Source organism: Cryptomeria japonica, chromosome 5 (genome assembly GCF_030272615.1).
Source record: "Cryptomeria japonica chromosome 5, Sugi_1.0, whole genome shotgun sequence".
Classification (NCBI taxonomy): Eukaryota; Viridiplantae; Streptophyta; class Pinopsida; order Cupressales; family Cupressaceae; genus Cryptomeria; species Cryptomeria japonica.
This window is the reverse complement of record NC_081409.1, coordinates 199688112-199832290: the sequence shown is the minus strand read 5'-3', so window position 1 is coordinate 199832290 and position 144179 is coordinate 199688112. Positions and strand designations below refer to the sequence as shown.

The window sequence follows — 144179 nt, the reverse complement described above, 5'->3', positions numbered from 1 at the left end:
GGACATTTCAGATCCTACAATAAATCTTTCATTTAGAAGACCCCCCCATAGATATAGCCACTGTTTTAGCCACATAATATCTTTGAATCGCTAAAAATAGGCTCAAAATAGTGTCTCTTCTTTGCAATAAAATAAACTCTTGAGATTCAGATATTTATTATGCATCCTATCAATGGACATGGAAAGGAGGACTACAAAATTATGTTGCACTCTAATAGTTGTTTTTCCTATATCCACAAGACAAGTGTAGTTTAGTGAATTATACTTTCCTTTAATAATGCTAACTTTAGAAACCATGTTCTAGTTTCAGTTGATAATAAATTAAATCTAAACTTGATTTTCTTCTAGGATTCATATCAAATAGTTGCTAATGTATAATTCACACAATAATGAAGCCCTAATTTACTAAGATGGTCAAAGCTTTATTGATTCATATAGGGTATGGATACACATAAATACAAATCAGGACAACCTTGAATAAAAATATGGGAAGATGTTCTACGAAAATTGCTATGATCTTGAACAATATCTCTTTGCTCACAAAACATGTTTTTCAAAGTTTATTAGCTTTGAAATATCACCTTCACATTATTTTAAAACTTGTAAGGGGTTAAAGTTGTACTATTTTCTTGTTGCTAGAAACATTGGATGGAATGATGTACATTGAATCTCAATGGAAAATGCACTCTAAGCCATTTGAATTGAATCTATGCCTTGCATGTTTGGAAATATGGGCAACTTTAAGTAATCCTCTTTAAACAACCTATTTCTACAATAATTCCAAAGGGGTAGACAACATGCAAATCATCTACAACACAAAATATCCATTATTTTATGTTGACATGATTTTATCATGCATTGTTCACACCATTGTGATTCATTTGTATATGTACAACACTAATTATATAAAAGCTAAAATTGAAACAAACATTGACATAATTGCGTATAATAATGTAAACAATACACTATCATCAAATGATTCCAATGCCATTTTCTCCAACCAAAGTTTAGATAGAGCTTATGGTCTAATCTAGTTTTAGGGAGACAAAACCATGAGGAATGCTTTGTGTTGTAATTATAATATCATATATTCCTAAGTATGTATATTATATATTCATAAGTTGAATTTAAGTTAAGCATTTGTGGCATGCTTTACCTTAACATTAATTATAGTTATTACACTAATCAATCTTAATCAAGATGAGGGGGTGTGTACCTACATAGTTAAGCTTATAAAAAAGGAGCCTTAATGTTTCTACTAAACCATCATATCTTTAAATATCAAATTCAAACATTATTATTTGATTATTGGAGGTCACATCCTTGAAGTGGTCTATTGCTTTACATATTTTTTACATTTATTTACAAGAAATATCATAGCAATTGCTATCAGAGCTATGATTTGGGCCAATGCTTTTGTTTCCGCAATTACTTCCAAACTAATGCAAATTTGTATTTGAGTTTTTGGGTGTTGAGGTACACATTAGATAAACTAAAAAAAAAAAGACTTTTTATTGTATTATTTTTGTAATTTATATAGATTTTATGTTTTTCATTAATTTTCTCTATAGGCCACAATTTTCAATTTTTTATTTTAAATTTATATTTTTTGAAACTTATAAAAAAGTAGGTAGGATTACTTATTTGTAATTTTTTTTTTTGGTTGGTAATAATTTCTTTTTATTAATATATTATAGAAAATCTTGCATACATTGATTACAGATATAAACCATTAGAAAATTGTCATTGTAGCAAAAGACCATTGCCAAAACCCTATCAACCAGAGCCCACAAAAAACCATACTACCCCCAACCACCATACATAGACCATGAACACCAATACAGAGAAAGAAGGAAACCCAACAGCTCAAATAACCCTTTCCTAATCCCTAATATATCCAACATATACAACAAGGAGCATTAAAAAATAAGACTCCCCTATTCTAGAAGGACAAAAAACTAAAGCCACCTAAAAACATAGACACAAATTAGAGTGTAGAAACAATAGGAAATTACACTACATTCGGGGTTCCCATGTCAATCGCCAACCACTTCCCTTTCACCACCCTACCACGCCTTCGTCCACGCTTGCCTTTACCTCGAGAATTACCACCTGTGGCCACCAATGCACCACCCTCCATGGATTCCCATTGCTTGAGGTAGGATTTCGAAGAGCCCCACCCAATGAAGGCTTCCACCCATCACTCATCATGGTTGCACCCTGTTGGTCATCAAATAAACGAGACCAGTTCATGAAGCTCCGCAACCATGGGGTCCTCTATCCCTTCACTAACATCAAAGTCGGCCCTAGGAATTGCCCATTCCAAAATAGAATTCAGCCCCACCAACCACTGATCATCCACAATTGAGCGCACCACTAATCATCCACAATTGAGCGCACCACTGATCATCCACAATTGAGCGCACCACCCATTCAACATTTTCTATTATGTTGCCTAACTCCAAGCCCCATGCCACCACCATCGTGACAATGTCCATATTGGACAGATAGGGATGTTTCACCTATAGAAAAACCTCCCCCAACAACATTTCCTTCAGGTGAACAAATTCCTCATCACCAAATTTGAATAGTCCTTTCAATCTCTTCGCCGACACCAAACCCAAAAATGTTGCTTGAGGATGAGAAGTAATCAAAGTCAAATTCCCCTCCATAATCTCTATCACCAAAAAGAAACAAAAGCAGAAAAAAAAAAATTTGGTGAGGAAGGACACTACTCATCATAATTTATCGCCACCTTGGCTCCTTTCGTACATTTATACATTACTCCTATCCTCTAATAAATTCTACCATCATATTCTCTCAAGCCGAGAATGTCAGTCATTGAGAGTATGGGTATAAAAATCCTCAACTCTCATCTCCCCTACATCATGAAACCTTGATGCCCATTTTGATAGGGAATTGGCCTCCTAATTTCCTGTACATCTAATATGAATAATTTGGAAATATCATACATTTGGAAATTCATTCTAGATGGCAACAAGGTACTTCTTCAAATGTCATGCTTGTATCTCCCAAGATATGATTGCATTAATAATAATTAACATATCACCCTCCAAGTGTAGATTTGAAAGACCTAGTTTTTACCCAAATTTAATCGCATGAAGAGTTGCCAAGGATTTAGCCATATTTTTTGTTCCATTATCAATCCTTTGTGCCCCAATAACAAGACTATTCCCTATCCAATATCGCACCACAAATCCAATTCTTGATGGCCTTGGATTACCATTTGATGCCCCGCCAAAATAAATTTTAAACCATCCATCCTCTAGCTTCTTCCAAATTTCCTCGGAGGGCCTACTCAAGTCCAGATTATCCTAGTTAAGCCCATGCATGAACCTGATTTTAATACTAGACAACTTCTTCTAGGTCAATTTATCTTCAGAACAAAATATAACATTAGGCTTTAACCATTGAGATGCAACTGCCCCCACTGTTTCTTAAATCATATGATTGATAAAAAACAATTTAACTTCTCCACTAACTCTTTTTTGTCCTAAATAAATCATTTGTTCCTCTCCTTCCAAATTTCCCAAATAACTACCAAAGGGGAAATATCCCAAATGCAAGAAAGAACTAATTTTTTCCTACCCCTCGACCATCCAATGAACAATTTCTTAAGAGTTTTAGAAAGGGGACCTTGCCACTCCAAATTTTGCATAATCATTTCCCAACATTTAGAAGCCACCTCATAGTGAGGCGAAATACGGTCCATATTTTATTCATAGTTTCCACACATCACACACATAGAAGGTCTCCACAAACCTAATCTTTTTCTCCTTTCACTTGTTAAAATTCTCCCTCTAATAGCTAGCTAAGCAAAATCCCTAGCCTTCGGGAGGTAGTCCTTCCCTTGACATAGCCAAGATGGCCAAGACTCTTCTTCATCCATTCTTTCCAGAAGTTGGTACCCATTTTTCATTGAATAAACTTGATTGGAAGCCCCCCACCATACTACCCTATCCTCCCAGTCATTCAAGAGAATATTCCTATTGCAGAACACATTTGTCATTCTATTGTGTTTTTGAGGTAAGATCCTCATTCTCTAAAGATCTCCAACCCCATTCTTCCCCAAATTTACCCCGTCTCACTTCCATAGAGTCTCTAACCCTACTTCCCCATATTTGACAAAATAAAAGTTTCAAATCAAGCAAGTCTCTATTATCACCCAAAGAAAGACATCCTTCCATGACTCATCCCAAAACTTCATTGTGCTCTCATTTCCAATTTTCCATGTAATATGATCAACTATAACTTGTCTATAGGATAAGATGAAGTTCCAAACAAATGGCCCCTTCATAGGGTTGTGAATTGTGAAGATTATATGATCAACCCTCAAGTCCAAATACTTTTCTTTCAAAAAATTTACCCAAAGTTGATCCAGATTAGAATGAATGCTCTAGACCAACTTCGCACTCATGGCTTCATTCGTTAATTGCCAATCCCTTAACCTTGCACCTCCATCTTGCTTAGTTCTGCAGGTTTTCTCCGATGCCAGAAGCAATTTTATATCCTGCTCTTGAGCACCATTCCAAAAAAAAATCCTCATCTTCTACCCAATGATCTTCACAACCTTCTGAGGGATTTTTAAACACATCATTGAAAAGATTGGAATTGCTGAAATGACTGACTTCAACATTAAAATTCTACCTATAGAGGAAAGTCATCTACTTTTCCAACCATCCATCCTGCATAACAATTGTCAACTAAGCCTTTCCACAAAGTAGATCGAAAAGCTCCCTCGAACAATGGAGTCCTCGAGTATTTACTTGGTAATTTACTAGGCTTCATGTCTAAATCCTACAAATCTCTAGTTGCTTTTGAGGTGGCATGTTGAAGAAGAAAATTCCAGGTTTCCTCCATTTTATGTATTGACCAGAAGCCCTACTAAATTGGTCAATTGTATCTTTCATCACTCAAGCCTCCCGAAAAGTTGACTCCCCCATGAAGAGAGTATCATCAACAAATTATAAGTGTGAAATTGAATTCAAACCTTGCGTCACTTTTATCCCCTTATAGACGCCATCCATCCTTTTCTAGTTATCAACTGCCCTAAAGCCTCAGGCATAATAATGAAAAGAAAGGGGGAAAGAGAATATCCTTATCGAATGCCCTTGTGAGATTCAAAGAAGCCTTGAGGACATCCATTCACCAAGATCAAGAATCTCGATGAGTTAATACAACTACCAACCCATTCCATCCATTTATTGCTGAACCCAAACTTAATCAAATTTTAGAAGATATTCCCTATTAATTTCATCATACACCTTCTTTATATCTAGTTTAACCAACATGTGGTCAGTTTTAGCAATTCTAATTGAATGAATAGTTTCATGAACAATAATAATTCCTTCAACTATCAATCTCTAGGGGGGGAAATGTTGGATATTGTTGGTCATTGTTGCTGCTAGGATATGTTGTTGTCATTGATGTCAACATATTCTTGTGTATTGCTTTGATGACTGCAGATTGCGAAGATCTTATGATCTGGTTTGTATTGTTGTTTTGCTAATCATTGTTTTGCAGAGTTTGGTATATCGTCTGGTATATTCTGGTGTGATAAGATCTTGTGTTGAGTTTTTGGGATATTTCCTAGGATGGTCTTGTGTATCTTCATTTCAAATGGATCATGATTGGTGCTCCGCAAGTTATCTTTCTTCATGATAGTTGTTGACTGGTTGTATTCCCGAGTTTAAGATGTTGATCGATGAATATTTGATAAGAGGTGTTGGTGTAGCTGTTCTTGATGATTCTAACATGCTTGTTGGTGTTTCTTAGTCATGTCCTATTTGTTTTAGTGATCCACATTGATCGTTGTGCGAGTTTTTGATGGTTTCTATCAACCGATGATGATTTTCGTGTTATGCAGTTTTCCTGGTGGTGTAGCATGTTGCAGTTGATCTTGGTATGATTTACGGTGGAGTTGTGCATTTGAGAATTTAATTTAGGTCCATGCTATGCTATGTAAATTATTATATTGGTTCGGTGGTTGATCCTTGTATCGTGTGATACAATTTTTTAATTGAGGGTTGAGGATTTAGCCGACCTTGTTATCAAGGTGATGAATTGTATATATAGGTGATATATTCATGTAATTTAGGTGTCGATGATGTGTCCATATTATCAGAGAGTGGTATATGTGTGAATAAGTGATTTATCCTTCAGTATTGCGATTGTGAAGAGATTTGGTATTGCAGAGTAGACAATTGTGCTTAACTAGAATTGTGATCATTTAGAGATGCTATTCTTTCTAATTGGAGTCTGAATCTTATTGTAATTCAGTGAGACTTCCCTAAGGGTTGTAGCCTTTTGAGCCATTATATTTGAGCAGTGAGCTCTAGGCAGTGTGCATGAATACATCTGCATTCCCCATTGTAATATTTTCACATACTACATCAGAGTATCATCTTACTGTGGGTAGGTTCCCACTGTGGTTTTTCCCTTAACTGGGTTTTCCATGTCAAAATCTCGGTGTTGTGTGTTGTTCCATCAATTTGCTTATCTATCTTATTACTGCAGTTTATCAAATCCTTTTTGAAGTTAAATTTGCTAATCGGGTGAAGAGTGATTCACCCCCCTCCCCTCTCAGTCTTCCTTCTTGGTTGTTGCTAACAATTGGTATCAAAGCCAAATCCTCTGGTAGAAGCTTAACTGCTTGAGGAGATCTAGGACGGTAGCTCAAGGTGTTATCTTTAAGAAGGATAGTCTAAGGTTTGATGGAAGTAATTATTCTATATGGAAGAACCGGATGGAAGTGCACTTGAAATGTCTTAGAGAAGATTACAAGAAAATTACAAAGAGTGTCTATTATGTTCCTCCAAATGGACCTTCTACTCCGGATGAATTCAAGGAAGCTGAACATAATATTAGAGTGAAGGAAGCATTTCTTAGTGCCCTTATTGATTCTAAGATGACAAATGTAATGGGACTTCAAACCGCACATGAGATCTAGGAGAAGCTTGAGATCCTGTATGAAGGTGATAAACAAGTGAAATTTGCTAAGTTGCAAAGCTTAAAAGGAAAATACGAGACATTGAAGATGGGAGATGATGAGAACATACACTCTTTCATCGCTAAGATGAATGACCTTATCCTAGGTATCAAATGTGCCGGTAGAACCATTGAGGAAGATGAAATTGTTGCTAAGGTGTTGTGATCTTTGCATCATGCTTATAAACATAACGTTGCTTCTATTGATGAGATCTAAAGTGTGACTAGAGTGACAAGAGATATGCTGGTTGGAAAGATTGTTGCATTTGAGTTGAGTGAGTTTGGAGAATCACATGGAAAGTCTGAGACTACATTTAGAGAATCAACATTTGTATCTGGTAAATAGAAGTATGATCTTGATGAGTGCAAAATATCTAGATATGAGAGAGAGAGAAGAGAGATGGAAGAGCAAGAAAGAGAGCTAGATGAGCTTGAAGCACTGATTGCCCAGAGATTGCCTAAAGGAGTTGGTAAGTATGATGGAAAGTTGCCTTTAAAATGTTTCTCTTGCAATAAGATAGGACATTTTGTTTCTAGATGCTTAGAGAGAATGGCTAAGTATGTCAGGCATGATACATTTGATAAGCATGATAGGAATGATAGATATGAAAAGAATGAGATGCATGATAAGCCCTACAAGCCTAATCAAAAATTTAGGAATCAGAAGAACTGTAATTATGCTGTTGATGAAGGTGTTACAGATGAATAATCAAAAGGAGATGAAGTTGTGTTTATTGCCATTAAGGAAGATAAACTTATACCTCTTGATTCCACTAGTTGTGTTATTGAGGAGAAAGATTTAGCTGCTAAGGTTGAAGAGAAAGATGAATGGGTAATTGACAATGGTTGTTCACATCATATGACCGGTGATAAGAGAAAATTTGTGAGTATGGAAAGGTATGATGGTAGAATAGTAAGATTTGGAGATGACAAAGCCTGTGTAATCCATGGGAGAAGTTATATTTCTTTTGATGGTAAGCATAACACTGATGATGTCTTGTATGTTGAAGGTTTGAAGCATAATCTTTTGAGTGTTGGAAAAATTGTTGATAAAGGTTATGATCTACAATTCAAGGATGGAAAATGCAAGATCCTAAATGCCTCTAGAATAGAGATTGCATCTAGAACTAAGACTAAAGGTAACATTTTTCATTTGAATTATCATGAGAAAATTTGTTTGATTGCTTAGATTGATGAGAGTTGGTTGTGGCATAGGAGAATGTGTCATGTAATTTTTGATTCAATGATTAGAATCATTTCGACACATGTTGCTAGATATTTGCCTAAGATTGTTAAGCCTGATAATCTGGTATGTAAGGAATGTCAGTTGGGTAAGCAAACAAGGATTTTGTTCAAGAGTAAACAGTATACATCAGATGGACTGCTAGATCTTGTGCATACTGACTTATGTAGACCTACAAATGTTAGAAGTTTGCAGGGTGACATATATTTTATGCTTCTAATTGATGATTATTCCAGGATGATGTGGGTTGTCTTTTTGAAGGAGAAATCAGAAGCATTGGACAAATTCAAGATATTCAAAGCAAAGGTTGAGACTGAGTCCAGCTTGAAGGTGAAGTGTCAAAAATTCAATAGAGGTGGAGAATTTTGTTTCAATGAGTTCAATTCATTATGTGAGAAGCATGGGATTAGAAGACAATTGTCTGCTCCTAGAACCCCTCAACAGAATGGAGTTGTTGAAAGGAAGAACATAACTATTTTGAATGTTGCAAGGACTATGTTGATTGAAGGAAACATTCCAAAAATATACTGGAGAGAAGCTATTAGCACTGTTGTTTACACATTCAATAGAGTTCATATCAAAGATGATACTGGTAAGACTCCTTATGAGCTATGGTTTGGTCATGTTCCTACTTTGAGATATTTCTGAATATTTGGTAGTAAATGTTATATCAAGAGAGATGAGGATATATGAAAGTTTAATACTAGAAGTGATGAAGGAATTTTCTTGGGATATTCTACAAAGAGAAAATCCTATTGATGCTACAATAAGAGATTGAGAAAGATTGTGGAAAGTGAAAATGTGAATGTGGATGAGAACCATGGGAAAGAGATCAGAGCATGTGGTTATGATGATGGTCAGCATGTTATTTTAGCTCTTGTTCAAATTGAAGAGCCTAAGCAGAATGATCTGGTAGAGACATTTAACCTGGATGTTGTTGTTGCCACTGAAGAGGTGCAGGAATATGATAATCAGAACAATAAGAAGACTCTGAGGTATGTAAGATTGAATCATTCTGAAAAATCAAATTTTTGGCGATAAGAATAAAGGTGTGATGATTAGAAGAAGGTTAGTTGCTGAAGAAGTATGTTTGATTTCTAAAGTTGAACCTAAAGATATTGTTGAAGCTTGTAAAGATGAAAATTGGATGTGAGCTATGGAAGAAGAATTAGACTAGATTGAGAAGAACAATACATGGGAACTTGTGCCTAGACCTAAGGATAAGAATGTTATTGGTACTAAATGGGTGTTCAGAAACAAATTAAATGAAGCTCGTGAAGTTGTTAGAAATAAAGATAGACTGGTCTGCAAAGGATACTCTCATAAAGAAGGAATTGATTATGAGGGGACTTTTGCTCTAGTGTCCAGATTGGAAGTTGTTAGTATTGGAATCATTGTTACCATTACACCAAAAGCTCAAGTTGTCAGTGAACGGGAGAGCAACCAGAGTTAAGGATCCACAGGAGGTAGGAGAAAGCCATGTCACAAATCCACAGAAGGTGTTGACCGCAACCAACAACCCCCCCCCTCAGCACCTACTGAGGATTCCAAAGGCACCCCACCTCCACACCAATGGAGGATTCCAGGGGAAACTCTATGGATTCGAACCTGTGACCTAGCACTCTGATACCATTTCTTGGAATCGATGCTACCGTTACACCAAAAGCTCGAGTTGTCAGTGAACAGGAGAGCAACCAAAGTTAAGGATCCACGAGAGGCAGGAGAAATCCATATCATGAATCCATAGGACGTGCTGACTGCGGCCAACAGTTAGGTTGTTGCTTGCATATATTGCTTATAAAGATTTCCAAGTATATCAGATGGATGTCAAATCTGCCTTTTTAAATGGTGAGCTAGAGGAACAAGTCTAAATTGAGCAACCTGATAGATTTTCATTGTCAGATGATGGAGACATGGTATGTAAGTTGAAGAAATTTCTTTATGGATTGAAGCAAGCCCCTAGAGCCTGGTATGCTAGACTAGATAAACATTTGTTGAAATTGGGATTTACTAAAGGTGTTGCCGACATTATTCTCTATTTTAAGATAAAGAATGATAACATCATGATTGTTGAAGTCTTTGTTTATGATATTATATTTGAAGGTGATGAGGACTTGAGCATGAAGTTTGTTGGTGATATGCAGAAAGAATTTGAGATGTCTATGATTGGTGAGATGAAATTTTTCTTAAGTTTGCATATTTCACAGACTGGAAAAGGTATATTCATATCTTAAACTAAGTATGTGAAAAAATTGCTAAAGAAGTTTGGGTTAGATGACTCCAAACCGGTTGGAACTCGTATGGTGACTGGTTGTAAATTGTCTAAGAATGATGAATCTCCTAAAGCTAATCAAAGCTTGTACATATCTATGGTTGGTGGATTGTTATATCTTACTCAGAATAGACTGGACATTATGCATGTTGTGTGCATGACTGCCAGATATCAAGTTGATCCAAAAGAGAGTCATGTCATTATTGTTAAGAGGATATTTAGATACTTGAAAGGAACTGTGGATTATGGTCTGTGGTATCTGAGGAATGATGATTTCATGTTGTGTGCCTACACTAATGCAGATTGGGCTAAGTGATGTTGATGACTGGAAGAGCACTACCGGTGGACCATTCTTTTTGGGTAAGAAATTGATTTCATGGGCTAGTAAGAAACAAGATTCAATGTCCTTGTCTATTGTTGAAGCTCAATACATTGTTGTTGCTAGCAATTGCAATCATGTAGTTTGGATGAAGCAAATGTTGAAAGATATCAGAGTTATTTATGACGAGCCTATTGTTATATACTATGATAATTCCTGTGCTATTAACATGTCAAATAATCCAGTGCAACATTCAAAAACTAAGCATGTGTCAATCAAATATCATTACTTGAGAGAGCAATTTAGTGAAGAAAAGGTGAAGTTGGAATATGTATCTACAAAAGAACAAATAGCTGATATTTTCACTAAACCCTTGTCTACAGATACATTTGTCTATTTGAGAGAAAAGTTAGGGGTATCCACCCCTCCTGTTGAGAACTAAATTCATTTAGTTGCATCAATCCTGGTGGACTTCACAATCTTATCCATTTATTTGAATTGATGAGTTGGTGTTGCTCCTTTGGTGGAGTATTATGTGTTTAAGGGAGAGATTAATGTAATTCATGTTCTTGTTTTCAAGACAGATCATGTGAAAAACAACATTATATGTCCTGATCTTAGGGGGAGTTTGTTGGTAATATATTCTTGCTTTGCATGGACTGTTTTTCACATTCATATATTGCCATCAATGCCAAAGGGGGAGATTGTTGGATATTGTTGGTCATTGTTGCTGCTTGGATATGTTGTTGTCATTGATGTAAACATATTCATGTGTATTTCACTAGTGATTGTAGATTGGGAAGATCTTATGATCCGGTTGGCAGTGTTGTTTTGTAGATCACTGTTTTGCAGAGTTTGGTATATCCTCTTGTATATTTCGGTGTGATCAGATCTTGTGTTGAGTTTTAGGATATTGCTTGGGATGGTCTTGTGTATCTTTATTTCAAATGGACCATGATTTGGTGCTTTGCAAGTTATCTTTCTCCATGATAGTTGCTAACTGGTTGTATTCCTGAGTTTCAGATGTTGATCAATGAAGATTTGATAAGTGGTGTTGGTGCAACTGTTCCCGATAATTCTAACATGCTTGTTGGTGTTTCCTAGTCATGTCCTATTTTTTGGGGTGATCTACATTGATTTTTTTGTGATTTTTTGATGGTTTATATCAACCGGTGATGATTTTCATGTTATGCAGTTTTCCTGGTGGTGTAGTGTGTTACGGCTGATCTTGGCACGATTTCAGGTGGTTTTGTGCATTTGGGAATTTAATTTAGGTTCATTCTATTCTATATAAATCATTATATTGGTCTAGTGCTCGATCTTTGTATCATGTGATGTAATTTTGTAATTGAGGGTTTAGCCGACCTTGTTATCAAGGTTGATGAATTGTATATATAGGTGATATATTCACGTAATTTAGGTGTTGATGTTGTGTTTGCATTATCAAAGAGTGATATATGTGTGAATAAGTGATTTATCCTTCAGTATGCAATTGTAAGGAGATTTCATGTTGCAGAGAAAAAAATCATGCTTAACCGGAACTATGATCAAGCATTTGGAGATGCCATTCTTTCAATTCATTTCTTCCGAATTGTAGTTAGAATCTTATTGTAAGTCAATGACACTTCCTTAAGGGTTGTAGCCTTCTGGGCCATTATGTTTGAGTAGTGAGCTCTAGGCAGTGTGCCTAAATGCATGTGCATTCCCCATTGTAATCTTTTCACATACGACGTCATAGTATCACTGTGGGTAGGTTCCCACCGTGGTTTTTCCCTTAACCAGGTTTTCCACAGCAAAATCTTGGTGTTGTGTGTTGTGCCATCAATTTGCTTATCTGTCTTATTACTGCAGTTTATCACATCCTTTTTGAAGTTAAATTTGCTAATCCGGTGAAGACTGATTCACCCCCCCTCTCAGTCTTCCTTCTTGGTTTTTGCTAACAAAAAACCACTTTGTTCTTTTGAAATAATAGTTTTCAGAACCTTTTTCAATTTGTTTGCAATGAACTTAGAAATAACTTTGTAGATCGTGTTGCACAAAGAGGTTGGTTTAAAATCCTTAAAAGATATCACTTCATCCCTTTTAGGAATAAGAGCGATAAAATTATAAATTTGAGATATTTCAAAATAAATCCAAAGTTCCTAGACTCCTCCACCACCTCCGACAATTCACCAATGAAGACCTCCCACAACTTCTGAAAAAAGAGAGTCAAGAAGTCGTCTGGTCTCGGGGCTTTCTCCCCCCCCCCCCCAATAAAAAAAGTGTCACCTTAACATCATCCATTGCAACAAGCTCTAAAAGCATTTGATTCTAATCATCTTTATATACAATTAGAAATGACATCCTGAATTTCATTCTCCAGAGCAAAACTAGGATTACTCCAAGTGAGAATATAAGAGAAATACTCTACGACTTCATTATTTATCTCTGAGGGCTTAGTCAGTCTAATACCTTCAGCATTGTTTATAGAGAATATTATATTACAAGATCTCCTATATTTAACATAGTTGTGAAATAATTAAGTATTTTTTTTATCACACTCCTTCAACAATGTTTCACACGATTTCTGCTTCCAATAAGTTTCCTCTCTAGCAAGAATTTATGAGTACTGCTCATTTAAAACTCTTTCTCTATTGAAGTCACTCTCCATCATCCCTTCAACAATAATTTTTTGATGCAACTCCCCCAACTCCTTTTCCAAACGAAGCTTCTCAGAAAAAATATTGTAAAAAGATTCTCTATTCTATTGCTTGAGGCATTCCTTAAGAAACTAAAGTTTTTTGAAGAAAATAAAGACTATATTACATGATCTATAAGGGGCCACCCTACACCAAATGGCGACCAAGTCTTTGAAACCATCATCTCATAGCCAAATTCTTTCAAATTTAAAAGGGCATCACACTGGGGTTGCATCTTCCTGGATTAACAAGCAAATCATATAATGATCCGATCCAGAAAAGGGGAGAATCTCAGCCTCAAACACCCAATTGTTAACTACCCAATCTCTAACTAGGAAAAACCCATCCAACTTTTCAACAATGTTCAAGAAGCCACTACATCTATTTGTCCAAGTAAAATCACATTTTTTGAATCCTGCCTCCATCAAACCATTTTCCAAAACAAAGTCATTAAAATCACGTTGGGGCAGTTCAACTATGGCATTGTTTGTTATGAAGTTGAAATTTTTGTTCCATGAGACTTATCCATGTAATTACATTACTGTAGACACCTAACATTAATAATTAATTAATTCAAGCCTATCAACATAATTAATTAATTTAATTATGTTATCCTTATTCCTCTCAGAATCAATTAAATCTAATTTAATTAATCCTGTCACTATTGTCCAATAATTAATTTACCAAATAAATTAATTATTCCCCTATTCTTCTAAAGTCCCCTCCAATAATCACTTCCTCTAAACCCACTCAGTTAATTAATTTTAATTAATTTTAATTAATTAACCTAGTCATGTGATTCCTACAAATCGTTTTTCCTAATCCCACTTAGCCTAATTAATAATTCTAGAATCTCTCATAATCATGTTTATCATTATCCATCAATTTTTAATTCCCACTCATGTCATATCAACATTGAGTCTCTCAAAGAAATTCAAATTTCTTTGAATCCCTCAATGCATCCTTATTTTGGAATTTTTAATTCCTCAAGTTTGACATTCAAATTTCTACCCTATTTTTCCGAAAGAATTTTATATTCCTGTTTATTTTCCCAAGGCACCCTTGATCCATGCCTTCTATCTAAAATCAATGTCAACCCTTCATAATCAAATCAATCTTGGCCCTCCATTGGCCTTCTCCAATCCATAAATTGGAGCCTATTCTCCTCACAAATAATCCACTTCTCATGCATTGTCATGTTGTCTATTTCTTCTCTCATCCTCTTCTAATCCTCTCTCAAATCTATCAAATTCATAATCCATCACTCAAATCCAATCCTATCAAATCCATCAATCTATCTTGTTGAGCACAAAGGAGATCAATCCACATCCAAATCAATCAAAGGAGCACATCAAGTGGAGCATCATCAAAGGATCAAGCTCAATCTGAAGGAGAAGGTAAAATGATCTCTTGATGTTTTACCATTTTCATGTTTATTTCATTGTGATTTTGATCATTTGACCTTCTAATCCATTTTTCCCTCTTCATTTTGGCACGCCCAGTGGGACCCACGTCCTGAATTTAACAAAAAAATGAGTTTTGTGTGAAGGTTTCTCATAGGTTCACGCGCATCATTGCGACCATTTCTAGATCAGCGTGACCGCCTGCTAATCAACGCGACCGTCTCGGCTTCGGTGCGACCGCAGAAAAATTTCAAATTTTTTTTTGGCGCCTCACTATGCTTCAGCGCGATCACCTCAGCTTCAGCTCGACCGCCGCGAAAATTCTTCTATCTCCTCCTCATTCTTCCTCTTCTTCATTCTTCTATCTTCTCATTTATATTTCTTTTCTGTTGTCGCTCCAGCACGACCGCTCTGCGATTAGCGTGAGCGTTTTTGTGAAAAAAATTAAATTTGAATTTTTGGGCGCTAACTGTTGTTGTTTTGATGCGAGCACCTACGTATTAGCGCAAGTGCCCCGCGCATCAATGCGAACACCTGATAATCAACGCGACTATAATTTTTCTTTTTCTGTTATCTGTCTGTTTAAATATTAATAATCTGTCTATTAGTGCGACCACTCACGTATTAGCGCGACTGTCTACTAGTCTTCTTTTTTCGCCATATCTTCTTCATCTTCACTCTGTTTTCCTCCAAACTTCACTAGATCCCCTGCAATTTCATTTTGCACATTTCCTTCCTTGAGGACCTTATCCCAAATTCCACTTTTTGAAGCCCAAAATCCCACATTTCTCTATTTTTAGGGTTTGTCATAACTTCTTCTAGTTTTATCCAATCACCTTCAATTTTTGCTTCTTTGTCCCTCTTGGACAAATTTTTCCATTCCTTCACCTCTCCAAAATCCCCATTTTATGCTTGCCTATCCCTTGGAAAGTGGCATAAACCTAGTCAAACCCCATTTACCCATCAAAGTTTCCTCCAAATCCACATTTGTCATTAGTAGAAAAGTCTTTACTCTTGTTTCTTTACTCATTCCCAAAAAAAAATTTAAAAAAATAAAATTTGTCATTCTTTTGTCTTTTGCAGGATGCTTGTTGAAGACTTCATTTTCAAACTACTAATCCACTTTTTTGCAGGTTGCCTAAGGAAATCTGACCAAACATTGTGTTTTTCTTAATCTTTTTATTCTAGGCACCTAGATTTTAATTAGGGGGAAAAAACTCTTGCTTCTTGTGTTTGAGGAAAGTGTAGAGGTAGGAGAGTATGCTCTTGTCTGCATAGACAATCAGAAATCCCGACCCTCAAACCTTTTCTTGTTTGTTGCATTCTTACCCTTAGCGAGCCTGCCCTCCCAACTTGCTCTTTGAGAAGGTAAGAGGGGAACGGCCCAAGTGAGTACACCCGAACCTGGGGTTCCCAACTCATTATAATAAATAGGCCATTGACTATGAAAGAGCCTATGGTTGGGGCTATATGAGAGTTCACTCTCACATTGGGTGCTTAGTAGGATCCTAGAGATCTCAATCACGCTTGCGTGACTACTAAGTTCTTGGTGCTTCATTGGGCTATAGGCCTCAATTGCGCTTGCGTGACTGCGAAGGGTAGCTCCTAATGGGAAGCCATACTAAACACCTTGTGCTTAATGGCCAAAAAACCTTCTAGTCATTAGTGCAGGAGGTTGGACCTCTAAAGCCGCCCATATTTTTACGGCCCTTAGTAGAGACACAAAGTTTGCCATGAGGAGTTTTCATGGGAATTGATGCTTGGCTGCCTCGAAGAAGTGAGTGTCATGGAGGGGAGCCAGTGGGGTCAAGCATCTAAGTGTTCGCTCTGGGTAAGCATAGCTAGGAAACCAATTGGGATCTATTCACTATTGTCTTTTCTTGCCATAGGATATGTTGTGAAGGAGCATGAGTGTCTTTTGAGTCTAACTTCTTTTGACCATTGTGTTTTCTTTACTTGACATCTCTTGCCAAGTCCATCCCCCACATCCAATCAATCATCCCTCTTTCCAAATTCCGTCTCGCCATCATCAAATGTTTAATCCATTTCTATCTATCCAAGAAATTCTCTAATCCCCAATCCACTTTCATCCATTCAAGCAATCATCCTTCCTCAACTAATATTCATTCTTCCTCTAGTCCAATCAAATCTCCAAAATTCCAACCAATCAAATTCATCCATCTTCCTAATCCGGTTACCCAATCCAATTCAATCCAATCCAATCCAATCCAATCCAACCCAACCCAATCCAATTCAATCCAATCCAATCCAATTCAATCCAATCTAATCCAATCCAATCAAACCCAATCCAATTCAATCTAATCCAATCCAAACCAATTCAATCCAATCCAGTTCAATTAAATCCAATCCAATTAAATCAAATCAAATCAAATCAAATCCAATTCAATCCAATCCAATTCAATTCAATCAATCAACCAATCCTATCAATCCAAGTCCCAATCCAAGGACCAATCCAATCAAGTCCTAAACCAAAAATCAATCCAATCAAATCAATTCCAATTCAAATCAAAATCCAATCAAAATCTAATCAAATCTAATCCATCATCATTCCAAGCCAAGTCCTAATCCTCATCTTCATTTAACATCATCTTCTTATCCTTCACTCTCAACATGACTACCCATAATTTCAAAGCTTGGTATGAGAAGATGCTCACGGAAATTCATGAAACTGCCTACCAATTTAATCCCATAATCTCCCATTTGCCTATCATACCTTCGTCCATCCCATCTCAACACATTACACCCAATCCCAATCTATACCATATCTCCTATCCTTTCTCTACCTTCGACAAGGGAAATCCATCTTATTCCCCATCCATATCTCCATATTATCCCTCATCCACATACTCCTCTAACCCAATATGTATACCTCCATCTCCCCCCCCCCATCTAAATCCCAATCCCCATACTTCTACAATGCATTCATTACCTCTACTCCCCATCCAAATCCTTTACTCCATAGTCCTCCAATCATTAATCCTAATTCCCCAATCCATTATCCTAATCCTCCATCCAATCCTAATCCTCCATCCTATCCTAATTCTCCATCTAATCCCAATTCTCCATCTAATTCCAATCCTCCAAAATCCATATTGTCCATGTCCTCCAAATCCATCATCCATAATCTTATCCAATACATGGTAGCAAAGGAGACAAAAGCCTCACCTCAAAGAAAAGTGGCCAAGTCTCCTCAAGTCCTCCATCCACCCCAAACAACTCCACCTCAAAACAAATCCCAATCCCCCACACTTCATGACACCCCCATTTCCCCATCTACTCACATCAAAGCTTCCATACCTTCCTCCATCACACAATCCCCACAACTCCAAACATGCCAAACGCTTGTTCCGAAGCATGCTAGCATAGAATCCTCTCCATTTCATGATGCATCTCCCTCTACTCCATCTAATGATTCCTTCCCCTCCACTTCATCTCATGATCATATGATTCCTCTATCCAACTCTCTCCCTCCATCCCATGATCCAATCACCCCTCCCACTCCATCTCATGATACCCTCCCTATCAAGATCCAAGTATCCCTTCATCTCCATGTCATGATCCCAGTCCATCTAAAGATCCTAATCCTCCTTCCACATCTCATCCCCCTCAAAATGGACTCGCATCTTGTTCCCAAAATAACAAGAGTCCTCAAGATAATTCTCAAGATGTTGGTACATCCTCTATTCCTCCTAAATCTAAATTTACCTCATACAAATCAAAATCTCGTTATCCCTCATCTTCCGCATCCATTTTGGGACCCTATGTTCCAAAGTTAAACCCTTCATTCCTTCCATCCATTTTGGGCCCCTATGTTCCGATGCTCAATCTTCCATCCCTTCCATCCATATTGGGTCCTTACATCCCTCCATCCACCACTCCATCACCTCAAATAATCCCTAAGCAAGATCAACAAAGGCACACATCCTTGTATGCCTCCCAACACTCTCTTTCCACCATCCCATCCATAAAATCCATCAATCCTTCATCCTCATGCACCCATCCCATTGCTATTGGAAGCAATTTGGATGCCCAATCTAAAAAGTATAAAGCTCAAAATCCACAAAAATCAAAGGATCAACATGTCCCCTCAAAACGACATGCTCAAAACAAAAATATGATCCGAAAGAAGGAAAAAACAAAAAGTCCACAAAGGCCCCAAAAGAAAAAATCAAAACCTATGTGGATTCCCAAAGAGGCAATGCATCTCAAAGCAAAATCAAAATTGGCATCCAAACTTGCTAATCCAAAAGCTCCATCCATTCATAAGTCCTCCAATCCTTCATCTAATACTCCTCCATCTTCAAAATCCATTTTGGGTCCTTATGTCCCAAAATCCACCATCCCAACTCCTTCTTCTATTTTGGGTCCTCATTTCCTAAAATCCACACTTTATCCCCTATCCAATTCAAAGCACTCTCCTCGACTACTCCAACACCCTTCAAGGTGTGTGCCAATGTTGATCTTCCACAAAATTTTCAAAACCCCTTCCATTATCCACCATCCATTTTTCACAATCCCATTCCATTAGTCCAATCCTTTCCAAATCCTTATCTTCCATCCCCTATCCATTTCATCTCCCCAATTATTGTTACCAACATCTATAAGCATACCTCTAGTTCAAAGCAATACTAAGGGATACCATCTATGGAACTAGATGCTTGAGTCCTCCCTTCCTCTTTGACGCATCCACTATCTTCCATATCCACTCATCCTCATCCTTATCCATCCAAACTATTCCAAAAATTCAAAAAATCAAGAAAAATTCAAAAAAAAAAAAAATCAGAAAAAAGTAAAGAAAAATCATTTCATTCAATGGTGAAAACCACTTCTTGTAGCACCTTGGGCAAGTACCATGATGAAAACTTGGCAAACAAGCGTCATGTGCAATCCCCTCATCCCCTTGCACTCTACACTTGGGGGCAAGCTTCATTCACACAATCCTCCCATCCATCTACATCATATCTAAGTCCATTCTCCTTTCCTATCTTTGATCTTGACTATCCTATCCATATCCTCCATCTCATATCCCTCATCCTATCAAAATAAATCATCCATTCCTATCTTTCATCTTGATCATATAAGAGGCAAAATAATGTATATGCATGCATGCTTTGGAGCATTCAAGCCTTGAATTCACTACCATCCATATCCATTACACATTATCCTTCAAACTCATACATTTTTATCCACTATCCTTGCATCCTTAATTCCACTATCCTCTAGCATGGGGCATTGCACTCCTTTGTAGCATAGTCTTTGGGTCTCCATCACCATACCCTCCATCCTTTATTCCTCCATTTCTTATCCATATCCATCCACATATTCCCTCCATATCCTATCCAAACAAATCCCTCATCCATCTATCCTCTTACCAATCCTTGGTTCTCCCTTGTCATTGGTTTCATTTAATCAAATCCTATCCACCAATCCACCCCATCCAATCCTATCTTATCCAGTCATATTCTCCATCTCTTCAAATTCAATCATTAATCCCATCCCCAATCCAATCCTATTTAATCATCCATCCCCCTTTTTCATCATATCTAATCATTTATCCTGCTTCCAATCCTATCCAATCCATCAAACCGAGCTTTCCCCATCTACCCGAGCTCGCACTGACTTGTGCCTAATCCAAGCACCCATCCATACTTGGCTAATCAAATCCAAGCAACAATCCTCTCCTCTGCAGATCTTGCACATCCAACTTGTATTTTGTCATCCATCAATCAATCCATCACCTACCCATCGGGATGCCTCCTTCCCTAGTCCGACAACTTATCCAAATCCATACCCTACTCTTGGCAAGAGATATCAGTTGATCATGTGCATATTATTTGCATGCTTGAGCTTTTCGTTTTGTTTTCATCGTGTCCCAGGACTATACTTGTTCAAGACTGCCTTGATCATCCTATATCTTGGTATGTCTTGGTTGGTGTGTAATGGGGCATAGTTTTCATGGCATGGTGTGTTTGAAGGTCTTCTTTCTATGAATCAGCAACCTTGCATTAGTGTTTATCAACACTTGCATGCTTGTGTGCAAGGCATTCCTATTTGACTGAGCATCAGTCCATGCCTCAGATATTCATATCATCCTGGTTCTTATAGTCAGTGGTGTGGACTATCCATGGCAATATCAAATCTAGATTTTCTCTCTATACTTTCTCAACAATAAATCCAATCCATTTATCATTTCTTTGTCTCATTTCATTCACAACACTCCAACACATCCTAGTTCTCTCTTTCATTATCTTCATGCTTTCATCACTTATTCTTCTAATTCCTTTTCAAGAGAACACCTGTGTTCTTTGAACCCACATGTCCTCTCGAGGGGGCATACCACTGCTTCCTCATCATCCTTACTCCTCATCATTCTTCCTCATCCCATGACTGAGGCATCATGATACTAGTCCTTATCCTTTTTCTCCATCTCATGATTGGGGCATCATGCTACTAGTCCTTATCCTTTTCCTCCACTATTTTTTATTCTTCTTTGATATAACATCATTTCATGATGCTATATCAAAGAGGGGCAAAATGTAGACACCTAAAATTAATATTTAATTAATTTAAGCCTATCAACATAATTAATTAATTTAATTGTGTTATCCTTATTCCTCTTAGAATCAATTAAATCTAATTTAATTAATCCTGTCACCATTGTCCAATAATTAATTTACCAAATAAATTAATTATTCCCCTCTTCTTCTAAAGTCCCCTCCAATAATCACTTCCTCTAAACCCACTCAGTTAATTAATTTTAATTAATTAACCTAGTCATGTGATTCCTACAAATCACTTTTCCTAATCCCTCTTAGCCTAATTAATCCTTCTAGAATCTCTCATAATCATGCTTATCATTATCCATCAATTTTTAATTCCCACTCATGTCACATCAACATTGAGTCTCTCAAAGAAATTCAAATTTCTTTGAATCCCTCGATGCATCCTTATTTTGGAATTTTTAATTCCTCAAGTTTGAAATTCAAATTTCTCCCCCATTTTTCCCAAGGAATTTTATATTCTTGTTTATTTTCCAAAGGCACCCTTGATCCATGCCTTCTATCTAAAATAGATCTCAACCCTTCATAATCAAATCAATCTTGGCCATCCATTGGCCTTCTCCAATCTATAAATTGGAGCCTATTCTCCTCACAAATAATCCACTTCTCATGCATTGTCATGCTATCTATTTCTTCTCTCATCCTCTTCTAATCCTCTCTCAAATCTATCAAATTCATAATCCATCACTCAAATCTGATCCTATAAAATCCATCAATCTATCTTGTTGAGCACAAAGGAGATCAATCCACATCCAAATCAATCAAAGGAGCACATCAAGTGGAGCATCATCAAAGTGTGCCTTCACTTCATCAAGCTCAATCTGAAGAAGGTAAAATGATCTCTTGATGTTTTAGAATTTTCATGTTTATTTCATTGTGTTTTTTATCATTTGACCTTCTAATCCATTTTCCCCTCTTCAATTACTACCATAAAATACATGGATATTTATTCTTGGTAGATATAATTGTTGACCTCCAAAAGATACTCATATCCCTTGATTTGGTTTATTGGGGTTGTATTCACTTTGGTGGTTTTGTTGGGGCTTTAATTTTGGTAACATTAACAAGGTCCTAATTTGGTTATTATATTTAAAATTAGGACCTTAATAATTTTACCAATAGAAGACAAGTGATAGGCAAGGGAAAATATTCAATTGGCAAGAATTTAGCAACCATTTATTGACCTTCTATGAACAAACATGTATTGGAAGCTATTTTACCTAATTAATGTATGTTGCATAATATAATATTGAGCATTTGAGATTAGCACTTCAACTCTTGATACTACACCATACCAAAGGCTACAATTGTACATCAATAGACTTAAGGATAAAATTCAACATGATGTTTATTTGTGGGAACCCTGTATAGTTAGGATAGTTATGCAACAGATATAACACATTGAGAAAGAAAACACCACCAAAATTTTTATATAGGGTAAAACCATAAGAGTAAATGACAAAAGTATGACTAATCCTACTAATAAAGACTTAGACAAATTCTTTAACCAAAGAGAAATTAGTAGCCTCTCTCCTAAAAAATAGACAAAACTAGGTTGTAGATCAACCTAAGATATAATTGAACCCCAAACACATCTCGACAATTCCTTCAAAGCCAATAAGATAGGTCAGAATCAACCACAAATGAAGGAACTCAAATTATCAGACCAAACATCATCATCACTGTCAAAACTGCTAAATGTTTACCTTTACACCACCAAGGAGAAACCAAAATCATCATAGAGACCAAGATGAAATAAATGAAAACCATTTTCAACATTCCTACAACCTTATCCTAAAGTATTTAATCATTAAGTGCTAGTGGAAAAGAAGAAACCCATTAATTTGATAGAAACAAAGCATTTCGGAGAAACTATGACACATCAACATATTAGATATTGCACTGTTATACAAAAAAATAGTTGCAACTCATATCAATGAACCCTTATACCTTCTTGAACCTATTTCCAAGTCTGTACAATAAAAACTACCCATCTAGAGGAATGCAAAGCATTCTGGTAAATCTTTGAGACACATAACTCCAATCTATTATAATATGAAGAACTTACACTTATAACTCTGACAACAAAAATGTGTATGACCTGATATCCAAGAAGTAGATTCCTTGCATACTACTAAACTTAATGCCAAAACCACATAACCAGATCATGCAATGTGGACCAAAAAACCAATTCAAAAACTTAGGAAAAACACCTTGTTTATCCCTTAAACAATTTTCCATAGCCATGCAAGTAAGACCAGAGGCATAATTGACCTTCATCTAACTTCTTAAAACATAGAGAAACCAATCAAAGTGATTTCATTTCTCTACCAAAGTATGAAGCATGTACAACAAAATAAACCAAATACATACCAATCATCTGGACTGTCATACTACCATGGATGAATCTAATGATCTTCCAAACTATCTTCAATCATGTTGATCATGTATCAAACCATCTCTCTCAAATATCTATATAAAACATGCTAATCCGATACATTTCTTATCCTCTTCAATAGTAAGAATATTTTTGTATACAATTATACTAGATTGACATCAATGACAACACATTTTGCCAACAATGTCCTCCTTTGTCATTGATGGAAACAACATACATTTATCTACACATATCCACCCCCCCCCCCCTCCCTCCTTAATTTGTACTTACTCCTCCTTTGACATCACAAACAAAGGGCATAAAATATATTTCTAATGGCAACCAAAAATATGCATGAACTCTCCCTAACACTATGATCTCTACCAAAAACTCTCCCCCTTACATGGAGATCCCCAAAAAACTAATACTTTATACAAAATATCTTCAACAATAGCCAAAAAATAGTACTACGGTCCTTTGAAAAACTATACACGAACAAAAAATTTTCATCTATGAAATCGCAACTCTCTTAGAGTGTAAAATACCTTTATAGATTACCTTGAGATGTGCTAGAGTTGCATCCCAATTTACCTTATCTAAGGTAAGGATGTTATTTTGATACTCGGACTATATGAACATATTCTCAACCTCATCTATACTCCCACGAGCCTTCATCCTTTATTCCACTTTTTTTGCTTCACCAAGTAGCCTAGATAGATAAGCCAGCCTCAAATTCATTACTTCTCTCAATTAACTGCATTGTTTCTTTATCTACTCCCTTTGGTCCTGAAGCAAAGACAACTGTACATGTAGATTTTCTTATTTTTCCCTAGTTGTTTCATCCTTGTACTTTGACAATTCATATGTCTTGACCATCTAACTTCATCTACGTGCAATCTTTAAACTCCTTAATATTTTTTATTAATTTATTGCATGCATTGGCACACTTGTGTAATTCCTCGACCATTCTCTTATCTTTTAACTTCCTTAAGGCCTCTTGTTCTACCTTTTTCTCAACGTGGGAGGAATGGTCCTTGAATGAATCCATCAACAACTTCAATTTTTGTTTTGGAGGAAAAGAAGGATCAATGTTTACCTATGGTAAACCCTCCTGAATAGTTTTCATTGCATCATCAATTAAATTAGTCTTTTTCAAATGTTCCTACAAAATTTCTTTCCTTCGTAGAAGCATGCAAGATGTCACCAAGATGAAACTTATGAAGAGGAGAGATGTTTGACAAACCAACTTCTCCCTCATGAATTTGGTTTTGAAGTAATTGTGGTATCACCACAAGTTCAAGCTATATATGCAGTCCTAGTAGGTCCTTAAATGAATCAAAGGGAGAAGAGAATCCCTCACAAACTTCTTGTCTCCTAGTAGAAGCATCTTGCTTCTTATTTGTCTTATCAATTGTATCCTGAACCTTCTTAGGATTGCCTTCCTTATTTTTCTCATCTCCATAAACCATTGTGTTCTCATTTGTTGCATCATTTTTAGTATTTTCTAGAATCTTTTTCTCTTCATTCTGACTTGTATTCTTGGAGGAGGGACACCAACTTCACCTTGTTCACCTATATTAGACTTCTTTGGAGGAGTAGTATCCTTATTCTTCTCAGTTTCATCATTATTTTTATCGTCGCCTCCTATCACATGAACCTCAAAGGCTAACACATCTATAGTGGATACATCAAGTATCTCTTATAAATCAAAATCATCTAGAGGGGTTTGTTCTTCAATCATTACTTCAACCACCTTCATTTATTTTAAGATTTTTGCAATGATTTCCTTTGTTTCTTTCAACAATTCATCATTTTCATCCTCCCTCATGCTCACAAGGGTGTTTACCATTTACTTTGTTTTGAAGTATTGAGCTTGCTTTAAATCATCTTGTTTCTCTTTTCTTTGAATAATGTGGAGCTGACCAGTCTAAGATATTTCTCTCTTAGTTCTACTTCCATCCTGATAGCTTCATCTCTCTTCTCCATCAATGTAATAGTAGGGATTTTCGGAAGTTGTTCCAAAATATCACTCAAGGTAAAATTACATTTCATTATGTACATTATTATTGCCTACTCAATGGCTTAATTATATAGAGACACCTTTGGATAGAGCTTAGCAATTTCTTCCAAGGCCCCACGACACTCAATTGCATAGAGAATTGTATCTAAATTTAAGGGATCCTATGAGGGTGAATTAGGATGAGTTTTCTATGTTTTCTTCTCTTTCCACATTCCTTTTCTTTTGGAACTTATTTCCCCTTCTTATCGTATTATTTTGTCTCTTCTCTTTAATATAAATGCTTCCTCTTCTTATTCTTCTTAATCATCATGATTATCAATACCATTTACCACATTGATCTTTTCTCTTTTGGCTTGTTGCTTTATTCTTCTATGCTAGAATATTTGTTTGTACTAGTACCTCAGTAGCAACCCTTCTTCTACTAAGAGGAGTTTGGGCAGGTCTAAAAAGGCTTAGGTGGTGCAATAGTGGAAGACCTACTTACTCTTCTAGGTCCAAGTGGTGATTGTGGGTTATTGACAAGAGCTTGAGATGCCTCAAAATAATTTTAAATTAGACACCCAACTTTTTCTCCAAATCCGCCTTTGTTTTCTCAAATTTTTCATCCAAATTCTTCTTAGTCAACTTACTTGTAATCTCTTCATATGCCCCAAATTTCTCAGCATTAGGATCTTTTGGTTTGATAATCAAAATATTAGTAGAAGCAATCTATTCAAGTTTGGAGACCTCATATGGTAATTTGGGAATCCATGCAATCCTAAGCTCAACTACCTCTATGTAATAATTATCTTTATCTACCATAAAGGTAATAACTTACTTATATCTCTCCACAACTTGATCAAGAATCCTATACCTATTTTGCATTTCTCTCTAGAATACCTTGAAGAAGTCGTAAAATATCGCATCGCATGTTTTTCTATTTGAAAAGCTATGCATTTGTTCTCTAATTTCAAATGTTATCCTTTATTTAGACTACATTCTTTACTCAAGGCGAATTTTTCATAAAATAAAACATCAAATATATAGTAAGAGAGCCATAATGGAAGTTGTATCTAGTCTCTTTGGTCTTGTGCATGTTATCCATCAATTACTATTGTTAGAGCTCACAAACATCAAAATCATTTCCTTCTTTTACTATTTGATAAGCAATATGAATTATTGTGGTGATAGTAGAGCCTTCTCTATTAGTGAAATATATCTTGTAGTCAATGCCCATTGTTGCATACCTGACCCCTAGGTCAGTGATATCATCCACTCTAAGTTCCCTCTTATTAAACTTAGCTCTGATAAACCTTGCTACTTCATCATTCTTTATAGCCTTTACTGTTGGCACTACTCCGATGGAGCACAACCTAGAAACATCTCTTATAGCTTCTTTTGTGATCTAGTAGGGTTGATCAAGGTAAATGAATTCCTCGTGAATGTGGTTCAACATGATTTTAATCCATTCTTCATCATAGAACATCAAATAAACCCTTCTAGATGTCTAATTTATTCTCCTCCACATTGGCATATGCTAGTTTCAACATGAAGTTATCATCTAGCATCTCATTGTTCTTGAAATATTCCATTTGCAATTGATTGTATTCATTCAGGGGTGAATGAATGTAAATACATACATCCTCAATGTGGATCACATTAATGGGAACATAAGAAAACACTCCAGCCTTGTCAATCTTAGTAGATTTGTAAGGACACTTCTTGAATACTGGCCTAGAATTCTCGACGACATTGGTTACCCTAAGTGTAACCATTATTGACCTTCTAAAACTTAGAGTTTCAATAAAAACTAAAAAAATACTTGGAAATATGGCATTAGGGTTTGCATGCAAATGCACTTTAAAAACCTTCGTCGCTCCTGATCTCTTTGTCACTCTTCAATTCATAGAATGAGATAAAAAATTGATTGTCATTTAAGTACCCTTCTCATATTTCCTAACAGATCTGTATTGAATGCATTTAGGTTTTGGTAGTTTTTAACTGTTTCGTTATATTAAGGCTCTATAAAATATTCAACAAACCTTTGCAAAGAGATAATATACTCCAAAATTTGATCAAACATCATAATACCACTAGTAAATCATTTCCATGTCACCATCAACCAATATGGTGAAGATTTCAACATTTTATGCTTCTCAGGAGTCAAAAAATTCTGCAACTATAACTCCCCCTAAACCAATACCTTTTATTTTTAGTTTCTGAAGGATCCATCTACAAAATCCCAAGGTACAAATCCTTCCTTCACGTCAATTTATTCCTTCTTCTTCCAAATTTTGTCCATCTCCTTCTTCATTTGAAATAGATCAAACTTCTTTTTATTGAGCAAAAGGTCTTAATTCTTCCCCTTGTAGAACCTTTGCAATGTTATAGTTTATTTCAATTAAATCATGTGATACATTCTACAAACCATTTGCACCTCTTCTCATATTATATCTACAATCAGTAGCCTTATAACCAAATTTATTGCATTTGTAATAGTAACCATAGAAGGATTGAGCAGTCATAACATTATTTTTTCATGAAATTTTTCCTCATTGTTTTACTTTTGCATTTATTAGACTTGTGACCAAATTTATTGCAAGCATAGCATTTACCATTAAATAGCATAGCATTGACCATTAAATGGTTGAGAGTTCATAGCATTATACATTAAAGGGCTTAATGAATTCATGCTCAGTCTACTCATACAATTATTAGCCTTATGTCCAAACTTGTTACAAGAATAGCAATTACCATTGATAGACTAAGAGTGCCTAGGTTGAGTAGTTTGATTAGAAGTTGGCTTTTTGAAATTCCTCTTCTTGGTTCAGACTTGTGTGAAATTGTTCTTATTTGCTTTTGTATTCTTAGATTCGTATTGTGATTTTTCTTTTCCCTTTTCATTCTTTCCTTTAGATTTAGAACTTTCTCCCTTCTCAAAACCAAGACCACCCTTGTCTTTTTGTACTTTTTGATAACTAAGTACGTCCTCGAGGTGGTCACTTCCACCTTTGAGTTTCAAACCCTTCTCCATATATTCCTTTGAATATTCCAACTCTTTTTCTTAGAGTGGCAATATCTTCCTCTAGCTTGGTGCATTCAACAGATTTGTCATGAAGCTTGGTCTATAAACAACCAACAATATTCTTGTCTTCTTCAACTTGAATCTTTAGGTTAATTATGTCATCCTTTGCCTTATTGAGTTTATCTTCACATAATTTGTGTCAATCATTCTTAGTTCTCATCTTGACAATTATTGTTTCTACCTTATTGAATTTGTCACATTCATCCCTTCCAATATCCAAGTCATCAAAGCAAGTCCCAATGTTCTCCTTCAAGATCCACTTCACAATCATTAGGATCAATATCCCAATCTTCAGGTTCCATTTCCTCTAGATCAAATTAATGATAGATTATGTTTTTAGCCGTTGCTCCATATTCCTTTTTTTCAAATGCAGGATCTGTTATAGTTGTTAGAATATTATCTTAGGAACCTTGCTCTGATACCAATTGTTGAACACACCCGGATGCTAACCATATCAATAGTCATTGATGTTCATTCATCATTCTTGCATTTTGTCATTAGAGGTGAAATATAGACCACATGCAAATATATTGGCATTAATAATTCATGTATGATTGGTTTCTCCCATCTCTCCATCTTGTTCACTCTTTTCATGGTTTTTCATTTCAGTCTATTCATTTTCATAGAGAAAAGAAATCAGAGGTGTTGCAAAAAAATGTAAGAGGTTAAGACAATTGAGAATGATTTTTTATGTTTTAGTTATGAGAGTATATTTTTTTAATATTGGCACAAATTAATTATGCTTCTTTTTTATAGACATTCATGTTGTGCAAATGAGGAATTGTGTTTTCATTATGCACCACTATGTTGTTGGCACATTGCTTCAATTTAAGATGGTAGTTTGATATAGTCTCACTAAAATTGTGATATCTTTCTCATTTCAAAATTTAGAAATTCAAACTATTCTAGAAAGTTGTTTCATAAGAGCACGAAACCCAAAAAAAATTAAATTTATTATTCGTATTTAATTTGTAGTTTGATGCAAAAGACAAAGGTATTTCAAAGGTTATTTATCAATTTAATCCATATTTTTCATTTTGTATAAGGATTTTGGAGCCTATAAGGGTGTAATAGATTTTTTAGTTACATATTATAATTAGATTCATTGCGAGCAGAAATTGACACCCAAAGAAACTTTTTCATTGAAGGAGGGAAAATATGTGACATATCAATTGTTGATATTGCAACATCGAGATAAAATTTCTACATTAACACTAAAGGGTAGTGCTAGAAATTAGTTCTTCACATAGATTATTAAATGATGATTGATATTGTAATTGATCATATAATAATAAATTTAGTTATTAAAGATTAGTTATTAGTTAGTTTTTGGGTAGTTGTAGGTTGTATGACTATATAAAGCCATTGAATGTAATAATGAAAAGGTTGAAGGTGAATGACTAATTTGTGTATTGGAGCCTTTGACTCTCTTTTTTTCTCATTTTCAATAATATTAAATGACTTTATTATGGGGTTGCCAAAGCCAAATAATCTTGACGTAATTTAAGTTTTTTTATTTTTTTGGATAAACTCATTAATAATGCACATTTTAATGGATCATCTCATCTATTTCCTACTTATACTATGTAAGAAGAATTCATGCAAAATATACAAAACTTCATGGAAATTCCAAAATTAGATTGAAAAACAGAGCAAGCTGAAAATTCCTAATCAATTAGAAGAATTTTCAAATTAAATATGCATCATGAAATGATGAGCAATTCATACAAAAGAGTTTAGAGTTGTGTACTATTAAGGGTAATGCATTCTTAAGAGAAATGGAATGTTGTGATTTTAAAATCATATATTATTAAGTATATATTATATACCTAAGTATAATAGGCACTTGTGGCATGCTTGAACTTAACATTAATTATAGTTAATACACTAATCCCTCTCAATTAAGATGCGGGGATGTGTCCCTACTGTTGGCAACAACAATGAGGGAAAACTGAGAGGGGGGGTGAATCAGTTTTCATTGGATCTACAAACTTTATCACAAAATAGATCTGATAAACTGCAACAATAACAAAGATAAGAAAATTGATAACACAACACACAACACCAAAATTTTGACGTGGAAAACCTGGTTAAGGGAAAAACCACGGTGTGAACCTACCCACGATAAGATGATACTCTGCAATAGTATGTGAAAATATTATAATGGGGGGGATGCACATGCATTCAGGTACACAACCTAGAGATCACTACTCAAAAGATAATGACCCGGAAGGCTACAACCCTTAGGGAAGTATCACTAACTTACAACAAGACCCAGACTACAATCCAGAAGAAATGAACTAAAAGAATAACATCTCCAAATGTCTGATCCCAGTTTTGGTTAAGCACAATTGTTTGCTCTATAACACCAATCTTTGCTCAATCACAATGCCAAAGGATGAATCACTTGATCACACATACACCACTCTCTGATAATGTAGACACGACCTTGAGACCTAATTTACAAGACTATATCACATATTTATACAATTCATCAACCTTGACAACAAGGTCGGCTAAACCCTCAACTCACAATTATAAAATTATATCACACAATACAAAGATCAACCACCGAAGCAACATAATGATATACATGATATAACATGGACCTAATTCAAATCTCCAAACATGCAACACCACCGAAAATCATGCCAAGATCAACTGAAACACACTACACCTCCAGGAAAACCACATAACATGAAGAACATCACCGTTTCAACAAAATCACCAAGAATTTGCACAACGATTAATGCAAAGCATTGGGACAAATAGAACACAATTAGGAAACACCAGCAAGAATGTTAGAATCATCAACAATAGTTGCGCCAACACCACTTATCAAATCTTCATCGATCAACATCAAAAACTCAAGAACACTCAAACAACAACAACTGTCACGAAGAAAGATAACTTGTTGAGCACCAAGTCACGAACCACCTAAAATCAAAATACACAAGACCATCCCAAATAGTATCCCAAAATGTCAGCACAAGATCTAATCACACCAGAATATACCAAAGGAAAAGATGAACTCTGCAAAGCACTTATCAGATAAACAAACAATTAAGCTTCCCGAATCACCAAAACCAATACAAAAGAATTTAGTGATACAAAAAATACTCCATACACCAAACCAAGATCACAATGAACCAATCTGCAATCACCGAAGCAAGAATATGTTGACATCAATGAGAACAACATATCTTAGCAGCAACAATATCCAAAAATGTCCCCCTTTGGCATTGATAGCAACATATGAATGTGAAAAACAATCAATGCAAATAAAGAAACAAACTCCCCCTAAGATCAAGCAAATAAAACAATTTTTCACATGCTTCTCTCCCCCTTTGACAACAATGCCAAAGATCTCAAAACAAACAGATAAACTCTCCCTTGGATAAATAAATCATGATTCTATCCCCCCTTAAACACATAACCAAACTACTCCACCAAAGGAGTAACATCAACTCATCAATCCAGATAAAGAGATAAGACTATGAAGTCCACCAAATTGATGCAACTCAATGCATCTAGTTCTCATCAAGAGAGGTGGATACCCCTAACTTGTATCTCAAATAGACAAATGTATCTTTAGGCAAAGGTTTAGTGAAAATTGTAGACACCTAAAATTGTCCAGTCTAATTAAATAAATATCTTTATTTGTTTAATTACTTAAGCCTAATTCTTCTATTAATTAAATAAACCATTATATTTATTTAATTAATTCATTTATCCTCTTCTAGCCTTATTTCTCATTTAAATAAATACTTTTATTTATTTAATTGTTCCCATTTCCTCTATTAATTAAACGAATTTTTATTTATTTAATTAATTCATTAACCTTTTCTACCTATGGCACATGTCATTCATCTCTTAATTCCTACACTACCTACCCTCTCATTATTTTCTTATTTTCTCTACCTACCCTCTAATCATAGCCGACCATTTATCTTTTACACCTCTCAATCTTATCCCTCCATTTCTTATAGTGTCTTCTATATAAGGAGATGCTTCCTTCATTATCAACCCTAATCAACTAATCATTCTAATCAGCTATTCAACCCCAACTACACTTTCAAATTTTCACATGCGATCAAACCTACTTGCAACCACATTTTCGTTCTTTGTTGAGCTGTTGTGCAGACATAAAATATAAGAGTAAATATATCAAGCAAGATCAACGAAGATAGGAAGAATGGAGATCCAAACCCTATTGGACATGTGATGGTAAAATCTTTGTGATTTTATTTGATTTGCATTGTCTTAGGTAATCTTCATATGTTATGGTGGATCTTTGTTGTTGTTAGGCTAGGGTTTTGTGGTAGAATCTATTTAGTCTTTCAATATTGTTGTTTCCATTTTCACCATAAACATTTTGGCACTCCCTGTGGGACATGGATTTTTGTTAGATCTATGCTTTTTGTAGATTTTTCTAGCTCTATATTGTTGTTTTGTAAAACAATTTGGAGAACAACCTTGTGCAGCTAGGGTTTTGGACACAAAATCAAGATCTTGGAGAGATTTGATCCGATCTCACAAACAACTACGAATTTTTGCATCAAATTTTGTTTGCATGTTGAAGACAATATCAAGAGCTTTGAAACCCAAATTCGGATCTATTGGAGCATATTTTAATTTTCTATGATTTTTTAATGAATTTTCATAAAAAAATAATTTTGAAAGCAAATGAGAGAATTTTTTGGATTTTCTTATATTTTTGGAAAGCTCTCTGATTTATACACATGATCTATTCTTTGTTATTTTCATTTGGATGAAAAACATTTCCTTAAAAATTGTATTTTTAAAAATTAGGGTTTTTCATTATTTTGATCAAATTTCACAAACGGCTTTGAATTTTAATCCAATTTTTTTTGCAGGTCAATAACAATATCGAAAATTCTCAATAAAAAATCAGATTTTTTGGAGCACATTTGAATTTTCTATGAATTTGTTATGATTTTTCATAAAAAATTAATTTTGAGAGCAAATGAGCGAATTTTTTGAATTTTCTTACATTTTTGGAAATATCTTAGAATTATACACAGTATCTGTTCTTTGTAATTTTAATTTTGATGCAAAATCATTCCTAAAAAATTAGATCTTTGAAAATTAGGGTTTTGCATTATTTTGCTCATATCTCACAAACTGCTTGGAAAGTTTGCAGGAATGTTTTTATGCAGGTTTGGAAGGCTATGAGGAGTGTCCAGTAAAAATTTCAAATTTGTTGGATCAATTTTGCATTTTCTATGAATTTTTTATGATTTTTCATAAAAAATTAATTTTTAGAGCAAATTAGCAAATGTTTTGGAGTTTCTTACATTTCTAGAAATGTCTTGAAATTTTATAGGTGGTATATTTTTTATGATGCAAAATAACGCATGGGAAATCAGATCTTTGAATCTATAAAAAAAAAACGTCTTGTCGAAGGCCCCTATTTCACAAAGTCTTTTGGATCTAAAATTTACCTAAATTGTGTGCTTGCAGGAAGGGGTAATCATTCGAAACAACCCAAACTACTAACAAATCTTTGTTGCAGGACCTTGGCAAGGGTTTTTTGATCTTCATTTTTGTGCCTTGTTTTCATAGACTAGCAAACACTTCAATTGGTGCACTGAAATTGAACCAGTGGCTTTTGTGTCTTGGGCAATAGGTTCTTTTTGTTTAATCTTTAGAGGGTCTGTCTCCCCGTGTGGTCATTAGGACAACTAGTGAGGAGAGAACGACCCAAGTGGTAGCGAGGAAAACCCACCTCTTCTGAACCACTATAAATAATTGTATCCATGGTGAAAGCCATGGGTAACGTGTGTTGATTAGTTCATACCGACACTATGTCTCCCTATAAACCCGTTTGATCAAATTTATTTGTTCAGTTGTAGGGAATAACCCCTACCGGCTGGGAGCCTTCTATACTTAAAGAGCTCAAAGTGTCCCATGTATGGCCACATGAGCGGATGCCCTTACTAGCACCTTTTTGTTTTAGAAAGCCAAAATCCTTCTAGTTGTTCAGGCAGGAGGTTGGACCTTTGGAGCGGCCCACACACATACGGTTCTTAGTAGAGATACAAAGTTTGACACATGGAGTTTTCATGGGGGTTGATGCTTGGCTGCCCTAGAGAAGTGAGTGCCGAGGGTGGAGCCAGTGGGGTCAAGCATCTAAGTATCTACTCTGAATAGCGTAGCCTCAGGGGAAACCCCATGTGGGATCAACAACTATTGTCCTGGCCAACCATAAGAGTTGTTCTTGTCTTCTTTTAAACATTCAATATCAAACATACAAAAATTGTGTCTTCAAGTGTATGCAAAACATTTTTACATCAAACAACACACTTTTTTTTGAGTCATTTTGAGTCTAAACACTTGCAAACATTGAGTCCTCATCAACACTGTGTCATCTTGTCATGAAAAACAGTCAATTTTTTTTGATTTGGTCACAACAAAGAACTTCACAAATTGGAAAATTTACAGTCCAACAAACAAGAGCAATCAGTTTTAGAATTCTTGAGCTTCCTAAGTTATTTCTCTAGATTTTTATCTAGCATTCAACCTACCTTTGGGTCTCACAAAGTTCATCATTGCTTTACACCATGCATTGCATTCACATTTGTCTAAACTTGAGTCAAAAGGTCACTTGCTTGTCCTCATCTTTCTTTGTCAACACACTACATACAACAACATTTTGCTAAGTGGTCCCTCATTAAGGTCTATCACCTTTGGGTCTCATTTGGTCTTACTTAGATTCAAGGTCAACTTACCTCATCAAGAGAAACTATCATCTCTTTGGAAGCCACACCTACTCTACTACATACATACTTGGTCTTACACTTTGGACATTGCAAGTACACCTTAGATTCATTTACATTCCATCCAACTCTTGGTCTTCCATACTTTTCCATTTTCATCTAGTCTCCCGCATCTTGGTCAAGACCTAGTTCATGGTTTAAACCTGTTCCCAAAAATATAGGAGAGAAACTAAAGAGGCTCAAGAGTCTGCAAACACGAGTGCCTATGAGTATGACAATGAAGTCTTTTTCAATTCTGATCATACCACATTACCTGACATGGATGCCTATAGAAACATTCCAAATGTTGAGAGCATGGACACTACAAACAACAATGATACACGCAATGACAATATGAATAATTTTTTCGTACATTTAGCAGAAGTGGAAGAATCCATTATGGATCCCCGTTTCAATCGATTGGTTAAGGAAATGATGAGGAGGGATAGACAATATTTCTTACAAGTGATGGCACAAAGTGGAGCTAAAATTCCTCATGATTTTGACATGTCTCAAATAATGGAAAATTGATCTTTGCAAGAGCCTCAACTCAACATGGATCAAAGGATGCCTAATAGTAGAGGCAATAGAGGACCACATTTTGTGCCTGAATCACCATCATCTTTGTTTCAAAAACTTGAGGTCCTACATACACATGGTCAAGCATATGATACTCACCTTCACAGACCATTATGGAAGTCTTATGCAAAAAATATACTCAATCACATGCCAATGTTAAGGACCAACCACCAAAGCAATTGGATATCCAAAGGCATGTTCAAAATTTGGACACAAGGAAACCCCACATCAAATTTGGGGGCAACACACTAGAGCAAACACATGACATGCCTGTAGAGTATGGTATACATGGATAAAACAAATATTCCATTCCTCATCATGACTCTATACCAAGTGGTCCATATACGCAACATGATTATAGACCTCCTCCATATGAACATATGTATGATCAATACCATCCATATATGCAACATGCTCCTCCTCCACCCAGTGCTTCAGGCTTGGGGTATGGTCCAAGAAGTCGATCTCCACCTAAGAACAATTTGGAGCAGAAAATTAAGGACTTACAAAAGAAAATGGAGGACATAAATACACCAAAACCAACTTACACAGTGAGAGACATATGTCCCTATCCATTTGACAAAAGCATTTCAATGCGTCCATTTCCTACACACTTTGTGACACCTAAGTTTGATAAGTAAAGAGGAAAAGGGGATCCTAAGGCACATATAAGATAGTTTTTCACAGCTTGCATTGAGGTAGGAACAGAATAGACATATTTGATGAGATTATTCCCACAGAGCTTAGGTGATCAAGCTATGGAATGGTTCTCCCAACTCCCACCTGGAATTAAGTCATGGGGTGACTTAGCAGAGGCATTTATCCAACATTTCTCATACAACATAGAGACAGACATATTAGTCACTACTTTGTGCAACACCAAACAAAAGGATGGAGAATCTTTTTCATCATTTTTACAAAGATGGAGGAATCTAGCTAGCAAATGCTCTTGTGAAATTCCACAAAAACAAATGGTAGAGATGTTCACCCAAAATGTTAACAAAGACATTGGTTACGACTTAAGAAAAGCTTGTTTGTCCACCTTCAAGGACGTCATTGAAAAAGGCTTAGTGACAGAAAAGGTCATAATTGTGCAAGGCATCGTCAAAATATTCAAAGAAAACAAAGAGGACTTTAAAGGAAAAGACAAGCCAAGATTTTGGAATAAAAACAAGAACACAGTCAATGATGGTGCTGTTGATACCAATACAGTATGACCCAAAATTGTTTTTTCAGGATCAAGCTCTACAAACAATCAAGTGAATACTCAAACAACTTCCAAATCACGAAGGAAGTACACCCCATTGGGAGAACCACTTGAGTCAACTTTCAAGAAGCTAGTGGCAAACAAAATAATAACAATTCCAAATATGCCTTCATATGAGCCAAAGGTAAAACCAAATACATCATACAAGATCTTATTGATAGAGGAGACATCGAGATCGAAAGACACTCATCTAACCAAGAACATGAAATCTTTAAAGAACCATTCCAAAAACAAGACAAGGGAAAAGCCAAAGCCATAGATGAGTAGATTAACTATACCAGAGCATCTTATAACTATGATTAAACTATCAATAATATTTCGATGGATAATTATGTCTCTACCATTATCATCAAGGACAAAACGCCTGAAAATTCTACCCAAAGACCTAAAGTTGTCCTAAAAGGCATTGGATCTTCTTCTGAACCTACCTCTGAATGTAATGTTATAACTCGTCGAGGAAAGGTCACTTTGAAAGGTGCTCCAGCTAAAAACATTGCTTCCTCAGCAACCAAACCTGAGTACGACCTAATAGAACAATTAGGGAAGACACCCACGTTTATCTCCATCCTAGAGATTTTATGCATATCCCCCGCACATAAAGCCATTCTTGACAAAACTTTGAGAGACACTATTATCCCCACTGATCTGAACGTGGACCAGTTTCAAGCCATGGTGGGATACCTTTCTGTTCCACATTCTCTTACATTCACTGAAGCTGATGATGCCTCCATGAGCCAACCACATAATGCGCCTTTACACATTGAAGCCTTCCTACACAAACATCGAATAAAACAAGTCCTAATAGATGGAGGAGGAGGTCTGAACATTTGTACATTGAACACTCTTAAGAAATTGAGATATTCTGAAAAAGTTGTGAATGCTACAAACAAAATTACCATCAAGGCATATGATGACGAAGAGCGCTCATCCAAAGGCACAGTCACCTTACCTCTTAGAGTTGGGCCAATTACAAAGGATGTGATTTGTCAAGTCCTAGACCTTGATCTCACATACAACATATTTCTAGGACGCCCATGGATTCATGAAATGAGAGTTGTTCCATCAACATATCATCGATGTATCAAGTTTCCACACAATGGAGTTGAAGTGACCCTTAAAGGTGATCCAAATCCATTCATATACTACAATAAATTGAAACCTATATCATAAATAACAATCCCAGTCAATCGAGAAGTTGTTCCATCCTCAGCATATGTTGATCCAGAATCCTTGAAAGCTTCTACATCAAAACAAGCAGAGATCAAAGAAAAGTTCAAGATTAAAGACATGGGATGTGGTGAGTATATATTTCATGTTGATCAACTCCCACTATCTCCTAAGGTATTCAGTCAACAAGAACAATATATAAACAATTTGCAATATCAAGGAATTGGGTATGAACCACCTAGTGTTGTGGCTACTAAGTTTGAATGCAAATCTCCTCTAGTGGTGCAAGCAACTCTTGATATCAATAGTCCTAAGAGTGGTTCCAGTGAAGAATCTATTGAGCATATCACCAACCCTCTTGAGAACTCACATTGCTTTGCCATTTCATCTGCTCATTCTATTTGCACTCCACTTCCAGACTTGGATCAACAAGAATTACAAAAGCCCTTACTAATTGGGGATCAAAAATCAAGCTTTGAAAAGAAAAATCTAAAAGTCAAAAATAAAGAAAAGGCCTTTAGTCCAAATCAAAAGCTATTGGACTCTGCAAAAATCAAAGTCAAGGATAAAACTCCTATGAAAGAAAAAGAGAAAGATTTGATCTCCCCTAATATCAAAATAACTGGGGGCAAAAGTTCTAAAATTTCAAGTCAAAAAGCATACTTGTTTATCGAAAGTCTCCATCATGCTATCCTACTTTCACTTCTTTTCACAATCATAAGCCTTCATTCCTCATCCACTTGGTCCACACATCCAGTCCCTTCTGGTGATACATCATGGAACTTTAATGGAACTTCCTCAAAGGACTTTGTTATCAGGAATGCCCAAACTTCTTTAGGTGACACGCATACGGGCCTATGTAGTCCACATGCTAGTAATTCTATCTTAGTTCCTTTATCAAGGAAGATAGTCGCTCGAGCTACACATCATTCAGTAGAGGAACAATGTAGTTACAATCATAAGGTAAATCCTCATACATTTGAGGTGGGTGACTTAGTTCTCAGAGAAAATCCTAAAAATCAACAAGATAGACAGAAGGACAAGTTCGAACCAAATTGGCTTGGTCCTCACATCATCACAGCTGCCTATGGATCCAATGCATATCGGTTCTCAATTCCAGATAGCAAACCTTTTGAGGATCCTATCAACAACATGCACATTCGCAGGTTTTACACATAGCTCTTCAGAGTATCCTAATTCAAAAATATCAAAAGATAAAAATAAATAAAAAAATAAAAAAATCGTTACTTGGTGAAAACCTGGCAAACAGACGCCTTATGACACAAAAAAATTGGAAAACAAAAAAAACATTTCGTCCAATGATGAAAACCACTTTGGTGGTGCCCTGGACAAGTACCATGGTGAAAACCGAGTCACCAACGCCATGTGTAGAGACATTGCTCCTCCCTCCTTCAGGATTCAATCTCATCCTTTCACTTTGCACACACTCACAACCTATTCATTCATAACAAACTTACCCATTCTTGTCATGGCTTGTTATTGATCTACCCAAGATTGGTTAGCCATTCATATTAAAATTCCTTTTTACCCCTTTCCATCCATAATAAATCAGCTCCTATCTGTGGCTAAGGAAAATCCTAGGTCTAGTGATGAGTGTGGAACTAAGAGCATCACATGCTCTGAGGAGTAAAGTTTCTTCCAGTTTTCTTCAGTCTATCTGCGCGGAACCCACAATAAAGCAACATTTGCATCGCCGATCCGTAATAAAGATCCGTCTTCTTCACAATAAATTATTAGTTGCATGGATTTAGTTAGTTTCAGATGAGACACAACGGCAACAATGGGCTTCAACAAATCAAATCTTTCAATAAACTCATACAACATTATGGTTCAATGTGATCTATCCTTTTGTGAAAGAAAACATTGTGACCACAATCAAATAGACTTAACAAGTGACAAGAGACACTAAACTTGAGGACTACAATGGATGTTGGTGTCAAGTCTTGGTTTTCTTTTGATTTTATCTTTCAGTGACATGTCTTTTAGCTTTTCCGAGATGTCTCTGACTAGAGATTTTATCTCCAGGATGTCTTTGACTAGAAGGGTGAGGATGGGGTATCGTCACCTATTTTTCTTTGTTGTTTGTGGATTGTCTCTTAGTAATTATATGACTTGTCCAAGGATACGAGGACACTATGAGCCTAGTATGAACTGGGGCATTCCTTGTTTGTGACTATTTTATCTCCATTCAAACAGGTACAATGACTTTTGGGTCAAACATATGCCTCGATTGTCATAACCTATTTGCCATAATAAAGCTTAATGATGATAAAGCACAAGAAACTATTTCACTTTCATATCTTCTATCTTCCATCCCCCTTTCTTGATTGACCTCCATCATCCTTCCCGAGTCCATGTAGCTTGCTATCACATGACTGAGTATAATGACACACCAAAAACATTTGCATCTCATTTAGTTGCACCTGCATTACCACATATTAGCATTTCATACATACATATAGATATCACAATTACATCATATCCTACAAACAACACATATTAGCACATTTTACATTTTCATCATGTAAATAATTATTTGCATCATCATATCCATCTGCATTTCATACATTTATATTCACATATACATAGCATATTAAAAACATAAAAGAACAAAAATATTGCATTTCCTCGTGTACATATTTACATCCATATCATAAGCATCTCATAGATACATAAAACATATAGAAGTATCACATAAGTACACATGCGTATAGCTGCCACAAGGATGAATCATCTCATATATATAATAATAAGTGTCATGATACGATGATGCCAAAATCATATGGCTACAATCACCCGAAGGTGTCATCATACAAAATGGCACAAAATTGATACATAGGGAACCCTCTAAGGCTATGATGAACTCCCTCCCTCGGAGCTGGCTGACCTCAACGAAGTTTGAGCTCTAGAAGTCCCCACCCCAGGATCATCTCTCTTGCCCCCTCTATCTAGTGGTGGTGGAGGACCCATGACCCCGTCGTTAGACGTTTGTCTCTTGTAGTCCGCGATGATCTCCAGAAGCTCCTATCCCACTGATCTAGTGGCACCACTCCATAGTACATGTCTCTCCAGTAGGCTATCTCCTCCCCTGCCCGCAGATGATAGGCGTATCCAGCTCCTATGTCCTATGTTGCCTGCCTCCCTACCCTCAGTGTTGTCTCAGCCTCTGTATAGCTCTTAATAGCCTGATCCCTCTCCTGCTCAGTATCCTTTAGCTATCTCCTGAGCCTAGTTGTCTCCCTCTCCAAATCCTAGATCTCATCTGCCTATCCCTAGCAGATCTCCCTCAAATCTATTAACTCATCCTCCTCCTCCTCTCCCCCCTCACCCTGTACCTGTGGTTGCTCCTATCTATTTACCTGTTTGGAAACCTGTGTCGTTGGCACCTGTAAAGGCAATCCACCTCTGCCCCTCACTATGTGAGCCTGCCGAGCCTATCTCTCCTCTCCACCCTCTCTCCTTGGGGCCACTCTCCTCTCTACTAGTGTACCCCACCTCCTCCATCAGCCTCTACCTTTGCCATCTCCATCATCATCTTCGTCGCCTCCACCGTCCCCATCTATCGACTCCCTTGGATCTGTCAGCTATGGAAATGGATGCTCTGCCTAATATGCAGTGTACTCTGCATCCATGCCTGCATCCTCTATATCTACCCACATATCCCAAGGCAAGTGAATCATCTCTACTAGTTGTGTCACTGCCTGATCATAAGACAATAATGGACCCAAGTGCACCTGATCTCTCACTGTTTGCGCATACTTCCTAGACGCGCTTGGCACCAACATAGACGCGCCTTAACATTTTTACCCCCACTTGACATTTTTCCCGACCTACCTAAAGCACATTTATTGCTCTACCTAACATGCATTTATGACAACAATTAATGCGGCAAAGTACAAGGAGGTTTTGTGGTACTTACCAGCTCTTCTGCATCTACTGGCCTCTGAAATTGGCGAACGCGATCGAATCGATGCACCAATGCCATCGCTGCTGACTACTCTCTACTTTCTCTACATTCTGATCTCTTTGATGTGTGGATGACAATGAGGATGTTTTACCTCCTAGTCTATCTTATAGACTACCCTAGCCCTCATTTCCTGAGTCAGTCTTCTTTATCCCATGACTCTATTACTCTATCCTATCCGGTCTTTCCTTTCTACCCTTTCTTTCTTATCGAGAGATTGTCTACGATCTTTTCAGACATTTTCATCCAATCTCTCGAGGGGGCATATCATTCCCATCTTGGGGCAACTTTGTATCAGTTCATCTTATCTTCTTTGAAACAACGTGACAAGCTGCATTGTCTCAAAGAGGGGCAAAATGTAGAAACCTAAAATTGTCCAGTCTAATTAAATAAATATCTTTATTTATTTAATTACTTAATCCTAATTCTTCTATTAATTAAATAAATCATTATATTTATTTAATTAATTCATTTATCCTCTTCTAGCCTTATTTCTCATTTAAATAAATACTTTTATTTATTTAATTGTTCCCATTTCCTCTATTAATTAAATGAATCTTTATTTATTTAATTAATTCATTAACCTTTTCTACCTATGACACATGTCATTCATCTCTTAATTCCTACACTACCTACCCTCTCATTATTTTCTTATTTTCTTTACCTACCCTCTAATCATAGTCGACCATTTATCTTTTACACCTCTCAATCTTATCCCTCCATTTCTTATAGTGTCTTCTATATAAGGAGATGCTTCCTTCATTATCAACGCTAATCAACTAATCATTCTAATCAGCTATTCAACCCCAACTACACTTTCAAATTTTCACATGCGATCAAACCTACTTGCAAGGTCACATTTCCATTTTTTGTTGAGCTCTTGTGCGCACATAAAATCTGAGAGCAAATATATCAAGCAAGGTCAATGGATATAGGAAGAATGAAGATCCAATCCCTATTGGACATGTGATGGTATAATCTTTGTGATTTTATTTGATTTGCATTGTCTTAGGTAATCTTCATATGTTATGGTGGATATTTATTGTTGTTAGGCTAGGGTTTTGTGGTTGAATCTATTTAGTCTTTCAATATTGTTGTTTCCATTTTCACCATAAACAAAAATATCAGCAATTTGTTTCTTTGTAGATACATATTCCAGCTTCACTTCCTCTTCACTAACTTTTTCTCTCAAGTAATGATATTTTATTGACACATGTTTAGTTTTTGAATGTTGCACCCGATTCTTTGACATGTTAATAGCACTGGAATTATCACAATATATAACAATACAATCATCAAAAATAAATTTGATATCCTTCAATGTTCACTTCATCGAAACCACTTGAGTGCAGCTATCAGTAGCAACAATGTTCTAAGATTCAGCAGTAGATGAGGACATAGAATCTTGTTTCTTACTAGCCCATGAAACCAATTTCTTACCCAAAATGAAAGCACCACTGAAGGTACTCTTCCGGTCATCAACATCACCAACCCAATTAGCATCAATGTAAGCACATAACATGAAATCATCATTCCTCAGATACCACAAATGATAATACACAACTCCCTTCAAGTATCTGAATATTCTCTTCACAACAATGACTTGACTCTCTTTCAGACCAGTTTGATATCTAGTAGCCATGCACACAACATGCAGAATGTCTGGCCTAATCTAAGTAAGATATAGCAGTCCACCAACCGTAGACCTGTACAAGCTCTGATTAGCTTTCAGAGATTCATCATTCTTAGATAATTTACAACCAGTCACAATAGGTGTTCCAACTAGTTCGGGGTCATCTAATCCAAACTTTTTTAGCAATTCCTTCACATATTTAGTTTAAGATATAAATAAACTTTTTCAGTATGTGAAATCCACAAATGTAAGAAAAATTTCCTCACCTATCACAGATATCTCAAATTCTTTCTGCATATTACCGACAAACTTCATGCTCAATTCATCATCACCTCCAAAGATAATATCATCAACAAAGACTTCAACAGTCAATATGTTATCATTCTCAGTCTTAAAGTACAGATTACTATCAACAATCCCTTTGGTAAATCCCAATTTTAACAAGTACTTATCCAATCTAGCATACCAAGATCTAGGGGCTTGTTTTAATCCATAAAGAGATTTCTTTAGTTTACATACCATGTCTCCATCATCTGATAATGAAGATCCATAAGGTTGCTCAATGTAGACTTCTTCCTCAAGATCACCATTCAAAAAGGCAGCTTTGACATCCATCCGATATACCTTGAAATCTTTATAAGCAGCATATGCAAGCAACAATCTAACAACTTCAAGTCTGGCTATTGGAGCAAAAGTTTCCTCATAATCAATTCCTTCTTTTTGTGAATATGCTTTGCATACCAGTCTTGCTTTATTTCCTGACAACTTCACCGACTTCATTCAATTTATTCTTGAATACCCATTTAGTACCAATCATATTCTTATCTTTAAGTCTAGGCACAAACTCCCATGTGTTATTCTTCTTAGTTTGATCTAATTCTTATTTCATAGCTCTCATCTAATTTTCATCTTTACAAGCCTCAATAACATCTTTAGGTTCACCTTTAGAAATCAAACATACCTCTTCAGCAGCTAACCTTCTTCTAGTATGACACCTTTATTTTTATCACCAATAATCTGATTTTCTAAATGATTAAATCTTGCATGCCTCAGAGTCTTCTAATTATTTTGATTTTCAGGTTCCTGCACCTCTCCATCAACAGCAACAACATCTAGATTAACACTCTACCAGATCATTCTGCTTCAATTCTTCAATCTGAATAGGATTCAAAACAATGTGTTGACCATCATCATATCCGCAAACTCTAATTTCTTTTCCAAGGTTCTCATCCACCTTCACATTTGCACTTTCCACTATCTTTCTCAGTCTCTTATCGTAGCACCAGTAGGCTTTTCTCTTTGTAGAATAACCCAAGAAAATCTCTTCCTCACTTCTTGCATTAGACTTTCCTATATCCTCATCTCTCTTGATATAACACTTGCTACCAAATACTCTAAAATATCTCACAATAGGAACATGAACAAACCATAACTCATAAGGGGTCTTACCGGTATCACCTTTAATGTGATCTTTATTGAATTTGTAAACAACAGTACTAATAGCTTCTCTCCAATAAATCTTTCAAACATTCCCTTCAATCAACATAGTCCTTGCAACATCCAAGACAATCATGCTCTTTCTTTCAACAACTCCATTCTGCTGAGGGGTTCTAGGAGAAGATAATTGTCTTCTAATCCCATGCTTCTCACAAGAATGAATCAAATACACTAGAATAGAATTCTCCACCTCTTTCAGATCTTAGACATTTCACCTTCAATCCTGACTCAGTCTCAACCTTTGCTTTAAATATCCTTAATTTGTCTAATGCTTCATATTTCTCCTTCAAAAAGATATCTCACATCATTTTGGAATAATCATCAATTAGAAATATAAAATATCTAACATTTGTAGGTCCACACAGGTTAGTATGCACAAGATCTAGTAATCTATTAGATGTGTACTGCTTGCACTTGAAATAAATTCTTGTTTGCTTACCCAATTGACATTCCTTACATACCAAATTAGCAGGCTCAACAATCTTAGGTAGATCTCTAACAACTTGAGTAGAACTGATCTTAATCATTGAATCAAAATTAACATGACACATCCTCCTATGCCACAACCAACTTTCATCAATATGAGCAATTAAACAACTTTTCTCACCAGCATTCAAATGAAAGATATTACCTTAGTTTTAGTTCCAGATGGAATCGCTATACCTGAGGCATTTAGGATCTTACATTTACCATTCTTGAATTGCAAATCATAACCTTTATCAACCATCTGTCCAACACTCAAAAGATTAAGCTTCAAACCTTCAAAATACAAGACATCATCAGTATTATGCTTACCATCAAAATAAATAGAACCTCTACCATGGATCACACAGGATTTGTCATCTCCAAATCTCACTATTCCACCATTATATCTTTTCATACTCACAAATTTAATTTTATCACCGGTCATATGATGTGAACAACAGTTGTCGATCACCCATTCATCATTTTCCTTAACTTTAGTAGCTAGTGGAATCAACAGGTACCGGTCCATCTTCCTTAATGGCAAGAAACACAACTTCATCTCCTTCTGATTCTTTATTTGTAACACCTTCATCACCAGCATAATAGAATTTCTTCTGATTCCTATACTTCTGGTTAGACTTGTAAGGCTTATCATACTTCTCATGCTTCTCATATCTATTATTTTTGTCATGCTTATCAAATTTATCATGCCTATCATACTTAGACATTCTCTCTGAGCATCTAGAAGAAAAATTTCCTATGTTATTGCAAGAGAAACATTTCAAGCGAAATTTTCCATCATACTTACCGACTCCTTTAGGCAATCTTCGGGCAATCAATCCAATTCTCTTTCTTGCTCTTACATTTCTCTCCTTTCTATTTTGTATCTAGATATTCTACATTCTTCAGGTTCATACTTATGTTTTCTGGATACAGATGCTCTAAATATTGTCTCAGACTTTCCATGTGATTCACCAAATTTTCTCAGCTCAAATGCATCAGTCTCTCAAACTAACATATCTCTTATCACTGTAGTCATACTCTAAATCTCATCTATAGCAACTACCTTATGTTTATAAGCAAGAGGAAAAGATCTCGGCACCTTAGCAAAAATTTCATCTTCTTCAAGGGTTCCACTGGCACATCTGATACCTAGGACAAGATCATTCACCTTAGCCATAAAGGTATTTATGTTCTCATCTTTTCCCATCTTTAACATTTCATATTTTCCTTTCAAACTCTGCAACTTAGCAACTTTCACTTGTTTATCTCCTTCATGTTTTGCTAACCAATAGGAACAATAACTAGAGCTAAAGTCTCAACCCAAAGATTGGTTATTCATTACATGTAGTTATTATCTCCATAACTGAAGTTCATTTACTTGTCGACCCAGGGACATATTACTTGAAATGGGTTTGCACTATATATGCACTAAGTTCCTGCGATAGCTATTCTGCACTATTGTAGAAACTAAATCTACTTGAAATAAACAAGCAAGAATCATAACAACTGAATGGCTACATGAAAGCTTAGCATTAACATAAAATTCTAATTAAAGAATTGTTAACTAAGTTCAGAGCTGACAAACAAGAATTACTTTGTCTGCTTTGGCTGTAGGAACAGTCAATCGCTAGAACATCTACTGGAGGAAAAGGAAAACTGGATCTAACAAATGCACATGAATACTCACCAAGTGGGCCCCCTTGGATGAGTGTATCCAGACTTCAAAGGCAATTCTATATACTCAAAATAGCATCATTTTTATCCATTGTTTTCAAAGGTCGATACAACACATGAAATGAAAGAAATACTTTAAATTCTAAAAATGCTATATAATTTTGTCTCTAACCTTTGAGAAGAGGCACAAACTTTTATTTATAAGAAAACTATAACAACTTCCTACTATCTAGGTCACGCCAATGAAATGAGGCAGAAAACATTTATGACTGCAAATAGAAGAAGTTAATCCACAGGAAACGTGGAACTCAGCTAAATTGCAACTAATAATATATCATGGTGGTGTTACAAGATTGATGTTTGCTGAAGACAAACATAAATGAATATGGCAGTCCCTTGCTCTATTCTTTTGTTGCTTCTTATGCACACTATCCTTTTTGTTGTTTTGAATATTTAACCGCCCTTGAATATATCCAACTACCTTTATGACGTGATGCAATAACCGCTTCTGCAGCATCTCATTTATTCCTGCAATTAAAAAGATAGAACACACACACGCACACACACACACACGCACACACACACACACACACACACACACACATCTATTTTAATTAATCATAACACTCATACATTCACACATGATATTACCTATGATAATCTCCATGGCAATAGGAATAATAGGTCAAAATAATACAAGATTTAATGGGTTTAGTTATCATCTAGAATGCACATAGTCAAACTTTAATACATCACATGACTCAAAAAACTATCCCGACATACAAATTAAAACATGTCAAAAACTTATCGATTATAGGAATAAAAGAGCTAATATCTTAGCTCATCATGCCCCCTCAACTTAATGTCTTGTTGATCCTCCAGCAAGAGGAAAATTTCTTATCCAAGCACTAACTCGTAAATTGCCTATGGTTCTCTATCTTGTTCCTCCTGTAGCCAAGTTCTAATTAGACCCCTTCATCCTTTTCAGTCTAGTCCATCTGGCTTCCTCTATGGCCTCTTCATATGGTTTGTATGTAACCATGCATCCAATCAATGGCCACATAAGGATAGGTGGCTGAAATATCAAGGGTAGCTAGTTATTGCTTTTTGTCCTACCCAAGTGGATGTACTTGGGAGATCTTTGTGTGGTTGCATGATAATTAGGCAGTGAATGGGGCTCACCCTGCTTTAGGTCTTCTGGGAGATTATTCCAACGCTGAACCAAACATTCAACTGCAGCTTTATTTTCATTTTCAACCAAATGCTCATATTCTCAGAATGCTTCCTCTCTCAACGGTAAAACCTGGCTCCTGACATCAAGTCTCGTTAACAACTTTTTCCAGTCATAGTAAATACGCTGTGAATTTTTGGCTTCAGCTCTAAGTGGTAATGGGCAATCAAACTCCAAATTTCTGTATTTTCTAGCCTGAGTCCCCATACAGATTTCATTTTGTATCCATGACATCAATGCTTTTAATTGAATGTCACCAATGTATAGTAAGGGACTCCATTCGTTGTCAGAAGGCACAACATAATTATGCAAATAAAATTCACATAACAAATTCCTAACAGCTATAGGAGAGTTTTGATAAACATTATAAAATTCCTTAGGGGTATCTAGAGAAGGACTAAGATCCCTAACAATACAGTTTAGCTTGAAACATAAATACTGCTACTTTAAATATAAAGCATAAAATATTGGAGGAGCCCTACATTGCATCAATTCAAGAACCATATTGGCAATTGTGTCTACATTGGTTTGCAATTCCACAATCTGATTGTCCCTCTTTTCAATCTCTTTATGTTGTTTATCAATAACTCCTTGTAACCTAGCCCTTTCTATCTCCCACTATCTATAAAATGTAAGTGGAATAAATAAACTAGTGAGAGATGAAGGGGGCCTGTGAGTTGTTACCTGAGGGCATGATATTTCTTCAATTGGTTCTTCAAACTGCTCTGCTACATGTGCCAAATTGGACAGTCTATCGGCCCCATGTTCTTCTTGCGGTTGAATCTCTGCTTAACTTTTGTGCCCTACTTTCGAAGTTTCCACATAAATGACTTCAATCACATCCCCTATTGCTTGAGTTTTCTGTTTACCCTGCTGACTCCTTCTCGAATACATTTTCTGAGTGGCTGTGGGAGATGTTGTTGTAGGAGGTGTTGTTGCAGGATAATTTTATGCAGGAGGTGTTGCTGCAGGAGAATTTCCCTTTACCTTGAGCCTTTTAGCTGCAAGAGAAACCTGTGCTGCTTGAGGCCACTCTACGGTCTCTTCCTCTACATCAACCGTTTCTGTTTCTTTCCCTTTCCTTCTAGAAGATGCTGCCCAATATTTGGTTCAATTACCATTTACTCTGCAACATGCAAGGCATCATTGGCAACAGGAGGTTCATTCACTGTAGAAGCCCTAGGAGATGAGGGTTATTTGATATCTTCCTATCAGGCAGTTATTTCTTCTGCAACAAGAACATTTCCCTCCCTAAATTGCAGGATATCTTCAAACTCTCCCCATGCCATCTGTGAGACATCTCTGAGAGAATGTTCTACCAATAATTTAATCAAGTCATGATGACTAACAAAATGATTTCCACCCTTCTGTGTTTCCTCTGCACTTATGAAAATAAGATGATACAAGAAATTGGGAACATTCATCCTTCGACCATGTTGTAGATGAATCAGTAATTCAAAATGGATCGAATGCAAATTTGAGTACCTACCATCACAGGTAATATATTTCATCACATAAAATGCCACCTGGGGCCATTCTGCTGGAAGAGATGTCCGTTTGGTTCCCTGCTTGTCCACACTTAGGGGTTCATCTTTTGGGCGAGTAAAATTTTCCCTAGTGCTTCTCGCATCTTTCGACTTAGGAAACAATTCTCCCTCTTGTGGCAACCTAGTGACTTCAGCTGTCCATTGCTTTGTGGCAATGACTCTTAACCCTTTGATAGAGGTCTCTTCTTTGTTGTATGTGCGCATGAATTCATGGATAATTTCTTCATTGAAGTTCATTAATATTAGAAAATAGTCAATCCATCCATACATACAGAAGTAATGTTTACACTGGACATCCTGCAACAAAGTGTCATGAATTACTAGTTCATGACGAATAGGAGCTCCTCCCATGGCTAACTTGGCTTTCAAAATAATTACCATAGAAAAATGAATGATTGAAATAACCTACAAAATTGAAAATACATGTTCTAGAATACTTTACTTCTTTTCAATACCTTTCATCGACTATGGCGGCAGGATGAATTGCTCACTCGTGCCACATAATGTCTCATTCAAAAATGATGTTAGGCTAATCAAAACACATTACTGGCAATGACAAATAATTACTCAACTTGGAAATTGAACCATAAAACACACCCCCAACTTAAGATGACATGTGTACACACATGTGAAAAAGGATAGGGGGAAGGGTATGCGGATTATGCAAATCAAAATAGGCAATAATCATAATGAAATAATAAATGCATAATTAAAAAAAAATAATAATATACATACCTGCAGTCGTACTAATTAATGTTGCATGAAACAATTAGTTATTTAAAATATGAAATAAGATGACGTGAAATGAATGAGGTGACATACAGAGATATGAAATGGGATGATGTGTACAAGAAAATTATTATTGGAGAATGATATTTCCATAAAGCATGGAAATAATTATTATGAAGGCACGCATGAAGAATTTAAGACCGAGGACCTAGAACGCTCCCTGTAGAAGTTGTAGGAACCGCGTCCATAATGTCCTCTCTAGATGCTATAGGAACTATGACAGGAGAGTGTTTTTCAGATGCTGCAAGAACTTCTTCAGTTGCTACAGGAATTGTCGTTTGCTCTTGGTTGGCAAATTGCCGCAAGAACTGTTCTTTGGTTGCAGGCTTATGATATAGGCATAGTCGATGACCATTGACTAGAAGTTTGAATTTGACTGGGTCTATTGTGGTCAACCGAACTACTCCATTTGTAAAAACTTCATCTATTTTATATGGGCCCAACCATCTTGTCAGCAGCTTCCCCATAGTATCCTTATATCTGGAATCATATAGCAATGCCCAATCGCCATATTTAAATTTTCTCTCCTTTATATACTTATCATGCCATTTAGTTTGTTGATGTTGAATAAGCTCTGTATGTTGGACAAACATCTTTCTCAGCTCATCCAAAGCATTCAATTGCATGATGCGGTCTTTTTGTGCTTTTGAGAGAGTCATTCAATTGCAGAGTTGTCCTAAGAGTTTTATGCTCAAACTCAATGGGCATCATTGCTATTTTTCCATACACCATTTCAAAAGGTGTAAAACCAATTGGTGTCTTCCAAGTTGTTTTGTATGTCCAAATGGCTTCAGGAAGTCTATTTGACCAATCTTTCTTATGAAAAGCTACTGTCTTGGTAAGAATAGCTTCTAAATCCCTGTTTTTAACTTCCACTTGACCATTTTCTTGTGGATGATATGGAGTAGACTTCCTGTGTCTAATATTATATTCATTAACCAATGCTACAATTAACGTGGAAGTAAAGTGTGGTCCTTGATCTGAAACAATCTCTCTTGGAACTCCATATCTGGTAAGTATTTCCTCATAGAGGAATTCAACTACTTTATTATCTCTTGCATGTGTCATAGCTCGTGCTTCTATCTATTTTGTAACATAATCGATGCATACTAGAATATAAGATTTCCCATTTGAAGGAGGATCAATCGGTCCAACAAAATCTAATCCCCATTTATCAAATGGTGCAACCAATATCTGGGGATATAATGGCATTTCATCAGATCTGGTAGGCCTACCCATTCGCTGGCATCTATCACATTTTCTAGTATATTGTGTTGCATCCTTATACACCACTGGCCAATAATATCCCATGCCAAGGATTTTAAGTGTTGTTCTTTTAGCAGCAAAATGTCCTCCACATGGCTCATCATGACATGCATGAAGGATATCATATGTTTTATCTTCTCTGACACATCTTCTCATGAATTGGTCAGGTCCAGTATAAAATAAACAATCAGCAATCCATGAGAAATTAAAGCTTTTCTCAACTAGCAATCTTCTTTCTTTAGGAGACAAATGAGAAGGCATCTTATTAGCAGCTAAATAATTTGCAATATCATCATACCAGGGAGTGTGTGCTTTTATCAGGAACAAATGTTCATATGGGAAAGCATCATCTATGGCTGCAAGATCATCCTACAATTGAAGCCTAGAAAGATAATTTGTAACTACATTGGACTTACCCGATTTATCAACAACTGTAACATCAAATTCCTGCATCAATAGTAACCAACAAGCCAATCTTGATGTAATTTAAGGTTTGTTCATGAGATATCTGACTGTTGTATGATCAATGTGCACATATATCTGATATCCTATGATATAATGCTTGAATTTATTAAGTGCATATATGACTATTAACATCTCCTTTTCGGTGACAGTATAATTAAGCTCAGGTCCCTGCATGTTTTTGCTGATGAAATAAATTGCATTCTCCAAATTGTCAACCTTTTGCCCTAAAACTGCTCCTATGGCATAATCTGATGCATTTGTATGAATATGAAAAGGTAATGACTAGTTTGGACCCTTGAGTACTAGTGCTTGAGTCAAGGCATGTTTGAGCTTCAAGAAATCTCCATGGCATGCAGAGGTCCAATTAAACTCCATATCCTTGGTCAAAAGACAATATAAAGGTCTTGCAATTTTACTAGAATACTTGATAAACCTTTTATAATATCCAGCATGACCAAGGAAACTTCTGACATCCTTTTTCTTTATAGGTGTAGGGAGGTTTTGAATGACTTCAATTTTGGTTGGGTCAATATGTATTCCAGTTATAGAAATTGATGACCAAGAACTATGCTTTCCTGCATCATCATAAAGCACTTTTCACTGTTCAATGATAAATTATAGTCTTCACACCGCTGCAAAACTTTCTTTAGATTCTCCAATGCCTCTTCAAATTCTGAACCATAAGTGGTAAAATCATCCATATAGATCTCCATGTTGTCCTGGGAAATATCTGGAAATATGCTTATTACTGCTCTTTGAAAAGTAGCTAGAGCATTACATAACCCAAAAGGAAGAACAAAATATGCATATGTCCCCCAAGGGCAAGTAAATGTAGTCTTTTCTTGATCCTTGGGAGTAATTTGAATCTGGTTGTAGCCACTGAATCCATCCAGCAATGAAAAGTACCGCTTCCTTGCCAAGGAATCTAATACCTGATCCACAAATGGTAATGGAAAATGATCCTTCCTAGTTGCTAAGTTCAAAGCTCTGTAATCTACACATACCCACCATTTACCTCCTTTCTTCAGAACTATGACTAGAAGCGACACCCATTGACTATCTGATATAGGATAGATAAATCCAACATTTAACAATTTATGTAGTTCCTCTTTAACTATCTCCCTTAATACAAGGTTAATTCTTCTTTGTGGTTGTCTAAGTGGTCTATAGTCCTTTTTAATATAAATACGGTGGGTACAAACTGTAGGATCAATTCCATGTATGTCTTTGTAATCTCACACAAAAGTGTGTTGATGACATTTAAGCAATCCAACCAGTGTTATTTTTTGAGTCTCTGTGAGTTGATTGTTGATATTCAAATATTTATTTGGATCAACATCCACTTTCACAATAATATCAACCTGAGATGCCTCATAAAGATGAGAAGTGCAGACTTCTTGCGACAACATGGTATGCAATATATCAATGGTTGCAGGAAAATCCGATGTTGTAATATTTGATGTTAACTCCTGCGACTGCTGCTCCTGTTTAAACTGATTTGCTAGAATTTTAGAGAGGATCAAATCATCACCCTAAATTTGTTTGAATGATTCTCTGTTAATAATCATAAGATGATTGACAGAGTTGACTCCCTCCTCAAATTCTTCTCCCACGTTAGGCCAAATGACTTATTCTTGATCAAGCTGGGGCTGAGCAGGAGAATACAGAGCTAAAGTTTTGATAGTATTTCCATCAGAAATAGTCATATCCCCTGACCGACATCCAATATAAGCATCGACTGTAGCAAGCCAAGGTCTCTCTAAAATAACTGGATATCCCCCCAATGTAGCTTTAGGAGACATGATCATAAAATATGTAGGATATTCCCAGGAGTCCAAAGTAACAACAATATCCTCAATCATACCATTAGGCCGAACCGTGGAACTGTCAGCAAGTTGCAGGACTATAGGTGTAGGCTCGAGACTGGTTATGTCAAGCTCCTGCATAATATCTCTTGTCAGTACATTGATGGATGCTCCCAAATCTATTAAAGCATTCTTTATCTGAGTGCTATTGATGACTATTTTCATAATAGGACTACCGAGATCAAAATATTTAGGAATTGAAACCTTTCCTAATATAATATCAACCAATTGACCCATTACATGCATTGTTTGTGGATCCTTTTTCTTTCTGTCAGGTTTCTTTAAGCATGCCTCTTTAATTACTTTAGCATAAATAGGGACATCCTTAATAGCTTGAAATAATGGTTTTTTAACACATATGTGTTTCAGCTGATCTATGATATCAAAATTTACTTCCTCTTCCTGTGAAATCTTTTTAGCTTGCAACCTTTGAGGAAATGGGGGTATTGGGATTGCTAGGCCAGATATTTCTTTTTCCTTTTGTATCTCAGTTATAACTGGAGGGGATGGGTTAGGTAAAGTTATCCCGGATCTAAGGTGAATATCACTTGTTAAAAGAGAATAAGTTGGGTATTGATTAGGGTCAGTTGAATAAACTTGTTGTTGTTGTTGAGGCTTGCTATTAGGATTTGGCATGGGTTGAGTGGGCAACTGTGTAGGTTTAGGTGGAGCAATATTGGTAGCAGGAGGATGCATTATAGCAGGTTGCTGATAACCAGATGACTGATTTGTCCATGGCTGACCTCCTCTCCATTAAGGGGTAGGTTACCAATTCCCTTGGAATTATTGCCATGGTCCCTGAGGCTAAGACCAACTTCCTTGTGGTTGCTGCCACTATGGAGTTTGATTTGAAAAATTCTTCCCTTGACCTTGAGGATTATACCAATTTTGATAATTTCCAAAATTTTGAGCATATGGAGATTGCCATTGATTATTTTGTGCATAGGAGTTTCCACTATAACCAGAAAAAGAAAGTGGATCTAGGCATACCTTGTCTTAGAAAATTTTGCCTCCATTGAGAAACATAGAAAAATTGTTCATTATCTCCTTGAATTGTCTTGAAATCAGGAACTTCAGGATTTGCAACCATCTTACATAAGCAGTCTCTTTTCTTCTGTCTACAATGTGGGCAGAATTTAGCAAGAATTGCATCAACTTCCTCATGCTTCTTCTTAGCTTGAAGTGTGTCTAACTAAGTAGCCATGTTGTTTATGATGTCCTCCTTAAAATCCTTCAAAAGGTGGCTAAGCTCCATTTAAGAAAATCCATTACTGGATGTTGACGAAGAAATTCCCGGTTCGAAACACCTACTCTTCTTAGAAGAAGATCTGGAATACTTTTGATAGATTTGGCCAATACCATTCCATGTTGATTGTGTTATATCACCACCTCCCATAAGGTCAAAAGCATCAGTGCATTCATCACTGATTCCCCTTAAAAATATTAACTTAAGAGAATATTCATTTAGAGATATGCTTGGACTTCTTGACATTGAATAGAAATCTCTCCAGATAATCTTCTAGACTCTCATCTTCCTTCTGTGTCATTCTAAAAATACCATCCCCATGGCGGTCAGTCCCTCTACAATAATCTTTATATTTCACAAGAAACAACCGTTTCATCTCATCCCATGTAGTGATTGTACTACTCCATAGACTCATAAACCATATCAAAGTTGATTCTTTTAAAGTGGCAGGGAATATTTTGAGTTTATGGGCATCTGTAGTGTAATCATAACTCCTACAAAGGACATCAAATTCAAACAGGAAAGTGTCGGGATCCTCTGTCACTAATCCATAGAATTTAGGAAGGGAAGAAGTTGGGATGTTCTTGAGATTAGCATTACCATGTTGATCAAAAATAGGGAACTCAAACGTTGGGTTCGCAGGTGGAGGTGGGTTATTCCCACCAGGGGGTGGATTTACTTGCATTGGTCTTTGAGGAGGAGTTACTAAATGAAGTTCCTCTTCAAGAGGTCCAAAGAGGAAATGAAGGTTGTTCTCAGAAAGTTCAAATTCAACCAGGTTCAAATTATTAGGGGCTTGGTAAAGTGCAGCAAAATGATTTACATCTGGTGCTTCATATGGATTGAGTCTTGTATGATTAGAACAGTTAGGAAGGAATCTACCTTGAGCATCTCTTCTTCGTCTATGCATGCAGATTCATGGGAATTACTTAAAACAAACCGAGTTATCAAAAATAACTATACTGAAAGCTTGAAAATCATAACCATAACAGGTTCTTAGTTTGACACCATCCTCGAGAATGATGCCAAAAATGTTTGCCTCACCAATAGGAACAATAACTAGAGATAAAGTCTGAACCCAAAGATTGGTCATTCATTCTGTGTAGTTATTATCTCCATAACTGAAGTTCATTTACTTGTCAACCTAGGGATGTATTACTTGAAATGGGTCTGCACTATACATGCACTAAGTTCCTGCGATAGCTATTATGCACTAGTGCAACAACTAAATCTATTTAAAATAAACAAGCGAGAATCATAACAACTAAATGGCTACAGTAAAGCTTAGCATTAACATAAAATTATAATTAAGGAACTGTTAACTAAGTTCAAAGTTGACAAACAGGAATTACTCTGTCTGCTTTGGCTGCAAGAACAGTCACAAGATCTGGTTCTAGTGGCTGTAGGAACAGTCAATCGCTAGAACATCTACTGCAGCAAAAGGAAAACTGAATCTAACAAATGCACAAGAATACTCACCAAGTGGGCCCCCTTGGATGAGTGTATCCAGACTTCAAAGATATTTCTATATACTCAGAATAACATCATTTTTTTCATTGTTTTCAAAGGTCGATACAACACATGAAATGAAAGAAATACTTTAAATTCTAAAAATTCTAAGGCCTGCACTATACTATTTTATGTTAGTGTGAATGAGGCTATTTCCTATGTAGTTATTAGTGGGAATCTATTCACATGTTAAATTTACCTAGGATTTAAGTTTGTAAGGTGTCACATTCTAGAAATAAGTTATAATGGGGTTATGTCTCATTATTTACTTTTAGTTGTTTAGATATTTAATATTTGTTTTAGGCATTAATTGTTTTGCATTGAGGATTTAATGCTTGCATCAGGGGTAGTTGTCATACCTCATCACACCTTGCCTATATATTCAAGGTGTGTATATATTGTAACATATCTCATTATCATTTTCATATCAATTGATCATTTCTCAATATTCATGCAAACTCATGTTGCAACACTCTCTTGTGGAAGGTATCTTTCTTAGTTGATCCTTTGAAATCTACAACTTCATTATGGGTTTATTATCATTTCAACATGGTATTAGAGCTATGGGCCTTGCAAAACCCTTCTCATATTGGAGAGTTGACCTATCTTTAGACGAGATATTTTCATTATAGGTAATTTCTGGCTATTGTTGAAGGATATTTGAGCTCACCATTAAGTTTAGGATGCTAAAGAAAGTCAAGGTTCACTTTTGTTTTGTCTAAATCTGACCATTTTTGCCAAAGTTGTGAGGGTTTGAAGTTGGGATAATTGCCAATTTTAGGAGGTAACTAATTGTTTGCACCATATTGAGCCAAATTTGACCCTACCATTATGTCTAGAAGGCCCAAAAACCTTGTAAACACTTGTCAATTTATTGAAATTTAGCATCTTCATCCTAGCCATTAGAGGTTTTTGTCATTATTAGCATGTATAAAATTTATATAATTGTATGGATTTATATTGTACAGATTGTACGAACAAACACAAGGAAAAAAAATGCCTCTCCCTCTAAGCATATTCACAAGAAAATTAGGCATACTCAGCTTGATTAAGCAATGTTTTTTGCATTTTTTTTTTGTGATTTCCTATAATATTTATGTCATCATTTGATTCTTGCATATTCCATCTACACATCACATTGGCTTATGGTACATTAGTTACAATTTTTATTTAAAAAAATACTTTTTATTGGTGCAAAGGCCAACTTTGTGATTTTGGGCGGTTATTATAATTGATTTGGGTGGTGCCACATGATTTGTTTGGCCATTGCATATTAATTGGAAGGGGTTGCTATATAATGTTAGAGAGTGTGTTGATTTTATTTACCTTCAATGGTGCTTTGATTTTATTGGTTGGGGTGCCTAATTATGGGTCAAACCCCTATCATATCAGTTGCAAACTTTAAAACTATAACAACACTTAGAATCTTCACTGTCAGGGAGACCTTTTCACTGTCACCAACCAACATTATCTCTGTGACCCATTTTCCTTGTTGGTGGTGTAGCATTGCCACCACTCGCCTATTGTTGTTGCTAAACTTGATTCCACCAGCCACACTCATCTTTGACTCCACCCAACCCAATGGTGTGTGTTTTATAATTTTTGCATAAGGTGTGCCCAAAGTGACATCAACGACTAAGGGATGAGGGTTTTTAGCATCCAAGGAGGGTTATTTGTGGCTCTATAGCACCCAAATTGGGGATTTTTTCAAATGAGACATTATTGGAAATCTAATTGAGCCAACTTCATAGTGGTGGAGTTTATTTCTTAGTAATTTGTTGTTTGACAATTTTATTGCAGCTTGAAGTGGAAACTCCTTTTTGGATTCTTGAGCTCATAACTTTTTGGCACATTCTTTGATTTTCGTGATTCTTGTGGCATTGGAAAGGCATTGAAGATCTCTATCATTCTATCTATGCACCTTTTTCAAATTTAGCCCTAGGTATTATTTATTGAGTTTTTCTAATTTGAGGCACATAACTACATAAACATATTATATCTTGGAGAAATTCCATTTGTTAGGGGGCTTCATTTTTAGCTTCTTATCATATTTTGGAGGTTTCAAATCAGTTTCTATAAGATATTTTGCTATTTTTCTTGATTTGCGTGTTGAGGCTCTAATGGTTGATTTATGATTTGAGGATTTTACTCCTAATAATTATCATACATGGAAAGCGAGGATGCAAATATTGTTGTGGTCTAGGGTATTATGGTCTACCTTGAATGAAAACAACCTACCTTCACCAAAGAGTGTGAAAATTTTAAACATAGGAACAAATATAACGAGGCAATGGGCTTGATTGCAATGCATGTTTTAAATTCCTTATTTTTGAACATTGAGGAGTGCACTACACCTAGCGAGGTAAGAGATATCTAAGGATCTCTTTGTTTCAGTTAGTGATGTAAGAGCTTTACAACTAGAAGCGGAAGTGACGTCTCTTTCTATTGATTCATTTCCTACTATTGAGGATTATTTGGTTAAGTTCGAGGCTTTGAAATCTCAATTAGCGGGTTTTGGGAAAGAGAAAATTGACAAGGAATAAAATTGATTTTGTTTAAATTGAATGGTACCTTTTCACATTTCTCTACTCTCTTTTATTCAACTATGGATGGCTTAGGTGATTCATTTGTCATACCTTCATTTGAGATATTTTATGAGAGATTGACCAGGGAATAATATAAACTTAGTAAAAATGGTGCCAATCCTAAGTCTCATGCATTGATAGCCACACCAACTAAGGGAAAGGGGAAGAAAAAGAACAAACCTAAAACAAAATCTAGTGAGACTTCCACCACTTCTTCTAAAGAGGTTCATTCTAAGAAGGAGAAACCTAAGTGTACCTTTGTAAAGGGTTTGTGCATAGTGAACAAGTTTGTTATAAGAAGGAAATTCATAAGTTGAAACAACTTCTCAAGGAGCATCATATTCTCATTCCTTCTTCATCTAGTTCACACTCTTCTTCTACCAATCATGAGGGCACTTCATGAACTCATTGTTTGAAAGGGTCATGCTTTGATTACCACTCATGCAAATAGTGACATTGGTTGGATTATTGATTCGTGTGCTTCAGAACATATTGCTTACTTATTTGATCATATGATTCCAGGAACTTTTAAAGGTCCACATTATAGTATGCGTTTGACTGCATCAAACGAGCTTATTCATGCTGTTGCTATATGAGATGTCAACCTGGGTACATGGTTGGTATCTAATGTGCTTTGCATTCCTAAGATTCCCCATAATATTCTCTTAGTTTATTAGATTACATAGACAAGCAACATGGTTGAGTTCACATCTGATTCAATATTATTCGTTGTGAGACAAGAGAGCTTGTTGCAATGGGTAGGGCTGATCACCAGTTTAAGGTGTATACCTTTTCCCACTTCATTGATGATTATGATCCTTATGTTCCTTGATCCCCCTCTTCTAATGTGGAAAGTAATTCAATTCCTCTTAATGGGTTTGTGAATCTTGTCATGTTTCCCCTATTACCTACTTCATCAGAGTTGAGAGTTAACATGGATTCTAGGACTTCAACATAGTATATTTGGTTTTCCATATTTGTGGTTGTAGGATGGATCCATTTCAAGTATTTTAGACTTGGTTTGTCGTTCTTCTTCTATAGGTTTGGAGGACATTCTTGAAGGAGTGACTCTCCTCTTTGCAAATTTTACATTGGAGGATGTTTTTGAGTCTCCTCATTTCATTTGTTCTTCCTTGATCAGGGTTCTTCCTGATTTTGACGAGACATTTTTGGAGGCACTTGTTTCTTCTTCAGAGATCTCATTTGTTATACTTCTTCCTTCTTACTTCTTCATGAAGATGGAGTTTATTCAACATTCACCATTGGTTATTTTTATTCCCAAGACGAGACATGTTGTTTTTCATAATTGTATCATCTTTTGGATTTTGACATTCTTTAGTGGTTTTCATATACTTCTTTATGGGGGGTAATCTAGTCTCTATATCTCCCTTCATTGGAGGGGTTATTGTACTATATTCTTGTGATGGATTGAGCTTTTTGGGGTTGTCGATGTTGAAACCTCCATACATCACTTCTTTAATCACTTGCACCTAGTTTGCATTATCTCTTTTTCAGAGAGGAGTTTTGTCCTACACGGTTTTCTCCTTTTCTCTATAAGTGGGAGATTAGTTATGCATGATTAGTTGTGCATGGGTACGTAACATGGCTTAAATCCGATACCTATATTGTATTTTCATTTGCATATTGCATTGTCATTTAGATTCCTGCATCATTTGCACAATAATTTCACTCCCCAAGTTGTACTTGGGAGGGTGTTAGTGTGAATGAGGTTATTTTTGATCTAGTTATTAGTGAGAACCTATTCACATGTTAAGTTTACTTAGGAGTTAAGTTTGTCCTAGGTGTCACATTCTAGAAATAAGTTATAATGGGGCCATGTCTCATTATTTATTTTTAGTCATTTAGATATTTGATATTTTCTTTAAGCATTTATTATTTTTGCATCAAGCATTTAACGTTTGTTTCAAGGGTAGATGTCATACCTCATCACACCTTGCCTACATATTCAAGGTGCTTGTACATTGTAATATATCTCATTATCATTTTCATATCAATTGATCATTTCTCAACATTCATGTAAGCTCATGTTGAAACACTCTCTTGTGGAAGGTATCTTTCTCGTTCGATCCTTGGAAGTCTGTAGCTTTATTATGGGTTTATTAGCATTTCAACATTTTAAATATCGTAACATTTTGGTTATTCATAGTACACAAATACTAGTATTCACTAACTTTGTTGAAATAACATATATAAATAGAGTTTGGTAGGGCATGTGCTTCATGTGCAATAAGAACTACTCCTTTATTGAAAAAATAGATACTAATGTAACGATTGCTTACTACTGAAAGAGAAGGTCACACATGAGCCTAATGTGTTTACTAGGGAAATTAAGAAGATTTTCACAAATTTATCTTATGAATACTTGATCCTCTATTTGATATTCTTCTAGATGCATTGCACAATTAATTTTATTGTATATTCTTCAACTAAAAACATGTAAAATAAAGCGCTCTCCCAAAGAAGAAGGAATTCAAAACCTTACACTAAAGCTTGAGGGAAGCTCATATGGTGATGCCCGCAATTCAAAGAATGAAAAACAATTTAGATCTAGCTTTGTTGTCACCTCATATTCATCACACTAAGTAGACAATTACAAAATATATCTCATTACTAATAAGGATTATCCCAAAAGGCATAAAGCACGAGAGGCACATTCCAAGGCTTCCCAAAGCTTGGTTGGAACTATTTTGAAGCTTGAAATAATATCCATTAACTATGAGTACTAGCATTAGATACCAATCTATATTTTAATTGAAGATGTGTAGAAATTACTTTGTTGACTATAAAAAAGACTTGATGTTTTGATTGTATGCTTAACATTGCATGCCAACCTCCCAATGAGTTCACACCTTACACATTTGTTCAACACCCCACCTCACCAAACTAATATCATTTTAATAATACACCCTTATTAATAGGGTTGAAATTTTAGTACATAAAATTTATTGCAAACATTTTAACTTTAGAGGACCTTAAATTACCATTTCATTTAATATAAGCCAATAAATAAGGAGATAAATAATTGATATCACTATTTTTGATATGTAATATTATCATTTTTTGTGTAATTGTCTTGCTGATTTTAGTTTTAAGTTATATGGATTGCAATAAAATTTTTGGTTGGAAATATTATGAAGTGTGAAATGAAACACCTTAATTATGAATACTAATATCTTTTAATAAAACGTGTATATAAATTGCTTAATTGATGACTCAAAGTTTCAATTGTATGCTCTACATTATACACCAAATTCCCAATAATTTTGCACCTTACACATTTTAACTCCCAACCTCAATAGACCAATGCAATATTAATAGAGTCAAGAAATTTTAGCAAATATAATTTATTACAAACATTTCAACTTTATTGAAAAATAAAAACAATAGAAAAAATACTTTCAGTGAAAATATTTAAAATTTCATTAATATAGGTTAATAAAATAAGAGATAAATAACTAATATTACTATTTTTCAATAAGTGAATAATAAAAAATAGTCTCACTAACTTTATTTTCAAGTTACATGAATCACAATAAAATATTTTAGTTGAAAATATTGTCAAGTTTGAAATGAAATGTATTATTATGAGTACCAACACTAGATACAAATCTATCTTTTAATTAAACGTGGATAGAAATTGCTTCATTGAATATAAAGATGATTTGATGTTTTGTTTCCATGATCTACATTGCACACCAACTTCTTAATGATTTCATACCTTATATACTTGATCATCACCCCATCTCACCATACTAATGTGTTATAAATAAAGTTGAAATTTTAGCACATAAATTTGTTGCAAACATTTCAACTATAATATAAATAAAAATAATAGAAACATATTTTTATTTATTCATTTTTCTAATTTTTTAAAATTTAAATAAAAATAAATAAATAAAAATTTAAATTGTCATTTCATATAATATTGTTAAAAAAACTAATATTATTATATTTCCAATATATATATTATAAAAAATACTTTCGTAGTATAGACTAATTAAAAAATTAGAAAGAAATGCACAAGGTATCATATCACAAAGGAAGATCAAAGCTCTTTCTAGATGCTTACATTCAACCAATGGAAAATAAAGGATAGGCGCTTTAGTATTCCACTAAATTTGTAAATGGCGTCTCTGAGTTCATTTTCTGTTGCTACTTCTCCAAGGCTAACATATGTCAATGGAACTAAAGTTTCCATTGATTCCTTCATCACCCAGTTCGTCAGCTGTTCTCCAATAAAATTTGTTCCTCCATCGTTCTTAAAATATAACAGAGGCCATGGCATTAAAATCTTGGCTGCTTCAGCAGCTTCTCAAATGGAAGCATCCATTAAGGCAAAGATAAGCGAGAACCCACTAGTAATTTACTCTAAAACTCGTTGTTCGTAAGTACAAGTGCTATTATTCAGCCACCACACCAATTTTGGTAAAAGTCAAGTCAAGTCTTCCTCTCTCGAATGCAAGCAAATTACTAAAATTTGCACTGTGTGTAGATACTGCCGTAGCGTGAAGGCTTTGTTCAAGCGCATTGGAGTTGAGCCATTGGTCGTGGAATTGGACGATCTAGGTAAGTTTAAATTTGAAAAAAACTGAAAAAGAAATGGTCTATTGATGTTTTATTGAGGCTCATGTGCATCTTTAGGAGTCCTGAGGAACACCGATAGGTGAGAAAACTCATTCTACCTATTGTTCAAGAAAAGGTACACAAAATGGCAACAGTGAAACTCAATTGCTTTCCTTACGAGTTCTGTACACCGCAGATTGGTATGAACCGCAATTTTTGGCAAAATCCACCGCAATTAGTATGAGCCGCAATTTTTGGCAAAATCCATTCCTCTGTTAAATGTGGTTGGAAATTATGTTTTATAATTGTATGTAATCTGAATGCACAAATGAGCAGTAGTAGAGATGCATTCTGAACCGGAATTTCAAGAGGAATGTGCTATTTTCAAGAAAGGCGTTCCAAGTTAATGAGTAGCACTAGATTAGGGTTTCTTTTGGCGGCTAGTATTCTTTAATTGGCTATTTTGTTATATTTTTTTCTTTTAGCATATTTGCCATTTGAAGATAATGAAGAATAATATCACTTCTCTTTAAACATTTGCCAAAGTCTTGTATAAAGTAAGATCGATCTTAAGGAAACTGGAGTAAGTACATCAGATTTTTACCAAATATAATTACCGATAATTCAATGTTGAATAACATCTCCCATGATTTCTTTCTAACCACAAAAAACAATCCCTATCCCAGAGATCAATGCAAGTACCCACTTGAAGGGAGATTGTGATATAAACTTGGCTCACATCTAGCTTTATTATACTAGTTTTTTGAATATCCCCTTAACTGGATTGACCATTGGCTAGTTGCCCTTAATACACTCTAATGATCAAAGTAGGTGAAATGGAATCGAAGTGCATGATCTGGAAGAACAGACAAGAAAGACACCCATAAAAGGACAACTCCTTAAACTTCAGACTTACCCAACTGGGCACACAATCTCTTGTTTTCGGGGCTGGGATGATTCCTCTCCGGGTTATGGGGTCATGTAGCCCTAGTGACTGGTGTGTCCCTACTCTGTAGAATATCTCCACAACAAAGCTTTTAGTTGGGTGTTGTAATAAGTATGGTTAAACGTTTAAGTCCTTGGCCTTGACAGCCCAAAACCAAATTCAATTCTTAAAGCCGCTGTTTAAATTTCTTATTCTTTTTTTTCACTGTATTAATTGCATATAAATGTGGAACTAAAACTCTCTAGATGATTTGAATTTTTTGAAGCTAAGAAAGTTCTGTTCATTGATCCTTGAATTTGTATACAAGTATTTCTATTTCAGCAATTTCTAGGGCACTTATGACAACAATATCCCAAGCATCTTCGAAATTGTTTGCAGATTATTAGTCCTGGGGTCTTGTGAATATCAATTGAAAGAACAGGCGAATGTGTTTCTTCTGTTGTTAAATTTTTTTGAAGATAACAATGAACATTGAACAACCAAAACTCTATATGTGGATTTGGCACAGACAGTTTTACTTTTTCATAAAATGTAGGATGAGGTTCATATATGCAATTACATAAACTGAGCACACTATTAAGAAGGTAAAGGTAATTTTATGTCACCACTAAGCGAGACACTAGATTGGTGTAGGCGTATGAGAACCCTTCCTTATGTGAGCATTCTACAAGGAGATTGTTTTCTCCATTTATTTTACATATTAGTCATTAAGATGTAAAATCCTATTCTCTCCCAGATTTGAACATGGACCTCCAAGATGGAGTAGACACATCTTTATCACCAGGCACAATTGGTGAAAGTAGATTGCACCACCAAAAATGAACAGTGAGCTTATATGGGAGCTAGAACCTAAAGGATTCTGTATCAATTATATTTCCTTTTCAAGGGATTGGTATGAGCTCACTACTTATATTTTTGGTATTCTCAAAGTCCATTTAGTGACTGTGCTTGCAATTTTTTTATTCCAAGAATAAAAAAAGATGTTATATTTCAAATATATTACAGTAGGTATCCCTTGAAGGCAATTCTGGAAACCTCTGAAGCTGAAAGACTATACAGCATGTTCTTTTGTGGAACAAAAAAGAAAACATTCTCTACGTAGATCATGAGGTCTTATTTTCTTTAGCGTCTTGACTCTTGTTGATTATATGCTGACTGACGAACTCTTGGGCCTGTTTTGGTACAGCTACCAATTTTAGCTTCCTTCCATATTTTGTGTGAGGTTTAGTAACTGTTGTGATTTTTGATGAGGATGAAAACTGAATACTGTTTTTTCTAGGCTTGTGAGCATACTTAAGGTTATATATTACCTTGTTTTTTTGAAGAGTGCTTAAATGGCGATCATCTTGATTTTCGATAATATTCCTTGGTTAACAGCTGTTGCCCCGTCTTCTCCCCTTCCTCGTAGATTAAATCTATCAATCAGTTTCTTCTATAGGTTTCCATTCTTCAGTTACTCCTACAGTTGGCACATTGAAAGGGTTGACATGGCCTTGCATATCTTCTTCAGTGATTGAACGATTATTTAGGCCCTTCATTTGTCTGCCACCGGCTTTCTTTCTCATCTTGAGCTTGCCTACGCTGCTTTGAACTTTCCTCAGTTGTTCTTTACTTGCTTTGGATGTTTCCTTTGCTTTTCCTTACTGCTTGTACTTGTTTAGATTTCTTCTTTTCAGGATATGAATTTTTAAGTGCCTATACTCACAGCAGGATCAACACCCTAACAGAAAGTTTATAAATTCAATTTGCAGCTTCCATATGTAGTTGAGAATTTATGCTTTATATATGCTGGCAGACAGTTTGAAAGTTCAAGATCCACAGAAATCTAGACACGCTTCTTCATAAATCTGGGGTCATTTGGCATGTTTATTGTTGATCTTTGATCCATTCAGAAATAGTTTCATGCTTAGAGGAGGCATTAATGGAATACTGGATGGTGATTCCTTAATCGGGTTGACTCATATAGACCATTCTTCATAGAGTGCTAGACACTTTCTATAGGGACAGAATAAGTTGTTTCTTATTCTTATGAAAAGCTATTTCTCTCTTTTTCTGATTTCTTGTAATAAAATACAGTAAATTTTTCTTCAGAAAATATAGCATGCATAAAAAAAGTTATTAAATCAGGTTTTTAGCTACTTTAGAAAGACGCGAATACCTGTGAGGCTGTTACAAGTACTTAAGTTAGTTATATTTTTTATTATATGAGAATATTAATAGAACCCTGTTCCAAATTAAATAATTAACTCTAAACCTTTTCTTCATAAAACAACAATTTCTATTTTGATCTTCTCATAAGATAATCTTTTATATTTTCAAAATATGTATAGGTTGATGGAAGCAGGTATATCTGTTGATCAAATATTGGAAATTAACATTCTTAGATCACTGTCAATGCCAGGACCTTCACAACGACAGATTCAGAGTGCATTGCAGAGATTAACTGGGCAATCAACTGTTCCTAATATTTTCATTGGTAAGGATTACCTCTTTTGTCTGTACTCCATTCATTAAGTTTCCTAGAAGTTCTAGTGTTTGAGCTTTGGATTCTAGGTGCAAGGTGCTCCTTGCATCTAAACTAAAAATAAGTTTATGAGGGTAATATTAGTTTGTCTTATGGTGCAATTATCATATCAATGTCACTTCTTCATGCAAGTTCATCATCATCTTAATACTGTATGAATAATGTGAAAATATGAAGAGTTCCAAATTTAGATACGATAGTTTAGCTCAAATAATGTGAGTGAAAGAAGTTCATAGTGATCCATCACTCAGACTATTTGTTCATATATTTGAAGAATGAACTGGAGATAGGCTTCTGGTGTTTATCAATGTAATGCTCTCTGATTTTTGAGAGACATAAGACATGTAATGGCGAGGGAACCATGAACATTAGTCAACATTGTCAAAATGAAAAATCTATGATTTAAGTAGAGTCAACAAATGCCGTGGCTTCAGGAGTATTTGATGGGAATTCCAAATGACATCACAACTATGCAAAAATTATTCAATATGCAAGGCAGATGGATTCAGAATAATGATTTTCAAGAAATTGTTAAATGACCTGAAAATAGGTGCGTTCTTTAGAAATATAAAATTGAACCTAAAGAGTTTTTTGTTCCTATTACCTCATAAAAGCTAAGATTTTACTACTGCAACTTTATACTTGAATAAGAGTCTATTTCATGCAAGTTCATAGTTCTTCACCATGATGGTTCTGGAACAGGTACACAAATGAAGTATTCTTGCTAATAATTTTTACCAAATTAATCACACGAAACTAAATGCAAACCAATGGAGCAGTTCTTTTCATTAATTTTATAACTACAGGTATAAGCAGTCAAAAGTTTTATTGCAGATAATCAATAAGTATTGGTTTTTCAATGCAAATGCTACACTAAACATCAATCACCCAGCTATAGCACTAAGTATTTTATTACAAATAAGCCTTCAAGGATAAACTTGTGCTTCATTCATACCAAATTATCACTCCTTTATTGATAACAAATGTCGGCCAATCACTACATGTCAGATCGCTGGAAATTGTGATTGGCAGTGCTCATGTTCAGGTGCTGGCTGTGTTGTGTGTGGAGTTGGTAGTCTAGGATAGCAGCGATTCCATTCTGGAAATTGTCAATGCGGATTAAAGGTCTGAAACCCTGCGATTTTAATATAATATTCTGCCTTTCACCCTGATTGTGTCACTCACGATTCTTCTTTTATTTTCACCGATTTTAATGAAACTGTGACTGTTGATTGCTGGGTGGGGCTACGTCCAGACAGCATTTACAGTGGTATCATCCTGTAGCAGATTCAAACTTGCAGAGAGACTCATAGTCGAAGAAAGAAGCAATAGTAGAATAATCCCCAACACCTCTCGATACCTCTTTTATCTGCTTCCAAAAAGCCATCGATGCCTCTAGAATTCTTACCATAGGCGACTTAGGCATTTGAATTAATATTTACAATAAATATTCATTAATTTCCCCACCAAGTGAATTTGCCTAGTAATAACATTGTGACTTAAATGTGAGCCCAACTTAAGTCATAATGAACAATTAAAATATATTTGCTTAAGACTTAAGCTTTTTGTGCTCCATCTTAATTATTCAATTATTCCCTTTATTTCTTAAATTTCTCCTAACCCCTGGGAATGAAAAGGCTAGGAAATTTTATTTTCAAGTCTAATCATTCGAGAGGTGACATTACACAAGAAAACACTAAGTACTTTAGAAATATAAAATTCAACTTAAAGAGTTCCTTGTTCCAATTACCTCGTTAAAGCTGAGGTTTTTGGACAGAAATTTAACACTTTAATAAGAGTCTATTTCGTACAAGTTCAGTTCTTCACCTTGATGGTTCTGAAATTTGTACTGTACAGATATAGTATATACAGTCCTCTTCCCCTTTGGTCATAAATTAAGTTACATTTTGTAGCAAATTGTATCTATCCTTGAAATTTGGAAGTTTGTACTTGTTGAGTAGTTGAAAGTTTCTTATATGATATAACAGTCTGTAATGTACTAAAAAATCAATTAAATATGAGAATGAATGTTGAGTCTATTAAATAAATGAGCGATGCTTTGGTTATGAAAAATCCTCATTTGTATGACGTTTTTTTTTATGGCTACCAAAATTGTAGTCAACTTCAAATTAGCTTTCACATAGCTCAAGTGTATTAGAAATTTAATATCTCCATTTTTTTAACTTTTGCATATTCCATTTTCTCAATCACAAATGTTCCCGTATATGTATGCAAACTATGCTTCTTAAACATATTTATCTCTTTATATAATCTATATATTTCTATTCCAATGGTTTCATTTGCAATCAATAAATTCTGTTCATCTCTCCAATAATTATTTTATCGTTTTCATCACATGTTTGTTCCTTTTTAACTGGTTTGACGCATTTAATTTTATTTATCTTAATCAGATCATATAGTTACAATTTTATGATCCTTAACTTCAATAGTATTTTATTATTTATAGTAGACAACCTTAATTTTCTTTTCCAAGCAATAATCATTTTGTAATTCTACCCTATCTGCTCACGCCTCCTATTTTCAAATACTAATATTTTCTCTTTTTTATTAGGTGGGAAGCATATTGGTGGCTGTACTGGTGAGTTCGTGTATGCTTATATTATGAATTTTGGAAATATCATAATTTTCTTAGATTCTTTTTTACATATAACAAATGTATTTAGACATACTCAAGGCTTGATGCATGGTTGGAATTTTGAATTGTTCACTTGGGAGCAAAATAATGTGTTGAATTGTAATTATCATCCTCGAGATACTTGTGTTTCATTTGTATATAAGTCTAGAAAAGCATGAATGAAATAGATTTGTCTTAGATTCGTGAGTTTCAAATTGGGAGGAAAAGGTGTTGTGTGTCTTTTTTCTATTAAGTGCTTGTAGATTGAACAACTTGCTTGCTTTTTGTTGTGTTTTTTTGTCTATCTATCTATTTGCCCATATATCTGTCCATCCATGGAATGTCCCTTTATAAAAATTTTAAATTTCCTTATTTTTGCCTTAAATAAATATTCCACACTCACAATAATACTTGCATAATTAATTATAAATATTAATTTAACTTTAAACTTACAATATTGATAATTATAATTTTTGATTTTTATTTCCATCATTTAATTTAGGTGGGGACATTATAATCCATAGGAGATAGGGATTGGGACATGTATGTGGCATGCCCCTGGCAGGTAATCAAATTGCAGCTTGTGTGAGACCATGGTTGCAGCCCCTTAAAATTATAATTGAGGCAATTTCAATAAAGATGGCACCAAATATGGTGATAGCGATCCATAGGTTAAGTTGATTAAAATTAAATGAAAGAATTTATTAAGGGCAGTGATTTCCTAAATGAAAGAGTTTTAATTAAAATTAAACTAAGAGTTCAATGCAGTAGTTAAGGATGAAGGGTTATAGGGGAGGTATCGGTAGTGGACATAGCTGACTTCGCGCACATAGAACTCTCAAACCGTACATCGGATTTCATTTTTTTTTTGGTTGTCTCCGTATATGACTTAATTGCTTATAACTAAGGATCCAGCTTTTGGGTAGTGACGATCCACGTTGTGGAAATCGTTATGTGCCGAAAGGTCAAAAAGTGGTAATTTCAAAGTGTCTACCCATACACGAACTCCTTTGCACCAAAAGTAGATAACTCAAAATTTGCATTAGTAGTGGACAAATGCCCCAGTAGTAGATCACCTTTTTTGACATTTTTTTACTATAATTAGCCCATTTTTGCACCACTACTGGCCCATTTTTGCACCACTACTAGGACATTTGTGCAAAATTATCCACTATTGGTACATGTGATATTCACTAATGAACTTTCCATTATCAATTTGTTAGGCTCCTTTGCAATCTAGTATTGGGGGGTTGGGTTGACAAAAAGGTGTCCACTATTGGAACTATGTCCACTACTGGTACCCTTCTCCTACTCTTCAAAAAGGTAGCAATTGTGCAAGGTTGTGACTCTTTCAATGATAAAGTATAAAAGGGAGATCAATTCATTTGGGATCCTTCATCCAACGATCATCAATTGAGAAGGAAGGAATAGATCAATCAATAATTAATTAGGAAAGAAACATCAATCAATTTAGAAATAAATATTATTCTCAAAAGGCAGCACTAAAGGGTGGTGACTCAATTCTTGTGAAATGTGGTGGCTCATTCACCAATAAAGTGTAAAGGAGAGATCAATGGAATGAGAAGAAGAAATCATTGAACATCATTCTAGCATTCACTCATCAATCCATCAAGAAATATTAATAAAGAGAAATTAAGCAATCAACAGTAATCTAGCAAATACATCAAGCTATCGGTTCACTAGAGGATAAGGACGAAAACCCTTATTGTTCTTATTGAGTTTGGACGAAAACCCAAGTCTTGGTCAAGGAGAATGAAAACCCTCCAAGGTGGACTTTAGAGTTGGAAGGATGAAAACCCTTTCATGCTCTTGGCAAGTTAAGGATGAAAGCCCTTGATATTGCCATTGTTGAGTTAGGGATGAAATCTCTAATACAGCAGATTTGTAAGTATTGTGCTATGATTTATTGATCTGAGTATTATTATAAATTCTTAATCTTTGATAAAGCTATTGTCATTTTGAGTAAATACTAAATATGTATTATTTTAAGGCAAAAATCAGGAATATCCCAAAAAGAGACATTACGATTGGTATTAGAGCATTGATCCTGCCAACCTGCTGGGAAAAAGATATAAATTTCAGGATGATGAAAAATAACAACTTGGAATAGCCAATGTTTATGATAATGACATGAAAGTTGGCACGCATAACAAGGATCACAACTTAAAATTGAGAGCAATTCCTAAACACACTGAAGTCAAATATGGGCATGTTCAGTAATGAGAGGGAGCGATGGGTTTAAACTCCCTCACCACAACCCTGTCAAAGAGAGGGAGCAGACATCCCAATAATCACAGGTGTTCATTAGAATCATAATCTAGCAGATTGTCAGGAATGTTAGTTTTCATGATCAGATTAACCATAATAAACAGAAAACTAAAGTTGCACGGTAAAGCATACAAATAGAGGATCACACAACACAAAAGCTACCCTGGGAAAACCTCCCTCTTGGAGGAAAAACCCAGCAACAACAGATCCTCAGATCTAATTATTATTCTGAAAATGTAGATTCACTTACCCAGCTAGGGCACAATAAAACAGCAGGAGATAATAGATAAGATCAGACTTATCTCAGTCCTTAGAATGCATGAAATCACAGTGCTGATTTGCAAGCCTTTACACAGAAATCCGTTGTCCTTTGATTGTGCTTCACTGCCCTTCAATGGTGGTTTGTTGCCCTCTAATTGTCTTTGCATTCATCTTCTTGTCTTTGCTGTCATGGAGAACAATTTCGCTATCCTCAAGGTGTATTCATACTAGCACAGCAGATGATGTCCTCCTTCAGTCAGATTTCGCATATGGAGGAGCAGAGATAGTTCGCTGATTGTATGTGGTGTATGTCTATCAAATGATACTTCATTTGCTTGCATTTATATATGATTAAACTCCCTTAATCACCCTCCAAGTCGGCTAGGAGGTTTTGGCGCCAAGGTTTATTTGAACCACATTTATTGCCGCCCAACTTGGGGCCTATATCCTTCACACGCTACAAAGTAACGGTTATAGGGTCGGCCCTATAATGAGGTTTGCACGTTACATATTGGTGAAGCCCTATCCTTGGGCGCTGAGTTGGAGTATTACGCGTTTGGCAAAGATTAGAGGGCCCAGCGCTATTTAAGTTTCCACGCCACCTAAATGAATAGGTGCGATTTACAAAGAAAAGGGCCCATTCCTTTTGGATGGGTTCTAATGTTGCCTTGCGGCAATTAGAGCCCATCTCCTATTTATTTTCACCCTAGTTACAAAAACAACACTCCCTCTTAACTAGGGAGGAAAATAAATACAAAACCATATTCACATGGATAATCCCATGGCCTGAAATTTTACAAAGTTTAAGAATAGGGCCCAGCCCTAAGCAATACAAAATACACATCATGATCTGAGCACACAAATACATTGCAATATGAGCCTTTCCATAATGTTCTCCTCTGTAATGCTAGGAGAGGATGAAATCAAACTTCATAGCTATATGCTTTCTTGGAACCTGCATATATCACCAAGATTTAAGATCTTTCATCATGCACACCCACAGAGGATGAGAGACCTTTCCTCATGCACACCTGCAAGAAAAATACTCATATGAACATATAACATAAATCATGCACAACCGCAGAGGATACATAAACTTCTCCTAGAGAAGGACAATCTGTCACCTTGCACACCGCAGAGGGTGAATACGCTTCTCCACTGAGAAGAACAAACTACCACCTTGCACTCCGCAGAGGGTGGACTCACCTTGCACTCTGCAGAGGGTGAGCGAGAACTACCACCTTGCACTCCGCAGAGGGTGGATGATACACCCAATGTATCATGGTTAGTATCAAAACATTTTGCAATAGACAAGGAATATACATTAGATATATATTATCAATTCCAAAAGGAAATAACTTTGCTATAATCAAGTAGAGATCATACATTAGACATATTCTTATTAAATCCATCATTAGAGCTGAAACACAAAGTTTAGAAAACCAGCAATAAGATTTATTGAAATAAGGTATTTTGACAGTATCATGAGACTCCCTCTAAAACCCTATCTAGATGATAAATCCACAACAAATTTCCTGACTTAAAGTTGGAATCAATCTAAAATAGAATTTATCAATTTGTATCCTTAATAAAGAGAAGGTTTGAAAGTTTGAGTAGACTTTCAAATCTAGATCCGATGGCATGAGCTGAAGTGGACCTTCTTAGATCATGCTTGAGGACCTGAAAATTTTCCTTCGAGAACAGCTGTAAGGGTTAGTTTCCAATGCATCATTAGTGAAATAAACAACAAGATCAGAAGTTTTAACTTAGGGATGGATTACAAACCAATAGATCAAAACAGGAAATCTTCATGATTGTGGGGATTTGATACTTCATATATGTTTGCATCTTCTTGTTCGTCCTGAATTTGACAGTCCCTTGCAAAGTGGCCAAGCTTGTTGCATTGGAAGCATCAGATGTGAGATAAGTCTCTTGGTCTCTTCCTTGAATGAGGGGTAGAAGAGCTGAAATCTCTATTTCTCTTAAGATCATTCTTCTTCCAATGGCTGCCTTCCTTCTTAGCCAAGAGAACATGTTGCTCATCATAAGGGTTCTTAATTTTTCCTTTTGCAGCCAGCTGAGACTCTTCTTGAATGCAATCTCCTATTAATTGATCAAACTTAGGAAGCTCAACTCTGGCACTGATTCCTTGAACAAACGGTTCCCAAGAGGGAGGAAGACCATTTAGGGCAGTCATAGATAAGTCACTGTCTTCAACGCTCTTCCCAACGGTAGCAAGCTGATCTCTTAGCTCAGAATTCTCATGGAATAAGCAGCAACAGGTTCTTCTTTCTCTAATTTAATGTAAGAGAGCTGATTCCTTAAAGCAAGTATGAAGCTGGTATTGTTGACTTCGTACATCTTTTCCAATGTGGTGAACATCTCCCTAGCGGTCTTCTTCATGGAGATGGATGGCACCAAGTGATTTTTGACGGAGTCTATTATTATCCTTTGAGCTTGGAAGTCCTTCTTCTTCCAATCTACCTTCTCACTTTCATCCTTAGGTTCTTTAGCATTCTTGCCAACATATTCAGCAAGATCATTCAATGCCATCATTATCCTGACCTTCCAAGAAGAGTAATTTGTGAGACCTTCCAACCTATCTTCAGCCCTGATATAAGAAGCCATGAGGACTAAACCTTTCAACAACAGGTTAGATATGAGCACAAATCTGATCACAACCTCTATACGAACCTGACTCTGATACCATGTTAGTTTTCATGATCAGATTAACCATAATAAATAGAAAACTAAAGTTGCACAGTAAAGCATACAAATAGAGGATCACACAACACAAAAGCTACCCTGGGAAAACCTCCCTCTTGGAGGAAAAACCCATCAACAACAGATCTTGAGATCTAATTATTATTTTGAAAATGTAGATTCACTTACCCAGCTAGGGCACAATACAACAGCAGGAGATAATAGATAAGATCAGACTTATCTCAGTCCTTAGAATGCATGAAATCACAGTGCTGATTTGCAAGCCTTTACACAGAAATCCGTTGTCCTTTGATTGTGCTTCACTGCCCTTCAATGGTGGTTTGTTGTCCTCTAATTGTCTTCGCAGTCATCTTCTTGTCTTTGCTGTCATGGAGAACAAGTTCTCTATCCTCAAGGTGTATTCATACTAGCACAGCAGATGATGTCCTCCTTCAGTCAGATTTCGCATATGGGGGAGCAGAGATAGTTCGCTGATTGTATGTGGTGTATGTCTATCAAATGATACTTCATTTGCTTGCATTTATATATGATTAAACTCCCTTAATCACCCTCCAAGTCGGCTAGGAGGTTTTGGCGCCAAGGTTTATTTGAACCACATTTACTGCCGCCCAACTTGGGGCCTATATCCTTCACACGCTACAAAGTAACGGTTATAGGGTCGGCCCTATAATGAGGTTTGCACGTTACATATTGGTGAACCCCTATCCTTGGGCGCTGAGCTGGAGTATTACGCATTTGGCAAAGATTAGAGGGCCCAGCCCTATTTAAGTTTCCACAACACCTAAATGAATAGGTGCGATTTACAAAGAAAAGGGCCCATTCCTTTTGGATGGGTTCTAATGTTGCCTTGCGGCAATCAGAACCCATCTCCTATTTATGTTCACCCTAGTTACAAAAACAACAAGGAATTCACCATACCACAAACCACTCCTAAAATCAGCAATGAATGCCACAGTCTAATCATGATATCAACAATAACAAAATCGATGATATCAGCAACAAGTCAATCCATGATATCATGAATAAGACAATTACAATATCAAGTTCAACTGTAAGTAAACCATGACGTCAACTCATAAGTAACCATCATATCAGCCATAATTCAATTATGATAATTAATTAAGTATTAGACTAAAAAATCCATGCAGGAACTGCCTTCTAAGTTAAGCATCAAAATCCGCTTCCTCATATCGAGGCTCTCAGCCAAGGGAAACCATAGTTATTCTCTAATACCCAAGATTTAAAGGTCACAATCGAACAATGAGTAATAGAACAGTCCATCAATATAAAGGGCACAATCTATGGATTTGGTATACCTCAGTGATGATGGTAAGTACAACAAAATTTATATATATAAATATTGAATCAGGGATCCTAACCTGTTACTGAAGATAGTCACCCCAACGGGGACCATCATAACAACACAAGGCATAATAGGGACAATAACAATGATCAATATAAATTCACAGCCTATAATCATGATATCACTGCCCATAGCAAAGATCAATACTGATGCAAAAGGGATTCTCTCCCTACAAATCTCCATTAAAATAACCAGCAAACACACAAGAAATCTCATTTCAAATATGCAAGAAAAAACATAGAATTTTGATTGGAAAACAAAAACATAAGCTGATTTCAATCTCTGAGCCTATTGGCTTCACATCTAATACATGAAAATCTGATTACAAAGTCTTCAAAACCTTAGAAAAATTAAATTCAACATATTCTTGGTTGATGAGGATGGCCCTTTGACCATGGATGCTCCTACATCAGACACCCAAGGTAATTTGAAATGTCTCATGATGTAAATGATGTTCAATTTTCAATTCAATATGCAAGATATATTCTAGTTTATATTTTCTTGATCTATGTATTATCTATTTATATGATAAATCTGATTATCTTCTTTTGTATGGCAGGTGAGAGGAGCATTTATTGATTTCGATGTCCTTCTCACAAATATCGATTGATATATATATGCAAGAGGGGAGGATCAAGCAATGCCTTGACCGGTCATGTCTTTTAGACATGACCAATCAAGACACTACTTGATCGCACCCTTTGACTTTATAATTACCAATCGGTGTATACATTAATCAACAGCCCGATACAAATCGGGGTCTATGTAACTTATTAGTTAATAACTTAACACCAATCGGTGTCTACGTAACTTGTTAATTAACACCAATCGGTGTCTACGTAACTTGTTAACCGATACCAATTGGTGATCTCTTAAGTGATACCAAGCGGTGTATGCTTTGCCACCCGATACAATTGGTTAATCCCAATAACCATCATTAGTTTACTGTCAATAAATCAACCGATATAAATCGGGATACTTGGTTAGCCCGATAATAATTGGTGATCACAGTTATAATGCAAACCGATGTTAATCGGTATACTATGCTATGATATGATTATCGATAGTTTGAACATTGATCGAACTAAGTAGATTGAACATATACAAATGAAGAATGATCATCAAATGAAAGAACAATAGCTTGAAGTTGTTCCTAATAGTTTATTGATAGGATAAATGATTGAATGAGAGACTTCATTTATCTCTCATTCAATCATTTATCTTACCGAAGCTATCATGCATTAACACTCCCTCTTAGCTAGGTAAGATAAATGCAAACAATATATCAAGCATCACAATTCAAATGATGATTAGTATTCTTTACACAATCTGACTATCTAGAAAATCATATCACCTAATCACATGATATGAAGTATCACCTAAACATGTGATACAAATGTCCATCGCGTCAATCTTGTGATGACAGGATATCACCTAAGCATGTGATATCAGTATTGCCTAAACACGCAATACTTAAGGATAATCATATGAGAAAGATTAAATTCTCATCTTGTCCAAGTTGTGGTATGTGCACTAACACCTTATACAAATGTTTTACCACAACACAATCATGGCACATCCATGACACACCAGAGATCCAACATGATAACTGGTTTGGACATCATAAGATCGTCACCTTATAATGTCTACATACAAGTGTTCATTATCTTGAGAGATCGTCACCTCTTAGATATGAACCCAGGAGATAAAATCCAAAATGTCCTATCATGACAAAGAAGTTTACACATTAAACATCTTATTGATATGCAAATACAGATTACAAAGCAAATTACCTTTCTATCATACCTAAACCTTTTATGAAGTGATCAACCTTCACTCTGGAAAGAGGTTTGGTCAGAATATCTGCAGTTTGATCTCCTGTACAAACATATTCTAATTGGATCACATTCCTGTCTACCATATCTCGCACATAGTGGTATGGAATCTCAATATGCTTGGATCTGTCATGAAATACTGGATTTACTGAAAGTTTTATGCAGCTTTGATTGTCACAATGTATAACAGTGGGTTTCATAGGCTCTCCAAACAACCCCACAAGCAACTTCCTAAGCCATACTGCCTCTCGGGCAGCCATAGAAGCTGCAATGTATTCGGCCTCGGTGGAGCTTTGAGCTACAGAAGATTGCTTCCTGCTGATCCAAGATATCATAGCTGAACCTAGATTGAAGCAACACCTTGAAGTGCTTTTTTTGTCAGTCACACTTCCAGCCCAATCTGAATCTGTAAATCCATGTAGGTCTATATCAACTTTCTCATATTTGAGACCAAGGTTTAGGGTACCTTGTAGGTATCTCATAATGTGTTTTACTGCAACCAAGTGTATCTCCTTAGGTTCACACATAAACTGACTTAGAGCATTAACTGCATAACAAATATCTGGCCTTGTATATACTAGGTACATCAGGGACCCAATCATCTGTCTGTATTGAGTAGGGTCAGTGTGTTGTGACTCTGCTACTGCTTCTTTAAGTTTATGTAAATTGGTTTCCATAGGAGAGGTCATGGGCCTACAGTTTAGCATTTCGAATCTCTTCAAAATGTCCAAGGTATACTTTCCTTGGTTTAGTATAATGTTGTTAGAATTCTGCCATACTTTCAATCCTAGGAAGTAATTCATATCAAATTCTTTGGATAGATCTTTCTTGCATTGATCTATAAGGTGATCATTTCCTGTGATTAATAAGTTATCAACATATAAAATCAATATTAGCATATCACCTTGATTTCTTTTGTAGTAGAGATTAGGATCTGCATCATTCTTGGAGAAGCCTAGTCCTGAGAGACAGGTGTCAATTCTTTCATACTAGGCCCTAGGAGCATGTTTAAGCCCATAGAGAGCTTTCTTGAGTCTACACACATGAGACTCTGCATCATAAATTTCAAACCCTTCAGGTTGCTCTAAGTAGACTTCTTCTGAGATCTCACCATTTAGAAATGCTGTCTTAACATCCATCTGGTGTACCTTCCACTCTTAACATCCATCTGGTGTACCTTCCACCCCTTTGCTACTGCAATGGCTAATATAGCTCTTACTGATGTATACCTGACAATAGGTGCCAAAGTTTCTTCATAATCTATTCCTTCCCTTTGTGAGAACCCTCTAGCTACAAATTTGGCCTTGTGTTTTTCAATACTACCGTCTGCAACATGTTTGATCTTGAAAAGCCATTTAGATGAAACAACAGATTTCTTAGTTGGCCTAGGAACAATCTTCCAAACATCATTTTTCATAATGGACTGATACTCTTCAGACATGGCATCCTTCCATACTTGATGTTCAAGTGCATCTGATACATTGTTTGGTTCGGCATAAGAAAGATCATTCATAAGGGCAACATAGCTAGTGAATTTATTAGGCCTTTTTCTTTCCTTGAAGGTTCCTGAAGGAGCAACAAACTTCTGAGTTTCTGCTACAGTCTTGGTGGCCCATAGTGGTCTTTTCTTGAGGTTTTCTCTAGGTGGATTTTGAGTTTCACCTATAGTTTCCTCAGGATTCCCTCTCTGAAGCTCAGGAGTAGGATCTTCATCTATGCTAGGGGTAGGGATATAGACTTCAAGCTCTAGTGAGCTTTGGGCTCTTTTGAAGGCTAAGTCTTCTTCAAAAATCACATCCCTACTTAGTTCAATATTCTTTTGAAGAGGTATATAGATCCTGTAGGCTTTGGAGGTTTCACTATATCCTACAAGGATTCCCCTTTTTCCAGAAGGCTCTAATTTTAATCTTTTCTCCCTAGATACATGAATATAGACAGGGCATCCAAATATCCTAAGGTGGCTGATATCTGGTTTTGATTTAGTAAAGACTTCCTCAGGGGTCTTATCTTCAAGATGGGAGTGAGGACATCTGTTTTTAATAAATACAACAGTGCTAGTTGCTTTTGCCCAAAGATTGACATTTAAATTCTGATCAAGAATCATAGCTTTGGCAGCTTCAACGATTGTCTTATTTTTCCTCTCAGCTACCCCATTTTGTTGAGGATTATAAGGTATTGTTAGCTCCCTCTTAATCCCTGAATTTTTACAAAACTCTTTAAATAATTCTGATGTGTATTCCCCCCCATTATCAGTTCTTAGGGTTCTAATTTTATTTCCTGAGTAGTTCTCTGTTAATGATTTGAATTCTTTAAACCTATTAAGGATCTCTTCTGATTCTTTACATTTCAAAAAGTAGATCCAAGTTTTCCTAGAGTAGTCATCAACAAATGTTACATAATACAAAAGTCCCCCCAAAGAAGGTACGGACATGGGTCCACATACATCAGAATGAACTAACTCTAAAATTTTACTTGTTTTCCTAGTACTATTTTGAAAAGCACTCTTAGTATTTTTACCTAGGGCACATCCTTTGTATGCCCCTGAATGATATTGCTTTAACCTAGGTAGACCTGTGACAAGGTCTCCCATTGATGATAAAGCTCTAAAATTCAGGTGGCCTAGTCTTCTATGTCAGACTTCATTAGCATCTGTAGTTTCATGGATTAGGACTAAGTTTGGCTTTGTGCATAGCTCATACAAGTAGCCTTGTCTTTGACCAATAGTTTTAGCTTTCTTGATGGATGTATTCTTTGGCCAAGCCAACACTCTGATGTCCATGAAGGTCACTCTTTATCCATTGTCCTCCAGTGCTGATATTGAGACTAGGTTTCTCTTGATGCCTGGAACATATAGTACTCCTTTAAGTTGTAATGATACACTTGACTTTAGTTTGATGGTGCAGGTCCCAACTCCTTTAATTGGATGTGTAGAGTCATCTCCGATAGTCACTTCCTCATCATTCTCCTCTTTCATGGAGTCTAGCACTTCTCTGAATCTTGTAATGTGTCTGGATGAGCCATTGTCGATCACCCAGGAGTTAACTTTGTTTGATGCTTGGTTTGTGAGTGCTGAATAGAGTACATACTTCTTGGGGTCCTCTTCCCTTTTAGATTTTCCTGTTTTGGCAAATGTGGCTTGTTGCTTAGCTCTTTTTGGACATTTGGCAACATAGTGCCCAAATTTGTCACATCTGTAACATTGAATCTGAGAAAGGTCCTTCTTGAAGGTGTTCTTGCCGTGACGATCCTTTCTCTTTCTAAATTGTTTCTGCGTGATTTTCTTGTTTGAGTTTGTATTTAGAACTTGGAGATCTTCATCTATATTCTTTGCTTGATCCCTTTCTTATTTTGCCTTGATTCCTCTTGGAGACAGTTAGCCTTTAGCCTATCGAATTTTGGAAATTCATCCCTTGCACTGATGCCTTGGATGAATGTTTCCCATATGCTAGGCAACCCATCTAGAGCAATGAGTGTTGATTCTTTGCTTTGGATCTCATATCCAAGGGTTGCTAGTTCATCCCTTAGGGTTGATATTCGCATGAAGTAGGCATTGACTGATTCTCCTTTGATCATGGCTATGTGATTTATTTCTCTTTTTAAAGCCAAGGTTCTAGTGGCATTAGATATCTCAAATGCATCTTCAAGTGCTTTGAACATGTTGTAGGTTGTTTCATGTTTCTTTATGATGGGCATAATATTATTTCTCACCCCATCAACTATGATTTTGATGGCCTTTTCATTTCCCTCTCTCCAAGTTGTTTTGTCAGGTTCAGTCTCAGGTTCAACAGTTTCAGTTTTTACAAATGATTCGACTTTATTTTCTTTTAGAATCATCTGAATTCTGAACTTCCATGCTGAGAAGTCATCACCTCCTCCGAGTCTATCTTCAAATCTGATAGTGCTAGCCATTAGAAGAATTGTGATGTTGAATATATGCTTGTTTTGAATTTTCCACAAAATTGAACAGCCTCAGGGTCGATTTAACTATAGCTCTGATTCCATGCGAATGATGTTCAATTTTCAATTCAATATGCAAGATATATTCTAGTTTATATTTTCTTGATCTATGTATTATCTATTTATAGGATAAATCTGATTATCTTCTTTTGTATGGCAGGTGAGAGGAGCATTTATTGATTTCGATGTCCTTCTCACAAATATCGATTGATATATATATGCAAGAGGGGAGGATCAAGCAATGCCTTGACCGGTCATGTCTTTTAGACATGACCGATCAAGACACTATTTGATCGCACCCTTTGACTTTATAATTACCAATCGGTGTATACATTAATCAACAGCCCGATACAAATTGGGGTCTACGTAACTTATTAGTTAATAACTTAACACCAATCGGTGTCTACGTAACTTGTTAACCGATACCAATTGGTGATCGCTTAAGTGATACCAAGCGGTGTATGCTTTGCCACCCGATACAATCAGTTAATCCCAATAACCATCATTAGTTTACTGTCAATAAATCGATTGATATAAATCGGGATACTTGGTTAGCCCGATAATAATCGGTGATCACAGTTATAATGCAAACCGATGTTAATCGGTATGCTATGATATGATTATCGATTGTTTGAACATTGATTGAACTAAGTAGATTGAACATATACAAATGAAGAATGATTATCAAATGAAAGAACAATAGCTTGAAGTTGTTCCTAATAGTTTATCGATAGGATAAATGATTGAATGAGAAACTTCATTAATCTCTCATTCAATCATTTATCTTACCGAAGCTATCATGCATTAACACATGAGAGGAGCTCATGAACATATGAAGACCCTGTGCTTATTCAAGGTCCACTATTCTTTCTCATCTACTTGAATATTCTTCCTCACGTTTCTTTGCAATTTTATGTCTCTTTCTTGTTTCATTTTTCCTCTATTTCTCCCTCTTTTCACATAATTTTAACTCCCACCGATATGTACCATGAAATTTTGGAAAATCATAATCATTTATCACCTCTTGGAGTCAGTAATTATAAAACTTCATGCACTACCTCTTTCTCTGTCACTGCTGCAACAATTTCTTCGTCATCAACCTTTACTACGACATTGTGTTCCTCTTTCTCCATGTCTTCTAAAAGACAATTTTTGTCTGCAAATTCTTTCTCCTTTGCATTCACATCAATGTTAGTAAAATAAACAAGAGATTCATTCTTCCCATCCTGCAACAAACTATCAGTCATAAGATCTTCATTTTCACCAGTCTCTTTATCAAACAACTCAACTTTCACTTTCTCATCTTCAGGCTCACTTTCAACTGTACCTTCATCGTCCAATGCATCCATTGTTGCAATATCCTCTTCACTGTAACTTGTCATATCATTCAAATTCAAATTAGATTTGGTTCTTACCTCATCAAAGTTTGGTATTTCTCTTTTCTTTACTATGGCAACATGGTTGTCCTCTTTTTCAATGTCCTCCATTGGACTCAACTCTTTTGTTGCTGCTGCAACCTCTATAATTTCATCCTCCATGTCTTTTAATAGACATTCCCCAACTTTAGGTTCATCAATTTCTTCGTATTCATCCTCTTCCTCTTCCTCTCTGTCACATGCATGACACTCTACTACTTCTTTCTTTCCTGCATTTAAAACATCATTAGAATAATAAAAATCACCATCACCTCTATTGTGATGAAGGGCTCTTCTCCTTTCCAACTCTGCTTCTATTTCTTTCACCTGTTGCTTCAACTCTATCATTCCAACTCTCTCTCTCTCTCTCTCTCTCTCTCTCGCGCGCGCGCTAATTTTCCAAAGCCTTTTTCTAATTTCCAAAGGTCTAGGAATTGTCAGAATCCATCCAATAATAGAAGTCCTTTTTCTCTCTCCCTTTTCCATATTTAAGGCTTAGCAAAGCCTCAAAAACACAAGTTTTCAAGACCCTCAAGTTCAACACATGTAAACTGCCTCACTTGGCACTCTGTTTACAAATCCTCAAGAACCATAACTCCTCAAATGCTCTAAGTAGTTCTTCTTGCAGGTTGCATATACACATGGAACAAATATTTCACAGTCCACCCTTAGATCCTGGTACAAACTGCCTCATGTTCAATGCTCTATTTGCACACTCAGGTACTCCCACTTTGATACCACTGATGCAAGAGGGATTCTCTCCCTTCAAATCTCCATTAAAATAACTAGCAAACACACAAGAAATCTGATTTCAAATATGCAAGACAAAAAATAGAATTTTGATTGAAAACAAAAACATAAGTTGATTACAATCTCTGAGCCTATTGGCTTCACATCAAATATATGAAAATCTGATTACAAAGTCCTTCAAACCCTAGAAAAATAAAATTCAACATATTTATGGTTGATGAGGATAGCCGTTTGACCATGGATGCTCATGCATCAGATACAAAGATCATAACAAGGCAAAGTCTTTGCGAAGATAAGCTTCTAAAATAATGTAATCTAATGACCATTCCTTTTCTTAAGTTGTTACAACTGAAGACATAGAGAATGGGAGAGATGTAGACTGGTCCTTGGGGGTTTTCACGAGGCAATCAGAAGGTTTCCGTGTAGCATATCTCTTTACCAAAATATTATAAGAGCCAACTAATGGTTATGCTGAATATAATCTACCATTACTAGCTACAATGAAAGAAAACTGAAACAAAGAAATCCCCATAGGAAAAACACAGCCAATTTGTGGTTTAAACCTTACATAATTTCATGCACATCAACTCATCTAGACTTTTAAAGACATACTCCATGACATCGTATAAAATGACTCTCCATCTAAACTTCTATGTGACAGCTCACATTCATAAAAGACTATCTTCAAAATCATTTACATTATGACATTCTAAACAAAGACTTTAGCAATCATTTCTAACTGAGAAAATCATTCTAATACATAACTCTTCCTAATGATATTCTATCATACTTTTAGAACACATTATGGCCGCTCTAGAGAAGAGACAGATAACTACAATGTAGAATGAACACGTATCTTTCCTAACACGAATCCACAACATGGCATAGCCACTAAAAGAAAGAAATGGGGGAACAAAACATTGTTAGAATACCTCATCTTGATGAAATGATTTGCCATGGAATGATAGTAGCCTGTTATGAGTCATGTTCTAAATTATGAAAAGTCGAGGCCATATAATGTATGGAAGAGACAAGTGTTGTGGAGTCTAAGTATGAAAAATTCAGGGTATCAAGAAGCTATTTGAGGCAGAGATCAAAATATTTGTCTAAGGCTGTTGAAGAAGTATATAATGGAGTTAGTTGTGGCCATGGTGGGCCTTTTGGTGCTGTTGTAGTTTGTAATGATGAAGTTGTTGCAATCTGTCATAACATTGTTTTGAAGTGTATGTATCCTATTGCACATGCTGAAGTTACAGTTATAAGGAAAGCATACAAATTCAATCAAGTAGAGAGCAAGGGAGTGTTAGTCACTTCTCACTTATGCCTACCGTGAAAAGTCCTGCATATAGGAAGATTCTCACCAAGGCAAACACAGTCAAGAAAGAACATCACATTTAAGGTCATAGATGTATGTCATACTTCTAATTCTCATCTTAATATGTGGAAAAATCAACTTTTTGCTTAGACTTGAAGAGATATCCATAACATTGTGTGAATGTTGGGCCAACCAAACCGGTTCTTTGCAAATATGGTTACTGTCAAAAGGGACATCAATTTTTAGATTTATGTTATATGATTACAAGATGATTTTTGTCTTCCCTCCTTGAGGATGAAAGAAAACTTATCTTAAACTATGGACATTGCCAGTTTCCAACCCTTGGTTTCATTATTGAGAGTTATTGGGAATAAAAGTACACAAGCCGGAAAAATATTGGGCAATAAATTGTCCTCACACTTTAGATGATGGTAGTACAGAGTTGGACATAACCAAGATATTGGATGAAACATCACTTAGTACAAAATTGGACATAACCAAGACATTGGATGAAACATCACTCTGTGTAGAATCTCCAATTCCTATATTATATTAGAGTAACACAGTAGAATCTAATTACATCACAAGGGGGATCTAGAGATTACAAATCTCCATAGTTGATTTGGGATCCTATCTTTGGAAAAATGATTCAATTTGACAAATTAAAACCAACTTTGCTTGAGGACAAGCAATAATGGGAAGGGCGGACTATCATGTCCCTGCAAGATAATCAGATCACAGCCTGGATTAGAGCATGGTCGCAGCCCCTTAAAAACATAGTTGAGGTGATTTCAATAAAGATGGCACCAAATAGGGTGCTATCCATAGAGGAAGTTGATTAAAATTAAATTAAAGAAGTTATCAAGGGCAGGAATTTCCTAAATGAAAGAAATTTAATTAAAATTAAACTAAAAGTTCAAGGCAGCGATTAAGGATGAAAGGTTATACTCTTTCAAAAGGTTTCAATTTTGAAAGGATGTGACTCCCTCAATAATAATTAATAAGGTATATAAGGGAGGCCAATTCATTTGAGATCCATCATCTAACAATCATCAATTGAGAAGGAATAGATCAATCAATTATCAATTGGGAAAGAAACATCTATCAATTTAGAAATAAATGATTATTCTCAAAAGGCAGAATTGAAGGGTGGTACCAGCGACTCAATTCTTGTGAAGGGTGGTGACTCTTTCACCAATAAAGTATAAAGGAGAGATCAATGCAATGGGAAGAATAAATCATTCAACATCATTCTAGCATTCACTCATCAATTCATCAAGAGATATAAATAAAGAGAAATCAAGCAATCGGCAATAATCGAGCAAATACGTCAAGCAACTAGTTTTGAATTGGGGGAAGTGTCTTGCAAATAGGAAGGACAAAATCTCTTCCAAGTTCACGAGAGGATAAGGATGAAAACTCTTATTACTCTTATTGAGTTTGGACAAAAACCCTCCAGGATGAACTAAGAGTTGGAAGGACAAAAAGCTTTTCATGCTCTTGGCAAGTTAAGGACAGAAACATCTAATTCAACAGATTTGTCAGTGTTTCCAAAGAATTCACGATATGATTGATTTTGAGCATTGTGTTATGACTTATTGATCTGAATATTATTATAAACTCTTAATCTTTGATAAAGCTATTGCCATTTTGAGTACATATTATTGTATTTAGTGGTGATCATCTTTGGCATCACTACCAAGCAAAACTCAATGCCAAATTACTGTATGAGGTTCCTTTGTGGAAGTTCACAAGGATTGTTCTCCAATTACCTTATTTTCATATTGTATTAATTTTGTACTCTTAATATTGACATCATGACCACACAGATAGATATTAGAAAATAAAAATATTACAAGATTTAAAAAAAAATCAAGATGTCAAAACAATATATGAATATTCAGTGATACATGCACAATACATTCTGATATTGAAATGCATTGAATGAAAGATTCGGAAATATCCAAAAGATTATTCCTTGTACACTTCTGTATGTGGCTGTCATACTTAACATATTATTAGAATGATCAAATAATATTGATGGCCTTTTTGCATAAGCTGATGGCTAAAGAGATTTCCTCCTTCATGTATTTTAGCTACTTACTAAAAAATTGCAGATGTAAATTATGTAATAGAGTTAATTAGTACAAGCTACTAAAATAGAGTATACAATCGATAAAGCTGATGCTTACAGCCATCTTAACCCTTATTATTTTCTCTTTTTACGAGTGCTTTATGGGATTGGATAAGAAAATTCTCTGCTACAGAGCATGCACTGAATTTTCATTTTTAAATCAGCAAAAGAATTCCTATTGGTATTTTTCTAAATATCTCATAACTCTCTTCAAATAGATATTCACCAGAGGAAAATAAATTCCATGAAGTTATATAATATATTTCATAGACTTCTAGCAGAAGCTTCTTGATTTTCAAGGGATATTTCCAGGAGACATATGAAGATGTTAGTATATTTATATGAACTCCCTTGACTTTTGGGAACATTTCTATACGTGTCTCTAAGACTTGGGTCATTTTATTCCAAGATAGGAGAGTATTGTATGTCAGAATAGGGGTCTGTACGGAGAGAACCCACTTGTGGGAGCCCACAAAGGGATTATTTTATCTTTGTTCTTATTCACCTTATAAAGTTATATATCATTCAATGTGGTGCATATACTTAACCCCTCCCCAGATTTGAAGTCATGCCTCTTTTGTAAAGCACTCCTGCCTTTGTCATTAGGCCCACTCTGGTTGTACAGTGCTTGTCTCAAACCAGAGTATAAACATAAAAAGTATAGGTTGCTATTTAATCAGAAGAAGCCAAGCATTGAAACTTGCCACAACCAAACGATCAGATTTAAATGGAAAAGATCTTTGAATATTCCATCTTTTTGCTGTATACACCCATGTGCAGACAGAGAGAGCAACAAAATTACATCAAAATTTTCATCACTCATGCATGTGTCTACACATGCAATTCATCTTTTGGAGTATAACCTTAGAGTATGTTTCATCATTGAATGATCACACAATGTTCAATTGTTTGCAATTTTTTGCCAATGATGGCCTTGCAATATTTCTGTCTGATCTGTTTTTTTCTTGATAGTATGAGATCTCTTCCCTCAATAAATGCATAAGCATTGAAATCTTTAATAGATCTAAATGTAATACAACCAACCATTGATAGGTTACATCAACTTAAATTTCAATGGAGCTATCAAGGTTAAATTTGTTCCAGGACAAGGAGTTGGATTAATAAGAAATTTGAAGGGAGAAGCATCATTTTCTTTTGCAAGAGATCTATGATTCTGTTCCCCATGGCCTTGCAATATTTCTGTGTGATCTCTTTTTTTCTTGATACTATGAAATCTCTTCTCTCAATAAAAGGGGAACCAACAAAATGTCCAATAGACCTAGAGGTAATACAACCAGCCATTGATATGTCAACTTGAATTTCAATGGAGTTGTCAAGGAAAAATTTCTTCCAGGAAAAGGAACTGGATTAGTAAGAAATTATATGGGAGAAGCATCATGTACTTTTGCAATAGATCTATGATAATGTTCCAAAGATATTGTAGAGGCTGTGTTCTTAATTGCCGTCCTTAAGCAAATAATTGCTGTTGAAGTCCAAAGTATATTGCGGGAAGGGATTTGTCCTTAATTTCCAAGGCCATGTAAAATGAAACTGCAAAAACTTGAAGCCAACGAGTCTTGAGAAGAAAATATTTGATCTATAACAAATTTACAAACACAGCATGAGGAAATTGGATGAAGCGGCAGACTTGGTGACTAATAAGATTGTCAACCTAATAAGATTGTCAACCTTAGGGTAAATATGGCATTGTAGGGCACAGCTACAGAAAGGTTAGTATTAGAGTATCATAACCCTCCCCATAATCTAAATTGTTATAAAATAAGTGGTACAACCATTTCAGTGTAGCTCATGAAATAGAGGCTAATTTTCCCTTAAGCTTGTCAGTGATAGAACAAATGATCTTGACTGAAGGCAATTTAGTGAGATGAAATCAATTTGGGAAAGATTTATTGCACATCATGTAGCATTTAAGTTTAACTAAAATTTTTTGTTTGAAATCTGTTTGGGGTAGCAGATCACAGTGAGATGCAAAGGGAACAGGGGCAAAGGTTGCACAGAACTTAATGCAGAAACATCGGAAAAAAGTGGAAGGAATTGGAGAGAATATTGGGAAATTTGCAGATGCAAGAGTGGATAGAGAAATTAAAGTTGAAGTGATTTTTTTAAAATAAAAAAAATAGTGCATGGAGCAAGTCCAAATCTTGATAAACAATGCTGTCAATATTGATGTGGAGGAGCATGTTTTTGACCCAGAATTAAGAGTAACAGAAAATAGAAAGCAATCAACAAAAATGCATGGAGGCAAAATAGATATGTAGAAGCCTAAAGGTGCTTGAAATGGGCACCTCTAATATTATGAGTAATAATGTTGTTGGTGCCTATACAAAACTCAATTTTCATTTTCCCTTTTGTCCATATTATTGTTAAATAATCCATGGGTTGTCAATCCAAGTTGATTATTTTCTTCCCGGTTGGTTTGCAAGATCATCCTGTCAAGATATATACTTCAATTAATACTTTTGTAGGGTGATGATGATGATATCAAAGGCAGCAGATCAGCAACACGCAAGAGCAGAACAAGCACAGTTATAGGGCAGAGATGAAAAACAAAATCAGAAAGTGCAATGGTTTTCATGTTGGGCACATCTTTCCCTTGGCTTTGCCAGTGGTTTTTTCTGCTGGAGGTTGTAAAAAATTGGCAAAGACCTAAGTAAATTCTGGCAAAACAAACTGGGGTCGGATGTTGGATGGCTTTGCCATTGGTTTTCTCCTCCCAAATTTCTGTCCTCGAGTGTTTTTTGCATGTTCATCAGACATTGGTGTGTTGATGTGTAGCTAGGTCGGATCCCTTCTAGGGGCGACCTAGTACATAAAATGCTAAGTGGCCTGTTGGCCTTAGCATTTTGGCATCTTTGTGTAAATGTGTAAACCCTATTTGGGTCAGGTCCTATTTGGGCGATGGGTGTAACTTGTATTACATGTAATTTGGTCAAGTCCTATACTAATGTAACTTGTGAATTAAATTGTAACTTGGTGCCAAAACTATACAAGGCCGACCAAGTGTAATTAAATGGATCATTCCCTATATATGTAAGATCAATTGAAGACCACATCATCATCAAGCAATCTATCTGTCATTCATTTGTGCGAATCATCTCTGCATCAGCGAATAACTAAAGGGCATCAGCTTGAGGTTCGGTTATCATCATAGAGCAGCGAATTGAAGTCCCAGTCAGCGAACCTGTCTTAGGTCTGGCGAAATCCTATTTTATGCTGAGCAATCAACTTCTAGGTAAAGCGAACTTGCTGGGTGAACTCTTCCTAGGCTGGGCAAATTATCATTCTGGGCTGCCGAACCTGCTATGCACTACTAAATTCTTGTTCATACTGAGCGACCTTTCTCCAAGACAAGCGAACTCCAATATATGATCAGCAATCTGCATTTTGGGTGGTGACATCAAGTCTGATCAGATCTATATATCAGATAAGTTATTGTGTGCCCTAAGAAGGGTTAAGATTGTAGTCTGCTACTGTGTTTATCCTAATTGGATCTGAGACATTCTTGCTGGGTTTTTCATCTCCAAGAGGGAGGTTTTCCCAGGGTATCACTGTGTTATGTGTGTTGCATTTGTTATTTTCTGTTTACTGTTATCAGTCTGATCCTAAAATTAACATGGTATCAGAGCTTGGTTCTAATTGGTTGTAATTAGATTGATAGTAGTTTGTTTCACCTCTCCTGCTACACACAAGATGGTGGCGAGCATGCCAACCATAAAGGCTTATCTGATGACGCACGTGGTGCCCAGAAATCATGGTGGAGGGGAACAATTTCCTCTTGCATGATGCAATATTAATATCACCTTGGCTAGTTATCTTTGTTTCCATACTGGACAACCTCGTGTGCAAACCTCAGTGATGTTGCTACACCATAGACAGCGATGACTTCATCAACCACAGAGAGTTCTCAAGACTTGCAGGGTCTGCACTTGAATACGTGGCTGGGAAAATCAATAAAGAGATAAGTAGTCTTTTAATGTTCATATATTGCATATGTAGTCATTAAATATGTGTGTTATTTACATTAGCAACAGATAAGGTGCATTTGAATGTACTTACCATGAGAAACTTGCCTCTTACTTGCAGGATATTTCATCACGGGCTATTGCTCTTCAGGTTATAGGTTTTTGGAATTCTATTTGCAATGAAGAGATTGACATTCAGGAGGAATATGAAGGGGATTTTTGTGAAGCAATAGGTGCTCTTGCTTATGCTCTACAGGCGGTCTTTGAGATAAAGAAAGGACAAACCTAGAAGCATTCAAGGGAGAAAGAACTTAAAGCTTGCAATCATAGAACTGAGATGATGGCCAGAAGCGTTTCTTCAAGGAAGGAAGATTTTGAGGCATCCTGTGAGGAAGCATCACAGGCTGAAGTCTAGAGACAACTTGCTGCCATAAAGCTGAGTTGGTGATACATAACTAGAGTTAACCTTGGACAAGGAGGTCAGAATTCAGCTTCAGAGGGAGCTTGACATTTCAGCTTCACAGGGAGCTACATCATCATGAAGATTTGGTTAAAGCATTTTTCTTTGTGATGGAGGTGAAAGCCCTTGTTAATGAGTTCTTCTCTGTGAGGGAGAAGTTCGAGGTGCAATCCCTTGCTAATGAGTTCTTCTCTATGAGGGAGAAGTTCGAGATGCAATCCCTTGCTAATGAGTTCTTCTCCGTGAGGGAGAAGTTCGAGGCGCAATCCTTTGTTAATGCATTCTTCTCTGCAAGAGAAGTTTGAGGTGAAAGCTCTTGTTCCGCCCTTTGCGAGTAGGCAAGGTGGAACCACCCTTTGCAAGTAGGCATGGTGGTAATGCACTCATCTCTGGGAGAAGTTTAAGGTGAAAGCCCTCGTTCTACCCTCTGTGAGTAGGTATGGTGGATCCACCCTCTGAGAGTAGGTATGGTGGATGTCATGGAAGAAATTCCATGATGTAGCACTTGTGATTATCCACCCTCTGCGAGTAGGTATGGTGGACCCACCCTTTGCGAGTAGGCATGGCGGATGTCATTCCATGACTTAGCACTTGTGTTTGTTCACCCTCTGGGAGCAGCTATGGTGAACGTTATGATTCCATCCATGGGAGTAGCCATGGTGGTTGTGTTCATGTGTAATTCCATTCATGGGAGTAGCCATGGTTGTTGTGTTCATTTGCATTTTTTCATGGGAGAAGCCATGATGGTTGTCACCATGTGACGTGGTTATTCAGAAGGAATCCTCCCCAGCTAAGAGGGAGTGTTGATGTGTAGCCAGGTCGGATCCCTTCTAGGGCCGACCTAGTACATAAAATGCTAAGTGGCCTGTTAGCCTTAGCATTTTGGTATCTTACTTTGTGTAAATGTGTAAACCCTATTTGGGTTTGGCCCTATTTGGGCGATGGGTGTAACTTGTATTACATGTAATTTGGTCAAGTCCTATACTAATGTAACTTGTGAATTAAATTGTAACTTGGCACCAAAACTATACAAGGCCGACCAAGGGTAATTAAATGGATCATTCCCTATATATGTAAGATCAATTGAAGATCACATCATCATCAAGCAATCTATCTGTCATTCATTTGTACGAATCATCTCTGCATCAGCGAATAACTAAAGGGCATCAGCTTGAGGTTCGGTTATCATCATAGAGCAGCGAATTAAAGTCCCAGTCAGCGAACCTGTCCTAGGTCTGGTGAAATCCTATTTTATGCTGAGCAATCAACTTCTAGGTAAAGCGAACTTGCTGGGCGAACTCTTCCTAGGCTAGGTGAACTATCATTCTGGGCTGCCGAATCTGCTATGCACTACTAAATTCTTGTTCATACTGAGCGATCTCTCTCCAAGACAAGCTAACTCCAATATATGATCGGCAATCTGCATTTTGGGTGGTGACATCAAGTCTGATCAGATCTATATATCAGATAAGTTATTGTGTGCCCTAAGAAGGGTTAAGATTGTAACTTGCTACTGTGTTTATCCTAATCTGATATGAGACATTCTTGCTGGGTTTTTCACCTCCAAGAGGGAGGTTTTCCCAGGGTATCATTGTGTTATGTGTGTTGCATTTGTTATTTTCTGTTTACTGTTATCAGTCTGATCCTAAAATTAACATGGTGCACGTATTCATTGGCAAAGACACAAGTAAATTATGCCCAACAAAGGAAACAGTGGCAAATGTGTAGCAGGTGTGCACCTAGGGTGGCTCTGCCACATCAAAATCCCTGCCGGGCAGTTAAAAAAAGATGGCTAAAGAGTAAGTTTTGTGTGCCAAGGTCTGAACTAGCAATGATTAAGCATGGGCATGCTTTTATGATGGCATAACTATCTAAATGTTGTGCCAAACATCATCTAAACATGGCAAGAGGCTAACTACTCCCTGCAAAGCATTAAACAGAGATAGGCATACATGTGAGTGGGCTAAACTCTTATTTTTCTCTGTCAAACAGTAGTCAAAAAGTGGTAACTCCTGTGTGAACTCTGCCCAGCTTGAAGAGACAAAATTGTTAATGAGGCACATTTTTTGGTGGATTAAAGCCTCAGATATTTCTGCTCGGTCATGATGAAAAATTAGCAAAGTTATTAGTGATTTCTGCCCGTGAATAAAGGACCAAAAACAGGCACATATGCTTGATGGTTAAACTATCCTAAATCTCCCCTGATGCATATTCTCAAGCGAAAAACCATTGGTGATGTGCGCCATGTTATGTATAGTCAGGACTAAAGCAAAAAGCAGTTAAAAAGATCCAATCCAATGCCTATAAAAGAATGTTATCCATCACTCAAACTCATGATTTAATTCAATGGTGATTTTTACAGCAGAAGCAAGATGTAACTTTATTATTGCAGTCTGTAGGCGAATTTCAGGATCATTGTCAAGCAGTTCTCTGTGCAGCTGTGTGCTAAGAGAGATCATTCATTAAGATGCAAATACTTTCAAAGTTTGAGCTAGGGTTTGATGTAAAATCAATAAAAAGGAGACCTTTCAAATTTTCAGGTATCAAGGTGATTGTCAAAAGTTTAAGGTTTCAACATACTTCAGAAGATTCAAAGGAGTCATTAGGTTTTGGTGCAGAAATTGCTTTAGAATACTAGAGGTCATTCATGTACGAATTGCATGTACGAATTCCTATTCTTAGCAGTAGCTGTATTTGTGGTTATTTATGGTGTTGTATTGTTGGGCAATGGATGAGAGCCTATTTATGCCTTTTGTATTTTATTAGTTTTAGAATTTGGTTTGCTCTAAGTTCTCTTTTCTGCCTTTTCTACTGCTTTGGTAGGTTCACTCTAAAGCAATTCAATGTTGGAGGCATGGGGATAGGATTTGTTTAAAGTCTCTGAGGCTAGGATTTCTATTTGTGTAGATCTAAGAGTAAAGTCAATACTCCATAGTAAGTCATGGTATTTGTTAGTATACTCTTGTACTAATTGATCGATCTCATGTCTTAGCTGTTGGGATTTATTATACTTTTCCTTCTAGTAATTCAACAGATAGTATTCTCATTTGATGCCTTTGATAAATGCTTATCCTATATCAAGAGGGCTGTAGTCTTGTGTGTGTTATGTGCTGAATATTTTCAACAATGTGCAAGTGGTCTAAACATTTATGAGATAAAGTCAATATTCTCCACGTTGGCAAACTAATTGATACAGGAATATCCTTTGTGTTTTCAAACCTAATTTTCTAATGTATTAGTGTTAATACTGCCATAGAACATTGGGATCTTGAGTGTCACTTACACTTTGGAAGGGCTTTGATGTTGAAATGACACCTTGGTGTTTATAACTATTTTGCAGAGGTCCTCTGTTGACACACAAATATAGCCATGTATATTGAATTCATCCATGTTTAGTTAACCTTAGAATATAATTTTGATATTTTCAGAGATAGTATTTGCACATTGAGTATGCATATAAAGCATTATACCTTGAGGATTAAGAAAGATATAAAGCATTATACCTTGAGGATTAAGAAAGATTTTGAAGTTAACATTAGGGTCAGGGTAACTTTCTATGTAATGTAAAAACACGTGGGTCATGTACTTATACAAAGATGCCTCTATACTTGCATGAGACGATTAGAGAGTTCTTGAGAGCGAGTTTCAAAGTGAACTCATATCTAATTGTACACGTAGGAGATAGCTCTAGTGGTTTTAGCTGCCCTTCCACCTGCCTTGGGCAAGGATAGCTTTCATGTTTGTATTATTTTACTGTGGTAATGAATCTTGATTTTGCAGTAGCAATGTATTTGTGTTTCTAGTTGTGTTTGTACATACATTGAAATGGTTTAATCATAATGTTTGCTTATCAGTAATATCTCGTGGAATGGTTTTTACTGTGATTGTGGTCTTTTGATTCCTCTATGCTAGTTTAGGTAGGTTTTCTTTGTAGCCAGGACCCCATCTAGTTTTTCAGATGGGTATAGAAATTTTGGTCCAAAGAGATGTTTGCCAGTTTTTTATAGTGTATGTGCAGTTTTATGTCACCCATGTGGAGATTAATGACGGATTGGAGTTTTCCAGAAACTGCATGGAGTTTATGGTGCATTTTTTTGTTTTGTTTTGCTCTAGTTTGGTTTTCAACACAATTTGGAATGCATGCAGATTTTTGTTTTTTGTGCATGAAGATATTTCTGTTTGTACGGGTCTTCAGAGGCTTGCATATCTGAGCTCACTTGGTAAAAATAATATGGTCCAGTAGCTGATTATGGATTGATTTTTGATGAGCTGAATGGGGCTCATGCATATTGTTATTTACTAGTTTTTCTATTTTGTACGTGCATTGGGATATATAGATTTGGTGTAATTGGGAAATATAGATTTGGTGTAATTGGGAAATATGAAGTTTCATGTTAGAACTATAGTTTAGAATCATTGGGTGCACACTTTTACATGTGGGAGAGGATATGTGCCAAAGAAAGAATTGAAATTATATTTTATGTGCAGTTATAGTGTACGTGCATGGGGATATACAGATTTGGTGTAATTGTAAAATGTGAAGTTTCATGTTAGAACTATTATTGAGAATTGTTGGGTGCACATTTTTAAATGTAGGAGAGAATACGTGCCAAGGAAAGAATTGAAATAGTACCTTCACTATGACCACACCAACAATATTTTGTTACAATTTTCTAGTAGCTACGGAGACTATAGATTGTTAGTTTAACTGTATGAATATGGATAATTCAATCATGGTAGTTCTTAGTGCAAGTGGTGAATGCTTGACACTACCACATATAAGCTCTAATCTTGAGCCAAAATTTATAAGATTTTTTGGAACTTGTTGTGACCTAATCACACATCACCCAATCCCAGATGGGGACCCTGTACCTTTTAGGCCCTCTCGGTCTTTTGTTTTGGTTTTTCAGGGTCCTTCGGTGGCAGTCTCGTCAGTCTCTCTACTTTGCAAGTGTTTGGGGGTCAAATTGATCAAGTCTTCTTTTCATTTGAGCGAATTTGGTTAGGTATCTGTCTAGTGCTCGTTTTGTTAATTTTAGGGTTTTTGCCTTCAGTCCAAGATTTTAGGGGTTTCTTTTAGGGTTATGGAAAAACTGAATGTGGAACTGGAATCAAGACCCTTCGAGGAACCTCCCACTAAATTTCGAGCGAAATCGGAGTTGGGCACTAAAACCCCATGCTCTTGGAAAAGCAAGAAAAGATGTGAATTCCTTAGCCAAGGCAAATTTGCATCCTAGACCAAGGGAGGGCGCCAAAGTGGAGTGCTCAAGGAGGATGGAGAAAGTTTGAATTTCCACGCTTAGCAGAGAATAGCGCCCAAGGTGGAGGATAAGGTGTCCGAATGGGGAGTGCATGGAAAACTCAAAATTAATCAAATTCCTTCATCACTAGGATTTAGCACCCAAGGAAATCATAGGGTGCTAGGAGGGCAAGGTCATGGAATTTCCAAGAGCTTCGAAATTCCCTCTCCAAGTAAAAATTGCGCCCAACATGGAGGAAGGGCACCAAATAGCGTTATCCAAGGAAAACTTAAAAAAACGTTGAATTCCATGCCTAATGCAAAATTCCACCCAAGGGAATCATAGGGCACCAAGGGTTGCGGACGAGCACAACTGAAAGTGCATGAGTGTTATCCTCATCTGCATCTTCATAATACTAATTCTTACAAGCTGGCGAATGACACCCTCAACTTGCGCCTGTGTTATGCATTCTGCGCCTGTGTAAATGCATTGTGCGCTTGTGTAAAAAAAAAAAAAAAATAATAAATAATTTTTTTTTTTTTTGTGGTTTTCATTCTGTTTTTTTGCGTTCTGGTTTTGGGTACTGATTCTCTGTGCAGCACCTTGGCATACGCATGACAAAGGCAATAAATGAAACTACTAACACGTTTTGTGCAGGTTCGATAGTCAAAGACTAAGCATATCAAACTTCTAACTTGGATTTTGCAGGTTGCCTTGGAGAAACAACTAAACTTGGTGTTTGTCTTTAATGTTTTAGGCACTTAGTGATTTCTAAATAGGTTGGAATAAACATGTTTATGCTTTGATTGTTGAGTGTGACATTGGAGTAGGAGAGTATGCTCTCATCCTTCTTAGGGTGATCAAAAATCCAGATCTTCGATACCATGCTCGTGTCTTTGATTGTGTGTCTCCTTTAGAGGGCCTGCCTTCCCGACCACTTTGCTTTTGCAAGCAAGTGATAATCGTGAGAAGGGAACGACCCAAAGTGAGTACGGCTAGAATACCTTGGCATTCTAACTCACTATAAAAAAATACCTGATGGGCGAAAGCTTTGAAGGAAGTGTTACGTGGGAATTGTAGTTACTTGGGAAGTGATGACCTTTGAACTCTTTCTCATATCAACATCTAAGTAGGGCCTCTTGGTCTAAATCGTGCTTGCGCGACTACATTTGTTTGGTATCTTGATGGGCTTAATGTCTCACTATGTATTTGACAAGACTTATGCAGAATGAGCTGCACACAAGGGTGTCACCACAGGCTAGGGCCCTGATTCAAAAATATGGAGCCACGTTCTTGCAATTTCCGAAGTTCAACTATATCAGGATGCAGGGATTCTTGTACCAGTCATACAAATTGCCGAGGTATCCATCCGACAAATTGGTAGTGCTGGAACTTTGAAATGGCCCTACTAGTTAGAGATCATTGTCCTGCAAAACAGATTGTTAGAACACAACAAAATATATACATAACTAATCTAATTTGCAATTAAAGTTCAATTATTTAATTAACACTAATTTCAATTCTTAAAAAGGATACGAGTGCAGCACTAGGACGTGTCCTTAGGCGGCTGTGGAGCTCACCTTCTTGGAACTCATCTTGGTTCCAAGCCATATCAGGAAATTGAAGGTTAATTCGATTCCTGTCTTGGTTGTAATTTCTTGCACCCAAGCCATCCAGGAAATCGAATGTTAATTCGATTCATGTCTTGGATGTAACTTCTTACACCCAAGCCATCCAGGAAATCGAAGGTTAATTCGATTCATGTCTTGGATGTAACTTCTTACACCCAAGCCATCAAGGAAATCGAAGGTTAATTTGATTCCTGTCTTGGATGTAACTTCTTACATCCAAGCCATCCAGGGAATCGAAGGTTAATTCGATTCCTGTCTTGGGTGTAATTTCTTACACCCAAGCCATTCAAGGAAGACCATATGTCAATTCCTTGCCTTGGATGATGGATCTCATCATCCAAGTCCTCAGAGGGGACCGGCCAGATCCGTCTCTTCTTGGATGAACTTAGTCAACCAAGCCATATATATGCATATAGATATTCAGTATATATACTGCCCTAGGGATTATCATAATCCCTCCCTTAGACTAAGGGAGTTTCCCCCCTAAAGCCTCCATCATGTAATCACTTTTATAATACATTTTTGCATTTTATTACTATTTTCCATTCTACAATCCACATTTACATATTTCTGATTTACATGTATTTCCTAACATATATTCTTAAAAATGTTCATTATCCAATATTCACATTTTTTTCTTAACATATATTCGTACTCTTCATTGATATGTATTAATTACTTATGTTCATACATATTCATTAACATCTAAGAACCTTACATTAACATATGTATTCAGATGTTCATTATTTATAATCATTAATATATATATTAAACTATTCATTATATTCATATATATTAAAATATTATTAGTTATATCTATTTACACCTACATTCTGTAACATCTCTTACCATACTAAACAATTAATCTTGTTTTGATTCATTTATAAATCATTTACATATTAAATACTAGATACATGGATTATTATGTATTACTGCAGAGCAGTTTCTAAAAGATATTATAGTAATTATAATTATTATATTAATATCTATTAGTATATCAATATTTATATTTATAACCCTTATATTATTCCTTATTCTGACTGGAGTATATATATACATAAATAAGTAAATGAATTAAACAATATTACCAATAATTTACGTGTTAGCTAATAACCTATTATATAAATTATTAATTCTAACCCTGCCTAAAAGCATTAACTATATTTAGTGGCTCTAAGAGCAGACAGATCTGACATGTCAGATCTGGTCTGCCACTGTATACCACATTAAGAATGACTGTCATACATATTGCAGTCTATATTAGTATTACTATTAAGTTCTGCATAAAAACATTATCAAACTTAATATATTAAGCACATCAACGTACATACCATCAAGAACAAGGGTGTTTTCTGCCCATAACTTACTATGACTGTCAGAATATACATACACCTCTTTTATTTATATCCCCACGAATTTCCCCAAAGTCTGGTCTATTCACTGTGCATTATGAAATACCTTTGCTGCATATTATTAAATCACACGTGTTACTTAAACATTTCTTTTTGATCCATCGTCTCCTCCCCCTCCTTTCTGTAGTTTCAATCTTCATATATATGCTTTTACATGATGAGACAAACCTTTTGATCATCGAAGAGACACATCCTTTATCATCCCGTGCCAATTAAGAAGCGTAACTAATATTTGTATCTTTCTTTATTAGCAATCATTGATATAATCTTTTCATGAGTCGTTATATTGACTACTCCACGTCTTCTTATAATAAATCGTTTCTTTGAAAATAGATGTTAAACAAATCCTCATCTATTTGTAACTAATTGTTCCTTTGGATAATCAGTCTTTCATGGTTATTATTTTAATGGCAATTAACTTTAAGTAACTTCCTCTTATAATGAATCAGACTTATGTATATTTGCTTGTATGTTAATTATGTCTTTGTTCGATTAATTTGAGAAACGATTCTATAACAAATTGCCATCTTCTAACTAACTTTATATGGATGAAATCGTTCATATCAAGTTAAATATATAAATTGTGTTTACAGTTATGTTTAAATTTTATAATGTATAAATTATGTTTATAATATAATATTAATTTATTTTTATTTGAATACTTCAAGAATATTATTAGTAGTTAATATTAATAAATATTAACTAAATAATAATATTTAATAAGTAAATAAATTTCAAATAAGCATTCATTAATAATTATTATATTAATAGTAATAATAATTGTTTCATTTAGGATATACATAACGATCAAGGACGGGACGTGACAAACTCATGAGGCAGTTGACAGCACAGCCTATGATCAATTACAAAAGAAGAAGAAGAAGCAGTCTATTGAATTCCTAGTTGTCCTGGGTGATTAGATGGAGGTGTGCCAAAGTTTGGAAGCAACTGAGAAAGTAGCAGAGGTTTTGGCATTCTATCACCTGGCATTTTACACATCCAAAACTCAATATGATCCTGATCGCCAAATCAGAAAGGTTGCTGGAATGAAATTTATACATAAGTTTCACCTAGAAGACTACTGGGCAAGTGCCAAAGATGACCTTGAAGTCTGGAAGAAAATGTATTCCAGACTGCCCCTTGACACCATCAGGATAGGTGAGATAATGCAGGTACCGGATCAAGTGAAGGAAGATTCGAACTTGGTGCAACCATAATTCGAAAAGGTGAAAGTTCAACCCATTCAGCTACCACACTGGTCGAAACTTGAAATTGATGATCTAGACATCTTGGCCAGACTTGTTTTAAAGTTTACCAGACACTGGGTTGATAGGCATATCAAAAGGTTGAAAGAGGGAAATGTCCACTTTACTTTCCAATTAATGGGAAATCTTGATTCCCACAACGAGGCTACGGGGGGGTCTTTGCAAGCTCAGGCTGAAGAAGGAGAAGTTCAATAGAAAGGAGTCGAGCTTGACAAAGGGAAAAGTGCTCCAAAAAGAAGAAGGACGAGAAGGAAGAAGGATGCCCAACAGGAAATCCATCAAGAAATCCAGCAGGAAATGCAACAGGAAGAACCATTGCAAAAAAGAGCAAGGGTAGAAAGAATGCAATCACCAACGAGTTCTTCTAGTGTGCGGGAGGTAGAAATGTTTGCGCAGGAAAATCCAGTAGATCCACCTCCAGGCAATATCCCTGATAGTGCTCCAGCCTAGGATCTTCTCAGCGTCAGTGCTTCAGATCGACCCAATCAGCCAAGAGGCCAAAGATAGGAAATTCCGACTTGTCAAAAAGAAATTTGCTAGGATAGTTTTGTGGAAGCCATCCTTGGCAAGATGGAGGAAGTATCATAGGAGCAAGAGCAGATGGAAATTCATAGTCACTCTATTCTTGCTCTTGATTGGCTAATGGATAGATTAAGAAGGGAGCTAGAAAAAGAAATTGATCCAGGGCGGGAGTTAGAAGAGTTGTTGAGAAGAATGGATCAGCTGACAGAGAAGAAGGCTCCCTGTTAAATTCTCCAAGGTCGTGAGGGATGAATCTGGATCCCGAACCTTGCACATAGCTGAGCCTGCGGTAGATAAGGATAGGAATGAAATTAGGCCAAAAGATTATGTAATCAGACAAGTTGATATTGGGCATGCTTCCATCGGATAGGTAATTGAAGACTTCGAAGGATCTTCCTTGGCCATGAAGGAAAAGATGCTGAAAACAAAGGCAAAATGTAAAAGGTTGAAGGAAGAAAATAGGGCCTTATGTGAATACATTAGAAGTCTTAAGCGACCGCTTAGAGAAGCAGATCCCTCATTCATTCCTCCGTCCTCCCTCCCTAAGGAAGTTGTTGATGACACAAAAGTAATCAGAGTAATGGCACAGAGTTCCAGGGAATGGGTGGAAGATGTCTTTATTGCAGCACGGAAGTTCATTGAGGACTTAGCTCATCTTCATTCTAGATTTATTGCCCTTCTAAACAGATTGGAGGTAGTGGAAGGTTTGTGGGAAGATGTCCACATCTATCAGAACTTAACCATTCCGCGACTCAGGCCTCTAATGAAGATTCCGAAGCAAACACTGAGTGATGGGAAAGTAATACAGGAGAATGAAATTTATGACTTTCCCTGATGCTTTTGCGCTGTTTGCTCAGAGAAGAATACCTTTGCAAAGTTCAGCATGGAGTCTTTAATTTTGAAAGACTCAATTAGAAGGGTGTAGGAAGAAATTATCAGCGGGATTGAAACATTGTTCGCAAAGAAGCTGAGTGAAGATGGAGGGACAGTGAACTCCTTGAAATCTTAATTGCACAAATTCTTTTTAGGTTCATTTTCCAAGGAACATTTTGCAAAGTTTCTTCATTCTCTAGCACAATGAAGAAAACATAAAATACAGGAAATGATGGTGGAGTGGGAGAACTTCTTTTCCAAGAGCGAGGAAGAAATCACCTTAGGAGAGCTAGAAGCCATCATCACTAAGCTCATCATGTATGCAATTAATGAGCGAGATAATGGTCGTTCATTCTTGGACGAGAATCTTTTGACTGAGTAGTGGTGGCGCATTTACTATTGGAATATTTTGACTTAGTGGCAGCCTGGTCAATGCATGAAGAATCTTTTTGCATGCAGCCACCATATTAATGATTTTATGACAGATTCTTGCATGAGGAATATTTATGGTATTTTGGGCAAATTTGATGTAATGGCGTGCATTTAATGCACAAATGGATGCCATTTTTGGGCCTATGTGAATTTACTGTATATGGGCTTAGTGGGCATTAATTGTTGATTCCTACCTTGTTGCATCTTGAGTGGGGAATCTTCAAGGGTGAAACCCTAATTAGGGTTTGCATGTTCTCATGGCTCAAGGCCTATATAAAGGGGTGACCCCCCTCATTTGTGAGAGAGGAGAGATTGTTTTCTAAGATTGTTGCATTAAGATTGTTGAAGTAGCCAACTTAATACATTGTTCGATTTGATGGTGTATTTTGGTTCTATTTTAGCAATCCGCATGGTCTTGCTCTGTTCAATTTAGAGTAGATTTTGCTTTATGTTGTTAGAAGAACTGGATTTGATAGGATTGCTTGTTGCAAAGTCTGATCTCATACTTTTTGTGTACAACTAATTGTTGCATACTTTGCAAAGTTAGCCCGAGCCTCCATTATATGTGTATGCTTAACTTCGATTATCATTGAAGATTGTTCGAATTGATGGTCTCCATTGGTGATTTGAAAAACCTCTACACACCCTCTGAAGATTGCACTGCCTTCGCGTAGTTGTGCTCTGCTGGCAAAACGAAGCGTGGTTTGATTTTGCATGAGCGATCCCATCTCCTTGTTCTTAGGACTAGATTAGTTTTAGCATAGCTCTTTAGACCCTTACCTCATTTTACTTTCAGTATATTCCAAATCAAAAAAGTCCCACAAAAACATTGTTTTCAAAGCTAAATCATTCATATCAAACCCTTGAATTTGCACAAATTTGTTATCTTCTTCAAGTGAATGCGTAAGGCCCTTTGGGTTAACAACAAACCCATCAATTTACTAAGTCACGTCCAAGCTTAAGGAACCTTGGAGTTAGCCGTTTAAACTTTTTTGCTGTAATGTCCCCATTTTCATGAGGATCAGTCCGCAGAGGGGTTTGGCCTATTACTTGACCCTCATAGGCCAAGGAGTTGATAAGAGGGGTGCTTGGGCAGTTACTCATGGCTTCACATTTTAATTTTATATGATTTTTCGTGAGATAATAAATTCTCACGTATGATGTCACGTGTGTTGCACTTTATATTCATAATGATATTTTAATTATCTAAAGTGCAAATTAAATAAGAAAGTCACTTAAATAATATTATTATTATTTAAGGCGAATCTTCTAAAAGTTCAATTAAATATTATTTTATTTCTTCTAGAAGGAGGCCGACCTCTTGAGGGAAAATAATAAATAGAGGCAGCCTCATTGTTGGGCATCGGTTGTTTGATATTTGTATTGATTGGTTTTGTGGAGCCAAGGGGTTTTTGTAGATCTTTGTCTTTGGGAACAAAAACTCCCATTGATAGCATAACTGAGGGAGTGAAAGATCTCTCGAGGGGTTGCATTGAGGAGGTGATACTTCAGTCATCTCATTTGAGATTCATTGGTCGCCAAGGGGCCAGTTTCGTTTGGCTTCATATTGAAAATGTTTTGGCATCAGGTGTCTTCAACGATTTTGGGAAGAAGACTTCAGCTTATGATCTATTGAAGCCATTTTTGTATCTGCTCTTTTTGGAGAAAATAGGCAAACTCTTGAGGAGCTATTGGAGGTAATTTTGAGAATATTTGGAAGAGATTGCAGTCACATACAGGTCTGCCATGAAGGTTGATTAGACCACATGAGACTCACATTTATGTTCATGGCATTTGATAGAAGGGGCAAATCGTTTTGGGTATTTGACCAATCATTTTCCTTGGACTAGACCATCATTTCCAGCATGTTTTGAAGGCTTTCCTAAGTTTGAAGGGGACATGAACAGTGGTCGTGAATAGTGTCATCGCTACAGTGGTCGTGAACAATACCGCTACAGTGGTCGTGAATAGTACCGATACAGTATTTGGGCATTTGTATTGGGTATTATTTGCTTCTTCACTTTCAGCATTGGGCGATCTCCTACCAGGTTCATTTATGTATTTGTAGTGCATTGATGGTATATCAGCCATAGGGAAAATTGCTGTTGCAGATGGCTTTAATCAGACCGATCAGACCTATCTATGCAATTGAATTATGATTAGTCAAGGCATCTTTATGTTCCATTGTATTTGATGAGTGCATACAATAAAGAATAAATAAGTTGTAGATCATTTTTGATGGTATGTCTCTAATGATAACAGTATGCATGCCAAGTGTTTGTCTTTATGTCTGTTGGCTGTAACTGCACATTTCTCCTTTGAAATTCATGTATATGCATAGGAAGGGTTAAAAGAAGTTATTTATGCAATGAGCTTTAGATTAGATCCTTTGCAAACATTATTTATGCTTTGGGGACAATAACACAAAATGATATCAGTTTGATAATTCATACCAGCAAGTCTGAAGTTTAATATCAGTCAAAACTGCAGAACACACAAGGTTATTCAACTGTCCAGAAACCATACGCAGGTTTACAGTCTAAAAAGAACAGCAGGTTATCAGACAATTGTTTGATAATATTCTCTACACATTCATACATATATCAGCAGGGGATATTACAGTGGTATCAGAGCGGTTTCCTGCCATGCTATGGGGAAGTCTCTTACATTCAGGACAAAGGGAAAGATGGCCTTCAATATATCCACTATTGATTTGATGCAGAACTTGAATGATTTGTTGAGTGATCTGGAAACAAAACAGGGATTTCTAAGAATGTTTGGGAAATCAAAAAGGAATAGAGATACTTCACCCATGATAGGCAGAAATGTATATGATGACTTTGTTAGTCATGCTGATATAACTCAAGAGGGTATGAGGACAACAATGGGGAAGGAGTTGTCTACATCATCTTTGCAAGAAGTTTCACTTGAGACTTCTACATTGGAGGCTAGCATAGAGCATGCTAATGATATAGGTAGCAAAGGTATGGACTCTGTGGATGATCATACTGCTTCTTCATCTTCACATGATGAAAAATCAAACCATGACAGCCAAGGACAGTCCCTTGTAGTAGCTACTCCTAGAGAAAGAGATGAGACAAATCAAGACTTTATAGTAATGGATGACTACAATGAAAAAGAAGATTCCAAAGTTTTGAATTGGGACAGTGATATTCCTCCTCATTCTTATGAGATTGCTGCTCTTATACATGGGAGAACTTGTGAAGACGAGTCAACAAGTGTTGGTTCAAGTGTTGAGGGCGCAAATTCCAGTAGAAATGCACTTGTGAAGCTTGAAGAATATGACAGGTATACAGATGACAACAAACACATTTCTTTACTTCATCATGAGAATGATAATACCTTGGAATCATCTCTAGATGACACTCAAGCATTGGGTGTTAAAGATGGGTTTGGCGGGATGAATTCAAATCATGAGCATTTTGATTTTTTATATCAGACTTGGGTAGATGTGGAAGTTGATACTCTTCTTAGTGGAGCAGGCACTAGTGTTTTGATTATTCATGATGAAGGAGATACTTTGCAATGGCATGATATCATCACTGATTAGTTTGAGGACAGCAGCATTATGTTCCATACTTCTCATGAAATTGAAGTCCTTACACATGGAAGTGTGGGGCATGAAGCTTGCATTAAAGAGCTGCTTGGAAAGGGTGAATACTTCACACAATGGTATGACAACTATTTTGACTTTGATAACAGCAGTCATACTTCTTTACATCAACATGAGGTAACCACATTGTCACATGAGGAATTCGAAGACAAGGACAAACAAGATGAAATTAGTCCCTATTTTTTGTGCATGGACAGCAGCGGTATGTCTTCACTTTCTCATGGTATGGCAACCTTTATTGTGGAAAAGGAAGTGATATAAGTGTTACTATGGTTGGTACACATGATGCAAGTAGGGGACATGAAAATTTTGATGTTGCATCTTATTTCGAGACAAGTTTCAGGCACTATGGAGCAGCTGATATGGAGCAGTCTCAAAGGTTGATTGATGGATGGCTAGAAAGGGCAAAGCAAGCCAAGTTGTTGGTTCAACAAACCAAGCTCCATCTTCAACACATTCATGACATTCAACATTTCATAGAAAATGATAGGCAAAGTTTGTCTAATTCTATAAATTTTGTTGAGGTTGAATATTTTTTTGAGGAGGGTGATGATTTTTGTGATGACACTCATAGTGGATTAGCCACTCAAGAGTTGTATCCATCTTTGGATTTGTTACCCATTTCATATGGCAGCTATCTACTTGTTGGTTGGCGATTTAATCTTCTTAGATTCGTCATTGATCGATGGCTTGTGATGACACTCATAGTGGATCAACCACTCAAGAGTTGTATCCATCTTTGGATTTGTTACCCATTTCATATCGCAGCTATCTACTTCTTGTTTGGTGATAGCAGGGTCATTACACATATCTTCATTTGGGATCCAAGCGGAGTAGAGCTTTTTCTTGCAGCCGAGATTGCTTGGGGACAAGCAATTTCAGGGAGGGCGGATTGTAATGTCCCCATTTTCATGAGGATCAATTCACAAAGGAGTTTGGCCTATTACTTGACCCTTGTAGGCCAAGGATTTGATAAGAGGGGTGCTTGGGTAGTTACTCATGGCTTCACATTTTAATTTTATATGATTTTTCGTGAGATAATAAATTCTCACGTATGATGTCACGTGTGTTGCACTTTATATTCATAATGATATTTTAATTATCTAAAGTGCAAATTAAATAATAAAGTCACTTCAATATCATTATTATTATTTAAGGGGAATCTTCTAGAAGTTTAATTAAATATTATTTTATTTCTTTTAGAAGGAGGCCGACCTCTTGAGGGAAATGAATAAATAGAGGAGGCAGCCTCATTGTTGGGCATCGGTTGTTTGATATTTGTATTAATTGGTGTTGTGGAGCGGAGGGGTTTCTGCAAATCTTTGTCCTTGGGAACGAAAACTCCCATTGATAGCATAACTGAGGGAGTGAAAGATCTCTCGAGGGGTTGCATTGAGGAGGTGATTACTTCAGTCATCTCATTTGAGATTCATTGGTGGCCAAGGGGCCAGTTTCGTTTGGGTTCATATTGAAGACATTTTGGCATCAGGTGTCTTCAACGATTTTGGGAAGAAGACTTCAACTTATGATCTATTGAAGCCATTTTTATACCTGCTCTTTTTGGAGAAAATAGGCAAACTCTTGAGGAGCTATTGGAGGTGATTTTGAGAAGATTCGGAGGAGATTTCAGTCACATACAGGTCTGCCATGAAGGTTGATTAGACCACATGAGACTCACATTTATGTTCATGGCATTTGATAGAAGGGGCAAATCGTTCTGAGTATTTGACCAATCATTTTCCTTAGACTAGACCATCATTTCCAGCATGTTTTGAAGGCTTTCCTAAGTTTGAAGGGGACATGAACAGTGGTCGTGAACAGTACCGCTACAGTGGTCGTGAATAGTACCGCTACAGTATCTGGGCATTTGTATTGGGTATTGCTTGCTTCTTCGCTTTCAGCATTGGGCAATCTCCTACCAGGTTCTTTTTATGTATTTGTAGTGCATTGATGGTATATCAGCCATAGGGAAAATTGCTGTTGCAGATGTCTTTAATCAGACCGATTAGACCTATCTATGCAATTGAATTATGATTAGTCAAGGCATCTTTATGTTCAATTGTATTTGATGAGTGCATACAATAAAAAAGAAATAAGTTGCAGATCATTTTTGATGGTATGTCTCTAATGATAACAGTATGCATGCCAAGTGTTTGTCTTTATGTCTGTTGGTTGTAACTGCACATTTCTCCTTTGAAATTCATGTATATGAATAGGAAGGGTTAAAAGAAGTTATTTATGCAATGAGCTTTAGATTAGATCCTTTGCAAACATTATTTGTGCTTTGGGGACAATAACACGAAATGATATCAGTCTGATAATTCATACCAGCAAGTCTGAAGTTTAATATCAGTCAAAACTGCATAACACGCAAGGTTATTCAACTGTATAGAAACCCACATAACACTCAGGTTTACAGTCTGAAAACCAGAACAGCAGGTTATCAGATAATTGTTTGATAATATTCCTTACACATTCAGACATATGTCAGCAGGGGATATTACATTTGCAATCTTAGCACACGGTATAACTTTGATCAAGAGAGAATAGAGTGACTTGGTAAACTTTATTCTGTGTTAGAGGTTGTCCCAAAAAACATGTCAATAGAACTCAGTTTGAAAAGTAAGGAGAGAAAGCTATGTCTAGACTCTAGAGTTAATGGTGTATAAGAAACTGAGGATGATAATCCCCGAGAATGTTGAGATAAGAAGGATTAGATGTGATCTGTGTTCTTGTCTAAGGTCATTATCGCCAAACATCACAAAGGCATGCAGTATAATATTTCTCTGTTTCTGATTGTGTTTTGTGATGTTTGTCCATACATGAATATCACCTTGCCCTCCTTGAACATCGTGGCTTTTATGTATGCGTTCTTTTATTGCGGTAATGAAGCTTCACATTTCAGTATAATGTTTCTATGTTTCTGACTGTGCTTTGTGATGTTTGTCTATACATGAATATGGTTCAATGGTTGCCCATCAATAATAGTATTGTGTTAAAGGGTTTTATTCAAAGAAACGGGACTCGGACTCGGCTCGGACTTGGCAAGGCCGACTCGGACTTGGACTCGGGACTTGGTGTCAGACTCGGTTGGACTGGGGAAAGTGAAAATCTCAAGAAATTTAGAGATTTTTAAAGATTTAAAACTTGTTTCAGACACCCTTTATTGAATACACCTTAAAGACACAAAAACATCATCAAGCTCGGCTCATTTGATTACATACACAAGTATACATCAATCACATAAGCATAAACGCAAATTGTAGCTGAAGAAAATAACAAACATAGATATATAAATATTGTCAAATGTATACAATATTACAAAACTCATGGAATAAAAAATCCATGTCATCATATGATCATCATCAAATGTTTCATACAAATACCAAAGGTAAATAGTAAATACTAAATACAACTACAAGTGTACAAGCCTATGGCTCAGAGGGCCGTGCACCCTCTCGCCCTGGCCCCTTGCGAAGGTGTTTAAAGTAGGTCCTGGATGATTCAATAGCCATAGTCACTCCTCGTGACACCATGCCATGCTCACCAACATTAGGAACAACTGTGTCATGCTCGCCAACATCAGGAACAACTGTGTCGCTCTGAGTCTCAGTATTTCCTGTCTCTGCTCGTGCTCTCTGCTCCTCTGCCATGGCTACAGCCTCAGCCTCTATATGTACTTGGTCAATCCAATCAATGTCATCATCACTAAATACAGCTATAGGAGTCCCAGGAGCTGTCTGATTCTCATTGGCCCACTCTGCTTCAAGATCAACCTCATCTAGAATGATAAGAGACATGTCAACTAATGCATTCTTTCTCATTCTTAGGCGGAGGTTGTAGTGAACAAAGACGAGATCATTCATCTTCTCCACAGATAATCTATTGCGCCTCTTGGAGTGTATGTGCTCAAACGTAATCCAATTGCGCTCACAACCTGATGCGCTGCATGGTTGGCTCAAGATGCGAATGGCCAACTTCTGAATATTTGGTGTCTCTGGGCCAAAAAAGTTCCACCAATGATTAGAGTTTGAAATGAGAAAAATAAATAAAATCAGTCTCACTCATGAACTCATTTAACAAGTTACAATATAGTATTGAATAAAACTAAAATTAAGCCTTACAATTTATTTTTACCTGGCATCATAGTTGTCCTACCGTCTTTGGCGACAGGACGAGAGCAGGTCTCCCCTTGTGCATCTGAGAACATCTGTAGCTCTCGAAAAATGTCTATTTGAGAAGTACCAGCAGGTCCCATCTTCTCCAAGATTGCATATAGCCCATTAAGGACCTCCACATCAGCCTTGAAAAAAGGGATAAAACGGAATGCCGGATTCAGATAATAGGCTGCCGCATGGATGGGCCTATGAAGCTGATGATGCCATCTCCTATCAATGATCTCCCAAATGGGACCATACTTGCTCTCATCTGCTCCATAGACGAATCTGATGGCCTCCTTCGCCCTATCCATGCCCTCATATAGACGAATCTGAGGTTCTCGTGAACCGGAAATTTAAATAGGGGGCAAGAATGGTTAAAATAATGCACAATAGACAGAGCACTCACATAATGAAATGAGGTAATGAAGAATATACTAAGACAGGGAACTCATATAGGAAAACAAGGTTATGAATAATAATGCTAAGGCAGGGCTGAGCAATGGGAATATGTCATTGAAGAAATTGCAAGATAATTGCATTCTGTTGTAATGTCCCCTTCCTAAGCACTGACAACTTGGTGACCTTTAGCCTATTCAATGGGTTCCCGTAGGCTAATGTTGTTGGGTTAGGGAACTTTTGGGACTTGGAGACCTTGTTGTTCAACTTATTTGATATTTACAGGTGTTGCTTTGAGCTACGTCCAGTAAGAGATGCATTATGGCATTTTCTAGGGCAGTTTTGGACAATTATTCTGTTTTTACTATTTTCAGTAAGTAACAACTTGGGCACTGACTTGGTCAGTTGGCAGCGGTTTCACTTTGGGATGATTGGTAATTGTATTTACTGTCGATTTAGTGATAATTTGAATCTGGGGATATAATTTTATTTTATTAAATGCTGATGTTATAAAGTTAAATTAAATATTTAACTTAGCATTTTCTATATATTAAAGAAGTTACTTAAGTGGACACCAAGGGGACATAAGGAGATATTTTAAAGGTAAATTAGTGTTTTTTATAAAAGGTGTCTAATGTTGGAGACATAAGGGAGTTTTAAATAAAATAAAATAAATTTTAATTCCCCAGCTGGCTGCGGGGTTTGGAGGAGAAGATAAATAGACTTTTTGGAGCTCATTTCGGATTTATGTTTTGGAATTTATAAATGGATATTGCTGGTTGAATGAAGTTCTTCCAAGGGCTTTGTGAGGACAAAAACCTTCATAGAGGACATCCATTTCGAAAGTGAAAGATTCTTTTTGGTGGATTTGCATGTGGTTCTACATAGGAACTACACAGGAGCTTAATTGTTGTGAGATTTTCTCAGTCATAGTGCCAAGTTTTGGAAGGAAAATTATGGACAGATTTGTTGAAGGCTTATTAGCAGATTAGAGAAGCATTTATTGCAGATTTTATGTACTATTTGCGGGCCGTACACTTACCTTAGTTGGCTGTACAACCTAGATTGGACATGAGGGGTTGTGGGGTGTAAGCACCTAGGGTTTGAAGGGGTTTATTGCTGGTTTGGAGGCTTCCATGGGTGTTAAACACATGGGAATAAATTTGTGGTGAGAAAAGTGCAGATTTGAACCTCTATTTGCTGCTCCAGACTTTAAAAATTCAGACCTGTAGTAAAGAAGCTTCTGAGTATGTTTGTATTGTCATTTTGAAGCTATTTGGCCATCTAGTTATTGTTAGTTTCATTGTTATTTTGCTGCCCAAACTATGTAATAAATCTGAAAGTCATTTCCAGCTTGTGGGTATTTCAGATGTTGATTAAATTAGTGTTATTTTCTCTGAGTATTATTGCAAAAAATCTCTATTTGTTTGCATCATCATATTATCTCAAAAATCTCATATTCAAAATTCAGAAAACAAAAGAAAAGTAGGGTGTATATTACATCTGTGCTTGTGGTGGAAGCCAAGATATTATTGATCTTATTGTTGTGGAATGTTTGGAAGCCTTGGTGAGACAATAGCATTCACTTAAGATAGTGTTTTCAGTTTTGAGGGTGGAGTCAAAGCTGTTCAACTTAGAGGAGTGGGGATGCGAGAAATATTATATGCCACTGTATTCTATTAAAGGTTCGAATGCTTTGTGAGGCAGCCTATGCAAGAATCAATTAGAAGGAAAGAGGGCAGAATGCATATTTCTCATATAACTACATGCTGATTGAAATTAGGAGCACAAAAATGGTTGAATATGGCTCAATGGAAGGATGTAGAAATGGCATAAGAATCACCATGCAAATGCTGCATGTGTGGATAAAATTTGTAATGCATGGAAGTATCAATGATGTAGCATGTGTAGTTAGAGAAGAGCATAGTTGGAGGGTATATGGGTGCACAACTATGTTATTCATGCAAAAAAATAGTGGTGAATATCAGTGATTCCTGGTTCTGAAGATGGCTTTGTGCACATCATGATATTACTATGGGTGCATGGGTCATTGTGATAGTGTGTATAGTGTTTAGAAGAGGAAAAAATATATGCGTGGTGCATGATGATAAGTCTATGTGCAGGAAAATAATAGGAATGAGGACTTGTAATCACTATTATAATATATTTATGGTGTTGGCTATGGTGCATATGGAAAATGGCACTTGGGTGTGAAACAAGTATTTCATGGTGGAAAAGGAAAATGAGTAGCATGGCTTGGGAAGTTGGTTTGGGCCCCACAATCACAATAAAAAGATTGTTAGCCTATGGCTCTCAAATGATGCAAGAAAAGAAGCAAGAGTGGAGATGCTTGCTTTGAAGAATATTCTTTGGGAATAAATTTGCTTTGGCTCATGCTTCCATGTGGAAAATGGAGGTGATTATTAAATTATTATATAGACCTCAATATATTGAACTGATTTTTAGAGCTTATTTAATTAATTATATGGTCTAATGTCAACTTATCAAATTTTGTGCTACTTAAGGAATAAGTAGGTAGCATAGTATGGTATTTTTGAGCAGCCTTTCTCGTTTGCCACTTTTACTTTGTAATAACTAATAAACACCTTTAAATTTTTATTTTTATTTTTTGACAATAACAAAACAAAACATAAACATGCCAAATAGAGATACAACTGCTGTCATAAGTTGTGATATAGATAATCAGTGTGTACACAATTGCTATTACAAATTGTTCTGATTAAATATCACCCCAAAGAGTTACTAGTAGATATTAAGATGCTCACAAGAAAAAGTACCTCAAATGAAGGATGGAGATGAGCTGGTACATGCCTGTGCACACTGAAAGAGCTACAGCAGGTCTGATATGACTCTGCAAGTAGTTGCAGTTCTTCTGTCCAGTAGTTGCAGGTCAAAACAGCAACGAAAAAGCCTTCAAACACCCTCCAAACTCGCATAGAACACCTCTCACACACACCCAACGCTACCAAACAGCCTCAAAATGGCAAGAAAAATGATAACTACAGATCTGATAAATATTTCAATCATACTCAGCATTGACCTTGTTGCTGAAACAGGGGTGGCTACCATTGAAATACTGAAAACTCCTTATAATTTCCGTTGTCTATTGCATTAAGACCTAGACATGATGAACAATGCCAAGGTGCCACCAAATGGGAAAAGTTGAGCCACGATATACTAGGTGCTTAAGCCTATAATCCTCACACCAGCCCTCCAGGCATCTTGTATGGCAGCAAATGAGACATAGTACAGCCTCCCAAACTGATAAATCTGCACAATGTAACTTATACGGCCTGCAAGACAATGAATAGGCATTAAACAATAGGAAGTAGCAGATGACAAACCATTATACCTTCCAGAAGTGGTACGGCCACGTCTGAAAACGGAATCGTACGGTCAGCAATGCCTTTTTTCTCAGTCACCCAAACAAAATTCCAATCAAACTCTGCAAAAATTGAAACCCACATTCCAAAATGTCTACAACCTCAGAATAAATCAAATACCTTTATATTGGAACCCCAAAATTAAAACTCTAATGAAAAATGGTAATTCTTGAATAGAACCACACCAATCTAGGTAGGGATTGTCTTTCAAATCTGAAACTAAAAATCAAATGAGGGTTTTTGTCCTCAAAAGATTTTACGAAGAGCTCGCAAGTTCAATCCAGTAGCATTTTAGTATCAAATCTTTAGCATATGAGCAAATGAGACCCCTCAACCTCTTTTTATAGCTTTGGAGGGCAAAAACAATTTGAAATAATATAAAAACTCATTTTCCCACCGAAAGGCCTTTTTGAAATATTAAAATGATTTTCATGGGCAAGCTCCTCTTCACATTTCCTTAGGCATCCACTTTTGAGGGTACATAAAGCAACTTAATAAAATTAAAATATAACACTTAAGTAAATGAATTAACATTAAACATTAGAAACCTAAAATGATTTAACATTAAACATTAGAAACCTAAGTGTATATTTTAAATTCTCACTTGTTGTGGAAAGCACTACCAAGGTATTGAAATCTAATTCTGATCGTGCCATGATGGAACTTAAGTAGTGGAACAATGATAGATGCCAACTCCGAGATTTACTAAAAGTAGATGTGTTCTCCAAGAAGTTTTGAGGAACACCCCAAGAGTCCAAAAATGCTTTTGAAAGCATTGTTGTGATCCATAACACCATTTGAGCTCAATGCCACAAATAAATACCAAAAAAAATTGAACTTGTGTTCTCCAAGATCTTTGGAGTCCTCTTACCATTGGAACTTAGGAAATAGGCTAACGGACACCATATTGACTAGGCTTGAGAAGGGGACAGTACATACTTTAATAGATATGGTTTGGATAACTGACTATATAGTAGATATGGTTTATGAGAGAGACATATCTAATTACACTTCAACATGGAGACATCTGTGCATGTGCAATTTTATTTTCAGACATGAGGATATGGTTTGTCACCTGATGAGGGCTGTTTTACAAGGTCAATAGAGCAATTGGAAAGAAGATTCCTGCATTAGGGCAGTAGAGCATGAGAGAGTGCTGCAATCTTTTTTGAGAGATGATAGTGATTGAGCAATGCTTGTATGTTGAGATGCATGCATGATAATAACGCTTGAGTTACATGGAGCACATTTGGTTTGTATGCAGGTATTCCAAGGACTGAACAACTAATTGAGGTGGGACAATCTTGACGTGTGGATGTAGTGTGTATATTGTATTCATAAATCTTTAGTCTAGTCAATGGTAGAGTAGAATTGTGACTTTCTTATCATAAATCTTTAGTCTAGTCAATAGTAGAGCAGAATTGTGACATTCTTAGACATAGTATGTGCATGTTGAGTATTCACATAAAGCATTACCTTGAGGATAAAAAGAGATTCTGAAGATAAGATTAGGGCTAGGGCAACTTATTTTTAAAATAGGAAGGTCATCTTCTTATATAAACATGCCTTTCACATCAGATGATTAGAGAGTCATGAGAGCAGGTTTCAGAGAGTAGTCATGCCCTCTAGGCAGGCGTTTCCAGCTGCCACCTTGCCTGCCTTGGGCAATGGTGGCTTTTATGTATGTATTCTTTTATTGCGGTAATGAAGCTTCACATTGCAGTATAATATTTCTCTGTTTCTGATTGTGTTTTGTGATGTTTGTCCATACATGAATATCACCTTGCCCTCCTTGGACATCGTGGCTTTTATGTATGCGTTCTTTTATTGCGGTAATGAAGCTTCACATTTCAGTATAATGTTTCTATGTTTCTGACGGTGTTTTGTGATGTTTGTCTATACATGATATGGTTCAATGGTCGCCCATCAATAATAGTATTGTGTTAAAGGGTTTTATTCAAAGAAACGGGACTCGGACTCGGCTCGGACTCGGCAAGGTGGACTCGGGACTCGGACTCGGCTCGGACTCGGCAAGGTGGACTCGGGACTCGGCGTCAGACTCGGCTGGACTCAAGAAAGTGAAAAACTCAAGAAATTTAGAGATTTTTAAAGATTTAAAACTTGTTTCAGACACCCTTTATTGAATACACCTTAAAGACACAAAAACATCATCAAACTCGGCTCATTTGATTACATACACAAGTATACATCAATCACATAAGCATAAACACAAATTGTAGCTGAAGAAAATAACAAACATAGATATATAAATATCGTCAAATGTATACAATATTACAAAACTCATGGAATAAAAAATCCATGTCATCATATGATCATCATCAAATGTTTCATACAAATACCAAAGGTAAATAGTAAATACTAAATACAACTACAAGTGTACAAGCCTATGGCTCAGAGGGCCGTGCACCCTCTCGCCTTGGTCCCCTGCGAAGGCGTTTAAAGTAGGTCCTGGATGATTCAACAGCCATAGTCGCTCCCCATGACACCATGCCATGCTCACCAACATCAGGAACAACTGTGTCATGCTCGCCAACATCAGGAACAGTTGTGTCACTCTGAGTCTCAGTATTTCCTATCTCTGCTCGTGCTCTCTGCTCCTCCTCTGCCATGGCTACAGCCTCAGCCTCTATATCTACCTAGTCAATCCAATCAATGTCATCATCACTAAATACAGCTGTAGGAGTCCCAGGAGTTGTCTGATTCTCATTGGCCCACTCTGCTTCAAGATCAACCTCATCTAGAATGATAGGAGACATGTCAACTAATGCATTCTTTCTCATTCTCAGGTGGAGGTTGTAGTGAACAAAGACGAGATCATTCATCTTCTCCACAGATAATCTATTGCGCCTCTTGGAGTGTATGTGCTCAAACATACTCCAATTGCGCTCACAACCTGATGCGTTGCATGGTTGGCTCAAGATGCGAATGGCCAATTTCTGAATATTTGGTGTCTCTGGGCCAAAAAAGTTCCACCAATGATTTGAGTTTGAAATGAGAAAAATAAATAAAATCAGTCTCACTCATGAACTCATTTAGCAAGTTACAATATAGTATTGAATAAAACTAAAATTAAGCCTTACAATTTATTTTTACCTGGCATCATAGTTGTCCTACCGTGTTTGGCAACAGGATGAGAGAAGGTCTCCCCTTGTGCATCTGAGAACATCTGTAGCTCTCGAAAAAGGTCTACCTGAGAAGTACCAGCAGGTCCCATCTTCTCCATGATTGCATATAGCCCATTAAGGACCTCCACATCAGCCTTGAAAGAAGGGATAAAACGGAATGCCGGATTCAGATAATAGGCTGCCGCATGGATGGGCCTATGAAGTTGATGATGCCATCTCCTATCAATGATCTCCCAAATGGGACCATACTTGCTCTCATTTGCTCCATAGACGAATCTGATGGCCTCCTTCGCCCTATCCATGCCATCAGACTCCAAAACACAACCCCAACATTTTCCCTTCTTGCTTGTGTGTAGGTTGGTAGTGGTGAAAGAATTATCTTCTTGCGGGAGGCTTCAATCGTGGACCAACTATAAGTTTCCTTTTGTTCTCATTCATTCTCACTTCATATTCTGCAATATTCCACTTATTTCATTTTCTGCATTGTTCATTTAATAGTTTAGTCATTTTTTGAGACTTTTGATACGGTCTCTGTACCTCATCCGTATAGTACGACGACGCGCCGTGCTGGTGTCCTAGACCTGCGTGCTCATCCTTGGGACAGAGGCTTAGCAGAATCGCTCGAGAGTCTTAGTTTGCAGTCTATTCGCTTAATTTGTCATTTTCATCCCCTGGTTCACCCTTAGCTCCAGTATAACTGAGGTATTGGAGGGTCGATTTGTTTTCTTGGGGTTTATCATCCATGAAGCAACAAATTTCCTCCACTACAGTAGCAATTGTCATCAATATTTAGAAAATCATATTATTTGGATTCTTCTTGTGCTTGGACAGAATGGGCCTAATGTTTGAACATGTATACAGTATAATGGATCGATTGGTTAAATTGTAGAATGTAAGTTGTGCATGGGAAATAATAAGTCTATCGTGTGCCAAAGGTTTTACCCTAACCCTAGGGTTATTAGATGGGAAGCTATGTATAGATGCATCTATCATTGTAAAGCTAAGTTACAGATCATGGTTCAGGTTTGCTGGTCCAAGTCACTATTTGGTAAAAATAATTTTTGGGGTTGGGCTCATTTGGTTTGTCCATACAGAAAATATAAAAATCATAAATATGTACATATTTGCAACCTAAAAACAGGAATATTAGAGGCAAGATACATTTTTCCCAAAATTTTTAATGTATAGGAGTATTTATAAACCTTAAATTGATATAGGCAATAATATTATAATATCATAATAATAAATTTATAAATAGAGTGAATATTAATATGTTAATTGATTTTTATAAAAATGATTAACATACATATTCAAATTAATATTTGTTCTGTTAATAATTATATTGTTAATAATAAATAAATTATGTAAATAATTTATTAATGTTACTATTACTAATAAAAAATTAATAGTTATGTATGTTAATTAATTTTTATAAAAATTAACATAATTTTTTAATTAAATTATTATTAATAATATTATTATTAACTTAACAAATATATTAATTTTATAAATATTAAAACAAGGAGGAATTTTGAGAAGTTCCATGTGCTCGTATGACATGGAACTAGAAGAACATGCATGGCAATGAACAAGCAGTTAACAATTGCATTCTCTTTATTTTTATTATCTCTTTTCAAAAGTTCTGACAAAATTGTACTGGTTCTGAAAAAATCTGCAACTACACAGAAGTAATTGTGCAGGAGATGTGTCTCCTGGCTAATGATGGCAGGCTCTTTCAGCAGTTGACGAACCACCTATACACTGACCAACAGTGTAGATCTAGTCAAATGTCATGCCCCCCTGTAAGAAGAGAAGTAAAATATACTAAGCAAGTTACACTTAATAAATAATTATTTATAGCTAATGTTAGTCAGCAATTAATTAGTTTAAGGCCGACCCCAATATAGTAATATCTGATACTACTGTCATGCCCCAAAACTAAAAACAAAATTACATTTTATAATGCTGGAGTGACTGAATGAAGGGGACGTCCCAGGGCTAAAGGAGAATAACACTCAGATCGCAGCCCTGCTATTAATAAAACATTGCCTTTGATCTAGCGCAGGTAACACAAGGACAGCGATTAATAATTAAAAAGGGGGGTATCAGTTAGTTAAAGTTTGAAAGGAAATAATATATTATGAGGGGACGTGTCACTTAGGTGGAGTTGTTTCTCTTGTGTGAGTGACTCTTCAATCCATTATGGGAGATTATAAATAGGATGGGCTTACTCTTGGGAAAGGGCATCAAATGATTGGAAAACAACATTTGATCTGAAATCAGATGACCTGGATAAGAAGGCAGTAAGAAATTAGAATTATAAAGCAGTGATAATTTGAATTATAAGGCAGTAAGATACAGATAAACTTTATATTTCTGCAGCAGTTGGTATGCCACATATTTGAATCCAATATTTATTAGTTTGTGAATTTAGTAAAGAACATATTTATCTATTTAATTAACTTGCCAATGCATCAAGAATCTTCGGATTAGTAATTATTCATTTGATATTCATAAAGCAATCATATTAGGAATTGGCAAGGAAACATAATAGGGAGATGCAGGAGTATGGTTCCTTCAAGTAGACCACCCATTGTGTTGGATTGCTTGTGGGCCAAGGGGTCGGATTGATTTGGTTGGTTGTTTGGTGCTCTTGGGTTTAGTTGTGGAGGACAGTCTCTTGGCACCCTATTGTGCTTTCCCCTCAAGTTTCTAATATGGTTGGTTATTAGGAATAAACTATAGTGTGCATGTTTACAATAGGAATCGTCATTATCATTTTGTTTGATGTTAATTGATAATTTTCTTAAATTGAATTACTATTGTGTAATTTAGTGAAAGAATACTCTTGTAAATAAAATTTATTATTGGGTTATATTAGTTTTGGGCAAAAATCATGTATTCCATCAACAGGGGACATTACAATTGGTATTACACCATTGTTCCTGCTAGCCTGTAGGATGAAAGATTGTGGATGCAACTAAGCCAAAGGGCTTAAAGGGTGTTGGAAAGAAGACAACTGCCGGCAAGTAATAACACTAATAAAATGAGTGAACAATTGGGAAATGAGTTGAGGGCTTTCATGGAGCAAAATGAAAAGACAATTCAATTACTCCTACAAATCATTCTAAATATGAACAAAACAATTAGCACTCTTAGACCCAACCATTCGAAAAACAACAATAGAACCCCACGAGGGTGAACGCCTAAGGTAACTAGACATGCCACTTCTAACGATTCGGAAAACAACAATAGAACGCCTAAGGTTACTAGACCATCCTTCTTACCTAGAGAGGTACCACTAAGAGAGGAAGAAGAAATCAATGCACCAGTCAATAACCTAAACAAGTATGCAGAAGCTTACTCAAGGCTTGACTTAGAAATTAGGAGAAATATTTCATTCAGAAAATATTGTGAGGCTGGAACAAGAATTAACCCTACAAGAGAAAGGGTTCAGCCTAATAAAGATTTACACCATAAAATAGGCAAATTGACACTCCCTAATTTTGATGGATCAAGGAAAGACACCGATTGTTCATGAATCCAAAAATTGGACACATATCTATCTCTTAGTTCCATGTTGAAAAAAGATGCCATTCAAAAGGCCCTAAGATTGGAAACCACATCGACAAAGGAGAAGGGCCAACCCTAGAACATGCCATTGAAATCACATAATCAAGTTCTCTATGAAAAAGATTGGCAACACAAGCCTTTACCTTCCCAACCACACACAACATGGGATGATAGGACAATGTTCCGAAAGCAAGGATTATGTTTTAGGTGCAAGGGAAAATGGGAACTAGGACATAGGTGCACAAAGAGAGGAAAGGCGCACAATATAGAAGCATTAACAAATGAAGAGGTGAATGAAGAGGAATTCGAATCTCAAAGAAAAAGGAGGCAAGACATTGAAGAAGAGGGTACCTTGGCAACACTCTCTAGGGCTTCCAAACACCACCTTTTTAGAGTCCGTAGTGTCTTACAAGTACGAAAAGTGACCGTCCTAGTAGATAGTGGTGTGATTCATAATTTCATTGATGAAGGATTGATGTCAAGGACGGAATTAGAGACTGAAGATTTCAAAGGATTCAAGATAGTCATGGCAGGTGGATTTGCAACCTCATTTACACAAAGGATTCCGTTATTGAGCATCACCTTGGGAAGACATCAAATTAGGGAAGACTTCTATGTGGTAAACATGGGTGATAATGAGGTGGTGTTGGGCATCCAATGGTTACACTCTTTGGGAAGACACTACCAAGATTTCCAAAAGATGGAACTTCGTTTCCAATATAATGGTCAAGAAGTAATCTTAGAAGACTTATCCAATGAAGCCCAAAGGGTATTATTGTCTGAAGATTAGTGAAAATTCTTAAACATGGACAAGTAGAATGGATTGCACAATCCGTGATACTTGACGAATATTTGAACATTTGACATTCCGCTAGGACTTCCTCCAAAAGAGTGTTTTTTACATACTTGATACAGAGGTAAAACCTGTTACATCCATTAATATCTCTCCGTAGAAATTATTTTGTGACAAGATTGTAATAGAATAAGAATTTACCCTTCTGAGATCTTTGTGTGTAGTCTAAGGCAGAAGTATTAGTACCTGATATAATAAATTGTACCCGTTATAGCAAGTAACTTAAGATAGACACATCAACCCTCATGGTTACTTATACAGTTGTTTTGAAATACTTAGGGACGTAGATTAGTTGGGCAGGGCCCTCCCAACTACCCTGGTGAACAGCAGGGTTCATCTGCAGGGTGGGAGTTATAGTTAATCTAAGGGTCCCAACATACTTACTTAGAGCTGTTGTGTCCAAATTGTGACGATATGACCACTAACTTGTAGTCTTCACATCTTATTTTATATTCATTCGCCGTGAACATGATCTACTTAATATTTTGAGCTAGGATTATCATTGACTGATGAAAATATCAGAGATGAGATACATAGTAAAATTGAAACTGAAACTGGAATTATTACAAAGCTAATAATATTCTCTCAATGTCAGGATCAATATCCAATGACACATTTACAAACATGTTAAATGGATATCTTCTAACCAGATTCTGCAAACAGCAATCATTGGAAAAAACAATGGTCTAATGGAAAACCAACCCCAAGACACTTAGATTTTGTAAAAATCCATTGAAGCACATACGTTTACAGCCATATCCTTAAATAGAACCAAAATTTGTATCTGATGGCTCTTACAAAATGATATGATATAAAGTCCAATCCCTCAAGATTTAGGAAAACTCTATCCAATCAATAAGACTGATCTCAACATCAAATTCTGAAAAAGGTCAACTTGGAATCTAGCCCCTACAATTCTTCCTCTGTCAGATAAAGGGAAACCCTCTTCATAGAGCCCCTGGAAGGAAAAGTGAGTCTAAAATACATATGCTGAATCAATAACTCGGACTGATCCCATATGTAAATAAAATGTAGTTTGCATAATGAAATAACTAAGGGGATGAACTTTGGGAAGCTTCAGTTAAGTCACCCTTTGGAATTTTCAACTTAATAAGTGCACCAGCAAACGAGATCACCACTCTACAATTCAGATTACCATACCACGGTGGTAAGATGTCTAAAAGATAACATAATGCAATAACTATCCTAAATGTAAATCATTTATCAAAGTTCTCAGGCAAGGTTATGAAACAAAGAAGATAGTTCCCAAAACCATCTCTAAACCTTTGTATTTAAGGCCATAGATGTGTGTCATGCTTTTAATCCTCATCTTAATATATGAAAATCTTGCTCAAAGAAATACCATGGCATTGGTTCTTGCAAATACGATTGATGCCAAGGAATTACAAAGATAACCTTGTTCCTTCTCATAGAGGATGAGAGAAAACTGTCTTAGAATTACAAACCTTGCCAATTTCCAACTCTTGGTTATGTTGTTGACAGTTATTGATGAAAACATATCTTGGTTCAAATTGGCAACTTAATATCAGAGAAGCCCAGTGGAAGTAAATTGTGTGATAGATTTTTACAAAAAGTAAGTTGCAAGACCAAACCATTTCTGTTTGGGGATCATCTCAAGCACTCCCTTATTTCAATTTAATTTGCTTGAGGACAAGCAATCTTGGGAAGGGCAGACTGTCATGCCACTTTAAGAAGAGAAGTAAGATATACTAAGCAGGTCACACTTAATAAATAATTATATATATAGCTAACGTTACTCAGCAATTAATTAGTGAAAGGCCGACCCAAATATAGTAATATCTGATACTACTGTCATGCTCTGAAATTAAAAATAAAATTACATTTAATAATGCTGGAGTGATTGAATGAAGGGGACGTCCCAGGGCTAAAGGAGAATAACACTCAGATCACAGCCTTTTTATTAATAAAACATTGCCTTTGATCTAGCGCATGTAACACAAGGACAGCGATTAGTAATTAAAAAGGGGGGTATTGGTTAGTTTGAAACGAAATAATTTATTATGAGGGGATGTGTCACTTAGGTGGAGTTGTATTTCTTGTGTGAGTGACTCTTCAACCCATTTTGGGAGATTATAAATAGGATGGGCTTACTCTTGGGAAAGGCATTGAATGATTGGAAATCAAAAATTCAGACAAATAAGAAATTGAAATCTGATCTGGATAAGAAGGCAATTAGAATTATAAGGCAGTGATAATTTTACTTATAAGGCAGTAAGATACAGCAAACTTTATATAAATGCAGTAGTTGGTACACCACATATTTGGACCCAATATTTATTAGTTTGTGAATTTAGTGAAGAAAATATTTATCTATTTAATTAACTTGCCAATTCTTGATGGATCAGTAATTATTCTTTTGATTTTCATAAAGCAATCATATTAGGAATTGGCAAGGAAACATAATAGGGAGATGCAGGAGTACGGGTTCCCTCAATTAAGTAGACCACCCAATGAGTTGGATTGCTTGTGGGCCAAGGGGTCAAATTGACTTGGTTGTTCGGCGCTCTTGGGCTTAGTTGTGAGGGATAGTCTCCCGATGCCCTATTGTGCTTTCCCCTCAAGTTTCTAATATGGTTGTTTATTAGGAATAAGCTATATTGTGCATGTTTACAATAGGAATCTTCATTATCATTTTGTTAATTGATTATTTTCCAAAAATTCAATTACTATTGTGTAATTTAGTGAAAGAATACTCTTGTATATAAATTGTATTATTGGATTTATTATTTTTGGGCAAAAATCAGGTACTCCCTCAACAGGGGACATTACATCAAACTTTCAAAGTCAAAAAATAATACAATAAGTAAAAAAATATTAAAATAGGTATCAAAACTGCCATGGGCTCACTGTAGGTTCCTCTGGGTTCTGCTGGATTAGAAGTGGGTTTGTCTAGGATGAACACACATGAAATTGTGGCTCTGGGACAGCTCTGGCTGGTTCGGACCGGATCTCAAACTGGGTGAATTTTGTATCTGGATCTGGGACTGCGGAGCACAGAACTGGTAACATAGTTCTAAAGGTTCATGGAATGTTTTGTATTTCAATGTGGGATCGTACAGTAGGTATAATTGGAGCTATTCCTTCCTTGAGGTGTTTTGTTTGGCAGAACCCTGCCTCTAGGGTATTCTTGTATGTTTCCTTGTGTTGAAAATTAGGATATATTAGTTCTAACCATATCTCTTGTGATTTGTGATCTACTTCATTTGTCTACATTTAAGAACATTTTCTATTATAAGAGGTTTCGATCTTTCAACTTTTATTTTTTATATTGGGCAATTATAGAATTTCACCATAATTGAATACCAATATTTAGAATTTGACTGCATTGAGTTATTTGCTTCAATGACCCATTTTTGAATCATTAATAATTCACAAGAACCTATAATCTCGTAAGCTTAAATGGTCCAGTTGGCTCGCATTGCATGAGATGATGCACACGGGTGATGTGGATTTAGTAAGATGAACTTCCACATAGATTCATCGTCATTGTCAGTACCAACACTTGATAACCAGGATATCTTAGGTCGTTGGACATCTTCAGACTATGGTTCATGATATACATAGGATTACACTGTCAATAAAATGTTATGGAGAAATCTTTTAAATTTTATTTTATATATTGGGCAATTTTAGAATTTCACCATAATTGAATACCAATATTTAGATATATAATTAATTCATGAATGCTTTGTGTGATATTCCACAGATACAATTGTATTGCATAGGAAGGGAGAATTGATACCCTTACTCTCAGCAGCTGGATTGAAAGTTAGTTAATGGCAAGATCAGCATAAAAAATCGAGTAGATACTTTTCTAGAAGGCGATTTTCTCAGCAGTTTGTTTTGATCGAAATTATGCACATCTCTATAATGGTCTTCAGCAAGGATGATATTTTAAATTAGCCCGTGAACTACATGTAATGCCAATTTTATTCTATTTCCTTTAGATAGTTTTCTAAACAGTTTTTGTGCAACATTGATCAGTTTTGATCATAACATATTTAGCTAGATATTTTTTGGTAAATAATCCCAAGATATTTCTCCATTGTAAATCAAGAATGAAGCTGAGATGTTATGTGAAACTTAAAAGAGATTTCAGAAAGGCATTGCCATTTCAGCTTCTATCATTGTCAGATGTTTCAGTAGCCATTGATCGCTGGCATTCGATTTGTAATTTAGTTGTGAAGAAGAAAATTAGATTGTTAACCAATACTGGCTGATCATTAAAGGGGACAAAATGGAAAATTTGGTAAATAACTAATTCTTTATATGAAAGTTATAAAATGATAAAACAAAATGTAACTATTCTACCATCTTTATGTTGCGTGTTAGAGAAATTGTTTTGTGTTCACAAGTTTAGAGATGTCACTCAAGTTAAACTCTTTGCAAGTCTTAATTGAATTGACAGCGAAGGCTTCGTATGGTTGTTGAAGTGAAAAAACAATTCCAAGAAATCTCGAACATAAAAGTTGAGTGGACCTAGATTTATGCTTTCTGCCATCTAACTACAATTTAGAAAATGTACAGGTCTTTGGAAGGAGCTAAGCCCTAATCAATTTTCTTTGCCTGATTATTCAAGGTTTTTATTTTTGCAAGTGGCTGGGTATGATTATATGTATGTCTAACCTAGTGCTTAGACTTAAAAACAGTTCCTCCAACATTTAAAATCAATTTAAAGAAAATAAATTAAAATGTTTTGATTATATGTGTGTTTAGACTTAAGCACGGCCCTCCAACTACTAAAATCAAATTTCGAAAACCATAAGAAATAAATTAAATGTTTTGATCATGTGTCTAACCTAGTGCCTAGACCTAGACACAGTCCATTAATTAAAATCTGTGCTTGACATTTGGTTGCTTGAAAATTGAGGTTTAAATGGTGGACCTAGAGAGACTCAGAATTTTGTGGATTTTATGCAATGAATGTTGGTTCTGAAAATTATGCTTAATGAGTCCATTCAAAGGAAATTTGGGGAGGATTTCGACAAATCTGATGCATGAACGTTATTTAGTAGCTAGAATTGGTTTTTTTAAAACTTAGTACTAGGATATTGCATCTTAGTATTTTTAATATAGGGTAGATAATTAAATATAATAAACAGTTGTTAGTATAAAAATAAAATAGATGTTAGTTATGTCAATGTGGTAGTTGCATGAAGAAGTTTTATTTGAGAAACAACAGGCTTTACATGTCATGAGATATCATGACAACAAACTTTGCATAGTATTTGTCTATGAAGGATGGTTTAGTTTCTCTGTATGCTTTGCCATTTTCAATATGATATTAGAGCAATATGATAATAAAATCTAGATATTGTTGCTAGAAGAAAATGTATTTGTGCAAAATAGAGATAAACTAAATTTACTGACTTTGCAGAACCAAAGGTGGTAGAATGTGGCCAGTCTAAAATCATCCGCATATATGCTAATTCATATTAAATAATTCAAATAATTCATGCTTACACAAGTGTGATGAATGTAACAGAAGTACGATGAATTCCCAAGCCAGCAGAACATGACTTGAGTTATACATATAGCCTTGGGCTTGAGGATACACTAGCAAGTAGACTTTAACTTTGTAGTGTGGGTTGCTTTTGTATCTACATTGTTTAGCGAGTCGTTGATTGCGATTTCCAACACTACCTAGTTGATCATTGACCCTATGAATCTCGTGGATTCTGGATATGGATCTATGCGCTCGCTAAGTTATTCTTTCTAGTGATGTCTTTATCCTAGCATGGAGTGTGTTTGTTGTTGCAAGTCGAAAAGAAAAAAAATAGAACAACAATATGGATGATTAAATATAGCTGTATTTGTGTCTCTAAGAATATATTATGGAAACATGGCCAATCCATGAGGAGGTTGTTGCATATTGATCTTCCTAGTAGCTGGTAATTTTTATTCTCATCATAGTCGTGACTTATGGTTGAACATTAGTGGTTGTTTTTGAGTTGCTATTTATTTGCTAGGTGGACTTAAGGGTTTACGTTATCTGTTAATTTTCTTCTTTTGGGAGTGGCTTTATAATCTTGATTGGTGGTTGCATGACTAACCATGATATATGGTTTTCTTGGTGGTAAAGGCATTTAAGTTGATGGTCAGAAGTTCAAATCCCACATATTCTATGGTAATAAAGCATAATGTGCATTAACATCTTTATTTTATATTTGGTAATAAATGGTCTTCTTGTATGGGTGCATTATTAGTCAAAATCGATACCCATTATTTTAACATTTGAATATGATTGTGCATAGTGCTTGTACATTTGAGGCCATCTATTTTATTCTTGATTAGGCTTTTAGATGCTCACATGCAACATTATACATACGAAGTGTAAGCACATCAAAGAGGAGGTTAGCAACATTAGAGAGGTTAGAGCAATGTCTTCGTATTCGATTAGCTTCTCACTTAGAGATGAACTTCACATGAGATGCACTAGTTCTTCATTTGTCCATTTTTTAGAGTTGGAGTAGGAGTAGGATTAAGGGGTGTGGGGCATCTTGTTACTAGATGATCGTGAGGAATGGGTTTGTGAGGGGTACAAATCCTCATTCATCAGATGGACAAGTGTGGATGATGGGTAGAAAAACCTAGGAGTGATGAATAGTTCCTAAAGCGAGAAGTATTAAGTAGCCAAATCTAACTTCTAGTTGTCAAAAGTGAATATGTTGAAAGTCATCTAAATCTCTACACGTGTAGTTGAGTGATATATGAAGATCAAAGTGTTAATCTCATGGGATATGAGCAATAGGTAGTGTGTAATTCATGTCTTGATGAGTGTCTAAGTTTGGAAGAGATTCATATATAGGAAACTCGATGAAGAAATTGAATATACAAACTCATTAAGTTGCTATTGGTAGGTCAAATCTAAAAAAAGTGAATATTAATTTTTTGTAGATTTTGTAGTTTGAAACAATATGATGCACTCTAGATACCTTTTGTTTTTGTTTTTGTTTTTGATATTTCAAGTCTCCTTCAAGATCCTTCTTTCAAGGAAATTATAAAATCAAGAATGTGGGTTTTTAGACAGCCATAACAAGATAATCTATAATTTGAGGAAAGTTACGAATTTATTTATTTATATTTATAATGGTGAAAATTCCATACCTTGTGTTTTTGCCCTTCATTTTGGCCTCATGTAAACTCAACTATTTCTTATGCAATGACAAGTACATAAGTGACATGATTTTTGCTGAAGTTAGCGCATAACCTCAACCTTAGGCAACATTGCTTTTTTTTTACTACTCTATTATGTTTAATATCTTGATCATGCTCCTAAATTCTCATTTGGATAGATCTACCCATTTGTTCAATATATGACCACCTACGAACACACTCTTATTATTGCACACCCCAATATTCTTCTAAGATCACAACTATTCTTCAATGAATTGAAGCTTCTTTTATAAGATACCAATGAGGAGGAAAGTGGTCTTTAAATCTTTTTTTGCTTAGTTTTTTGTCAATATTTATCTTGAGTTTTCCTTATGCAAGGTAAAAAGCCATTTGTTTATGATCTTGGTTCACTTATTTTCATTTAGTTTGGTCTTTGCATATTGAAATGTCTCGTTACTTTGATTTTTTGCACACCCATTCTTCATAAGTGTCCCTATGAGGTTATCTTTTTCAAGGCACAAGTCTTGATCATTTGAAATACTTAACACTCTAGTAGTCAATTTTTTTAATATTCCAATTTGTTTAGTAGGTTGATGATGCGAATGTGCTTGTAGGTATAGATTGATGCATGCCTTTTTCCTTTAAGATTGGTGTAAAAATGATCTTTCTAATTTTTTGCTTAAAATGATATCTAAAAACGAGAAAAAATTGTTTTCTTTTGTTTTCACCATGTATTGTATTTGTGGTGAAAGACTATTAAGATGCATAAGAAAATCATAATGACATCATCATCATGCCAATTAACATGTGTCGTCCTCTAATTTTTTTCATTAACTTAGTTTTAAGGAACAATTTTCAGATGCTTGCTTTTCAAAATTCTCCATGAAGAGGTTAGCTTCTATTAGAGGTAAGGCATAATCCATAGCTATACCTTATATTTGCTCATATATTTCACCCTCAGTTAAAAAATGTTGAATTAAGACATAATTTAGCTAATTTTGAATTTTTTTTAGTAGTACTTTGAGCAATGGCTTATATATCTTCCTTAATTAGTACCATGAGCAATGACTTATATACCTTCCTTAATTGGTATTCTTTAAGAGTGACAAAACATCAAAGCCAAAAATATTCTTTTGTTATCCACTCTTTGTTCCTTTATGAACTCAAAAGGGTGACAAGTCTTTAATATAGGAGGAAGTGTTCCACACTAATGGTTTAATTTTTTCTATATGAAAGGAAGCTAATTTGTATGTTGGTGAAATACTATTGGTCTCATTGGGGCACATTGTGTTTCTTAGGTTGACCATAGAACCTTGAATAGTTTCTAACTTAGTTAGGATTTATCTCTCATAGTTTCACTTAGATGTGATTTTAATCATCTTGTTCACTATTTGCATAACTTTATTAATGAGTATTTTGGATATCTTAATGTAGCTCCCACAAATAAAATGATCTAAGTTCATTTAAATTGGAGACATACCTAACAAAATGAAAACCTTTATAAATGACATTGCATTTTCTTACCAAGAAAATTAGTGCGATAGTGCATGACATTGCTAATGCTTTTAGAAAGTTGTTTTGAGCCTATAGAATCCTCTATAACTTTTGAAAAGTGGGATAAATAAGGAGTGTGAAACATGGAATAGGTTGGATGCCTCTTTAGAGTGGTGCAATATGAGCTAGTGAGCTCATCATGTCAAAAGGAATAGTGAAGAGCCATAATGCATCCACAAGAAGGCACGTTACCACTAGATCAAATGGGCTAGGCTTTAAGCTACATATGGTATGATCATTATGGTTGCCTTATACAAACAATTATTGCTCCAATTGCCATTGTCAAGTTTACATTATCTCCTACAACCAAAAATTTCCCTTTTATTAACGTATTCAACACTCGAGACATCCTCCAAACCTATCAAATGTGTTTTCCACCTTTTTATAGATATTTGAAACTCCTGCCATGCACTTCCAAACTTCAATTTGGAATTGGGAGTGTTAATTGTTTGTTCATTTTAAATTTTGTGTTCCATATATTATGACAAAATTTTGTATTCAAGTTAGGCAACGTGTCATGCCCATTTTTACATGAACAATGACAAGCCATTTACAAAAAAAATGAGATTTAGACTAAAATAATGCTTATGTGCAACACGTCTTTATTGGATACCATATTTAAAAAAAAAAACTAACTACATACATAATAACATTTATACTTAAAAAACTCAATTCTAAACTATTACAATTTGATGACCACTTACTAAATGAATTAATTAATTGTAATAACTTAATTAATTTAAATCACTAATCTAATCAAAAGATAAAGCAAGAGTTTATAAAATTAATCACAAGTTTTAACTTGTCACATCAGTTAATACTTAATATCATTAAATAAGATAAAGATATAAATAATTTTCTTTTTAGCTTAAGAATTTTATATATCCACTTATTATTAATTCATTTTAAAACTAGTTAAATTCAAATAAAATATTACTTCTTATTTTAAGAAAATATGTTACTAAAATTTTAGGAAAAACACATAATATAATTCGAATTTTATTAAAGATTTCTTTTACTTATTTAAAAATTCAATTAAAAAATAAATATTTATCTTACAAACTACAATTAATATAAATAATACTCATTCTATAAACCTTATTATACACAACACTCATAGTGAAATGGATAATTCAAACAATATTAATCATCCTTAATTTTTCTAAACAAATAATAATCTTAGTATTCTTAGGCTATAATGCCCCACCAAGAAACCCTAAAGGATAAAACTTAAACACTTGAAAAAGAGTGGAATTTTTTTAAAACAATACCGAACTAAAAGATACATTAAGATAAACATTGCATTTCAATTGCACAAACAAAAGACTTAACTTAAACTCCTAAAGGGTTTCCCAACATGGATTACTTAATTAAACTAATCATTACTTAAGGTCAATTAATCCACTTAAGATATATTTAACCATTAGGAACTTAATTAAAGTAAACAATGATTGATTCATACTTTTGCACTTGATAACATAAACATTTCTATGCTACATTCATGATAGTACATTCATTTACATTACATCAATGTTTCTAAGTTACAAATATAAATCCTACCATCTAATTCTCACCATAATACATAGCTTTTACATTACAAGGTCTTCATAATATAACATTGCACTTAAAACACCAAGTCTCATAAGAGTACATAATGATTACATAAAAATTACAACTTGCCATGCAGACATACATAACAAATGATACATCCGACCACATAAGGTCCAAGAAATACAAGAATGATCCAAGAAGAACAAGTAGGATCCAACTGGTACATGAGATGATCAAATCCATGATAACAACTAGCACGCTTGCGAAGCTAACCCTCACTAGAAAGGAACAAACACCTAATGGAAAGTGACACTACCACTCAACCATGTGGCTCAAAAAGAACCACCCCACTGTGCTAGGAGATAACAATAAGAACCACTAGAAAACCACAAAGAATGCACACATGGTATAAACATTACATCGGGTAACCTCATAAAACAAACACACACAATGATGACTCCACAATAATACTCCAGGTAACATCAACAACTCTACACATTAGTGAACATAAGGGAAGAGTGTCATCGCATAGCTTGGAATGGTTATCCTGGCAGGCCTCCATAGGTCCCGACCCTCATCCTAGGTTATCCTGGTAGCCTCTCTCGAACCCCCGGCCCCATCCAAGTCTCGTGCGGACCCAACAAACCTTTCGTGAGGACAAGGTTGTTGGTTTTGCCATTCTAGGCCTTCCCATGGCATCCCGAGTCTGTACAAGCACTCAACCATGAGCGGGGTACAATTAATCTTAATTAATGTTTAAGCTACCCAAACTCCATAATACATTATTAGGTTATCACTTAATTATCCAACTACCGGGGGATTATCTTGTCAGCCACTTTGGGCACGACCCCCACTTGGAAGCCACTCTTCCTTATGACACTACAACAAAACCAAAAGAACTCCAAAGCAAAAACATAAAAAACTAACCATACACAAGAATTCAAAAACAACTGAGGAAGTACACTTGGTCACCAAACCTTAACATATAGGTTTAACCAAATGGACAATTCGGTTTACTCATGAGACATGACCACAAAGGACAAACATCATGAAAAGGTCTAATTCCACATATAACCAATTGACTTGCAATATGACTTAATTACGAAGCCAATCATATAAGAAACAAAAACCATCATTACATTCGAAAATAGATTTTGTTTGTTTTCCATCTAATTCATATTTGACCAAGTTTCACTATAATTTTTAAATTTTGGATATAAATCATTTACTAACAATAATTTCCCAAATTCAATAATAACTTCCAATCAATATTCATTAACATCAATTTAAAATTCTAAAACAACAATAGATAAATTTACACACACACACACAAATATATAATACATACATATATATGTATATGTATACACACACATATACATATATGTATATATATATGTATATATGTATATGTACATATATGTATATATATACATATATGTATGTGTATATATACATACATATATATACACACACACACATATATATATTTGTGGAATACGAAAGAGCCTAGAGGTATCACACAATTGGCTACTTCTTTTTGTGGAAGAGAGAGCCACGGGCTACCTATTAGGATTTCTATTCCTTTGTTGCAATTGAAAGATAAAATGATGCAAGTTCAATCCCTAACCCCAAAGTGCAAGTATGAACTAATAACAAGATTGCAGAATTGAACTTAAACAATGGAAAGCTGTAAACACAAGGACAAGATAAGAATGTAAATGCGTACCCGGTGTTAAAATATGAATGAAAATGTTCAGGATAGGGGCGCGGGCGCCATTGTCCTGATTCTGCCCCTGAAACTGCTCTGGAAACTGTTGTTTTGCAACCTGGAAAGCTGTCAAAAATGTTGAAAACTGTTGTCTGTCAGGAGGACCAGGGCGCCCAACTCCCCTATCCCAGGGACCAGGGCGCCCAGCGCCCCTGTCCTGGCAGGACCAGGGCGCCCCACGCCCCTGTCCAGGTCTTTTGCACAGAAATTTGGTGTGAAGTTCCGTCTCAGTCTACTTCTGTCAAATCTGCAACTTGCGACGTCGTCCGAATCCCGAAACCTGCACTTATATCTGAAAAGGTATGGTGGGCGGCTATATAGGGTTTTGCCTTAGTCAAACCCCCGCTTTGGTGATTTCCACCTCCACGAATAGCCAAGTTGTATTGTAAAAGTATTGTGTGTGCAGACCTTGTGTGTGTGCAAGATCCTAAAATGCAAGTAAGCGAACTAGAGCAACCTAGAAAGTAAACCCTAATTGCTTGTAAATGATAATGTAAATGCTCCAAAATCAAGATGCAAAGTGATCTAAAGCATGAATACAAATGATATAATGAGGCTTATGCAAAGACATGAAAACAACATGAAATCATACCCAACCCCAAGGGAGGGGTACAAGCCAATCTTCAGTCGGTGATCCCCTATTGCTCTTCAATGTCTTCAAAGCCCTAAATGAATGAATGAAATTGATGAATTCTTGATAGATGGATGTTGAATGTTGTTGAAGTCTTCAAAGATCTGCTCTTTCGCTGCATAGAAGGTCCTTGAAACCAAAATTCACCCCATCCTTTCCAATGAAGAAAGAGAGCTCTTATATATGAAACCCTAGGTCTTAATTTCAACTTTTGGCCGACCTAGAGATTGAATCTCTCGCCAATTTCTTGGGGTTAAGCTTTATTTTATGATTGGATCGCGCTCCTAAAATTTTGGGAAAAATGTCCGGGACCATGTGCACTCTGGGCGCCATGGTCCCGACAACTTTTCACCAAATTTTTAGGGCCGTCGGATATGATGATTTTAGAGAGAATCCCGAAGTTACAGGTGATTTCGAGATGTTTTGACCCTCGAAATCAAGCCCCCAAGTTCAAAATAGGACCTAATTAGGGTTTTGATTAAATGATGTATTGGAGGAATAAATTGAAAGGGGCACACTTTAATGAAAGGGCCCAACTTTATGATATGGGAGATGATAAAATAGGACCTTAGACCTAATTAATTTAATTAATTAAGTGCTAAAGGGGAAATGCAATGCAAAATGCAAAATGCGCCAAGGCGGGTGCTAAACTAGGTGTGAAATTGTACTACTTTAGCAAGTGCGTACAATTTATGATGCTACATTTAGCCCCCACTTTAGCGGTCATATGAACACTACGTGCATATGCAAGCTAAAGTACAGAAAAGTAAACATTATTTGAAAAATGATATATCCATAAGTCTGTCGAACGAAGCCCCCAATGGTATTGTTGGGAAATGGTGTTGTACACCTTGCATAATAATGGTTTATTATTGCATTATTTTATTATTGTGTGAGGTGGACAAAGAATTAAATTGTAATATCATTGTATTGTTGCACCTAGGAGCACCTAGATGGACGTGCAACATGTAGAGATCCTTTTGGATGTTCTTGTAACCACTTGATGAGTTGTATTGACACATTGGTATTGTTATTTTATATTGGGGAATGTAATTGTGATAAAGTACCCAATATTAAATGTGGGTCATGGGTAGTTAAGGAAAACATTAAAAGGTTGGTAAGGAAAATATTATTTTATTGTCACATGGTTTTGGGCACATGGTTTTGATGTAATACCACTTAGTGGTTTTGTGGTTTCTTGTTTCTATAAAAGCACCACAAGGGTAGTTGTTTGGGAGATGAAGCCAGGTTAGCATATGTGAAGAAGGAAGCATGGCATGGGATGTGTGGATTCATGCTTGATCACATGGAGTGCTTGGTTATGGCTGGGTTTTGAAGGCTTTCCATAGTTGTATTGTAATGGACGCATTGCTGATAATACATGGTGGATGATGCTTTTGGAGGCTGGGTTTTTCCCTCATGAGGGTTTTCCCAGGGTATATCTTGTGTCACATTTTGTGAGTATGTTGTCTATTCTTTGCATGTGGATCTTATGTGTTGATTTGGTTAAAATCTGAATTTGGGTTATGTGGAAATTGTCATAAAATTGGCTGCGAATTTCCTTTCAAGTGGTATCAGAGCTATATGGTTTTAATGGTGTTTATAACCCTATGTGGAATCCATGAATGCATGAAGGAATGAAAAGACAAGACAAGATGTATGATTTTGCAGGTTGTTATTGCAGATCTATGTTGTTTGGATTTGCTGTTGTGATGGGTTGTTTGCAGATTTAGGGTTGGAAGATTTTTGGTCAATCCAGGGCATCATTGAAAAATGCTTCGAATGAGGGTTTTGGGGGTGAGATTTCATAGAAGACCCCGTGGCACAAAATGGACCTCATGGATGGATTCAGGTTGGCTGAGAGACGAATTTTGATATATAATTTGCCCTATTTCGATGAAGTTGGCCCAGGTTCGAAATTTTTTTAGACGGTACGGCCGTACGGCCGTACCGCCTGCATATTTCGTCGAAATTTTATTTTACCTGCAAAATATTTTGTTTCGGATTTGCTTTTTTGGAAAAATTAAAAATTAAAAAAAAATCAAAAACGGAAAAGGCGAAATTGAAATTGAATGAATTTTTTTTTTTTTTTTAAGTGGTGGGGGGTCCGCAGACTCCCCCTCCCACTGTCTGCCGACAGCACTGGCAGTGGTACTAGTGACGGTACCACTGTCGGTACCGTTGACGGTACCGGCAGTGGTACCGGCCACTGTACCCACCGCCGTGGCAGTGGTGGGGGCCCCGCAAGGGGTAACCCCCGTGGGGTTATAAACCCACGTGAAACCTTTAAAAAAAAAAACAAACAAACAATTTTTAAATTCCGCCCAATATTTTTAAATTCGGATTTTTTGAAATTCGAATTTTTAATAAAGTTTTTAAAACTTTGTAATATATTATTTGCCATGTAATTATTTTATGTGCCATATATTATTTTGGAGGGGTTAGGCCAAGGGCCGACCCGGAGGAGTTTTTGAAATGGATTTTTGGCACATTGGGAAAAATGATGAAATTATTTTTATGGCATATTGGGCATTTTTTAAAACTTTTGGAGTCCAGACTTGCATTTATAGCTGAATTGGCTGTTTTTCTTCAACTGAGCATAACTTGGGCATATGATGTCAGTTTTTTGACTTCTTACAGTCATTGGAAAGGTGGTTGAATGAACTTCATGTTTTTATCATTAGTTTTTCCAGATTTTGCTGTTTGGACAGTGAAATGTCAGCTGGAAGTGACAGGTACCTTTATGGCTTTGAGAGGTCATAACTTGAGCATACGGAGTCATATTTTGGACTTCGAATAGTCGATGGAAAGCTCTTGGAGAGCACTACAGTTTGAATCAGGTTTGGAGCAGATTTGGAATGATTTATATGCTGATATTTTGACTTGAGTTGATTATGGGTTCTTTTGACTATGGTGACATGATGAGTTTATGGCATGCTACATAATGGAAATTTGGATTTGATGTCATTGTATACTCGATGTTGTATCTTGATTACTCTTATGATGACATGGATATCAATTTTGGTTTGAGTATGTATGTTGTATTGATTGGTCTACAAGTTGTGCAGTTTTGTGAGCTGTCTTTACTTACAAGATTTCACCTATGACTTGGATATGGGTTGTCTATGCCCATAGATCCTTCATTGTTTATGCATATTCAGATTTGGTGGCTTGTTTTAGTCATTGGTTTGTTGATTTGTTATCATGTTGAGGAGGAGAGATGTTGTTACCAGGTACAGTCATGATGGGGGACCTACATGGTTGACTATGTGATGCTGACAGGTTGGACACATTGAGAGTTAGATGCTTGTTTTCATGGAGATGATCATGATGCCATGGTTGTTCCTTGTGTTTAGGGACATTGGCATGACATGGTTGAATTTGCAGGTGCTTTAATTGATGATCTTTTGATTTGGATTCCTGATTGATATGGCAGTTTATCTTCTTGTTTGAGGATCATGGTTTATTTGGCTTTTAGGGGGCTCATGATGTGCACTTTGAGTTCCTTGATTGTTAGTTGTTCTTGGTTGATTCTCATGGTTAGAGGATGGTTTAATCATATTGTCATGGATAGCTTGATTACACTTTTAGTGGGAGCTTTTGACAGTGGTGATGTGGCGGTGTAGGATTTGATCCTGATTGTTTGTTGGTGGTTTTGTATCTTCTTGAGATGGAGTTCATGGTTTACTTGATGTTATTGACTTTTCAGTTGTATGTGTGTAGACCTGGATGATCTTCATTTAGGAGATGGTTATCACGATGCTTTGGAGAGCTTGATACCACAGTTTAGTGGGAGCTTGTGGCAGTGATGTGTATTCACCATTGGATGGTGGATGATCTTCTTAGTGTGCAGATGTTTGGAGGATGCCTTAGATCCTGTTGCTGTAGAAGGCTCTTTCACATTTGCTGGTTCACTAGTAGGAGATGGTGATCTTCATGACAGTTGAGGATGTTTGCATCTTGAGGGCTCAAGGAGTCCTTGGTTGAGATGTGGTTTTATGCTTTCATTTGACATGTTGTCCTTTCTTGATTGGATGGTTGATATTATGTCATGGTGCATTCTTGATTCTAGATTAGAGTTTTGGCATGATATGGTTATTTTTGATATGTTCATATGGAGCATGTTATCTCTTTAGTTGAGATGGATTAGATCATGTTGTCATGTTATGTTCCTGATTCTGCGGTTGGAGTTTTGACATTGATCTTGGTAGTTCTCTTTGTATTGGGTACGTGATCATTTGCTTGATTACTTCATGGTGATGCTATGTTGCATTTGGAGTTTGGCATGGATTGATTGGATATAGGTACTCATGGATACTTGGAGGATGTTGGTGATGCTAGTAATCTTTTGTGATTAGAGACATATGTTGGAATGGTTTATGGTTTCAGCAGGAAGTCCAAGGAGCATTCACCTAGTTTATGGACTTGAGAGGAGAGTGTTCTTAGTATGAGTCATGATGACTTGGTGAGCATTCTCATTTCCCACTCTTGGTCTACTTGGCAGTTTACTACTTGAGAGTTATAGCTCATTGTTCCTTTCAGGTACATTATGTTTATGCTATCTTTCATAGATATGGATCTTGAGCTATGGATTAATGGTTAGTTTTGGAGGATTCATTTGAGAGATGTATGGCATTGGTTATCTCCTTGTACATTTGAGTTTTTATTATGATGGTGGCAGTCATTGATATTAGTTTGGAGATGGTTTATTGGGCATATTCCTATGGTTTGGGAATGGATATTTAGTTTGATCTTCTTGGTTATGGGAGGCTTACATCCATGTTGTTTACATGATATATATGTTTGTTTGATCCAAGGGATTGAATGGTGTTTTGGGTGTTGTTATGCTTCTCATTTGGGGTTCTATGGAGGAGATCATACTTGACTTATTTAGAGGTGTTTGTAGAAGGACATACTACAGAATTTGGTTTGCAGTGTTTTTCTCTTTGTTTCGATTATCTTCCTGGATGTTTGTATTCACATTACATTGGTTGGAGGTTGTTTGGAGCTATGTGCTTATTAGTATTTGTATTCATGATATGTCATGTGGGAGATGACATGGTGGTTCCTTTATCTCTTTCTTTGTTGGTGTGGAGAACATGGGAGAATGTTGGAGACATGGTGTGAGAGTGGTACTTACAGTTTTGATGATCATATGATGTGGATGTTCTTGATACTACATGGTTACACTTCTATGATGTGTTTTTAGTGGATTCATTTCTGATATTGACATTACCTATGCAGTGGGAGTTCTTTGGTGTACATACGTGGCAGGTATTGCACTTGGGATTTGTGGTTGCATGTTACAGGTTGCATATGTTGATGAAATGTTATTCACTTGATTGTATGCCTAGGAGGCATGTATAGTTGATGTGTTAGCACTTGATATGGGTGTTGTTTCAGCTATGTAAAAGAGCTACTCTTGCATTGGATACCTTTGGATTAGTGTTTGTGTTCAGATATCAGTTGGTGCAGGACTTATCATTTGTTGCGACAGGTTGTGTGGCTTTCTCTTTGGATGGCCTCTTCATGTCCAGTGGCAGTGGCATGATGGAGGGTGGGAGCATTCATGTATGAGATGGTGGTCACTTTGTTCTTGTTGCAGGTATCTTGGTTGAGCACATGGAGCACTTGGATTCCATGATGGTATATGTGCGTGGAGAGATCAATCTCTTGTTCATGTGGCAGATTACTTCTTGGCCCTTATGCAATGTATAAAACAAGTGGGAGAATGTTGGGAAATGGTGTTGTACACCTTGCATAATAATGGTTTATTATTGCATTATTTTATTATTGTGTGAGGTGGACAAAGAATTAAATTGTAATATCATTGTATTGTTGCACCTAGGAGCACCTAGATGGACGTGCAACATGTAGAGATCCTTTTGGATGTTCTTGTAACCACTTGATGAGTTGTATTGACACATTGGTATTGTTATTTTATATTGGGGAATGTAATTGTGATAAAGTACCCAATATTAAATGTGGGTCATGGGTAGTTAAGGAAAACATTAAAAGGTTGGTAAGGAAAATATTATTTTATTGTCACATGGTTTTGGGCACATGGTTTTGATGTAATACCACTTAGTGGTTTTGTGGTTTCTTGTTTCTATAAAAGCACCACAAGGGTAGTTGTTTGGGAGATGAAGCCAGGTTAGCATATGTGAAGAAGGAAGCATGGCATGGGATGTTTGGATTCATGCTTGATCACATGGAGTGCTTGGTTATGGCTGGGTTTTGAAGGCTTTCCATAGTTGTATTGTAATGGACGCATTGCTGATAATACATGGTGGATGATGCTTTTGGAGGCTGGGTTTTTCCCTCATGAGGGTTTTCCCAGGGTATATCTTGTGTCACATTTTGTGAGTATGTTGTCTATTCTTTGCATGTGGATCTTATGTGTTGATTTGGTTAAAATCTGAATTTGGGTTATGTGGAAATTGTCATAAAATTGGCTGCGAATTTCCTTTCAGGTATCTGCAGTACACAGTTAGGAACCGCACCCTACAAAACACACGTTAGATCACAAAATCACCTAATGCTTACTAAGGAAGGTGATGAAAATTCGAGGGTAGCTATATGCCCCCCCCCTGTTTCGGCTTGCTAATTTTAGTGAGTTGAAACAGGGTATCATGTTTACCACTTCAAATTGTTAAAGAATATTGATGACAAATGCTCACAAGAAGATTTGATATGAGATCAAAAACTAATGGAGAATCATTTGGTAAGAAAGAGGACTAAATCTCAATTCCAACACAACAAAGAGTGTGAGGATTTGAGAGTTCTCTAACACAAGATGAAGGATGTAAATGGAAACAAAATGCAAAAAGAAGAAAAGAAAGGAAAAAAGCATGAATACACACATTGGTGATCCATGAGAAGAGAGAAAACATGGACTTCTCGCCCCTAGATCTTGTCTAGGTGATCCATGGGAAAAAGGACATGGAAAACTAGCCCCTAGAGTCTGTCTAGGTGATCCATGTAAGGGAGGAGAGTGAGAAAGTCTAGCCTTATGCCGCTAGTTCCACTCCACCTCGTGCATGTGTGTGTAAGTGAGGTTAGAAGCACCTCATAGGAGTCTATGCCCGAGTATGCTACAACCTGTATATGTATAGTACAAAAGCGTGACATCTCGCTCTAAGAGTCTGTGCTCTGGTTTCGAGAACTATCACCTTGCATAAAAGAAAAAAAATGGAGACATCTCGCTCTAAGAGTCTGTGCTCTGGTTCCGAGAATGACCCATTGCTCAAAAAGTGTAATGTTTATGTCATAAGCAAAGTA

At 36.1% G+C, this 144179-nt stretch overlaps 1 protein-coding gene across 1 annotated transcript; it reads left to right on the top strand.

The window, feature by feature from the left end:
* The first annotated feature begins 64579 nt into the window (after positions 1-64579).
* Positions 64580-128580, top strand: LOC131072833 (monothiol glutaredoxin-S10). The gene is made up of 5 exons (XM_058009115.2): positions 64580-64922; positions 65031-65104; positions 68449-68523; positions 71144-71170; positions 127982-128580. The coding sequence occupies exons 1-5, from the start codon at positions 64663-64665 to the stop codon at positions 128050-128052; spliced, it is 507 nt and encodes a 168-aa protein (XP_057865098.2). The 5' UTR covers positions 64580-64662; the 3' UTR covers positions 128053-128580.
* Positions 128581-144179: the final 15599 nt, after the last annotated feature.

Excerpts from the sequence above, each read along its gene's own strand:
- LOC131072833 (XM_058009115.2), top strand. The coding sequence starts at position 64,663 with ATGGCGTCTCTGAGTTCATTTTCTGTTGCTACTTCTCCAAGGCTAACA. Across the intron at positions 64,923-65,030 it reads TACTCTAAAACTCGTTGTTC|ATACTGCCGTAGCGTGAAGG; the intron begins GTAAGTACAAGT and ends CACTGTGTGTAG. Across the intron at positions 71,171-127,981 it reads GCATATTGGTGGCTGTACTG|ATACAATTGTATTGCATAGG; the intron begins GTGAGTTCGTGT and ends GATATTCCACAG.